This window comes from Bos mutus, chromosome X, assembly GCF_027580195.1.
Source record: "Bos mutus isolate GX-2022 chromosome X, NWIPB_WYAK_1.1, whole genome shotgun sequence".
NCBI lineage: Eukaryota > Metazoa > Chordata > Mammalia > Artiodactyla > Bovidae > Bos > Bos mutus.
In genome coordinates, this window is record NC_091646.1 from 9,712,081 (window position 1) to 9,854,772 (window position 142,692).

General features: G+C 48.6%; 3 protein-coding genes, 1 non-coding gene and 3 pseudogenes across 5 annotated transcripts; 4 read left to right on the forward strand and 3 right to left on the reverse strand.

Annotated features, from left to right (window-relative positions):
• Nucleotides 1-32,159: 32,159 nt before the first annotated feature.
• LOC102284566 (melanoma-associated antigen 10-like) lies at nucleotides 32,160-32,933 on the reverse strand (annotated as a pseudogene).
• A 621-nt stretch (nucleotides 32,934-33,554) lies between these two features.
• Nucleotides 33,555-34,349, forward strand: LOC106701460 (melanoma-associated antigen 10-like; annotated as a pseudogene).
• A 14,875-nt stretch (nucleotides 34,350-49,224) lies between these two features.
• On the forward strand, nucleotides 49,225-91,063 carry TMEM185A (transmembrane protein 185A). Of its 2 annotated transcripts, XM_070365736.1 has the most exons (8): nucleotides 49,225-49,472; nucleotides 77,328-77,504; nucleotides 80,090-80,297; nucleotides 84,336-84,419; nucleotides 87,557-87,733; nucleotides 88,206-88,329; nucleotides 89,496-89,694; nucleotides 90,442-91,063. In XM_070365736.1, exons 1-8 carry the CDS (start codon nucleotides 49,240-49,242, stop codon nucleotides 90,455-90,457), a joined length of 1,218 nt encoding a protein of 405 aa, XP_070221837.1. In that variant the 5' UTR covers nucleotides 49,225-49,239; the 3' UTR covers nucleotides 90,458-91,063. The 2 variants fall into 2 exon arrangements, with proteins under 2 accessions (XP_070221837.1, XP_005908213.2); XM_005908151.2 differs by having other exon boundaries at nucleotides 89,496-91,063.
• Nucleotides 57,197-57,268, reverse strand: TRNAY-AUA (transfer RNA tyrosine (anticodon AUA)). Its single transcript has one exon. It is a non-coding gene; the product is annotated as a tRNA-Tyr (tRNA).
• A 9,084-nt stretch (nucleotides 91,064-100,147) lies between the features above and the next one.
• LOC138986437 (melanoma-associated antigen 8-like) lies at nucleotides 100,148-100,965 on the forward strand (annotated as a pseudogene).
• Nucleotides 100,966-105,874: 4,909 nt separating this feature from the next.
• LOC102277098 (melanoma-associated antigen 9) lies at nucleotides 105,875-106,666 on the forward strand. Its single transcript, XM_005911548.2, has one exon. It carries the CDS (start codon nucleotides 105,875-105,877, stop codon nucleotides 106,664-106,666), a length of 792 nt encoding a protein of 263 aa, XP_005911610.2.
• Nucleotides 106,667-130,599: 23,933 nt separating this feature from the next.
• On the reverse strand, nucleotides 130,600-132,441 carry LOC102265357 (melanoma-associated antigen 10-like). The gene is made up of 4 exons (XM_070366170.1): nucleotides 132,420-132,441; nucleotides 131,735-131,810; nucleotides 131,522-131,583; nucleotides 130,600-131,447 (listed from the first exon to the last, which is right to left on the reverse strand). Exons 1-4 carry the CDS (start codon nucleotides 132,439-132,441, stop codon nucleotides 130,600-130,602), a joined length of 1,008 nt encoding a protein of 335 aa, XP_070222271.1.
• Nucleotides 132,442-142,692: the final 10,251 nt, after the last annotated feature.

The window sequence follows — 142,692 nt, forward strand, 5'->3', positions numbered from 1 at the left end:
CTAAAGCTGAAACTCCAATACGTTGGCTGCTGCTGCTGCTGCTGCTAAGTTGCTTCAGTCGTGTCCGACTCTGTGCGACCCCATAGACGGCAGCCCACCAGGCTCCCCCGTCCCTGGGATTCTCCAGGCAAGAACACTAGAATGGGTTGCCATTTCCTTCTCCAATGCATGAAAGTGAAAAGTGAAAGTGAAGTCGCTCAGTCGTGTCGGACTCTTAGTGACCCCGTGGACTGCAGCCTACCAGGCTCCTCCATCCACGGGATTTTCCAGGCAATAGTACTGGAGTGGGGTGCCACTGCCTTCTCTGAATACGTTGGCTACTGATGCAAAGAACTGACTCATTCGAAAAGACCCTGATGTTGGGAAAGATTGAAGGCAGGAGAAGGGGAGGACAAAAGGTGAGATGGTTGGATGGCATCACCAACTCAATAGGCATGAGTTTGAGCAAGTTCTGGGAGATGGTGAAGGACTGGAAAGCCTGCCATTCTGCAGTCCATGGGGTCACAAAGAGTCGGACAGGACTGAGCAACTGAACAACAACTGAATATTAACAGATAAGTAGCTGACTCAGACACAGAGAACAAACTAATGGTTACCAGTTGGGAAAGGGAAGGCGGAAGGGGCAAGATAGGAATAGGGGAAAAAGAGGTACAAATGATTATGTATAAAATAAGCCCCAAGGATATATTGCAAAACATGGGGAATATATCCAATATTTTGTAATAGCTATAAATGGAATATAACCTTTAAAGTTGTAAATCACTATATTGTACGTCTGTAACATATAGTTCTGTATAGCCACTATACTTCAATTAAAAAAATGAGTTTTCTCAATTGGTTCCGTGGTTTCTAGAATTAGCTCTGTAATCTGATTAGGGTTAAAGGTGCTAATGACTCTGTAGTAAAGACAGCATTGATAGTCTATGGCAATACATATATGCAAAATATCTGCTTTGGATATGCCTGATGAACCACTTAAAAGAAGTTCTGGGTGCAAGGTGTTCTGTGACTGTGTATATGATACTTTTGAACATTTTTATAACACCAATAGGTATAATGAGCTTTCTGGTAGCTCCCAATGTAGTTGGAAAGAGTGGTTAAAGAAAAGGAGTAGCTCAGTTTACAGTTAAAGACGTAAAAGATTCTATGTGTATCCATAAGGAGACACTTATCTCCTGTAGATACAGGGTTAAGATTGCTAAGGATCATATGCAAATGCACATCCTGCAACTGGTTGAATTAGACTAGAAGTTAAATTCTGCCACTAAGGTGTTTCCTTTTAAGATGAGGGCACTGACTTGGAAAGAATGGGATTCTGTACACTGTGATAGAGCTGTGTGGGAAGACCCTGATGAAGCTGGGGACACTGAGCCCATCAAGTCTGGTGAGTTATCCTTGCCAGGAGAAGTATCCTCCCCACTTTCAGTTAGAAGCAGCCTCTTGACCCCCAGTGGGATCAGCCTCCCCACATAACGCTAGATCAGGCCAAAATGATTCACTAAGCATACATTCTGCATTTAGTATTGCAACTCAGGGAGTGATAAAGGGCTTTTATTAGTTTGGTAGGCTGAACTATGGACCAAAAGTTGGCCCACAGTGAGTGAGCTGGAAATGTCAGCCCTGCCTTGGTTTAATACAGAGGAAGGCATTCAGAGGTTTACAGAGATTTGACCATTAGTGTGGATTTGTCATTTAAGACCTACTCATTCATACTGGGAGAATCCTGAAGACATACATTTCCCAAGACTGTGAGGGGAGCCCTAGCACCCTTGAAGAACTCTGTGATTGCTCTTCTCTGCAGGCCAGAACTCACAGTAGGAACTGCAGTCACTGAACTGGGAAACCTAAATACAGTGGAGTATTTAGATCCCCAGATGGCAGGAGCCAAGTGGGAGCACACAACCACCAAGGGCCAGGTGGGCCTGGTTACAGTAATGGAGAGAAGAGTCAAAGCACAATCACAACAGGCTGACTTGGGCAGCTCTATGGGTTTATCTAGTTGCTCATGATCTTCCTAGAAGTAAAAGAGTTAGGAAGCCCAATAAGTTCTTACTTGGTCTGTATAAGCAGAGATGTCACAGGTCAAATGATCAAAAGTCTACTCTGAATCACAAAAACAGAGAGTCGCAGCCCTTTGATCAATTTCCAGACTTGAGCCATTAAAACTCTCAGAAGAAAATGCAGAGGTACATTTTTATGATGTTGGATTTCAGCAATGGATTCGTAGATGTGACACCAAATGCATGAAAAGCAAAATGAAAAAAGACTGTGGGTGAACCTCAAAAACATCATCCTAGGTGAAGGAAGCCAGCCACCAAAGACCACATATTATGATTCCATTTATATGAAATATCCAGAATAGGGAAATCTACAGATAAGGAAAGAGAATTAATGGTTACCTAAGGCTGGAGGCTTCCCACATGGCACAGTGGAAGACACGGGTTCGATTCCTGGCTTGGGAAGATCCCCTGGAGAAGGATATGGCTACCCACTCCAGTATTCTTGCCTGGGAAATCCTGTGGACAGGAGGGCCTGGCAGGCTGCAGCCCACGGGGTTGCAAAGAGTCAGACATGACTGAGTGACTGAACACACACACACACAAGGCTGGGGTGGGCCAGGGGGAGGTGGTGGTGGATACAGTGTCTGTGAATGTTCATCCACTTGGGTTCTTACTGGTGTGCTAGATATTTTCTAAAACGGATTGTGGTTATGCTTGTCTGACTCTCCAAACACATTAACAATGACTGCATTTTACACTTTAAATGGACAAATTTTGTGCTATATGAATTTGTATCAATAGACATATTTCAAAGAATATTTTAGAAGAAGTAGAATATCTAAATAAAACTTAAAAGACAGGATTTCGGGGACGTCTCTGGTTGTTCAATGGTTAGGAATCTGCCTGCCACAGTGGGGAACACGGGTTTGATCTCTGGTCTTGGAAGATTTAACGTGCCATGGAGCAACTACTGAAGCCCATGAACCCTAGAGCCCATGCTCTGAAACAAGAGAGTACTCTCCACTAGCTGCCACTAGAGAAAGCCTGTGTGCAGCAACAAAGACTGAGCATGGCCACAAATAAAATAAATAATTTTTTTTAAAAGTAAGAATTTTGAATTATTATATAAAAATTCTTTCCACAAAGAAAAGCCCAAGTTCAGATGGCTTTAATTTTGAATTCTACCAAACAGTAAAAGAATGAACACTGATCCTCACACTGTACCAAAATGTTAAAGAGAGGGGAAACACTTTACACAGCCAGTATTATATGCCAAACTGAATAAAGTCATCACAAGGAAAGACAACAATAGACCATGACAAATGTACAAAATGCTCAACAATATGCTATTAAACTGGATCCTGCACCACATAAGAGGGATGATACACCGTAGTCAAGTTGGGTTTATCCCAGATATGCAGCTGTTTTAACATGTGAAAGTCAATTAATGTCATGTATAATATTAATAGAAGAAAGGACAAAAACCACAGGATTACCTGAATATATATAGGAAAAGCAATCGGTGAAATTCAACAGCCTTTTTAAATAAAAACTATGGGCTTCCCTGGTGGCTCAGAGGTTAAAGCGTCTGCCTACAATGCTGGAGACCTGGGTTCAATCCCTGGGTTGGGAAGATCCCCTGGAGAAGGAAATGGCAACCTACTCCAGTATTCTTGCCTGGAGAATCCCATGGACAGAGGAGCCTGGTAGGCTACAGTCCACAGGGTCACAAAGAGTCAGACATGACTCAGTGACTTCACTCGCTCACTCATTCATTCAATGAGCTAATAATAGAAGCATAATTCCTCAACCTGATTAGGGTATATATAAAGAAAAACTTACAGCAAACACCAAACTGAACACTAAGATGCATTCAATAATATACTGAAAATGAGTGAAGAGTAAAATCTTTGGTATGTAAAATATATGTCAATACAATTGGTAGATCAGTTGCTCATGTTGGTCTCATGGGTGCTATTTCTGACTGGTAGAGAGAAAGAACAACTACCAGGAACTTATGGCTTGCCTCTCTGGAGAGTAACTGAACTTGGTAGCTTCCATCACCATGGCCCTTTCTCTTCCCTTCACCCTTTCCCACCCACTGCCTGTTACCCACAGGTACCATCTTGGCTGGGCACTGTGTGACCCTGGGAAAGGAGAGCAGAGAAAAGCAGAGGGAGTCATATGTGGGGGAACGGGGCTGGGAGACATGTCAGTATGAGAGAAAGGATGCTTTTAGAAAATCCGCAACGGTTGCCAGCCATTTAAAATTCGGAGAGGCAAATCGAACTCTGGATTTACAGCTCAATTTAAAAAAGAGAGGAAGCACTGACAACACTTGGCCCCTGTGCTGGGCTGGTGTTTCTCCTGCATCTGGGCAGCTTCATTCATTTTTAATAGCCACCGAGACCCCACCAGCATCTGCATTTGTGTATTCCTTTTGTCTTGCCCTGTGCCACAAACTTCTGTTCTGGCCACAGAATGACCCTATTGGGACTTCTCACATAGGACTGCACTTCACACTTCTGGGTTAGCGGTGCATGTAGTGACCTTCTTCTCTCTCTCCTACTGTTAGCTCTTCCATGAAGCCTCCTCCCGTTCCGCCATTCATACCTGATTTCACTCTTCAGTCTCTCTTCTGAACCTTGCTCAGATCTGAGTAGGCAAACCCCACACCTGCCTCTGCCCTAGGCATCTGCATGCTGTTCTAGGGCCTCCACTAGACTCTCATCCTGGTTTCTGTCTTACTGATTGCTGCCTTGACTGCCTTACCCCCTAGATACCAATACACAGTAGGTGCCTAATATTTTACAGACTGGATGGTCTTGCTGGCCTGGCCTATGCTGAGGAAGGAAAGTTGCTATCAATGTAGGAAAAGATTCAGCACAGAAATCATGGTACATTAACTCAGAGCAGTGACAAGTTAAAGAATTTAGCAGCAAAGACCATGGGGAAACACTCCTTACTTGAACTGACCTAAGTCTGTTCAGAGATATTCCCATTCAGAGATATTTCACAACATGGCTCAGCGGTAAGCAATCTGCCTGCAATGCAGGAGATGAGGGTTCAATCCGTGGGTCAGGAAGAACCTCTGGAGGAGAAAATTACAACCCTCTCTAGTATTCTTGCCTGGGAAATCCCATGGACAGAAGAGCCTGGCCGGCTGTGGTCCATGGGGTCACAAAGAGTAGGACACAACTGAGAGACTGAGCATGCAGGATCTCACTCAAACTGCAAGTGGCCTCATTCCTTCCAACAGCAATGCTCTCCTGACGGTGGCTGGTAAATGGCGTGTTGGCAGCTAGGGGAGTGAAAGGTGATCTGGCCTGTGCAGCCAGTGCTTGCAAATCTGACAATCACGTTTTCTGACAACCTCATGGGCGAAGCGCTACTTCTTCCTCCCACTAGAACAGGCTAGACTTCAGGGGTGACATACAAAGCACAGAAATCAGTATTTATTGCCTGTCTCCACCTGAGACATTAGGAGAAAACCAAGAACAGAGGTTTGGAGTTTGGGTGGGGGCTGGGAAGAGAAGTCCTAACTTATGTTTTCCTTTAAACCATTAAGATCATTTTTTTTTCCTTCATGGTCCTTGCTCTTCAGTTATGAAAAAATTTCATCTCAAGAATGAACGAAATCACGCTCCTAAGGAACTGAGAACAACTCTTGCTAGGTGAGTAACTATCTGGAGCTTCCAGAAGTCTCCACTGAAGAAATCAGGCTCAATTACTTCTGAATATGCGTGCGTGCTAAGTCGTTCATGGACTGTAGCCCACCAGGCTCCTCTGTCCATGGAATTTCCCAGGCAGGAATTCTGGAGGAAATTCTGCGTTTCCTCCCGCAAGGAATTTTCCAGATCCAGGAATCAAACCCTCCTCTCCTGCAGCTCCTGCATTGCAGGCGAATTATTCACCACTGGGTGGCGGTAGAGGTTAAAGAAACGCTTGCCAACCCAGGACGGAACTGAAGCCACTTGGCAGGCACGCAGGAGCCACTGGGGAAGCCATTCCTGACCATGGAAGACACAATGACCCTGCAGTCACAGACTCTACAAGGCAGAGGACCACAGCCCAAGGCGCAGTGAACACGTGGTGACTTGCCCCCTCCCCCTCCTGAAAGTGAAAGTGTGAGTCTCTCAGTCGTGTCAGACTCTGCAAACCCATGGAAGCTGCCAGTCTCCTCTGTCCATGAAATTCTGGGGTTGCCATTCCCTTGTCCAGGGGATCTTCCAGACCCAGCGATCGAACCTGGGTCTCTCGCATTGCAGGCAGATTCTGTACCATCTTAGCCACCAGGGACGCCCCTCCCCATTCTGGGGATCTCGTTAATATGCAGATCCTCGCTGTGTAGCTGGGTGGAGCCTGTGATCTTGGTTCTCTTCTCTGCATCCAGGTGATGGGGTGCTGCTGGTCCAGAACCACTGGTGGGCTGCAGAGGAGGGCAGGAGTTGGGGTGGGGGGGACGGTGGGTTGCAGTGGAGACAAAGCCGCCAGAGTGGGCCTTGGCTCACCCCAGGCACAGGTGGGTGCACCCTGGTGGTCCTTGAGAAGGCTTGGGATTTGTTCAAGCAGCCCTGGCCTGTCACAGCTACTTTTGGCTCCTCCCTTCTTAGAGATCAGACATTCTCTGGTGTCTCAGAATCATGGTAAAGCATCTGCCTGCCATGCAGGAGACCAGGGTTCGATTCCAGGGTGAGGAAAATCCCCTGAAGAAGGGAATTGCAACCCATTCCAGTGTTCTTGCCTCAAGATTTCCATGGATGGAGGAGACTGGCAGAGTCAGACACGACTGAGCGACTTTCACTTTTCCTTAAAGATCCACCAAAGGATGGTGACGGCCCTGGAACCGGTCAGTGTGTGCAGGCAAATGTCAGTGTGTAGTGTTGGGCACGGGATGGGATGGGCTGGGACTAGATATGACCTCCCCAGTGTGTCCTTCCCCGAAGTGCCAGAGAGATGAGTGGGATCGTTCTCAGGGACGCCCTAGGGAACTCGGGGGAGACCCCACACCTCTCCCCAGTCTCTCTCCTCAGGAGACCCCGGGTCCCCTCGGGAGGTGCCCGCAGCACTTGACCGTTCTCCCTCAGGGGACCGGTGTCTCCGCCAGACCGGGCACGCCCTTGGCCCCAAGTGAGCAGGTGCCCCAGGGGTGCTGGCCTGCAGCAGTTTCCTCCCTGTCAGGGCGTCTCTCCACGGGTGCAGGTGGCAGCCCGCACCGCTCTCGTCGCTGTCCCTACTTCAGGACCCGCAGCACCCCCTCGGTGGCACCATGCAGGCCCTGGTCTCCCCGGGGACCAAGGCCATCTTCATGGCTCTGTTCCTCTTCGCTATCCTGCTCATCCTCTGCGTGATCTTGTGGTACATTTGCCGGGACCTGTACGATGATTACATCCAAAGCAGGTAAAGCTCTGCCTCAGCCCCCTGAGGCCCCAGCCCCATGACCCCGCTTTTGTCCCTGGAATCTGTGTCTCTTCCCAGGACCCTGAGCTCTTCCTATGGATTCTGTGTTGCTCCCCGGGACCCCAAGCCCTCTCCCAGTCCTGCATCCTTCCCCGTACTCTGCGTGCCCCCATCTCAGACCCTGCGCCTCTTCCTGGGACCACTTGCCTTTCCCTTGTTTCCAAATTCCTTCCCTGGACCCGGCGCCTCTCCCCAGATTCCTTGCCCACAACCCAATCCCATGCCCCACCTCTCACCCGTGCACTCCTCCCCTGGACCCCGTTCCACTTCTCAGGACCCTAGCACCCTCTCTTAAGCCTGGCATCCTTTCACAGCACCCCGTTGCCCTCCTTGGACCCCCAGAGTCCTCTCAGAAATCTCCAGGATTCCATGTTCTTTCCAAGACCCTGTGGCTCCATTCTGATCTGTGATCCTGAGCCCTCTGCCTGGACCCCCCTCTCTTCCTTGGAGCACTCTCCCCTCCCCCAAGCCCCGAGGCCCTCTCCCCATCTCTGAAATCTACTTATTGCCCCTACTCCCCACCACACCCCTGCATCCTCTTCTGACCCCACACTCTGCAGCTTTCTCCAGACACTGGAGAAACCCAGTGTCTTTCTTCAGAAACCCATAGCCCACCGGCCAGCACTCCTCGTCCCTCCCCAGGCCCAGAGCCCCCTTCTCTCATAACCTTCCCAGGATGCCTGGGCCTTCTCCCGAGCTTGGCCCTTCCTGGGGTCCTTTGCCCTTCTCTGGATTCTGCCCCCAGCAACCGCTATCCCTACCCCCAGTGCCTGCTCCCCTTTCTAGCTCCTGGCAGGTGCATGGGCTCACTTCACTGCCCCTCCCACTCTGCTGCTGTGTTTTGTGTCTGAGCAGCAGGTGACTGAAGGCCAATGAGGGGACTTCCGGTGGCCAGCGGCCTCCTGTCCACTGCTCCCCCAACTCGGTAGGCTGCCCTCCTTGTTCCTTGCATGGATGTGCTTTCATCCTTCCCACAGGTAGAACTCCAGGGTTTCTTGAGCCTATACACCAGCAAGCAAATCGTGATTTTACATGTCACTCCTGTGTCCTAAGTTGCCTCAGATGAGGTTCAGTCCCACAAAGAAGTTGCTGGAACTGTGGCTGAGCATGGCTCGGGAGATTAAAGGGTGCACCAGGGATGAATTCTTTGGTGGAAATGGAGTAATAGAGGCTGGTCCATACTAGTTAGATCAACCGCTTCTAGTTTTGTGCTTCCGATGGGGTGGGTCCATCTGTGGGCAGATGGTTAGTCAGAACGTGACCGGGTGGACACTGGGGCATCATCCACTGAGGCTCCTCTGGGAGAAGTAGGTGGGAACGTGGGCAGGGAGTGTGAGGCTGCTGCCTTTGGTGCCCTTGGCATCACTAGGGCATGAAGACTGACCCAAACACCTGGTTGAGCAGAGACTTGAAGTGAGTTCACCCCAGATTCTCCCTGCAGAGGCCAAGGGTCTCCAGCAGGATGGAGTACGGCATCTGCAATGGACCCTCTGGACAGACATGTGTAGAGTGGTGCAGGTACATGGCGTGAGAGCTGGGTTCCCGTTGCAGACCAGCTGATTACCAGCTGTGCCACTGTGCACATTACATCTCCAAGCATCTATTATTTTATCTGTAAATGGGAATTAATGACGGTGTCAGGCTCATTGAGGGGATTATGTGAAATACTGTATTTAAGCTGATAAACAGTCTTACATGCATAAAATTTGCAGTTAGCAGTGGTAGTTACTTCTGGACAGCCGACCATCCTCTAAAGATAACCTATTGTTTTACTTATTTGTGGGGCATAAGTTACATGGAGTAAAATTCACTATTTTCTGTGTACACTGCTAAATTTTTACAAACACAGTAAGCTGTGTAACTGCCACTACAAGCAAGATATGAGTACCTTCTATTGATAACCTAATACTAAAAATATTTTCATTTCCATGTCTTTAAGTCCAAGAAAAATAGCATCTAAAGCTTGTTTTGAAGAAACAAGGGAAATGTTCATTTATATTTATATTCAATATAAACATTCATTACTTGTTTAATATTTTAGTGGTTTGAGATTTGCATGGTACTGGTTGACTGCCCCACCAAAATGCGTCATTATTTTTTTTCACCAATATTCATGGTACTCTACGTTCAGTTCAGTTCAGTCGCTCAGTTGTGTCCAACTCTTTGCGACCCCATGAACTGCAGCATGCCAGGCCTCCCTGTCCATCATCAACTCCCGGAGTTCACTCAAACTCATGTCCATCGAGTCGGTGATGCCATCCAGCCATCTCATCCTCTGTCGTCCCCTTCTCCTCCTGCCCCCAACCCCTCCCAGCATCAGAGTCTTTTCCAATGAGTCAACTCTTCGCATGAGGTGGCCAAAGTACTGGAGTTTCAGCTTCAGCATCATTCCTTCCAAAGAACACCCAGGGCTGATCTCCTTTAGGATGGATTGGTTGGATCTCCTTGCAGTCCAAGGGACTCTCAAGAGTCTTCTCCAACACCACAGTTCAAAAGCATCAATTCTTCAGCACTCAGCTTTCTTCACAGTCCAACTCTCACATCCATACATGACCACTGGAAAAACCATAGCCTTGACTATGTAATGTAGTAATGTCTTTGCTTTTTAATATGCTGTCTAGGTTGGTCATAACTTTCCTTCTAAGGAGTAGGCGTCTTTTAATTTCATGGCTGTAATCACCATCTGCAGTGATTTTGGAGACTCAGAGGACTCACGATACAGTCGCACTCACAGCTAAGATATAAGTACAGCAGTGCAGTAAGGACGCAAAGGTGAATCACAGGGAGAAAGACAGGCAGAGCCTGGAAGAATCCATGTGCAGACTTCCTTATGCTCTCTCCCTCCCATGTGGGGCTACAGAGAGGATACCCTTCCCTCAGCAAGGAAAATGTACTGACAGATGTGCAATGTTTCTGCCCAGGGCAGCCCAGATTCGGAGCCCACAGCTTTTCTTCAGGGCTGGTCACATAGACAGCATCTGCCTACTGTGCACCAGAATCCCAGTCTCCCAGAAGGAAAATGGAGTTTGGCATAAAGCACAGTGTGTAAATGGTCTGTGCACAGTTTTCTGTTAACTGGGGACATTCTGAGAGCCACGATGCTAGACGCCAGCAGAAGGCCACTCTTATAAGCAGCCCTTTCTATGAACAGCAGTCTCAGGCCTGCTACATTAATTCATCTGCACACCCCCCTCAGTGTCTGGGGTCTTGTTTCATGTCTGTGCCCACAATGTCAGGAATTCTGAAGAACATCTTTTCACACAAGCCCCATCCAAAGGGGAATATAAATATATCTTGTGTTTATAATTGCATCCACTGCACACTGAGTATATTCCTGACAGGACAGAACTTATGTTCATTGGCTTTACATATCTGATCATGACTGAAAGACTTTCCCATAGACTAGCTTCTAGCTCCATATAGTGTGACCTGTGATGCTCCCTCACTGTCAGCGTTCTTCTGGTACCTAGTGCTGTGAAGCACAGTAACATCACAATGTTCCCTTCAGCCTCTCACCTCTTGTCCTGATACTGCAAAGAGGCATGGTAAGTTTGAGTATTCCTGGAAGCTATTTCAATACAGGACAGCTAGGAATAACTTGAATGTGTACAGAATTGTTTGGGAGCCCTAAAATATGTTTCTCAAAATCCAAACTACTTTCTCCTGATTTAATCTCCCCTTAGCCAGATTCCCAATATGCCCATGGTCACTGTATAGCCACCCAATACAAGAGCAAGAGGGATGGAGGCAGCAGAATGGACACAGAGATGCCCTGAGCCAACTGTGGCTAAACCACCTTTCGTTGATTTTACAAACCAGACTCTGGCATATATCATAATGCTAGGGCCCCTTCCAGGCCTGGAAATTCCAATGACTCTGAAGCTTAATCTTAAACTTCATTAGCTTTGCTGTTCATCTCTGTCTGGTCCAGAGACTTACAGAAGGGAAACCAAACACCAAGAAAAGGCTTATGACTCAGATAACAAGGCAGAAGGGAGGAGGGTGTCTAACCAGAAGCAAGGATAAGGCATCAGGATGAATTCCAGATAACCAGAATGCAAAAGTACCTGGGAGTGGGACTTCCCTGGTGGTCTAGTGGTTAAGACTCCTTGCTTCCACTGCAGGGAAATGGGTTCGATCCCTGGCCAGGGAACTAAGATTCCACATGCCTCAGAGCAAGGCCAAAGTAAATAAATAAAAATTAAAAAGACATCTACATTTACTGAGGGCTCAAAAAAAAAAAAATAAAAAGTACCTGGGAGTGAGTGACTAGCATGTGACCTAAGAAATGGAAAGACAGCCTGAGCTGGGACACCACACAAGGACCCAAATGTACAGAGCTGTCTTTCCTCCACTGAGGTGAGAAACCTGGCATGATGTTGGGTAGACACTGAGTGGTAGGAAGAGGAAGCAGTTCAGGGAGGCGGGCTTCTTGAGCCAACATCAGAGAAGAACCATGCCAGGCCAGCACAGAATCGAGTCAAGTAAGGCAGAAACCAAAAAGACAAAGACAAAGACAACCCTCTGAGTCTGTCAACACTGAATTCCCGGATGGTACAGTCATAGCATCCAGTGTGTGCTGAGCTTGAAATGACCTCCAATGTCCCATGTTCCAGGCCCCACCCTCTATGGGGACAGGGAGCAGGTCACTAGTGCAGGGGTCAGGACTGCCCCTGGGGGTGGACTCCTGTCTCACTACCATCCACACCCCATGCACTCTGCAGTGTGCCACTCAGAGCCTGCCTCCCTCTTCTCACAGGGAGAGGCATCCTCACACTTCAGATGTTTCTACAGAGAGTGGTCCTGCATCCAATGAGATTACTGACATATCTGCCTCACTTACCCGCCTCGCACACACTGATGCCTGGGCAGGGCCCATCTCATCACCTGCCGAATCCAGAATGGTACAACAGAGTTGATGAGTGCCAAGTGACTCAGCATAAAGAAAGCTGAATGCAGAAGAATTGATGCTTTTGAACTGTGGTGCTGGAGAAGACTCTTGAGAGTCCCTTGGACTGCAAGGAGATCCAACCAGTCCATCCTAAAGGAGATCAGTCCTGGGTGTTCATTGAAAGGATTGATGTTGAAGCTGAAACACTAGTATTTTGGCCACCTGATGTGAAAAGCTGACTCATTTGAAAAGCCCCTGATGCTGGGAAAGATTGAGGGCAGGAGGAGAAGGGGATGACAGAGGATGAGATGGTTGGATGGTATCACCGACTCCATGGACATGGGTTTGGGTGGACTCTGGGAGTTGGTGATGGACAGAGAGGCCTGGTGTACTGCAGTTCATGGGGTCACAAAGAGTTGGACACGAATGAGCGACTGAACTGAACTGAACTGAACTGAAATGACTGGAAGCCAACAGTCAGCACCTAGTCAGTGTCTCCTCTGGCAGAAGCATCTCTGGGGACAGTACCAAAGTAAACTGGGTGGGGTCTTTATCCTCAGAGGGATTGCAGTCTAGCTGGGGTAACAGTGCATGCATGCACATGTGCACATGCACACACACAGAAACAGAAACAGAAACCACCCCAGGTAACCTTGCACAAAAGGAGTACTATACAGAGGGTTCTGGAAGGTTTCACACACATGCACACACACACACAAACACATACATACAGAAACCGCCCAAGGTATCCTTTCACAAAACGAGTACTATGGAGAGGGTTCTGGAAGTTGTGGGGAGGAAGGAACAGTCCTGAAGTCAGCCTCGGAGGCTTCAGAAGGACATGGGAAGTGAGGAGGGAGGAATCGCTGTGAGCAGCAGTGTGAAGGGCTGGGCACACTGGGAGCAGGCTGCGGGAGTGGAGGCGAGTCCATGACCATCGGGGAGACAGGGGGAAGTGCTGCTGCGAGGAAGGGAGGAAGGCCTGTGGTAGGGGTCAGAGCCCCAAGAAGCATGGAGAGCGACGGCTGATCCTGGGCCCAGAACTGTTTTCATTGACCTCATTTGACAGACGGGCAAGATGAGGCCAGAGAGCTGCAGGCACTCGAACACCAAGTTGTGGGAGTCAGGGGTTGCCTGGGGGAAAGCTGTGTTTTAGGATTCGTGGTTATGCTACCAGGGTGACCTGGGTGGGAGGGGCTGGAGAAGGATTAGTAAACTGCCTGTGTCGTGTCAGCACAGGCCCCAGGTTAAGAGAGCTCAGGAAGCACTGGACAGACAGGGTATTCTTCCAGAAACTTCTTCTTAAGGATTCTATCTGAGACTCCTCTACTCCTAACTGCTGATTTTATGCCAGGGGGAACTGAGTGGGAGAGAGGTGGCTGGAAAAAAAGACTCTCATGCTTCATCAAAGGTGTGCAAGGAAGGCTCAGGCACAGGCCCTCCACATGTACCTGCGGTGACCCAAACGCTCTGGGGATGTGACGGGAAGGCAATGCACTCTGGATCGGTACCCCAGACACACACTGAGCTCTATGAACCCCAGCAACCATCCCTGGCATCCCTCCTCAGAGATTCCAGATTCTAGGAGCTGCGCCTTTCTGTCCACCTGTCTGGGGCTTGTCAGCAAGTTCCCCATCTTCTCCACCCTTGTAGACCCAATGCCAGGCACCAAGGAGGTGCTCACACACCAGAGAGTGAGGGGATTAATGAAGGAAAGAAGGTGACCGGTGGCCACTGACAAAGCTATTGATGGACCAGTCGCCATACTGTCAGCGTCTGGAGGAGGGGGCGGTTGGGCACACTCTGTCTGGGCTTCCCAGGTGCCTGATGCTAAAGAAGCCCATTGACAAGTCCTGGGAACACACATCCCCAGGACTGTTCTTTTCACTGACTGACCACCAAAGGAACACCTCTGTGTTTGGATCCAGCCCCCTGGTGTTCAGTCTCAATTGCTTCCTCAGATGGTGCACATGCCACCTCCACCCCATGGGAAAGTGGTCATCCTTCTTAATGAAGGGCTCTGGCAATGCCACCGAGCACACACTGTTCTCCTGCCATATTCCACAAAGGATACCTGACATTTCAACACACTGGCTACTCTAGCAACTGGGCTTTTGTCTCCTTGCTAAAGTGGGTTCTTCACCTTAGCCATGATGTTACTGAATTGAAACAGACAAAGATTGACAAGCAAAGCCCTATGGTCTGTCAAAGCAGCCAGTCTTCTGGACACACACCAGAGGAGTCCCAACAGAGTGCCGAAGACAGAACACTCTACCAACTCTGAACCTGGAGCACTCAACTCAGCAATGGACAGAAAGGGTGGAGGCCACTTACATGAAGGTATCTTTCTAGATGCCACATCATTAAGATTATCAAGAAAGCACATGGATGCCAGACACACCAACAGCTGTCCACAATTCTGAACCTTCATTTAGACATACAGTGTGGAGACAGGCCTCAGCCAGGGTCTGAAAGCAGGTCACTTGTTTCTGTCAGAAGTTCCCTTTGAAAAGTGTCCATTAGCTTACCTTGTGGCTCAGATGGTAAAGAATCTGCCTGCAATGCAGAAGACCCAGGTTTGATCCCTGGGTTGGGAAGATCCCTTGGAGAAAGGAATGGCTATCCACTCCAGTATTCTTGCCTGGGAAATTACATGGTCAGAGAAGCCTGGTGGATTACAGTCCATGGGGTTGCAAAGTTGGACACAACTCATTGACTAACGCTTTCGCTATGATCCAGACTACAACCAAACCACAGTGGAACTCTTCTTGACAAAGTTAAACAGCTTCTTAACCCAAATTGTGTTCTTCAGAAAATATTTTACAGATGTTTCAGACACTCGCAGTTGAGAAACAAATACTTTCTGTCTCCTTCATATCCCAGGTCATTTTCCAGATTTGTATACTTGAGGATGTTGCCCTTAATAGACACATTCATTCAACACAGATTTTTATTTTATGACACAATCAGAATAACAGTAAGAACTCCGAATCAAAGGATGTGAAAAGTCAAAGGCAGTCTGTGATCAGACCCTTGCTTTGCAAAATGTTATCCCCAGACCAGACACTTAGGCATCAATTGGGATCTGGTCAGAAGCACAGAATCTCAGGTCCACCTCAGAACATGTGAATCAGAAGCCACATTTGACAAGATCACTGAGGGATCTGAATGAACACAGAAATCTCAGATCTAGTTTTCAAACTGTGTTCTCTGGCACATTTTGGGGGCCTCTATGAGGAGTGGGCCAGGAAGAGATTAGGAAGAAGGGGGCTGGGGAGCAGGCCTCGCTTCAGCTGAGCAGCCTGCCTCTGATCTGTTTGGGAGGCTGAACCCCACACCACCTGCCAGCCAGATATCCCATGGACACAAAGGTTGGAGAATCCCTGTTCTGGACCAACCATCTCATTTTCTACATGCACAACTGACAACTTCCAGATAGCATAAGGGAATGTCACCAAGGTCACATTAGAGTCCCTTGAACACTGTTAGAGGATTCTGAAATTTACCAAGTCTGGGAATCAAGAAAAGTCTTCATAGGCAGTGTGGCTGGAATAACCTCCCAACTGCAGAAGTAGAAGCAAAGACAGACCCTCAGCCCCAGTGGGAGACATCATGACGTCCAAGGCTGTGCCCTGGAAAAGCCCTGTGTCACGAGCATCATCTTGTGCTACCTGGTTTTCAACAGAGGAGAGACACCCAGAGATAGCAAGTGCCAAGGCTATACAGCAGGAGAAGAGCTGATGTCCAAACCCAGGTCCCTGGATCCAAAAGCCCAGGCTCTGGATTATGTCATTCACATCATGAGCACAAATAGGCAGCCCCTCTGTGTGCCCTATGCACTGGCCCAGCCTATGAGCTACATGGACACACATCCACTCAAAAAAGGAGCCATCCACCCTCACGGACCCATGGGATACAAACAATGGGCTTCTGTGCCAATGCCTGGGCTCCTGCTATAGGCTCAAGGCACGGAACATGCAAATTCAGTTGCTATATCTTTGTGGTAATGAGAGTTAAGAATCCATTTTAATATCCATTGCTATGTATCTGACATCTCCATGCCTTGGGAAAGTTAAAAGGATTAAGAAGGCAGAAATGGTCAGAGGAGGAAAAGGAAATGAAATACTTTACTATGTATTACATATTAGGTTTAGCACCTCATTTTTACATTCACACCCTCCAAGCACTGCCTGGAGCTTTCTGCCATGGAAGCTCTTATTGCTAACCACTTTTAACTAAAACTGAAGCTGCAAAAAAAAAAAAAGACAATCCAATCAAAAAATGGTCAGAACACCTGAATAGACATTTCTCCAAAGAAGACAAATGGCCAAAAGGCACATGAAAAGATGCTCAATGTTCTTAATTATCAGACAAATGCAAATAAAAACTCCAATGAAGTATCATCTTACACTGGAAAGAATGGCCATCATCAAAAAACCTACAAAGACTAAATGCTGGAGAGGGTGCATAGAAAAGGGAACCCTTGTACACTGTTGGTGGAAAAGTAAATTGGTATACTCAATGTGAAGAACAGTATGGAGGTTCCTCAAACAACTACAAACAGAACTACCATATGATCCAGCAATCCCACTCCTGAATATATACGTGGAAAGGACAAAAACTCTAGTTTGAGAAGATACATGCATCCCAATGTTCATTGCAGCACTATTTATAATAGCCAAGATATGGCAGCAAGGTAAATGTCCATCAACAGATAAACGGACAAAGAAGACATGGTATACACACACACACACACACACACACACACACACACAGGAATACTACTCAGCCATGAAAAATATTGAAGTAATACCTTTTGCAGAAACATGAGTGGACCTAGAGATTATCATACCGAGTGGAGTATCAGAAAGAGAAAGACAAATGTCCTATGATATTAATTATATGTGGAATCCAAAAAGATGATACAAATGAAATTATTTGCGAAGCAGAAACAGACTCAGAGAATAAACTTTTGGTTACCAAAACAGAAAAATGAGGGAAGGGATTAATTAGGAGTTTGGGATTAACAGATACACTCTACTATGTATAAAACAGTAGTACTGTGGTGCTGGAGAAGAGTCTTGAGAGTCCCTTGGACAGCAAGGAGACCAAGTCAGTCAATTCTAAAGAAATCAACCCTGAATATCCATTGGAAGGACTGATGCTAAAGTTGAAGCTCCAATATTTTGGCCACCTGATGTGAAGAGCCAACTTACTGGAAAAGACCTTGATGCTGGAAAATACTGAAGACAGAAGGAGAAGAGGGTGCTAGAGGATGAGGTAATTGGATGGCATCACCGACTCAGTGAACATGAGTTTGAGCAAACTCTTGGGGAGAATGAAAGACAGGGAAGCCTGGTGTGCTGCAGTCCATGGGGTCACAAAGTCATATACAACTGAGAAACAGAACAACAATGTATAAAATACATGATTAAGGTCCTACTGTATAGAACAGGGAACTATATTCAATATCTGCAATAACTTATAATGGAAAAAAGAATCTAACCTATAATGGAAAAGAATATATATATATTTATATGTAAAGTGAATCACCTTGCTGTACACCAGAAATGGACACAACATTGTTAATCAACTATGTGAAAGTGAGGGAGAGTCACTCAGTGGTGTCCAACTCTTTGTGACGCCATGAACTCTACAGTATACAGTTCATGGAACTCTCCAGTCCAGAATATTGGAGTGGGTAGCTTTTCCCTTCTCCAGGGCGTCTTTCCAACCCAGGAATTGAACTGGGGTCTCCTGTGTTGAGGGTGGATTCTTTACTAACTGAGCTATGAGGAAAGCCCTATATATACTTCAGTTTAAAAAAAAAAAAAAAGTGAAGCTGGACGAGCTGGCCAGCAGATGGCACAACGAGCAAGCAGCACATTACTGTCAAACTCTAGTTTCATTTCAGACGCGAAGCTGGCCCCTTTCCTAAAGCCTCCTCCAAGTGCCATTTGGGAACACTAGGTGGGCAATACAACAGGCCAAGGCCAGCCTCCCATATCATCTTGTCTTCACTGCCTGCAATACTCCTTCAAAGGCAGTAAGCGAGGGGCCCACACTGCCAAACTCCTCCTGGCGCTTGAAGCTGCCACAGTTCAGGCCACTGGGGAGCTGGTCTGGGCAAACCTGCACCACGTCTTCCTTCTCTGCACAATGCATCAGCAGCAGCCACTCTGCTCAGCCTGGGGGACACTGGTGCCACAGGGGGCAAATCAACCTTCTGCCGGGAGCCAGGAGAACCTGGGCCCAACGCCCTCACCTCTGTGTGTGTTCGGTCGCTAAATCGTGTCCGACTTTTTGTGGCCCCATGGACGCCAGGCTTCCCTGTCCTTCACCATCTCCCAGAGTTTGGTAAAATTCACGTCCATTGAGTTGGTGATGCTATCTAACCATTTCATCCAGTATCCAGGCAATAACTCTCAAGACATCTCTCCAAACCTCTTTCTGGAGTCAGTAACAACCATTGGAAACCTGCACACAAGCCAGGAGAAGTCAGCCTGCAGAAGACAGTGCCCATGTCCAGTTCAGCGAAGACAGGCAGCAGCTGCCAGAGCCACTCATCCTGGAAAGAGCCATGCTGGTTATTGCCTGACTCACCTGTGTGCCCCTCTTGTCTACCTGCAGCCTGACCCTGTCTATGGGAGGCACACAAAGTTTTGTCCAATCATTGACTAACCAAATGACTGAATCAATGAATTCTTCTCAGGGAGAGAAGCAATGGCTTTCCTTTTAAACTGCAAGTGAGGGCACTGATCAGCTGTACGCAGGGTATAGGGCAGATGCCTTAGAGTCGCCTCTGAGTCGGACCCAGTCTAGTATCCTAGACCCTTTCCCATGACCTTGATCCAGCTACAGAGCTGAGCTCAGTTCCCTCCATGGGTCTGATCCTTCTGGGGGCCCTTCCCCCATTTCCCATCCAAGGAGACCCTCTCTCCTACAAGTCCCAGTCCAGACGGCCCTCCCAACTAAAAAGCCTTCCATGGTCTCTTGATGTGAGTCAGTATTTGGTTCCCCACTGTACACACTCCCAAACTTCTGCCTCGTTTCAGGCTCTGCACTTCACAGGTCTGCCTGGAAGATGCACTCCAGTCTCCGAACACCTCAGCCCTGAGTGATACAGGGGTAAGTGGAGACCTGATGCCCTGCACAGTGGAGAAGCCTCTTGCAGGACAGGTGTCCGTGGACTTGAATGCACTTTGCCTTGTGAGGTCTGGCACCCAGACCTGCCCTCTCCCATCAGGCTGGGCTTACACCGGGGCTAGCAGATGACCAGGTGGCCAGCACACTGGAAGCAGTTGTCCTGCCCAACCCAGCAGTTGTCTGATGCGAAAGACACCAAGAGCCCCTCCCACCAGCCTGCGTGCAGGGTAGAGCATGGAGCCACCCAGGCAAAGCACTTGGCGTCCTGTGTGTACACACGGCCACCGCTCAGGCACCAATTCCTTTCGTCAGTTCTCCTGCTCGGTCAGTAGTGATCGTGAGCCTCAGGCACTGTGAGGGCCCAGGCACTAGGGCCCACTGTGGACGTCTCCAATGACTGTCTGTGCTCTGCACCTCCTGACAGGCTGGCAGGAACTGTCAGGTCAACACTACAGGTGAGGGGATGCCCTGCCCACCCCTTCCTGCTCCCTGTCCCCTTGGTGGTGAGTCCCCAGCCAGACTCTGGCACCAACTACCTCCCCCACCACTCGTGGGAACAGCCTCAAGGACCCATCCCAAGAAGGCTGGCCCAGAAGTGGTCCAAGGAGAGGTGGAGAGATGGAGCCTTTGTACGGGGTTGACATCCCCTGTCCCACTGGTTATGAGGAGCCATCCTGTGCACTCAGCCCTGGGCTCAAGGCCACAGCCCAGCTGCTAGAACTTTTGCTGGTCTGGCAGGGGGAGAGGAATTTCCTGGCAGGTGAGAAGATCCAGGCATGTGGATCATGGGAGGAATAGAGGGAAGTGACTTCTTTCCTTTGCTGTCTGCTGGGGGATGACCAGCCTAGGGTGAAAAACAGTGAATACCAAGGCGGGGTTGGGCGGGATGCCAGGGTCTTCCTGGTAGCTGACAAAGCTTCAGGAAGTGGACAAACGTTGGCCCAGGATTCAACAGGAGTGGCTGAACCAAAAAGGCACTGAACATTCCACCAAGGCAGGCCTGACCCACTGGTATCGGAGGTCTTCTTGGGAAAACCTGCATCCCTGACACAAGGGCCAGGGAGACCAGGAGGCAGGCCCCTGACGACCAAGATTCCCCAGAGGTCTCTGAACTTCTAAGCCTGCGGCAGCAGCCCATCCCCTGCCCCCTCACCCTATAAAGAGTTGGTGCCCCCCCACCCACAAGGGAGCACATGGGACTGGATTCGTTCATCACAGGTACCTTCCATCCCAGGAAGCAGGGGAGCTGGCCGCCCCTGATCTGCTGCACAACCCAAATCACTACCAGCATGACCCTCCAGGAACCACGGGAAGAGGTGGTCACCTACTGCCTTGCCACCAAGGAGAGCAAAGTCATTGTGTAACACAGGCCGGGCTCGCCGGGGCTGGTGATGGAGGAGACGACACTCCCCTCCCTCCGTCTCCGCTGCCCAGGGACTGCAGCAGAGCTCGTGGTGTTGCACTGAGTGGCCAGGAGCCAGGGGCCAAGACAAGGGCTGCTGCCACCCAGGAGGCTGGACCTACAGAGAAGACAGGTGGTCAATACAACATGCCCTCCTGGGGGCTCGATGGATAGGCAACCAACCAAGGTACAGTCCAAAACGACACTGAAGCCAAGGGCAACTGCCCCAGTAAAAAGGTCAAGGTCCTTCATCCAGGTTTGGCACCAAAGCCAGTTCTAGATCTGGAACCAAGGAACGGGGATGGGCAGGTCCCCGGGGGAAGGACCACAGCAGACAGACACCAGAATGACCCAGGCCCCTCCCAAAGGGACCTTGGGCTCTGCGATGGTGAACCCACGCAGGGAGGTGGGACCACCAGAGGGATACAGGTTGCCAGACCTAGGGTCAACTTGACACCTACGTGAGAGACCCAGTTTACTCTGACTTTGTAGCCACTTCAGGAGGACCCCATGGGCTAGGGTTTCTGGGCACAGGGGGTCAAGGGGCAAGAGACATGGTGCCAGTCCCGAGGATTTGTCAGTCAGTCTTGAGCTGGGAGAGCCTAGAATGCACGAGAGTCCACTTGCTGAAGTCCTTCACCATGGGTATGGGATGGCAATGTGCACTCCAGACTGTCCTCCCTGCTCCTCAGTCTCACAAACTAAATAGCTGGACCCATTCAGTGGGCCTCAGCAGGGTGTCTGGACGCCCCCTCCAGTGGTGGGCTGCTGTGATACGCTCCAACCTGGGCCTCACCGTGCAGGCTCAGTTGCTTGTCCATGGTTCCCCTCCTGGTGGGGCCCAACCACGAGTCCATGGAGGGCAGCCCACTGACTGTGGTGGCCCCTGGATCCTTCCAGAGTGGCAGTGTGAGAGGAGGAGTCATTTTCTCTTGTTCCTTGTGGAGTCTCCTGGGCTGTAAATCTCCATCACTCCTGGGGGATGGGTTTCTATGCTTCGGGCTGAGGCATCGTGGGGTCCCTGTCCCAGCCATGTGAGGACACGCCAGCTGCTGTGATGAGCAGAACCCACCCTGAGGGAACATGCACGTGTGTTTCTCATCAGTTGGGCCCTCCTGGGTCCCCGTGGTCTCAGGCGCCTGCCGAGGAGAAGACCATGGTGGCTTGTTGTCCAACACTGCTGTCTTGTCACAGGTGATTTTCTCCCTGTCCCTCTGGTCCTCGTGCAGGTGAAGATGCCCAGACAAGCAGGTGGAAGAGGGTTTTCTCCTCTGGCCACCAAGCAGGCACCCTATGCTTCAGGCCATAGGAGTGCTTGTAGCCATTTCTTGCTCAGGGATTCCACCCACAGGTGAGCTTCGGTGGTACCCAGGAGGAAGGGGGTTGGGTTGGCTGAAACACTGAGTGGTGGAAACTGGGCAAGCCTGGGATCCAGTCACATACCCCAGTAGAAGACAGCAATGGCCATGCCCCAGGGATCATCCAGGCTCTATGGTAATTAACACAGACCCAGTGAAGAGAGTGACCCTTTCTCACCCAGCAGGTGGGCAAAGGTTCAGTGGGATAATGATGTTCAGGGCAAGCCAGTGCGGAGGACATGGCACACTTGACTGTGGTTGGGGGAGTGGACACTGGGGAGCCTTTGCAGAAGGCCATTAGCTGGCATGTGTCAGCACCTCGGGTATATGCCCTGTGCCCCGGGCCTCTTCCTCTGTGGTTCTTCAGTCAGTGAATGTGTGGTCATGTCAAGTGGTTGTATTGGCACAATGAGTTTTCCCTTCCCTTCCATCAGGAAGGAAGAGTCAGTAACTTGTGGGACCCCCGACACTGGGAGGTGAAAACAGACACATGAAGATGTGCAGACATGGAGGAGTGTGCCTGAGATGCTGGGAGTGGAGAAGTCATCCCCCAACTCCCCGTCTGCCCCTGCGGAGAGATGTACAGACAGGGCTGACCTTCTGTCTTCATTTGCCAGCAGTCACGTCAGGATTGCATTGGGTGGCTCACACTACAACTGTATTGGTTCAGGAGGCCGGCAGCCGAGGTCGAGGTGTCGGCTGATGTTGGTGCTCATGAGGGCTGTGGAGAGAGTCTGTCCCATCTCTCCCCCATCACTTCCGGGGCATTGTTGGCTATGGTGATCGTGTCTGGGCTTGGAGATCTCGGCCTTCCTCTTCACCCCAATTCTCCTGTGTGCCTGTCTGTCTCTAAATGTGTCCTTTGTATGGGGACAGCTGTCCTGTTAGAGGAGGGTCCATCCTAATGAGCTCACTTGACCTCCATCAGCTCTGTGAAGACCTTTCCTTTGTCTGTAAGGTCACACCGAGGTACTCGGGATTGAGGCTCCAGCACCTGAACTTGAGGGGACACAATGTGACTCCTCATACCCTACAAAGGTTCTGAGGTAGGAACACACTGGAATGTTCCAATGATGGAAGGATGGCCTTAATGGCTACTAGGGGTGAATCCAAGGGCGAGGAGAGCAGGCCTCCAGGGCAGGAGCCAGATCACCTGGGGCCTCGTGGGCCTGTGAAAACTGTGGCTCTGCTGTGTGTGGGGAAGGAAAGGCCCAGGAGGCCCTAGGATGGGTTCCTCTGGGACCTTGTCCCCATCCTCACATAGATGTGGAAACAGAGGCTCCCTTGCAGGTGCTAAGACCGTGCTGAGGTTCAAGCCTGCTGCTCTGATCTTCTGCCTTCACCCTCCTCCAGTGAACAGGGATCACCCCCCCTCCAGGTACAAGGAAAGAAGTGAGAATGGAGGTGTGTGTGGTCAGCTCCTCTGCTTCATGGGTTATCTCTCTATCTCTTAGCACTTCCTCAGTTGCAGAACAGAGTGACAGTAACCTAGCAGGTTATTTGAGGTTTGAATTCTGTGATCCCTGTGTGGTGCTGTCCCAGGCCCTGGCAAGGACACAGAGAGTGCCCGTCCCAGTAGTTTCTGCTCTCCTCTGTTCTTTCTCTAGCTCTGGGCAGGGGCCAGGGCATCTGCTGACAGTGGAGGCCATGGTGCACGAAGAGCTGAGAGGAAGGTGGCTCCCAAAGGCAAGGGGAAGACTCCTGGCAGGGCCATCTGAGGTCCAGGGTGGCCCCAGGGCCAAGGCCAGACAGGTTAGCATGGGTCTGCCCTCAGCAGCCCTTGACTCAGATGTGGGATCTACAGAGCATGGGCAGAGATGGGACCCAGGAGCTGAGGAGTCTTTGTCAGCCGTGGCTTGGGACAGCGAGGGTCCCTGGGCTGGGAGATGGCAGCCAAGGTGCCTGACCACACTCTGGGCCTCAGTCCCGGTTATGCTCTGAGGCAAAGGTGGGTCCAGGTCTGCATGTGGCACTTGTCTGTGGATGTGTGTGTGTGTCCGTGTGTGTGTGTGTGTGTGCCCAGCAGAGAGCATGAAGGCCGCACAGCACCCAGCCTGGGTTGCACACCCCTGTTGCCTGCAGCCGGGCCTGAGCAAGTCCCCTGACTCCCCAGGGGTGAGGCCCCACAGCAGCACGTCTCTGCTGGTGAGTCACTTGGGGACCTGATGCCCACAGGCTCCCCACTGGGGCCCTCCTACTCTGTCCCTGCAGCCTGCAGTGGGCAGAGTGAGAGCTGCCCGTGGCCTGGTGGGTTCGTGGAGCACCAGGCCTCTCCCTTTCATTTCGCTCCCTCCCTCGGTTGGCCTCGTCCCAAATTCCCTTTGCTGAGGTGAGCCCATCTGAAAGGCTCAGACAGAGGACCCAGTTCGCCTCGGGTCCCCTCTGTGATACGGTCTTAGTCTCTAGCAGGAATGACTTTGAATCACCTTGCTCTCCTTCTGTGTCCTGTCTTTGCACACAGGTCTTATGGACGCTGGGGACACTTTGCTGTGCCCATAAAACCTAGGACCCATTGAGGTGGAGGAGCTGGAGAATCAAGCCCTGCTACCCAACCTGCAACAGAAGTACCTGACTGTGCTCGCCGACCCCCGCTGGCTGCTGCAGCCTGTCCCGGGGAGGGCCGGGAAAGACATCTTCCAGGTAGATACCCTCAAGCACTGATCCCCTTTGGGCGGGAGGCCTGCCAGAATGAGCACTCCAGAGTAAGGTGACGGAGAGATCAGCTCATGGTGACACCGCCCAGTCACCGCCACGCCCTAGGCATGTCCATCTGGTTGGGTCTGAATCGGTCCTGCCCTGGGGTGGGCTGGCCACTTGGTGTGAGGCCAGGGGCGGGGACTCCCCTCATGCAGTGCTGCTCTGGACTCAGTGAGAGTCTCTAGGACTTTGACCTTTATGAAAAGATGGCATCGCCACTCGTTTTGGCCCTGCTGGGTCTGGGTGCTTGAGAAAAATGTGTTGTTAGGAAACCGGTTAGCGTTTTTCCCTCTGTGTTCTGGTCCAAACTCCCTGTTTTGGAACAGTGTCCAGAGGGTGATGGGGGAGCCCGGGGGCTGGGCTGAGCATCGGCAGGCAGAGAGGCCCGCAGGCCCAGAAACAGGCAGCAGTCTGTCCTTGCAGGCGGCCCTTGTCCTGCTGTAAAGTGTCCCTTGGCTCACAAAGCATGTGTGTTGGACATGGTGCCTGGTGGCCGCACGTCCAAAGACAGGCTCCTAAATACAGTTGTGAGGGCAGAGCGACAAGGGCTGGTGTTCACCTTGTGGAAACTTTGTACCTGTCTTTGGGTTTGGGGTCATGTGTTTTCAAGGCCTTTGGCAGTGGCGTGACTGTGTTTTCCGGTGAACCTCTTGGGGAGGCCCCTGGATCAGGAGCTGGAGACACTCAGCTGCTGATCAGAAACTTGTGGCATCATTTGGGGACCCATAAGGAGCCCTTTTTGCTTTAGGGTGAATGATTCATGGGAGGTGACACCCTCAAGATCAGGAGCCCAGCTGAGCTGTCTGTTGAGTGGCAGGCAAGGCCCAGGGACCAGCCCATCCTGGGCTCGCCTTAATGCTTGGCTTATGAACCAGATCCTTGGCCGGGCGTGTGAAATGCTGCTTCAGGTGAAAAAGGACCACAGGGACCAGACCGAAGCCTGCCTGGGCTGTGGGCTTCCAGCTTCATCTGGCTCACCCAGTGCCGTGTGTGAGTAGCATGGACAGATAGAAAGAACACAGACTTGCAGTTCTTGTTCGATGCTTTATTTAGTCCGGTGGAGTTTTGCTTTACTTTATTAGAGCCAGAAATCAATTTTTGATTACAAGATAGTGCTCTTGAGTCTCCCTAGGAATCTGGGGGCTCAGGGATTGGGCTTGTCCTTGACCTGCTCACAGAGGACACACATAATCTGAGGACTCTCTCTGCTCCTCCTCCACCTCAGGGGCCTTGTTTGGGGCCATGACGGAAAGGGCTGCTGTCAGGATGGAGTAACAGGTGTTGTACAAAGCCATCACTGATTCATAACCTGGGTACTCTGGGGGGCTCTCAGGCAGTTCCCCTGGGCTGTCCCTTCCAGCTGTAGCTGGGTGTACAGACATGGCATTGCTGGATGTACCCTCTCCACTGGGGCGCCCTGCTCACTGGGGAGGTGGTTTCCCCCGGCCCACCGGGCTACGCTGCCGGTAGACCAAAGGTGAGAGCTGGGGTTCTGTGAGCGGCTGGGCTTCTCTTCTGGACTTTCTTGCCCGCCTCTTGGGCGCACTGGTTGTGGTGGAGTTGAGGAGAGTGTCTGGTTGCCACTGCTCGCTTCTTTCTCTTTGGGGTCACTATTGAACCAGTGGTGGGCTGAGCAGTTGTTCTGGAGTCATCTTTCCTCTGGATGTTCTGCAGGAGGACAGGCTTGTCTCTCTGAAAATTGGAGTGCGATAGATCTGAAAGGAAATGAATCATTTTCGCCATGGTGGGGGAGAGGAGCCCTTGCTCCCCACTCTCCTCCCCACCACTGTCCTGGCCTTGCCTAAGTATAGAGATAAGGTCTCTTCATTCCTGGCATGTTATGAGGCCCTAGCATGTAGCTCCTCACTTGAGGTGTTACTGGACCTCCATGACATTAAGTGGCCCCTGAAGGTCCTGTCTAAGGGGGTTCATGGAACCCGACAGGCCCTGCTTTCTCCTCTTTCATTAGCCACCCTCTCACAAGAAAAATGTTCTCCTGGAAAATGAAACCCATCCAGCACTTGGCTTGCCTAGCCTACTCTCCCTGGAATGGCTTTCTACGTTACCATCATCCTCTTCTTCCCTGCAGAGCAACCCGGAGGGCAGATTTTACTGAACCCATAGAGGTTCAGTTCATGGATGAAACTCTTCACACTGTTTGTCTCGAAGATTCTGTCTGTGCCTCTGTGCTGGAGGACCTCCATCTGGAAGAGATCTGCCTTGATGACCACCATGTCTCCCTCGTTGTTCCAGTGCACAGAGGTGAAGGCCACATCCTCCATGATCCTCTAGAGCTTCCTGGGAAAGCCCTAGGACAGCGTTGTTCTCTTCCTCATTGGCCATTTCTGGGTTCTGGCCCTGTGGGGGCAGATTGTCATGGAGGCCTGGATTGGGGCTCTCGGGTTGGTCACCCTGCTTCTCCAGAGCCTCCTTTGAATCCACGTTTGGATCTGGGGAGGAATCACAGGGATCCCCTGCTGCAGGCTCCCCATCAGTTGATGGGGCCAGCAGGGCTGCACGTGCCTCATGGGAACTCTCACTAACCATGGAGCCAGTCTAGCTCAGGAGCATTCTCCACCCAAGCAGTGAATGCTCAGGGCAGAAGGGCCTCAGACCACGGTCGGGGTGCCCCATAAATAATCTCTGGAGATTCTAGAATCTGTGTCTTGGGCCAGGCAGCCAATTAAGTGGTCAGCTCCCTTAATTGTTTCATGATGTCACAGAGGTGATGTGGAGAGGCAGCCCTGGCCCAGTGTGGGGGAGTGGGGGATGGGGACAGAGATGTGATCCCCAGCTTGTCTCTTGTCTGAAAGTACAGAAAAGTACATTTCAGATTGCCTGCAAAGGCTCCCATCTGTGGCCAGGCCCCTTGTTTCAGGGAGCCAGGCCCTGGATGGGTTGACAAACGTGCCCCTGGCTCCACTCCCTCCCTACCAATGGGCAGGCTTCTGCTGAAGGGCCAGATCCTGGCGAGTCCTGGCTTGGCTGCCACGGAGAGAGACCCCAGGGGTCCGATGGGCCCCTGGCAAGTGCCCCTCCCAGAAAATGGGGTCTGTAACGGGCTGTTTTGGCCTAGCCTGAGTTGGTGGTCCCACGTCTCCACCCTCGGCCCCAGCCTTGCCCCTCTTCTGGCTTGGTCTCTTCTGGCTGGTGCTGCCGGTTGCTAGGTCCCTCTGAGATGGCCCAAAAGTCAGAGTCCTGTTGTCCTGCTCCGCTGCCCCCCAGGTTGAGCTCTCCCCAGAGTATGGCTGTGCTCGAGCACAGTGGGAGCAACCTCACATTCCACTTGACTGTTCCCCAAACACCTGAGACACAGACTACTCATGACACAGTATGGGAGGGCGCAGCCAGGTGCTCTGCTGAGCTTGCAGCCTCACCGAGCTCTGCCCACACCATACGTCATCCTGCTGGAGATCACAGGCTGCTGTCTTCAGTTTCCATTTCTTCCCATAAAGACCACTCTCGTGGCCCTAGAGTGCTCACTTGGGAACACCTGTGTGTGTGTGCTTTTCTCGTCCCCCTCCCAGAGCCTTGGATTCAGCCTCCCTGAGGCTACCTCAAAATTCCTGTTTCCTTTTGTCAATGGGTTGGATGGGCTTCTGCTACCCCTGTTCCTGGCCTGCCATGTCCAACTTGGGTCTCCGTGGGTACCTGCCCTTTGAAGGACTTGATTGGGGGCTCAAGGTACAGGTTGTTCTGTTGAAAACAAGCATTTCACTGGTCCTCTTCTCTGCCCCTGCCCCTGTCCCCACCACCACTGTGGACAAGCTCTCCCTTACTCAGATGGCAGGTACATAGAATGATTTAGTTGGCTCACAGGTTACGTGCTTTTCAGGGGGCCTCCTTTACACACACTCACTCCCAGGGACATGTCTAACTTGTTGAGCTAGATGTGACCAAAGGAAGTCCCCGTTTCCCTGTATTTGAAAATGGATGAGAGTTGGGGTGTGGGACTGGACGAAGCCCCAGTGAAAGTCACCTGTCTTCACCACACATGGGCAATAGGGCAGTGGGTTTGGAGATGCATGTTCTCTGACCTTGGGGGCCACTGTTCTTCAACATCACCATATAGGGGACAGACTGGCACCTTAGAAAGGCCCATGTGTGAGGACCCTAGAACACTGTACCCCTAGGGAGAGTGTCCCCCTAATTTTGCCACTCAGCAGGGTCTTTGCCCTGTGTGAGGGGCACAGCCTAGTGTCTGAAAGGGGAGAGCTAAGAGGGTGTGGAAAAGGCTCTCCCAGGGGCCTTTCAGTCTGAGGTCTGGCGGCTAGAATGGAGCTCGCAGGCCTTGACCTGTGCTTGCTCCCTTGCCTTTGTGCTCCTAAACAGGTTGACAGAGCATTCCTTCAGGTCAGTTCATCTGACTGGGACATGAACCTGGAGGCTATGATCGTTGGTGGGGGCCCCTGGTGGCTCCTCCGAAGGGGACCAAAGACTGTGGTACCTGTGGTAGCCTGGCTAGGTGGCCTTTCCTGCTCCCATCCTCTCCCCATTCGGGGTCCCTCCTTGCCCCCTGGGTCCTGAGGGAGCTGCCTTTTCTGGCCCCCCTCCTCCAGGCACCACCCGGGCCCTGGCACTGGGTTTGCGTGGCACCAAGGAGTCTTTGTCAGCTCTGGCTCAGGACACTTGCACTGTGCACACACAAGCTCTCATGACGTTCAATACCTGCCTTTCTCAACCTCGCTCTCCTGCCCCTGCACTTGGCGTCCCCGCCCCAGTGTTCCCAGCCCAGAGGCCCTCCAGCTGCCCCCTACACTCAATGCAGCTGGGGAGACCTGGAGCCTCGGGGTTCTGCCTGTGTTACCTTCCCTCCCATATTGAAGGAGGCTCCTGTAGGGGCCTTATCCCAGTGGGCACTGGGACCATACAGTCAGGCCCTCCTCCCTCCCGCTCAGTGAGGAGCTGGTCAGCCTGGCAGGTTCAGTTGGGCAGGAGGCCCCATGGCAGCAGCAGGGACAGGGCACCACCCTCACGTGGGAGGCGCTGGGACTGGACAGAGACACAGGCCCCAGCAGAGCCAGTTCTCAGCAAAACACAGAGCAGCCCCACAGTGCTTCTGATTCTCCTTGTCCACTTCCTTCCCTGGGCCAGCTTTTGTCACCTCAGAGGCACCGTATAGCACTAAGAAGAGGAAGGCAGGAGAAGTCAGAAGGTCGGGCCGTGAACTGGGGTGGGTGGGAAGGGCGGGGGCTCCAGAGGAATTGAGACCAGGGCTCAGAGCCCACCCCAGCCCTCACTAGCATGTGGTTCTGCAAAGATGCCCAAGGCCCATGGCCTCAGTTCTTCATCTGGGAGGCAAGTGGGTGTGAAGAGCCCCGTGTGTTGGGCTGCATGATGGGACAGAGCTCGCAGGGCCTGGCAGCTATTTGCACTGTGACGGCAGGGCAGGAATCTCTCACATTGTTGCCCCCAGACACTATTCCACTCTCCAATGAGGGATGGGGTTGGCTGCTTTGTGATCCAGACATGTCAGAGAATATGACCCTCAATAGGATGTGGAAAAGCTAATCAACCAAACAGGATATTTCATAAATAAAACTAAGAAACTTTTTTCCTTAGACCATGGTGGACCATAGTATTTGTTGCTCAGTTGTGTCCAACTCTTTGCAACTCCATGGACTGTGGCCTGCCAGTCTCCTCTGTCCTTGGAATTCTCCAGGCAGGAATACTGGAGTGGGTTGCCATGCCCTTCTCCAGGTGAACTTCCTGACCCAGGAATCGAACCCAGGACTCCCACAATGTAAGCAGAGTCTTCATTATTTGAGCTACCCAATAAGCCCCATTTCCAGTTAGAGGGCCTGTTAAATTTGGGAGTGGAGGACTGTTCCAGCAGGACCCAAGCTGCTGTAGGAAATAGAATTAAGAACCACTCTTTGCCTCTGCCTCAGCTGGTCTTCCATCCAAACCATTATTTTCCTTCATGGCAACCCCAGCGAAGGTCGAGTCCTTGATTATGATGGCCAGTTACAATCAAGATAATTTAAAGCTAATTAACACCTTGGGTTCCAGATCTCATGGACCAGGAAAAAGAGGGTACTTCCATGGATTTCTTGGGCACCACTTCAAGGGAGTGCGAAGGAATTCTGCAGGATTCCTAGCAGATATGGGGTATGAAAACACCTCCTTTGCCCCTGTGATCAACAGCAATGCAACAAGAGCCAGGACTCCTTCTTTCCTGTCCAAGAAAGAGATCTCTCTGGGCTTTGCTGCTGCTGCTGCTAAGTCACTTCAGTCGTGTCCGACTCTGTGCGACCCCATAGACGGCAGCCTGGTTGGATACCTCACAGCAATGATCCATTTCAGAATTTCCCATCACCCCCCAGACACACTGTCTGCAAGTCTGAGGGCTGCCACCACCCAGCCTCATCACAATCACCTCCCACAGAAGGAACCCAGCTTCTCAAAGCCCCAAACTGCCCTGGCTCAGGCACTGGCACTCCAGTGCTCCTCCTGAAGCCCCACCACCCTGCCCTGTGTTGCCTTGTTCAGTGTGACTTAGGGAACATGTCTCTCCACTTTCCTTGTGTGACTGTGGCTCCTAGACCATCACTCAAGGTGTGGGGTGTCCTGCTTCTCCTAGTGTCCCCACTGCTAACACAGGGTCTTCCACAGAGCAGAGGCTCCGTAAAGGTTTTCAGAATACATGAGCCAGTGAGCAGGGGGCTTAATTAATTATCTGCTACTTCCTTAAATAACCCAAGCAAACCCAAAAAAACAGAGACAATTTAGTTTTTGAAAATGACTCACAAGAAGGACAGAAGCAGGGATTCACTATGATTACTTTTATCATCTAATTCTTACCCATCAATATTACTGCTAAGTAAGCTCATGTTTCCAAAACAGTTCTAATTCCAATTCCATTGCATCGTGTTCAGGACCACAAAACACAATGGAAGAGTTTCCAATCTCTTTTACAAAACAGCAAAACTCTTGTTCTTGAACTGGGTAAGTACAAGCACACTGTGATCAACATCACTCACAAAGCTAAGACACTGAAGTTTATTTAGCCTTCTGTGACAACAATGAAAGCTTTAAAATTTTCTAAGGAAAACAGAGATGAATCTCCATGTCATCATAGAGAAGAGGAACCCAAAATTGCTATACACTGGTTTCCCCAATTGGCCTGGGTCCTCACTTCTGAGAAGGCTGACTGCTCCCTCTTCAATCACAGAGGAAAAGATCAGACTAGCTGCTGCTCTGGTTCAGGCTGCCAAGTCCTCCTCCCTCGCAGCCTCTACAGACAATGGTGGGAAGGCCCTCAAAACCCTTTGTTTGACTCTGAGCAGAAATGCCACTTGCTGGTCTCTGCATAGTCCTGGGGACCCCACAGGAACTTGTAGTGGGCAGGGTGGCTGTCAGGCACCTTCCGGTACTCCAGGTACCCCTCCTGCACCCACACTTGGGTCAGCAGCTCCCTGGGCTCCCCAAAGACGCAGTGCTCACTCCCAACACACAGCCCTATCTTGCTGAGTGCTCCCCAGAACACTTCCTCAGGGGCCCAGTCTCCATTCCACATGATCAGGATGAGGAGGCCAGCCTTAGGCAGGCCCTGCCCACCGCTCTGCATTGCATCGCAGGTGAGGCCCAGGGTGGGGACCATGATGTAGGTGTGCTCCCTGGGGTCTACCTCCTTCACCTCCACACCACAGACCAGCTGCAGGCTCTCGGAGGCTTGGCTGAAGACCTCCAAGAAGTGCTCCTGGTTATCCCTGAGGACCTTCTTCAGCATTTCCGCCTGGGAGGTCAGCTCCTTGGCTTGATACTTGAGGAACAGGAACTTCACCAGTTTCCTGCCACCATCTCATTAAGAGCTTCCTGGGGCAAGGCTTCCACAAGGGCAGAGAAGGAGACTGAGGGGACAAGGCTGAGGGGGATGCAGCCTCTCCTGCCTCAGCCCCCAAAAGCTGCACCCCTACTGGGCCCTGGGCCTCACCTGGATCCTGAAGGTCTTCCTCGGGCTTGCTCATCTCACTCATCTCGACCATGAGCACGATGCCTGGGATCAAACCACAGAAGTGAGGCAGGGGAACAGATGGGGACAACTGGCCTGGCTGAGGGAGAGAGGGACTGTGAATGGCCTTGACTGAGAACTGCACCCTGTGTGGTCTGACACAGGCCCCTTACAGGTCTCCTCTTGAGGGGTGCTCTCATACCTCATAGGAGTGTGCCTACAGGGCAGTTAGTCCCCTGGCTACCTAAAGGAGGGAGTGAGGTGGCTCTCCAGGGTGCAGTAAGCACAGCCTGAGATTTCCGGGGCTGACTTAATCGGGGGGATTAGGCCCTTGTGGGGTCCCTTCTGTTCTGGGTTGGGAAGTCCCTGGTGCACACTTAGGGCGCACTCCTCACCTTGACTCCTGGTACTGCCTGGACCTCCTCTGCTCTCTGACCTTAGGCCATGGACCTCAGACCTCTGCTTTCGCCTCCTGGTTCCTGGAGCTCCTGTGAGAGAAATGGAGGGGGTACCTTGGGGGTATCTCATGCATTTCTCAGCCGAGGCTGCTCACACCCCCTCTCACCCTGAGGTGGGTGGTCTCCATCTGTACCCCTGCCTCACTTCCGTGTCTTGTTCAACCCCAGGAATCATGCTCGTGGTCAAGATGAGTGAGCTGAGCAAGCCCAAGAAAGACCTTCAGGACCCAGGCAAGGCTCAGGGCTAGGTGGAGGCATAGCTCTTGGGGGCTGAGCGGGGGGAGGCCCAATCTGACTTGGCCTCCTACACCCCAGCATCCTCCTCCTCCCCTGGGGAGGCCTTGCCCCAGGAAGCTCTGAATGAGATGATGGCTAATCTGATGAAGTTCCTGCTCCTCAAGTATTGAGCCAAGAAGCTGACCTCCCAGGCAGAAATGTTGAATAAAGTCATCAGGGATAACCAGGAGCACTTCCCGGTGGTCTTCAGCCAAGTCTCAGAGTGCCTGCAGCTGGTCTTTGGTGTGGAGGTGAGAGAAGTAGACGCCAGGGAGTACATCTACTTCATGGTCTCCACCCTGGGCCTCACCTGTGATGAGATGCTGAGCAGTGGGCAGGGCCTGCCCAAGGCCAGCCTCCTGGTGCTGGTCCTCAGCCTGAATGTGCGGAATGGAGACTGGGCCCCTGAGGAAGCATTCTGGGGAGCACTCAGCAGGATAGGGCTGTGTGTTGGGAGTGAGCACTGCATCTTTGGCGAGTCCAGGGAGCTGCTGACCCAAGTGTGGGTGCAGGAGGGGATCCTGGAGTACCGGAAGGTGCCTGACAGCCACTCTGCCCACAATGAGTTCCTATGGGGTTCCCGGGCCTATGCGGAGACCAGCAAGTGGCAAGTCATGGTGTTTCTTCTCAGGGTCAACCAAAGGGCTTTTAGGTCCTTCCCACTCCCTTCTGCAGAGGCTGCGAGGGAGGAGGACTCGGCAGCCTGAGCCAGAGCAGCAGCCAGTCTGATCCTTCTCTCTGTTATTGAAGAGGGATCAGTCAGCTTCTCAGAAATGAGGACCTGGGCCAGTTGGGGGAACTGGTGTGTAGCAATTTTGGGTTCCTGTTGTCTACAGTGACATGGAGATTCATCTCTGTTTTCTTTAGAAATTTTTCAGACTTTGATTTCATAGAAGGGTAAATACAGTTCAGTGTCTTAGCTTTGTGAATGATGTTGATCCCAGTGTGTTTATGGTTACCCAGTTCACGAACAAGAGTTTTGCTGTTTTTTAAAATTGGGATTTAAGATTGGGAACACTTTCATTGTGTTTTGCAGTCCTGAACAGGATACAATGGAATAGGAATTAGAATTGTTTTGAAAATGCGAACTTATTTAGAAATAATATTGAATGGAGAATTATATAATAAAAGTAATAGTAGTGAATTCATGCTTCTGTCCTTCTTGTCTGTCATTCACAGTAACTAAATTATCTCTGTTTATTGAATTTTACTGGGCTATTAAAGAAAGTATCAGACAATCTGAGTCCCCTGCTCACTAGCTCATTTATTCCGAAGACCTTTATGGAGCCTCTGCTCCATGAAAGGCTGTGTTAGCAGTGGGGACACGAGGAGAAACAGGACACCCCCACACTTTGAGCGATGATCTAGAAGCCACAGTCACATGAGGTTTGTGTTGGGGGTGAGGGGAATCTCTGAAATGGATCATTGTTGTGAGGTGTCCTTTTGCTTCTTGGATAAACCCCAGGGAGATCTCTTTCTAGGGCAGGAAGTAAGGGGTCCTGGCTATTGTTGCATAGCTGTTGACCACAGGGATGAAATAGGTGTTTTCTACCCACCATCTGCTAGGTTTCCTAGAGAAATATAAATCTTGCTCTTTTATGTATGGCCCAGTATTCCCTCTTCTGTCTGCCCTGGGAAGCTGATTACCAAGTACATTGAAATGACAGTTTATTTGGTCATCTGGACTTTATTATTTTCACTTGTGAGCATGGTCTAGATTTCATTTGGATGAAATGAGTGAAGAGAAGCTGCAAAAGTGGACAGGACCTGCTGCGTGACTAGAATCCTGGGATCTTTGAGTGAGCTGTGCCCAGCTGGGAAAGATACTGCTCCCCATCCTCAAACCCTCACAAACACCCAAATTGAATAATATATCCCCGGGGAGGAAAACACACAGAACAGCAATTTTGAGTGGTTTTCTATTCCATTTCCTATTGAGCTGCCACTTCTCTGAGGTGTCTTAAAAAGAAAACAATTTTCAGAGGAGAGAGGGACAGAGTCTGAGATCCAAATAACACTAGAAATAAGTACTAGCCAGGAAAGATGCAACATCCACCAGCGTTCCCGGGTTCAGGCAGGTTCAGAAGTGTGGGTTCTGAGACACAGGTTAAGGTTGTGCCTGGCATCAAAAGGCAGGAGCGACTTCCGGGCCTAAGGAGGTGGTAAGGTCACTGCAGTGGGGGCTGCGAATGGGTGCAGGGGGCTGAGGGGCAGCTCTCCGTGCTGAGTGCCAGAGAACAACAGGCACAGGAGATGTGATTCTGGCCACGTATATGGCAGCTGCCAGATAGTCAGTGGACACTTGGAAAAGGTGGAGAATTTTAAGACCCATGTGACCTGCTCAGACTCTCCTCCCCAAAACAAAGGAGATTTTTAACTGCTGCTCTTTGTTGAGCATCTGCTAGGCAGTGTGCAATTGGAGAGATGTCAGGTGCTCGGCCACCTCTTGTCTTCCTCTCTCCCTGCACACATGGGGACACGACCCTGCCAGGCCTCTTCACTTAGGAAGGGTCATGTGATGACCTGTGACCAGTGAATTTTGAGCAGAAGCAATTTTGTCACGACCATTTGTTTTTAAGGGACACAGGCGCCTGGGGTTGATCCTCAAGTCAGGACAACACACAGACACAGACCGCTCCGAGTGTGGTTCCTCTCCCAGAGACTAAAGTCCTGCACCTCTGACCCTTGACAGAGGCTGCCCCACAGGGAGCTGGCTTCAGGAATTCCTCTCACCCCTCACGCAGACACACACCCCTGCTGCCCACCCTGAACCACGCTGTCAGCCCCCTCGGGGCTGTGCTCAGTCTCCATCAGGAGGACAGCAGCTAGCTCCCAAAGTTCCCTGTTGGGGTTGGGGGCATCCTCCTTGTGGGGCCCAGCCCCGAGGCCATCCACCCCTGCTGCCCATAGCACCCCCTCTCCCCCAGAACCTGGGCTTGGGATTTGTCCTGCCTGCCCCCCTGAGAGCAGCTTAGGCCCTGGTCCTGATGACCTCATGTGTGTATCTTTATCTGGAAGTCCCAGGGCGGCATCCCCTTCCACAGTGCTTCAGGTGGAGCCGTCAGGACTTGATGCAGCCTGTGGGTGAGTGTCCTGGTGGTGGGTCAGTAGTATTCATTGCCATGGAAGTGTGGGGCACATCTCTAAGATCCTGAGGTATATCAGACCATTCCCTGTGGAATCCCACGTGTTGGAGTAAACTCAGGGTCTTGTGAATGTGACTGTGAGGTCCTGGCTTTTGAGCCTGAGTGTAAGATGCAGAGGGGTGCCTGGTCAGCCACCTGTGCATCCAGCTAGGACTTTGGTGTCCCCATTCCGGCTGTTTGAGCAGAGGATAGGCTCTAGCAGTTGGCAGGGTTGGTCCCCAGGACACTCTCCCAGGCACCAGAGGCCCCAGACTCCAATGAGGATTCAGAAAGGAGCCAGGCAGGAGACTGTGGGGTCCCGGGGGTACAGACTACAAAGAGGGTTGGCCGCCCCAGAGAGGTGGAAGCAGTAAGCCCCTGTAGATCCCATCAGACCTGCCCGGGGCTGGCCGGGAGATGGAGAGGGGCACAGATGCCCCTGCAGGTGAGCTGCCGCCCCGACCTCCATGAGGACATCTGTGCTCTGGGGCCAAGGCCGGGACCACAGCTCCAGGGGGCAGTCCAGGATGGATACATGACAGCTCTCAAAGCATGTACTTGTCATGCCCCTCACTGGATATGACTGCTAGGTGTGGTTGGGTTCTTGCTCTGGGTACATAAGAACCTCAGGCCTTTGGCTGCTAGGAGGTGCAAACTGCCCCCCGTCCCCACTGACTTATCTGGGGGTCATTTCCAGGATCCAGCATCTTCTGCAGCAGCCTCTGTGTGGACACAGACCACCCTGTTCCCAAGCTGATCTTGCCCAGGGCATCACAGATTGGGCAGGTGCTATCCCTGGGTTAAGGATTCTCAGTGAAAGTTTTACTCCTCTGAGAAGTCCCTGTGTTTCCTCATGGCTTCCCTGGAGGCTCAGTGTTAAATAATCTGCCTGCAATGTGGGAGATGCAAGTTCTATCCCTGAGTGGGGAGATACCCTGGAGGAAGAAATGGCAGCTCACTCCAGTATTCTTGCCTGGGAATTCCCATGGACAGAGGAGCCCCAGGGGGTTACATTCCCAGGGTCGAAAAGAGTTGGACATGACTGAGCGACTGAACACTCAAACGTATGCACACCTAAAGTTTTGCTCTGGACCCTTGATATCCTTTCCAACAATTTGAGTCCTGCCTGGATCTTGACAGACTTCTGTGGCAAATAACACTGGCAGATGTCTTAAAGCAGTTTTTGAGCAAATACAGGGTTCCAGGTCTATACCTGGCCTCAGTTGGGGGCTCTTGCTGTAGATCACAGCCCCAGGGGGCTCTCCCAGAAAAAACAGGTATTCTTTGTGTCTATTCATGAAATGAACTGACTGATGGGTGACAGTACTAGCCCAGGGGAAGTCCAGCAAGCATGACAATAGCAGCCACGACATATCAAGAGCAACCCAGGGCATTCCGGGGGAGGGGCATTTCCCAGGGGCACCATCCGCTCCAGTAGACACTGCATAAGCACAAACCACCCAGGCACCCAGGTCATTCTCACCAAGGTGGGGCCAAGCACAAGGAGCTCCCTGCCCATCAGAGAGAAGCTCTCGCATTCTCTAAGTGCCCTGAGCCTGCCCCTTTAGGTGCTGGTGGGAGTTGTCTCAGCCACCGTTCTTCTCCGGAGAAGCCCCCATTCCCCACCCACAGTTGATGTCTGCTCTGACCTCTAGCCTCCTTGGCAAAGGACTGACCTCCTGTCTGGCTCTCACCTACCCTCCTCTGTGGCAAATATCACTGGCTACTGCTTTAGGGACCTTTGTGAGCAAGGAAGGAATCCCAGGCCTTTGCTTGTCCTGGTTCCTTGAGCTAGGCCTGGGTACAGGGATAGGGCTGGGATGGTGTTGGGATGCAGGATTTGAAGCCAAGGGATACTCACAGGATTACATCTGGGTGGAAAGCCACATGTGCTCAAGCATCCAGAAGGAGGGGCATCCCAAAGACCCACAGTCTCAAGGGCTCACCCTGCCCTGCAATCACTGTCCTTTAAAGGACAGGCTTCCCCTTGCCTGACAATCAGTCTGCCCGGAGCAGTGAGCCTGCAGGAGAACATGGAACTCTGCAGCAGCTGGGAGAGAAGTGAGGAGAGTGGGCATGGAATGAGAGAGCAGGACTGTAGCCTGAACATAAGAGCAGCCTTCAGTGGGCTGTGCCTCCAACCCTCCATGTCCAGGAGCCTTCTCCATCCTCACACTCTCTATGCTAGATCTCACCCCTCATCCAGGATCTAATATTCATTCCAGGGGAGATGGTGTCTTGAGGGGTTTAGGAGAGCTGCTGTGGGCAGTGTCCAATGTCAGGCTCTCTGTAGAATGGAGACTGTAACAGTACAACTTCTGAGCCTTGATATGAGTTATATTATTATATTAGGTTCCTAGAGCTGCCCAACAAAGTACCACAAATTGGCGGGCGGGGGCGGGGCGTGGGGCGGGTTGTGACTTCTCTCTCTTTCCTCAAGGCTCAAGTGATTTTCTGAAAGTCACAGTGGTGGTAGGGCCATGCTCCCTCTGATGGCTCTGGAGGAGGCTTTTTCTTGTTTCTTCCATCTTGTGATGTCTCCAAGTGTTTCCTGGTTTTTGGCTGATTATTCCAGGCTCTGCTTTCATGCTCTCATGGCTGTCTCCCCTCTGGACATGCCTATGTTCAATTTGCCCTCTTCCTATACAGATAACAATCCTATGGGATAGAGTTCAGTTCAGTTGCTCAGTCATGTCCGACTCTGTGACCCCATGGATTGCAGCATGCCAGGCCTCCCTGTCCATCACCAACTTCCAGAGTTTACTCAAACTCATGTCCATTGAGTCGGTGATGGTATCAAGCCATCTCATCCTTTGTCGTCTCCTTCTCCTCCCGCCTTCAATCTTTCCCAGCATCAGGGTCTTTTTAAATGAGTCAGTTCTTTGCATCAGGTAGACAAATTATTGGAGTTTCAGCTTCAACATCAGTCCTTCCAATAAATATTCAGAACTGACTTCCTTTAGGATTGACTGGTTGGATCTCCTTGCAGTCCAAGTCTTCTCCAACACCACAGTTCAAAAGCATCCATTCTTTGGCGCTCAGCTTTCTTTATAGTCCAACTCTCACATCCGTACATGACCACTAGAAAAACCATAGCCTTGACTAGATGGACCTTTGTTGGCAAAGTAATGTCTGTGCTTTTTAATATGCTGTCTAGGTTGCTCATAACTTTTCTTCCAAGGAGTAAGCGTCTTTTAATTTCATGGCTGCAGTCACCATCTGCAGCAATTTTGGAGCCCCCCAAAATAAAGTCTGCCACCATTTCCATTGTTTCCCCATCTATTTGCCATGAAGTGATGGGACCAGATGCCATGATCTTAGTTTTCTGAATGTTGAGCTTTAAGCCAACTTTTTCACTTTCATCAAGAGGCTCTTTAGTTCTTCTTCACTTTCTGCCATAAGGGTGGTGTCATCTGCATATCTGAGGTTATTGATATTTCTCCCAGCAATCTTGATTCCAGCTTGTGCTTTATCTAGCCCAGCATTTCTCATGAAGTACTCTGCATATAAGTTAAATAAACAGGGTGACAGTATACAGCCTTGACATACTCCTTTCCCTATTTGGAACCAGTCTGTTGTTCCATGTCCAGTTCTAACTGGTGCTTCCTGACCTGCATACAGATTTCTCAAGAGACAGGTCAGGTGGTCTAGTATTCCCATCTCTTTCAGAATTTTCCACAGTTTGTTGTGATCCACACAGTCAAAGGCATTGGCATAGTCAATAAAGCAGAAACAGATGTTTTTCTGGCACTCTCTTGCTTTTTCAATGATCCAGAGGATGTTGGCAATTTGATCTTTGGTTCCTCTGCCTTTTCCAAATCCAGCTTGAACATCTGGAAGTTCACGGTTCACGTACTGTTGAAGCCTTGCTTGGAGAATTTTGAGCATTACTTTACCAGTGTGTGAGATAAGTGCAATTGTGCAGTAGTTTGAGAATTCTTTGGCATTGCCTTTCTTTGGGATTGGAATGAAAACTATGGGATTAGGCCCAGTCTAACGACCTCATCTTAATGTGACTATATCTACACAGGCCCTATTTCCCCTTCAGTTCCCCTGGTAGCTATGGGCATGAAGATTTCAGCATACCTTTTGCGGATATAATTCAAACCCTAACAAATACCTGCATATGAAGTGGCTGACCCAGAGTTGCTGCTCAGTGACAAGGGGCTATTTTTACTGAGTATTCAAGATGTACCTTCCCCCACATTTTAATATTCCCACATCTATGTATGTCTAAGGATCCATTTATGCATTGCTTGATGCATATTTTTCTCTTTTCAGTTAAAATGTTATCAAATGGATGACCTATCTCATGTCTGTGCAAACATGGTTTAACTTGTTCTATAATAAGATTCAAAAAGCTTCAGCATGTCCATGCCCTGGGAGAATGAGAGGGCAGCTGCCCACAGATAATGCCTGTAGCTACTGGAAACTTAGAAAGCAGAGATCATGGTTCTGACAGAGGTGGGGGACCCAGGGTGAGGTCTAGGGTGTGGGGAAACTGCTTGCTAGCGTGGCTCTTGTGTAGCTTGGACTCCCAAATTCATTTCCTGAGCATCTATAACCTAAGGGGCTGCAGGGAGGCTGAGCTGTCAGGACACAGAATTTGGTGAGAGCACCACCCCCTTAGAATGCAGAGAGGTCAGGGCAGGGTGGAGCACCATGCATGGGGCTGGAGAAAACATTTTAGGAGGTGGCAGGATCCCACTGTAGATGGGAGACTGTGACAGAGCAATCTATCCATCTGACAAATGTCTACAGCTGCTTGACTGTTCCAAGTGGTGCTTGTCAGAGGCCCAGAAGCCTCCCTCCCTACCTGGAATACTTTCCTGGAGTCTCTGGTGGCAAGAGAGGTCCACAGCAGAAGCCACAGGGACATACTGGTGGCCCTAGAGGCCCAGACACAGCCTCCCTACTTGACCTTACAACAGGAAATGGTCCCTGCTTGCTTTAGTGGGTAGCTTGCTCCAGGAGAGGTGTTCATCCACTGGCTCCCAGGGACAAGTGACAAGAGGGCCAGAGAGGCCTGGACACACCCCTCCCTCTTGTCCCAGCAGCAGCAGTATGCTAATCCTAAGGGACTCCTCCCAGCAAGGGGTGGCCCTTCTGATCTCTGAAGGAAGATGTAGTGGGGGAGGGGGGCAAAGTTCAAGCAGAATGGAAGCCCCTCCCTGAGCTCCTCAAGCCCCCAAACCCAGCCTCTGCCAGGGAGCTCTCAGGGCACAAGAGACTAGGCACTTACGGAGTCTAGCTAAAGGAACCAGAAACAAAGGGTCCTCTCTGGAAGTGGGCATGGATGTGGGGGGTGCATCATATAAGTGAAGTCTTGGGGACTCCAGGGATTTTCTCATTGGTGGCATTCAGGATGAGCCCTTTCAGGAACTCAAGAGTGCAGAATTTCAGGTCGAGAGGGCCAGTACAGTAATACAATTCACGCCCCAACCACTCAAGCTAAAGAAGCTGAAGTCAACAGTTCTGTGAAGACCTACAAGACCTTCCAGAACTAATACCAAAGAAAGATGTCCTTTTCATCATAAGGAATTGGAATGCAAAAGTAGGAAGTCAAGAGATGCCTGGAGTAACAGGCAAGTTTGGCCTTGGAGTACAAAATGAAGCAGGACAAACGTGAACAGAGATTTGTCAGGAGAAAGCACGTCATATGGATACCCTCTTTCAACAACACAAGATATGATTCTACACCTGAACATAACCAGATGATCAATATCGAAATCAGATTGATTATATTATTTGCAGCTGAAGATGGAGCAGCTCTATACAGTCAGCAAAAGCAAAACATGGAGCTGACTGTGGCTCAGATCATGGACTCCTTATTGCCAAATTCAGACTTAAACTGAAGAAAGTAGGCAAAACCACTAGGCAATTCAGGTATGACCTAAATCAAATCCCTTATGATTATACAGTGAAGGTGACAAATAGATTCAAGTGACTAGGTCTGGTAGCCAGTGCCTGAAGAATTATTGACAAAGGTTTGTTTCCATTATTGTACAGGAAGTGATGACTAAAATAATCCCAAAGAAAAAGAAATGTAAGAAGGCAGAGTGGTTGTTTGAGGAGGCTTTACAAATAGCTGATAAAAGAAGACAAGTGAAAGGCAGAGGAGAAAGGGAAAGATATACCCAACTGAATGCAGAGTTCTCAAGAGTAGCAAGAAGAGATAAGAAAGACTTCTTAAGTGAACAGTGCAAAGAAATAGAGGAAAACAGTAGAATGGGAAAGACTAGAGATCTCTTCAAGAAAACTGGAGATATCAAGGGAAAATTTCATGCAAAGATGGACACAACAAAGGACAGAAACAGAAAGGACCTAACAGAAACAAAAGAGATTAAGAAGAGGTGGCAAGAATACACAGACCTGTACAAAAAAAGGTCTTAATGACCCAGATAACCAGGATGGTGTGACCACTCAGCTGGAGAAAGACATCTGGGATGTAAAGTCAAGTGAACTTTAAGAAGCATTGCCATGGACAAAGCTAGTAAGGGTGATGGAATTCCCACTGTTGTTGTTCAGTCGATCAGTCGTATCCGACTCTTTGCCACCCCATGGACTGCAGCGTGACAGACTTTCCTGTCCTTCACTATCACCTGGAGCTTGCTCAAACTCATGTCCATTGAGTCGGTGATGCCATCCAACCATCTCCTCCTCTGTCATCACCTTCTCCTCCTGCCTTCAATCTTGCCAAGCATCAGGGTCTTTTCCAATGAGTTAGCTCTTCACATCAGGTGGCCAAAGTATTGGAGCTTCAGTCTCAGTATCAGTCTTCACAATAAAAATTCAGGACTGATTTCCTTTAGGATTGACTGGTTTGATCTCTTTACAGTCCCAGGGACTTTCAAGAGTCTTCTCCAACCCACAGTTCAAAAGCATAAATTTTTTGCCATTCAGCCTTCTTTATGGTTCAACTCTCACATCCATATATGACTACTGGAAAAATCATATATTTGACTATATGGATCTTTGTCAGCAAAGTAATATCTCTGCTATTTTAATATGCTATCTAGGTTTATCATAGCTTTTCTTCAAAGGAACAAGTGTCTTTTAATTTCATGACTGAAGTCACAATCTGCCCCCCAAATTAAAAGTCTGTCATTGTTTCCATTGTTTTCCCATCTATTTGCCATGAAGTTATGGGACCAGATGTCATGATCTTAGTTTTCTGTTGAGTTTTAAGCCAGCTTTTTCACTCTCCTCTTTCACCTTCATCAAGAGGGTTTTTAGTTCCTCTTCACCTTCTGACATAAGCATGGTGGCATCTGCATATCTGAGGTTATTGATATTTCTCCCAGCAGTCTTGATTCCAGCTTGTGATTCATCCAGCCTGGCATTTACCATGATGTACTCTGCATATAAGTTAAATAAGCAGGGTGACAATATACAGCCTTGAAACATTTCTCTCCCAATTTGGAACCAGTCCATTGTTCCATATTCAGATCTAACTGTTGCTTCTTGACCTGCATACAGGTTTCTCAGGAGGCAGGTAAGGTGGTCTGGTATTCCCATCTCTTTAAGAATTTTCCACAGTTTGTTGTGATCCACACAGTCAAAGTCTTTAGTGTAGTCAATGAAGCAGAAGTACATATTTTTCTGTAATTCTCTTGCTTTTTCTATGACCCAATGGATGTTGGTAATTTGATATCTCATTCCTCTGCCTTTTCTAAATCCAGCTTGTACATCTGGAAGTTCTCAGCTCACATATTGTTGAAGCCAGCTTAGAAAATTTTGAACATTACTTTGCTGGTAGGTGAAATGAGTGCAATTGTGTGGTAGTGTGAACATGCTTTGCCATTGCCCTTCTTTGAGATTGGAATAAAAACTGATCTTTTCCAATCCTGTGGCCACTGATGAGTTTTCAAATTTGCTGGCATATTGAGTGAAGCACTTTTAGAGCATTATCTTTTAGGATTTAAAGTAGCTCAGCTGGAATCCCATCACATCTGTTAGCTTTGTTTGTAGTAATTCTCCCTAAGGCCCACTTGACTTTGCACTTCAGGATGTCTGGCTCTAAGTGAGTGATCACACCCTAGTGATTATCTGGGTCATTAAGATCTTTTTTTTTTTTTTTTATAGATCTTCTGTGTATTCTTGCTACCTCTTAATCTCTTCTGCTTCTATTAGGTCCATACTGTTTCTGTCCTTTATTGTGCCTGTCTTTGCATGAAAAATCTCTAATTTTCTTGAAGAGATCTCTTATTTTTCCCATTCCAGCTGAGCTATTTCAAATCCGAAAAGATGATGCTGTGAAAGTCCTGGACTCAATATGGCAGCCAATTGGGAAAACTCAGCAGTGACCACAGGACTGGAAAAGATCAGTTTTTGTTCCAATCCCAAAGAAGGGCAATGTCAAAGCATGTTCAAACTACCACACAATTGTACTCACTTCACGTGCTAGCAATGCAACGCTCAAAATCCTTCAAGCTAGGCTTCAACAGTACGTGAACCAAGAACTTCCAGATGTTCAAGATGGACTGAGGAAAGGCAGAGAAATGAGAGACAAAATTGCCAACTTCTGTTGGATTATGGAGAAAGCAAGAAAATTCCAGAAAAACATGTACTTCTGGTTCATTGACTACACTAAAGACTTTGACTGTGTGGATCACAACAAACTGTGGAAAATTCTTAAAGAGATGGGAATACCAGACCACCTTACCTGCCTCCTGAGAAACCTGTATGCAGGTCAAGAAGTAACAGTTAGATCTGAATATGGAACAATTGACTGGTTCCAAATTGGGAAAGGAGTATGTCAAGGCTGTGTATTGTCACCCTACTTATTTAACCTGTATGCAGAGTACATCATGGGAAATGCCAGGCTGGATGAAGCACAAGCTGGAATCAAGATTTCTGGGAGAAATAACAACCTCGGATAAGCAGATGATACCACTCTAATAGCAGAAAATGAAGAGGAACTAAAGAGCCTCTGGATGAAGGTAGAGGAGAGTGAAAAGCTGGCTTAAATCTCAACAGAAAACTAAGATCATGGCATCTGTTCCCATCACTTCATGGCAAATAGATGGGGAAACCATGGAAACAGTGACAGACTTTATTTTTCTGGGTTCCAAAATCACTGCAAATGGTGACCTCAGGCATGAAATTAAGACACTTGTTCCTTCGAAAGAAAAGCTATGTCAAACCTAGACAGCATATTAAAAAGCAGAGCCGTCACTGTGCCTAAAAAGGTCTGTCTAGTCAAATATGTGATTTTTCCAGTACTCATGTATGGATGTGAGAGTTGGACCATATAAAAGGCTGAATGCCAAAAAAAGAGATGCTTTTGAACTGTGATGCTGGAGAAGACTCTTGAGAGTCGCCTGGACAGCAAGGAGATCAAACCAGTCAATCCTAAAGGAGATCAACCCTGAATATTCCTTGGAAGGACTGATGCTGAAGCGCCAATACTTTGGCCACCTGATGCGAAGGGCCAATTCATTGGAAAAGACCCTGATGCTGGGAAAGATTGAGGGCAGGAGTAGAAGAGGGTGGTAGAGGATGAGATGGTTTGATGGCATCATCAACTCAATGGACATTAATTTGAGCAGACTCCAGGACATGAAGAACAGGGAAGTCTGGCATACTGCAGTCCGTGGGTCACAAAGAGTCAGACACAACTGAAGGACTGAACAACAACAACAAGGGCCAGCCTCGCTGAAGAAGCTCTCAAGTAGGTCCCCCAGGAACCCTGGGGCAGGTGCTGTTCCCCAGCAGGCCTGGCATTGGTTCCTAGCTATCCCTCTCTGCACTGGAGGGACAGTGACACCAGTCTAAGTCCTCTGTGTTCCCTTCATTCTGCCACTGTGGTGGCCTGGGGGAGCAGCCCTGGTGGCACGGACAGCTGGGCAACAACTATTTTGTTCCCTGACCCAGGTCTTCCATGACCAGAGTGTCTGAAGGCAGCATTGGCTCCTTTTAGGGCCCTGCTCTTCAGAAGCCCACCTTCCACTCACCACATTGGAGTCAACGTGAATGTTGAATTGGAAAAGTCACCTACTTATCCGAAGGGTAGCATAAATCCAAGGTGGTCTTTAAAACTATGGTCCATATATACACTGAAGTTTCTTGAACCCAGTAACACGTGTCCACTCCAAAGCCACATGGATATGCTTTCTGGTTTACTTGGGGTTCATGCCTTTTCAACCCAGAACCATTTCAGGCCTTTGTATGAATATTATTGGCAGCCTCTAAGTAAGGTGGCCCTAAAATGTGGTAGACAGTCCAGGCTGGCTAGAGATGATGAAGGTGTCATCCTTCGCATGGCTCAGGGGCTTTGCTCAATGCTCGGGTCACTCATGGATTTGTCCACACAGGCCACTGAAGCTTTGGGCTGCTGCACAGGGTCAGACACTGAGTGAGGGGTCTGAGATGAGCAGCAGATTGGCAGCAGAGTCTTTTGTGCTTGTTGGAAAGAGACAAGAGGGTCACCTGGATGCTCTGAATCTTATTTCCATGGGAGCTCCAGGAAAATACATGGCAGGGCCACCAGTGAAGTTGAGGCAGTGCAGGCACCTCCACTTCTCAAAGGTTCAGGATGGGAGGCTTGGATAGTCGAATTTTTCCTATATGTCCTCACGGACAGGCCTTTATGCTCCCTTGGTAATTTGGCTTGTCAGGACAAAAGAATACAGTGACAGTTGTTTGTGCATTGGCATCCTGTTCCCCCAGGCTAGGCAGCCCCCACAGGCTGATCATCTTGGATGTGGGGGGGTACTGCCGGCCTACAGAGCAGTGGCTCAGCTCTGAGATTCTCTGGGACCTCACTAAAGTAGTGCCTGCTCTCAAGTCTCTGGAGTCTGAGCAGCCTGTTTGGTCTCTGTCCATGAATCTCTTGAAAGGGCAACAGTACCTGGTACTCAAGTGTCTTAACTGACCAACAATCTCACTCTTAATGCCTGTTTGGAGTGAGGCCACTAGTAAGGAAGTGGTGCTGGCCAATCTGGTCACTGGCAAGTATCTCTTTTTTTTTTTTTTTTGCAGAGTGTGGGCTTCAGGTTTGTCAGGAACTCCAAGTCCTACATCCTTCATTGCTGGGCAGCTCAGGGCATATTATACAAGCTTTTCTGTGCCTCAGCTTTCCCTTCTGTATTTCTATGCCCATTGAGAACCTCCTCAGGGATAGACAAAGGACTCCACTGGAAGGATGGGCTGGTGAGATAGACTCAAACTCTAGGACAGTCCTCTGGTGCTTCGGCAGCTAACAAACTTGATTCAGGTTACTCATCCTTAAAAACAGGTCATATAATAATACCCACTCCCTAATGGGTTTGGGAAGCCTAATTACCACTTGTGAAATGTTTTGCAAGTTCTCAAAAGAAAGGTAATACATCATAGCAAAGTATGACTCTCATAATTGTGATATTCTCAAGCTGCCTCCAGGGCTAAGTCCTATAAAACTGCCATTTGAGAAACTGCAATTGTAACAAAGTATAACTATTACCCATAATGATAGGAGACTAATGTCTAAGGTATTCCTGTGCCCATGGAAAACTCGTATCAGCGGGGAAGTGAAGAAGGTAGACTAGGCCACCTGCTTGAGCTTGTTCTGCTAATTCCAAAAGTTAACAGACTCCTTGAAGAGAGGCCCCTGCAGAAGCACCAGATAGCAACAGTGTTCTCAGAGCACCGAGTGTGCACCAGGCAGTGTGTTATGCATGCTATCTCACCGAGTCTTGCCAAGTTTAGGAAGTAGGTTTTATTATCTCCATTTTGCAGAGGAGAAAAAAATGAGGCTCAAAGATGTTGACTTGCCCAAGGAAAATGAACCCGGCAGTTATAAATAGGATGGCTCATAGTGCAGGAAGAGCTGGGCCAGGTGGGACGTGACCACAGAGTCTAGGCAGGAGCCAAGGAGACTTTGAACTAGGTTAGCAAAGCCAGGATAACTTCCAGATTTCCAGTTTGGGCACCCCACCTTGCAACCAAGCCGGTGATTAGGTCTACTGCCAACGCAGAGAGGCAACTGAGGAGGGGAAGGCCGTAGGGAGGGCGGATGACTTTGGAGCGGGGTAGCCTGAGTTTGGGACGGCCAGCATATCTCCTTGCGCTGACGTGGGCCTTGGGAGGGAAGTTGAGAAGCGGTCATTGACACGTTTGACAGGTGAAGCCTGGGAGGAGATCGCCAAAATGCAATGTGATTCCTGGAGTCACTACCCTCAAGGCTCAGTTCTCGCTGAGGGAAACCTCCAGAAGGCAGCGCGGGCCAAGGTGTCAGGGGTCCGCGAAGACCACCCCGAGGGACTCCCGGGCGGACCGCTCCCTCCCCGTGGGCCTGCGCAGAGTCAGCACCCTGTTTGGTTCTCCGCGCCCTCCCCCGGGTCCCCTGTCCCTCCGGCCTCCGTTGTCCCCGCCGTCTCTTTAGCCCGGTGCGGGGCCGAGGGCCGGGACCTTCGCGCGCCGGGAGCGGGGACACCGGCGTCGCGCATTGCCCACCGCGCTCCTCGGGCCGGCGGGGCGGGGCTCAGGGCGCATGCGCAGCGGCCTTACGGAAGCCCGGAAGGAGGGGAGGGAGGTGCAACTCAGGTTTCTCCGGGAGGCGGCGGCGGCGACAACGGCTACGCGGCCAGTGCTGGCACCATGTACCCGCTGTAACGCGCAGACCGTGCTGCTCGGGGGGGCGGGGGGAGGAGGAGGAGGAGGAGGACGCCGCCGTGAGTTCTCCGCCATGAACCTGAGGGGCCTTTTCCAGGACTTCAACCCGAGGTGAGGCGCCGCCCGCACGGCTTGGGGAGGCGCGGCGGCCGTGATGCCGCGGTGGGCGACGGGGCCTGCCCGAGCCTCGGAAAACCGATCGGCCTCGGCGCCGACCCGCTGCTCCTCCTGCGTCCGCTACATTCAACCTCCGGCCCACCGTCCCTTCTAGAACCTCCCGGCCGCGGCCCCAGCCCTGCCGGAACCCCGCGCCCCTCCGCTCGCCCTCCCTTGTCGATGTCCCGACTTCCCTCTCACCACTCCATCTTCTGGCACCCACTGCCTGCCTCCGTTCGCCGGGCCAGGGCCGCTTCTCTTGACCCGACACCCCTACCCCCCACCCCAGCTGTTTCCTCCAGTTCCTCCCAGCCCTTGAGGTTTGCCTTGGACGTTTGCCCAAACCTCGCTTGTTTGCTTCTTTGTGGAACTGATATCTGAAATACTGTTGAATCCTTGGAGTCCGTGTCAGGGTATGGCGGGACCTTACATAATGCTTTCTGGGGGGTAAACCTGACAATTTTCCATGCGTGTTGTCTCATCAGTCTTGATTATATGTTTATTTGCAGGAAGTAGATATTGCTGTTCTGTTTCCCAGATGGGGACTAGCGAGTGGACAGGATGGAAGGCACTCAGGCTAAGGAATCGAGCGTCTCTCCTTGCACTACTTGCCCAAGTGTTCTGTAACTCTTTTACGTCCTCAGACTGTGAACTCCCTAAAGCAGAGATGGTCTCCTACTCAATTCTCTATTCCCAACAGGCCCCTGCTGTGTCTGACACACACAGGAGCCACTTGTAAAATGTGGAACTAAACTGAGCCCAAAGACCAGGCCATATGTAACTGGGGGATTTTCTGCTCATGTGAAAAATAAGGAGTTGGTCTAGCTGATCTCTTAAGTCCATTGCCCTGTGAAGAGAGTGCCCTGTCTCTCATATTTGCTGGTTGGAAGCCACGCATTTGATGAACCTTTCCTATGCTGGGTCCTGGGCTGGGAGCTTCAGATACTGGGAGGGCCCATGGGAATGGAGAAGGGCAGGGAAATAGACGATTTATGGCAGTGTGCAGTGTTGTACGGAGAAGGCAATGGCACCCCACTCCAGTACTCTTGCCTGGCAAATCCCATGGACGGAGGAGCCTGGTAGGCTGCAGTCCATGGGGTCGCGAAGAGTCGAACACGACTGAGCGACTTCACTTTGACTTTTCACTTTCATGCATTGGAGAAGGAAATGGCAACCCACTCCAGTATTCTTCCTGGAGAATCCCAAGGACGGGGGAGCCTGGTGGGCTGCCATCTGTGGGGTCGCACAGAGTCGGACACGACTGAAGCGACTTAGAAGCAGCAGCAGCAGTGTTGTACTGTGGCAGCCCAGGAGAGACCACTGTCTAGGCTGCTTGTGGGGGATGCAGGGAAGTCTTGGGGGAGAGATAGAGGATGAGTGTGTGTGTGTGTTGGGAGTGCCATCTCCTTAGGGATGGTGATGTTTTAAGCTGCAAGCCACTGTGACTTCCTGAGTGCTCTTACTCCTCTTTGAGCACTGTCCTGTTCATCTTCTGTCTAGTCTGAAGTGCCAGTGTGCCCATCCCAGTGCAGTCATTATCACTGTTGGCCTTCAAGATGCTCTGCATAGAGGAGCTTGTTGAGAGCAAGTAGCAGAAAACTGACTACATGCACCGCCTTCCTCTGCTGCTCCTAGGTAGGGGTTAGGGTTGATCTCCGGGATAGCAGAGTTGAATAGGCCTTGTGTAGCTACAGTGTTTGGTGATGGTGATGAGAACGATAAGATCTGAATTGTTTTGTGTCCTTGGGCCACTCACTTATCTGTTTTATTGGTAGCAGAATAGGGAGGCCAATTTAATGATTGATTGCAAAGCGCTTTACAAATAGAAAGCTCCAGGACAATTTTGCAAGGTGACAAGAGCATTCTAAAGCTACAAAGAGCTGCCTGGAGTGATGGAACTAACAGCTGGCGAAGCAAAACCATGCTGCACAGATAACGTCCTTAACCACTTTTTTCGGTAGCTTCTCCCCTTGCCCCCCAAAATTTGCACATGAAAATTATAATCAAATACCAGCTATCTAAAGGCTTCCCAGGTGGCACTAGTGGTAAAGAACATGCCTGCCAAGGCAGGAGACCTAAGAGACGTAGGTGCGAGCCCTGGGTTTGAAAGATCCCCTGGAGGAGGAAATAGCCACCTAGTTCAGTGTTCTTGCCTGGACAATCCCCATGGACAGAGGAGTCTGGCGGGCTACAGTCCATGGGGTCACAAAGAGTCAGACACAACTAAAGCGACTTAGCACACACACATGCACCAGCTATCTAAACAGGTTTATAGTAAACATCACCATATTTGTCAGCCCTTTAGTTCTCCCAGGATTGAGATGCACAACTCCCTGGGAAGTGTAAAGGTGTGGTGGGTCAGTGGAAGTGAGCAGTGTTTCCTCACGGTGGAGACTGCTGAGACAGTGGCCAGCTCACGTTGGCAGCTGCCAGTTTTCAGCTGGCGGTGTGTTATGTCTCACGGGCATACCTTGTTTTTGACACTGTTTTGTCATTTTTAGTCTTGCTTCATGCCAAGGAGGACCTGCCGGAGAGCTCAAAGCAAGCTGAGGGCTGTGCCAGGGCCTCCAGCTTTGCCCCCTGCCTGGGATTCAGAGCCCATTCCACACCTGCCTCCTAGCCCAGCACCTTGGCACACACTGTTCTCTTTGTTGGGAATGTTCCCCTCTCCTCCTGACCTAGTGAACTGTTTCTCTTTGAGGTCTCAGCTCACTTCTTGCTTGCTGAGGGCAGCTTTTCTGCCTTCCCCAACCAGCCCACTGAGCCCTGTTTGTACCCCTGTGCATAGAGTGCTGTGCTCCTCCTCCATGCACTCCTCTGGACCCTTGTGTTTGTCTGTGTGCTTGTGTGATTAATGCCTGTCTGCCCCGTGAAAAGACAAATGTAGCTCTGTCAGGGCAGGGACTTGACTCTGTGCATTATGGTAGCCTGCCTACCTGACTCAGAAAGTGTTTGTGGGAGGGATGGATGAATGAATGAACAACTCACTCTGTAGAGTCACTGTCTTCCTCATGGTCTGCGGCCTGGTTCTCTTTCTTCTCACCCCCTTCCCTCCTTCAGAATGCAGCCCTTCCATCAGAGAGCTGGGAACACCGTGACACCAAGCAGACTGTGGCTGCCTTGACTTTGCATATTGTGTGTGTCACAGGAATAGTCACTGTCAATAGTCAAGGCAGGGGCCATGACTCCAAATCTCCTTTCCAGCCTTTTGATCTTGGTGAGTCTGAATCTGCTGCTGTATTGCCAACGCTCTGGGAAGTGGCACAGACAGAATGATTCACAGCTGTCAACACTCAGATGTGCAGGACTGCCAGCTGACCTTCTGCCTAGTTGCATCTGGCTCAGAACTGGTTGATCATGAGCTTCTTTTTAGTTACAGAGGTTAAGGCTTGCTGGTAATTAACAAAAGGGAGCTGCCTGGCCTTTAAGAGGTGTTTGTAAAGTACATGTAAAGCATTCCTTCATCAAACATCTCCCTGGTTCCTGCTGCATGCCAGAGATGTGCTGGGTGCTCAGAGTACAGTTGTGAATGGGATGTGGTCCCTCACCACGCTCCTCAAGCCCAGCAAAAGAAGCAGAAATGGAAACAGATTAAAATTCACACAGGATGAAGCATTCCAGGGACAGGAACCTAAGAACCATATGCTGTGGGAACATGAGGGGCAGAGCCACGAATTCTGTCTAGCTCAATAGGGAGGGTTCCACAGCCTGGTGCTGAAGAATAGAATTATAGGCTTTTGTCAGACCAGAGGGCAGGGAGGGTATCTTAGGAGGGATGAAGTATGCAGAGGTGCAGGGTCATGGGAAGGCCTGGTGTGTTAAGACAGTGGTGAAAGGTCAGTGTGGTAGGGACATTGCAGACAACGCCCATCATGTGATTTTAAAATACTCTATCTACATAGTGCTCACAATTCCTGTAAATATTTTTGGCACATTACTGTTTTTTTTTTTTTTTTTAATGATGCATCAGTGGTGAGTGTATGTTGGTACTGTTAATGAACTCCTAACCTCCCAAATGTCTGTTTATCTGTCGTTCTGTCATCTCAAATTACCTATAGTAAGAAAACCCTGTTGATTATAGTGAGGTTATTATTAATAATAGCTATGACTTATGCGACACCTACCACGTGCCAGGCACAAGGTCAGTGCTCTGTACCCATTATCTTGAATCTTTATAGCAGCCCTGTGAGTTTGATATCAGCCTTGTTTTGTAGAGTCTTAGCTTGTGACTTCCCTAAAGCCACACAGGCAACAAGGGGCCAAGTCAGGATTCTAAGAGGTTGGTCTCCTTCTGAAGCCTTTGCTTTTGGGTAGACCATGCATGCCCCCCCCCTCTAATTTAGTGACATGCCCCCCACCCCAATCATGGCACAGTAGGTCCAATATACTAAGGAGTCTTCTATTTATGAGTGGTAATTAAACAAAGCAAACCTTGTGTTTGAGCTGACACATCCAAATGAGTGTTATCTTTCAAAGAAGTTACTTAGGGAAAAGGTAAATATATACCTGTTGCATTGCTCATACCCCTTGTTACTCATCTGAAATTTTCCTTTGAAGCAAATCATCTAAGAAAATCTATCTCACTGCTTTATAATCATATACAATTGTTTAACCAAAATAGTGCCACCTAGTTTGATCACATTTCCTATTCACCAAACAGCTCTGACTGACTTTTGGCCATTTCCAAAAATCCACTGTCAATGAAGATTTGGCACCATTGAGGGTATTCAAAAGAACAGACTGTGGGTTCTCAAGGCAAGTCCAGGAGGAAAGGTCCAAAGATGACTTGAGCAGTCAAGTGGGATTAATGCCCTGCCTCCCAGGGGGACTGTTTAAATGAGAACAGTCTCACTTGAATGCAGAATTTCTGGTTTCGAAAATATCATTCCCATTACTTGCTAATTACACACACATTTTTCTTGGGTACTAGTTCTTTGAAGAGCAGGATGGTGAGGGGCTCGATAAATGTGCAGATTGTTGGGTACAGAGAGAGATGAGCCATTGGGAACTCTGTTATAGGGGAGAGACAGTGGATTGGAGCCGTTTTAGATAGTTTCCTAGGACTTTGGAAGTGAAGCTTCCCAATATTGAGCTTGGGGTTTCCAATTGCGTTGCTAGATCATAGGTCATGCCTGTACAAGGAGACTAGAATTTAAGATGAAATCCCTGAACTCTGGAGATAGGCTCTTTATAACTGACGATTTGTACTTTGTCACCTATTACCTAATAGTAAAATGATTGCTAAGTGAGCTTGTTACAACTGGTTTCTTTGGCCATACTAGAGGTAAAATTCATCATTTACAGGCACTTTCTTATCCCCTTATCTTAATGAGTGGATATATGAGCAACCTAGTGTGGAGAGAGTGACCCCCACCCCACAACCACAAAGCTGGGAAACAGTTCCCACAGTCCTGGGTTCTATCTAGTCCTCCTCAAAAGTCATTTGCTTTTATTTGGCTTTTGTGTGTTGCCAGTAAATGACTAAATTTTGTAAGGTTCTGCTCAGTGTAAGAGGTGCAGTTCCTTTAAAATGTTGGGAGAGTGTCAGCAGCTTGTCAATTGGAGCCATTCTCTGAAGTTACAGACAGATGCTCACAGGGATGTGTCACCCAGAGCATGTATGTGTGCCTGCTTCAGGTAAAGCCAGCGGCTTTCACTGGAGAAAACTATGAGTTCAGTTGCATTCTTTTGACTTGTAGAAAACAAAATACTAGAACTTTATACTCACAGTGTCATCTCTTTATTTGGTATATTCCCTCTGTCCCTAAATCCTTTTCCCCTCGCTCCAAGGTGGAGAGAGGGGATTTGAGCCTTAAGCAGAGAGCTCCGTGTACATTTCAGAGAGGATGCTAGCTTTGTAGTTTGACTCATGTGACTCTACTTAGTGATCTTGTATTGACATTACAGATTCAGATGAGAGTGTAGTAAATCCATTTTTAGGGTGTAATTGGAAGAGTGAAATTGAGGAAGTGGTGGTTCGATATCAGAATATCCACTGGAACCTCCATTTGCTGATTGGTGGAGAATTGAGCAGTCTGTTTTTATACTTGGATTCTGGTCTGAAAGTTTCTTGAAAAGTAACTCATACTAGTTTAGGCTTTTTTTTATTTTTAATGATTTTTTTTTTTATCGTGGTAAAAGTCACAGGATATAAAACATACTGTTTTAACAGTATTTATCTGTTCAGGTCAGTGGCATTAAGTCTGTTTACATTGTTGTGCAACTGTCACCATCATCCATCTCCTGAATCTTTCACCTTCCAAAGTTTAGACTTTTTTAAAAAAGTAAACTTTCTTATCACTGTGTTACTGCTGTGTCATAATCTCTTCCTGCCAATCAGCTTTGAAATTTCCTATTTAATAGGCAGTCGTATTTTTCACATGGGTTTAAATGTATTGGTATTGTTGAGATACTATTCTTTTTCTTCCCAGTTAAAAACGTGTATAAATTCAACATTTTATAATTTCTGATGGTATTAATTTGTTTTATTTGATTGACTCTGGAGTTGTTTGTTTTTTCAAAGAGCCAGCTATTCATGTTACTTATTGATTTCATTTTGGTTCCACATTTCTACTTCTACTTTTATTATTTCCATATTTTGGCTTCTTTGCTTTTTTCCCTTAAAATTATTGATCTTTCTTATTTTAGGCCTGTGATAGCAGAATGATGACACCTGTCCCCCAAATATGCCCACATCCTAATCCTTGGAACTTCAAAACACATTCCATTACACAGTAAAGGGAAATTAAGGTAACAGCTGGAATTATGGTTGCTAATCAGCTGACCTGAAAATAGGGGAGATTATTCAGGATTTTCTGGCTGGGCCCATTATCCGAGGTCTTAAATGTAGAAGAGGGAGGCAGAAGAGGAAGTCAGAGTGAGTCAGTGTGGGGAAGAGTGCTGGATCTTTGAAACTGGAGCTGGGGGTTACTAGCCAGGTCTGAAACAGCTTCTGTGTGTGCATGTGCTAAGTCGCTTCAGTCATGTCTAACTCTGCAACCCTATGGGCTGTAGCCCATCAGGCTCCTCTGTCCATGGGATTCTCCAGGCAAAACACTAGAGTGGGTTGCCATGCCCTTCTCCAGGGGATCTTCCTGACCCAGGGATCGAACCTGCATCTTTTATGTCTCCCACATTGGCAGGCAGGTTGTTTTCACTAGAGCCACCTGGGAAGCAGCCTCTTGAAGCTGGTAAGACAGGGAAACATTCTCTCATAGAGCCTCCAGGAGGCTCAGAACCCTGGTAACACCTTGATTTTCATCCAGTCAGACCATTTCAGACTTTCGACATTCAAAACTGTAAAGATACTGTTTGTGCTTTTTAAACCACTAAGTTGGTGCTAATTTTGTATGGCTACAATAGAAAACCGATACCACAACACTTCATCCTCTTTAGATTTTTCTAACAACAGTATTTGAAGAAGTTATATTTTGTTATTATTTGTTATTATAAATTATTATTTGTCCTCTTGTAAGGTCACCTTTTTTCCTTGATATTTTTAATTTTTCATGTAATAGACCCAGAGCTCTTAATATCCCTTTGAAAAGTAAAAGTGAAGTCCCTCAGTCGTGTCCGACTCTTTGCAACCCCATGGACTGTAGCTCGCCAGGCTCCTCTGTCCATGCAATTTTCCAGGCAAGAGTGCGGGAGTGGGTTGCCATTTCCTTCTCCAGAGGATCTTCCCGACCCAGGGATCGAACCCGGGTCTCCTGCATTATAGGCAGACGCTTTACCATCTGAGCCACCAGGGAAGTCTAATATCCCTTAAATTATGTCAAAAATTATTAAATACTTTTCCAACATTTTAATTTTCATTATTTCCAATACTTTTTTTTTTTTTTTTTTTTTTTTTTGCCTTACAGCTACTGAATTTATTTATTTTTTTCTAATTTTATTTTATTTTTAAACTTTACATAATTGTATTAGTTTTGCCAAATATCAAAATGAATCTGCCACAGGTATACATGTGTTCCCCATCCCGAACCCTCCTCCCTCCTCCCTCCCCATACCATCCCTCTGGGCCGTCCCAGTGCACCAGCCCCAAGCATCCAGCATTGTGCATCGAACCTGGACTGGCAACTCGTTTCCTACATGATATTTTACATGTTTCATTGCCATTCTCCCAAATCTTCCCACCCTCTCCCTCTCCCACAGAGTCCATAAGACTGTTCTATACATCAGTGTCTCTTTTGCTGTCTCGTACACCAGGTTATTGTTACCATCTTCCTAAATTCCATATATATGCATTAGTATATTAAGTAATAGAACTCTTTTAGGGAAGATAATGTATTTAGCTTACAGGGTTTACTCTCCCCCACCTCATTTATTTTTTTGTTTGTAGTCTGAAACTCCTTTGGAAAATTTTTGCCTCCACGTATTATCTAATTTACCTAAGAACCTTGTGTTTGTCATTGTCCTTGCATTTGTTAATGTTCTAATCCACTTTTTTCTTTTAAAAATCCTTTCTGTTTTCCAGTCCATTGTTTCTGGTACTGATATATGTAGCTGAGGGCTTTGGTTGACAAATTGGTTCTGATTTTCTAGATTGTGTGATATCCCCCTGTGCTATCAGAGAGAAAAAGTTCTCTCACCTGCTAACTTTGTGTTTCTACTAGCTCTTGAATCTCCCTCAAACCCTTTTCTTTTCTGAAGTCTAGGAACATCATTCTTCTCTTGGCATCTTGCACTTGCAGCGCTCTCCCTGGGTGGCGGCTTGTAAAGGCCTCTCTCCTTGTTTCTGAGCATGAATAATCATAACTAACATATATTTAGTGCAGGAGTTATCAAACTGTTTTTCACAGACCCCCTTGGGGCCTTGAGAAACTTGCCAGGGATCTGCGAGGTCAGAACTATTTTCATAATAATATGAAGACAGCTTTCGCTGGGTTGCCATTTCACTCTGGTGAGTAAACTGCTGGCACCTGAGCACAAATCAAGCTGGTGCCAGGAAAAGTGAAAGTGAAAGTTGCTCAGTCGTGTCCAACTCTTTGTGACCCCATGGACTATAGTCCATGGAATTCTCTAGGCAAGAATACTGGAGTGGGTTGCCATTTCCTTCTCCAGGGGATCTTCCCTACCCTGGGATCGAACCCCAGTCTCCTGCATTGCAGGCAGATTCTTCACCATCTGAGCCACCAGGGAAGCCCTTCTGATAAAATAGGTTGTGATAACAACTAATGTGCTTTTTTTGTTGCTATAATATAGTGAAATGTGTCAGCATTTAAAGATCTTCATTACTCAGTGCACTAATATTTTCTGGTTGACCTATATGGAGTTAAAATCATGCAAGGATAAAAGATTCATTCAAAGTGCAAGAGAGACCAGTGTATTTTAATGTAGCAGACTATAAAAAGTTCACTGAAGAAATTCCCTTGTGGTTAGGACTCTGTGTTTCATTGCTAAGGGCACAGGTTCAGATCCTACTTGGGGAACTAAGATCTTGTAAGCCTTGCAGCATGGTCAAGAAAAAAAGTTTATTGATGGTGTTTCAGACTCCACTTCAAGGAACCACCACTTATTGAGTTTTGGTGTCCTACTGAAGAAAAAAATCCACCATTGTCTCAAAGACCAATTAAAATACTCAGTTTTTTTCTGATGACATATCTGTGACATCAGCTCTTCTTCACATGCTTGAACCCAGACAACATCAACAGAATGAATGCAGACATAAATATTATAATCTAGGTATCTGCTATGAAGCCAAACATTTTATTTTTTCTGATTTTTAAAAAAATTTTATTTGAAGGATAATTGCTTTACAGTATTGCATTGGTTTTTACCAAAGAGAAACATGAATCAGCCATAGGCTTACCCATGTCCACTCCCACTTGAACATCCTTCCCACCTCCCTCCCCATCCCACTGCTCTAGGTTGTTATCCAGCCCTGGTTGGAGTTCCCTGAGTCACACAGCAAATTCCCATTGGCTATCTATTTACATATGATAATATATGTTTCCATGTTACTCTCTCCATACCTCCCACTCTCCTTCCCCAACCCAGGTGTGTCCATAAGTCTGTTCTCAATGTCTGTGTCTCCATAGCTGATCTGCAAATAGGTTCATCAATACCATCTTTCTAGATTCCATATATATGTGTTGCTGCTGCTGCTGCTAAGTCGCTTCAGTCGTGTCCGACTCTGCGCTACCCCATAGACGGCAGCCCACTAGGCTCCCCCCGTCCCTGGGATTCTCCAGGCAAAAACACTGGAGTGGGTTGCCATTTCCTCCTCCAATACATGAAAGTGAAAAGTCAAAGTGAAGTCGCTCAGTCGTGTCCGACTCCTGGCGACCCCATGGACTGCAGCCTACCAGGCTCCTCCGTCCATGGGATTTTCCAGGCAAGAGTACTGGAGTGGGGTGCCATGGTATATGTGTTTCTCTTTCTGACTTACTTCACTCTGTATGATAGGCTCTAGATTCATCCACCTCATTAGGACTGACTCAAATGTGGTCCTTTTTATGGCTGAATAAATATTCCATTCTATATATGTACAACAACTTCTTTATCCTTTCATCTGTTGATGGACGTCTAGGTTGCTTCCATGTCCTAGCTATTGTAACTAGAGCTGCAATGAACATTGGGTTACCCGTGTCTTTTTCAGTTTTGGTTTCCTCAGGGTATATGCCTAGTAGTGGGATTACTGAGTCATGGTGGTTTTATTCCTAGTTTTTTAAGGAATCTCCATACTATTCTCCATAGTGGCTGTATCTATTTGCATTTCCACCAATAGTGCAAGAGGGTTCCCTTTTCTCCACACCCTCTCCAGCATGTATTGTTTGTAGATTTTTTTGATGATGGTCATTCTGACCATTGTGAGGTAATGTCTCATTGTAGTTTTTACTTGCATTTCTCTAACAATGAGCAATGTGGAGCAGCATTTCATGTGTTTATTAGCCATCTGTATGTCTTCTTTGGAGAAATGTCTGTTTAGGTTTTTTTGCCCATTTTTTTGATTGGGTTTTTTTTTTTTTTTCCTGGTGTTGACTTGTATGAACTACTTATATATTTTAAAATTAATCCTTTGTTAGTTGTTTCATTTGCTATTATTTTTTCCCACTCTGAGGGTTGACTTTTCACCTTGTTTATAGTTTGCTTTGCAAAAGCTTTTAAGTTTAATGAGGTCCCACTTGTTTGTTTTTGTTTTATTTCCATTATTCTAGGAGGTGGGTCATAGAGGATCTTGTTGTGATTTATGTCATAGAGTTTTCTGCCTATGTTTCCTTTAGGAGTTTTATAGTTTCTGGTCTTACATTTAGGTCTTTAATTAATTTTGAGGCTATCTTTGTGGATGGTGTTAGGAAGGGTTATAATTTCATTCTTTTACATGTAGCTGTCCAATTTTACCAGCACCACTTATTGAAGAGACTATCTTTGCTCCATTGTATATTCCTGCCTTCTTTGTCAAAACTAAGGTACCCATAGATGTGTGGGTTTATCTCTGAGCTATCTATCTTATTCCCTTGGTCTTCTTGTTCAGTTGCTCAATCATAGCTGACTCTTTGCCACCCCGTAGACTGCAACATGCCAGGCTTCCCTGTCCTTCACCATCTCCCTGAGCTTGCTCAAATTCATGTCCATTGAGTCAGTGATGCCATCCAACTATCTCGTCCTGTCATTGCCTTCTTCTCCTGCCTTCAATCTTTCCCAGCATCAGGGTCTTTTCCAATGAGTCAGCTCTTTGCATCAGGTGGTCAAAGTATTGGAGCTTCAGAATCAGTACTTCCAAGAATATTCAGGATTGATTTCCTTTGGATTGACTGGTTTGATCTCTTTGCAGTCTCAACAGTCTTCTCCAACACCACAGTTCAAAAGCATCAATTCTTCAACACTCATCCTTCTTTATGGTCCAACTCTAACATCCATACATAACTACTGGAAAAACCATAGATTTGACTATATGGATCATTGTCGGCAAAGTAATGTCTCTGCTTTTTAATATGCTGTCTAGGTTTGTCATAGCTTTTCTTCCAAGGCGCAAGTGTCTTTTAATTTCATGGCTGCAGTCACCATCTGCAGTGATTCTGGAGCCCAAGAAAATAGTCTGTCACTGTTTCCATTGTTTCCCCATCTATTTGCCATGAAGTAATGGGACTGGATGCCATAATCTTAGTTTTTTAAATGTTGAATTTTAAGCCAACTTTTTCACTCTCCTCTTTCACTTCATCAAGAGGCTCTTTAGTTCTTCTTCATTTTCTGCCATAAGGGTGGTGTCATCTGCATATCTCAGGTTATTGATATTTCTCCCGGCAATCTTGATTCCAGCTTGTGCTTCACCCAGCCCGGCATTTCTCACAATGTACTCTGCATATAAGTTAAATAAGCAGGGTGACAGTATACATCCTTGACACACTCCTTTCCCAATTTGGAACCAGTCCATTTTTCCATGTTTGGATGTAACTGTTGTTTCTTGACCTGCATACAGGTTTCTCAGGAGGCAAGTAAGGTGGTCTGGTATTCCCATCTGTTTGAGAATTTTCCACAGTTTGTTGTGATCCACACAAAGGCTTTAGTTTAGTCAATGAAGCAGATGGGTTTTTTTTGGAATTCTTTTGCTTTTTCTGTGAGCCAATGGATGTTGGCAAGTTGATCTCTGCTTCCTCTGCCTTTTCTAAATCCAGCTTGTATGTCTAGAAGTTCTCAGTTCACATACTGTTGAAGCCTAGGTTGGAGAATTTTGAGCATTACCTTGTGAGCATGTTAGATGAGTGCAATTGTGTAGTAGTTTGAACATTCTTTGGCATTGCCTTTCTTTGGGATTGGAATGAAACTGACTTTTTTGCACTCCTGTGGCCACTGCTGAGTTTTCCAAATTTGCTGACATATTGAGTGCAGCACTTTCACAGCATCATCTTTTAGGATTTGAAATAGCTCAGCTGGAATTCCATCACCTGCACTAGCTTTGTTAGTAGTGATGCTTCTCTAAGGCCCACTTGACTGTTGAAAGTTCTTGCATTTAATGTTGTCCCAGAGAACTCTGAGGCTATCCTCAATTCTTCTCATTCTTTTTCCATTATTGTGTTCTTCAGCAGTTATTTCCATCATTCTATGTTCTAGCTCACTTATCCATTCTTCTGCTTCCATTAATGTATTGGTTCCGTCCAGAGTATTTTTAATTTCAATAATTGAGTTATTCATCACTGTTTGCTTAATCTTTATTTCTTCTGTGTCCTTGGCAATTGTTTATTCGTGTTGATCACTTCTTGCATTTTCTCCATTCTATTTTCAAGGTTTTGAAATATCTTTGCTATCATTATTCTGAATTCTTTTTCAGGTAGTTTGCCTATTTACTCTTTGTTTAGTTAGTCTTGTCTGTTTCTAGTTTGTTCCTTCGTTTGCACCATACTTCTCCGCCTTTTCTTTTTTCTTTTTTTTAATGTATTGTGTTTGAGATCTCCTTTTCTCAGATTTTGAGGTTGAATTCCTCCTTCCTCTTGGTTTCTGTCCTTGGTGGGTAAGGTTGATTCAGTGGTTTGTGTAGGCTTCTGTTGGGTGTGACTTGTGCTTGTGCTCTGGTGGGAGAAGGTAAGTTTTTTTTTTCCTCTGGTGGTCAGGGCTGTATGAGGTGCTAATCCTGTTTGCTGGTGATCGGGTTTGTGTTTTTGTCTTTGTTGTTTGGATGAGTCGTCCTGTATTGCGTTCTGCCAGTAGTTGGGTACTGCCAGGTCTTGTATACAGGTGGAGGCCTTTGTGGGAGTTCTCACTAATTAATACTCCCTGGGTTAGAAATTTTCTGGTAGTCTAGAGTCTTGTCAGTGCTCACACTCCAAAAGCTCAGGGCCTGATCTCTGGCCAGTGAACAGAGATTCCACAGGTGGTTTGTTATGGCATTAAAGGGGATTAAAACAAGAAACAAAATGCAAACCCCAGACAATTGGCAAATACAAAATCAGACAAATACTAACAAAAATAATGGAATATATATACACACACATATACAGATATAAACAAAACCAAAACAGTCCAAAAAAAACAAAAGAAAGAAAGAAAGAAAGTAGAAGAGATTGACCTGGTGAGCAAAGGAAAGTAAAAATGATATCCAACAGGTGAAAACAAAACTAATTAGAGCATAAGCTGGAAAACAAAGCCAAAGCAATATGCCAACTGGGGAATAAAGCAATGAAAGGAAAACAGACTGATAAACATGGTGAGAAAAAGAAAAGAAAGAAAGAATAGAAAAGCGAAGTTAGAGGTAGATAAAGGAGATTTGTATATATTAAAGAATAAATATGACAGGAAAAGAATTAGAAAAGCAACAAAAGAATATATGTAGAAAAATAATAAATTTTAAAAAATTAAAAAAAAAAAAACCTCAAAATCGTAAGAGACCATCATAGATGCAGATGTATTTAAAGGAAATAAAAGGTGTGATTAGCAAAAATATTCTCAAAAGTGTAAATAGATTTAATAGTACTATTAAAATCAACAACTACAGCAACAGAGGGGAAAAAAAGGAAAAAAGAAAAAATCCAGAAGCAACTACAGAACAAGTAAAAATATAAGAATAATGTTTTTCTTTGATCTCAGTTGTCAGTGTCTTTTACCTCACTGTGAGTCACCGTCCACCCCAGGATGCCCTCCAGTACTGGGCTGGTCTCTTCACCTGTTGCAGGGGAAGCTCAGACTCTAATCTGGTCCTACTCCTGTGTGTTCTTGACTCTCATGTCCACATCTGCCTGTGCTAGTGTGTTTCTTTTGAGGGACTTCTCATTATGCTTTTATATATTCCATAGACACACAGTCAAGTCAGGCATTTTAAAACATTGCAAAACTCTACACTCTTGAAAAAGATTTCATTAAAATTATGTTGTTTATGTTAATATGTTTATTATTTTTAATTTTATGAAGTAATATTTTGAATAATGTTTTAAAATCTGATATAGTAAATAGCAATAGCAAACATATAACCTATATAAACAAAGCTCTTTAGAGTCCTCAGTCACTTTTAAGAGTGTAAAAGATTCTTGATACAAAAAATTTTGAGAACCATCAGTTTAATGCTTTACACAAAGCACTTTTCATATTAATTATATTATATTCACAGCCACCTTATGAGGTACATATTACCCTGGTTTTGTAGCAGAGAATGCTATGAAAGTATTAGTAATATTCTAAGAAAAGGCTGTATAGACACTCTAGTTAGAAACCTGTCCAAATTTGATTGTCCTCCCACTGTTGTTTATACTCTTGGAGGTTAGCTTCTGAGCTAAATTTTGTGGGTCCTTGTTGTTGTTATTCAGTCGCTTAGTCATGTCTGACTCTTTGCCACCTCATGGACTGCAGCATGCCAGGCTTCCCTGTCCTTCAGTATCTCCCAGAGCTTACTCAAAGTCATGTCCATTGAGTCGGTGTTGCCATCCAACCATCTCATCCTCTGTTGTCCCCTTCTTCTCCTGCCTTCAATCGTTCCCAGCATCAGGGTCTTTTCCAAGGAGTCCGTTCTTCACATCATGTGCCCAAAGTATTGGAGCTTCAGCTTCAGTATCAATCCTTACAAGGAGTATTCAGGGTTGATTTCCTTTACGATTGACTGGTTTGATCTCCTTGCAGTCCAAGGGACTCTCAAGAGTCTTCTCAAACACCACAGTTCAAAAGTATGAATTCTTCAGTGTTCAGCCTTCTTTATGGTCCAACTGTCACATCCATACATGACTACTTAAAAAACCATAGCTTTGATTATATAGACCTTTATCAATAATGTCTCTGCTGTTTAATACACTTTTGAGGTTGGTCATAGCTTTCTTTCAAGGAGCAAGCATCTTTTAATTTCATATCTGTAGTCACTGTCTATAGTGATTTTGCCATGAAGTGATGGGACCAGATGCTATGATACTAGTTTTTTGAATGTTGAGTTTTAAGCCAGCTTTTTCACTCTCCTTTTTCACCTTCATCAAGAGGCTCTTTTGCTCCTCTTTGCTTTCTGCCATTGGGGTGGTGTCATCTGCATATCTGAGGTTATTGATATTTCTCCTGGCAATCTTGAATACACCTTGTGCTTCAACCAGACCGGCATTTCCCATGATGTACTCGGCATATAAGTTAAATAACCAGGGTGACAGTATACAGCCTTGACATACTCCTTTCCCTATTTGGAACCAGTCCATTGATCCATGTCCAGATCTAACTGTTGCTTCTTGACCTGCATACGGGTTTCTCAGGAGGCAGGTAGGGTGGTTTGGTATTCCCATCTCTTTAAGAATTTTCCACAGTTTGTCATGATCCACACAGTCAAAGGCTTTATCATAGTCAATGGAGCAGAAGTAGATGTTTTTCTGGAATTCTCTTGCTTTTTCTATGATCCAACGAATATTACCAATTTGATCTCTGGTTCCTCTGCCTTTTCTAAATCCAGCTTGTACGTCTGGAAGATCTCAGTTCACATACTGTCAAAGCCAAGGCTGGAGGATTTTGAGCATGACCTTGCTAGCGTGTGAAATGAGTGCAACTGTGTGGCATTTTGAATATTCTTTGGCATTCCATATTTTGCGATTGGAATGAAAACTGACCTTTTCCAGTCCTGTGACCACTGCTGAGTTTTCCAAATTTGCTGGCATATTGAGTGCAGCACTTTCACAGCATCATCTTTTGGGATTTGAAATAGCTCAGATTGAATTCCATCACCTCCACTAGCTTTGTTCATAGTGAGGTTTCCTAAGGCCCTCTTGACTTTGCAGTCCAGGATGTCTGACTCTAGGTGAGTGATCACACCATTGTGGTTATCCGGGTCATTAAGATCTTTTTTGTATAGTTCTTCTGTGTATTCTTGCCACCTCTTCTTAATCTCTTCTGCTTCTGTTAGACCCATACTGTTTCTGTCCTTTGTTGTACCCATCTTTGCATGAAATGTTTCCTTGGTATCTCTAATTTTCTTGAAGAGCTCTCTAGTCTTTCCCATTCTATTATTTTCCTCTAGTTGTGGGTCATATCATCTTGAAATCTCCCCCTTTTTTCCAATTGAAATTTCTTATGTTGTTTCTCATAATACAAGAGTAGTGCATGTATGTATCAGTCAGTTCAGTTCAGTCGCTCAGTCGTGTCCAACTCTGTGTGACCCCATGGACTGTAGCACACCAGGCTTCCCTGTCCATCACCAACTCCTAGAGCCTACTCAAACTCGTGTCCATTGCATTGGTGATCCTGTGCAACTATCTCATCCTCTGTCGTCCTCTTCTCCTCCTGCCCCCAATATCTCCCAGCATCAGGGTCTTTTCCAATGAGTCGACTCTTCGCATGAGGTGGCCAAAGTACTGGAGTTTCAGCTTTAGCGTCATTCCTTCCAAAGAACACCCAGGACTGATCTCCTTTAGAATGGACTAGTTGGATCTCCTTGCAGTCCAAGGGACTCTCAAGAGTCTTCTCCAACACCACAGTTCAAAAGCATCAATTCTTCGGCGCTCAACCTTCTTCACAGTTCAACTCTCACATCCATACGTGATCACAGGAAAAACCATAGCCTTGACTAGACGAACCTTTGTTGGTAATGTCTCTGCTTTTGAATATGCTATCTAGGTTGGTCATAACTTTCCTTCCAAGGAGTAAGCATCTTTTAATTTCATGGCTGCAGTCACCATCTGCAGTGATTTTGGAGCCCAGAAAAATAAAGTCTGACAGTGTTTCCACTATTTCCCCATCTATTTCCCATGAAGTGATGGGACCAGATGCCATGATCTTTGTTTTCTGAATGTTGAGCTTTAAGCCAACTTTTTCACTCTCCACTTTTCACTTTCATCAAGAGGCTTTTGAGTTCCTCTTCACTTTCTGCCATAAGGGTGGTGTCATCTGCATATCTGAGGTTATTGATATTTCTCCTGGCAATCTTGATTCCAGTTTGTGTTTCTTCCAGTCCAGCGTTTCTCATGATGTACCCTGCATATAAGTTAAATAAACAGGGTGCCGATATACAGCCTTGACGAACTCCTTTTCCTGTTTGGAACCACTCTGTTGTTCCATGTCCAGTTCTAACTGTTGCTTTCTGACTTGCATACAAATTTCTCAAGAGGCAGATCAGGTGGTCTGGTATTCCCATCTCTTTCAGAATTTTCCATAGTTTGTTATGATCCACATGGTCAAAGGCTTTGGCATAGTCAATAATGCAGAAATAGATGTGTTTATGGAACTCTCTTGCTTTTTTGATGATCCAGTGGATGTTGGCAATTTGATCTCTGGTTCCTCTGCCTTTTCTAAAACAAGCTTGAACATAAGGAAGTTCACGGTTCACGTATTGCTGAAGCCTTGCTTGGAGAATTTTGAGCATTACTTTCCTAGCATGTGAGATGAGTGCAATTGTGCGGTAGTTTGAGCATTCTTTGGCATTACCTTTCTTTGGGATTGGAATGAAAACTGACCTTTTTAATTCCTGTGGCCACTTCTGAGTTTTCCAAATTTGCTGGCATATTGAGTGCAGCACTTTTACAGCATCATCTTTTAGGATTTGAAAGAGCTCAACTAGAATTCCATCACCTCCACTACTTTGTTTATAGTGATGCTTCCTGAGGCCCACTTGACTTCCCATTCCAGGATGTCTGGCCCTAGGTGACTGATCACACCATCATGATTATCTTAGTCATGAAGATCTTTTTTGTACAGTTCTTCTGTGTATTCTTGCCACCTCTTCTTAATATCTTCTGCTTCTGTTAGGTCCATACCATTTCTGTCCTTTATCGAGCCCATCTTTGCATGAAATATTTCCTTGGCGTCTCTAATTTTCTTGAAGAGATCTCTAGTCTTTCCCATTCTGTTGGTTTCCTCTATTTCTTTGCATTGATCGCTGAGGAAGGCTTTCTTATCTCTCCTTGCTATTCTTTGGAACTGCATTCAGATGCTTATATCTTTCCTTTTTTCCTTTGCTTTTCACTTTTCTTCTTTTCACAGCTATTCATAAGGCCTCCTCAGACAGCCATTTTGCTTATTTGCATTTCTTTTCCATGGGGATGGTCTTGATCCCTGTCTCCTGTACAATGTCACGAACCTCTCTCCATAGTTCATCAGGCACTCTATCTATCAGATCTAGTCTCTTAAATCAATTTCTCGCTTCCAATGTATAATCATAAGGGATTTGATTTAGGTCATACCTGAATGGTCTAGTGCTTTTCCCTACTTTATTCAATTTAAGTCTGAATTTGGCAGTAAGGAGTTCATGATCTGAGCCACAGTCAGCTCCTGGTCTTGTTTTTGCTGACTGTATAGAGCTTCTCCATCTTTGGCTGCAAAGAGTATAATCAGTCTGATTTTGGTGCTGACCATCTGGTGATGTCCATGTGCAGAGTCTCCTCTTGTGTTGTTGGAAGAGGGTGTTTGCTATGACCAGTGCGTTCTCTTGGCAAAACTCAATTAGCCTTTGCCTTGCTTCATTCCGTATTCCAAGGCCAAATTTGCCTATTACTCCAGGTGTTTCTTGACTTCCTACTTTTGCATTTCAGTCCCCTATAATGAAAAGGACATCTTTTTTGGGTGTTAGTTCTAAAAGGTCTTGTAGGTCTTCATAGAACCGTTCATCTTCAGCTTCTTCAGCGTTTCTGGTTGGGGCATAGACTTGGATTGCTGTGGTATTAAATGGTTTGCCTTGGAAACGAACAGAGATCATTCTGTTGTTTTTGAGATTGTATCCAAGTACTGCATTTTGGACTCTTTTGTTGACCATGATGGCTACTCCATTTCTTCTGAGGGATTCCTGCCCGCAGTAGTAGATACAATGGTCATCTGAGTTAAATTCAGCCATTCTAGTCCATTTTAGTTCGCTGATTCCTAGAATGTTGACGTTCACTCTTGCCATCTTCTGTTTGACCACTTCCAATTTGCCTTAATTCATGGACCTGCCATTCCAGGTTCCTATGCAATATTGGTCTTTACAGCATCGGACCTTGCTTCTATCACCAGTCACATCCACAACTGTGTATTGTTTTTGCTTTGGCTCCATCCCTTCATTCTTTTGGAGTTATTTCTCCACTGATCTCCAGTAGCATATTGGGCACCTACCGACCGGGGGAGTTCCTCTTTCTGTATCCTATCATTTTGCCTTTTCATACTGTTCATGGGGTTCTCAAGGCAAGAAAACTGAAGTGGTTTGCCATTCCCTTCTCCAGTGAACCACATTCTGTCAGACCTCTCCACCATGACCCGCCCATCTTGGGTGGCCCCACAGGGCATGGCTTAGTTTCATTGAGTTAGACAAGGCTGTGGTCCACGTGATTAGATTGACTAGTTTTCTGTGATTATGGTTTCAGTGTGTCTTCCCTCTGATGCCCTCTTGCAACACCTACCATCTTACCTGGGTTTCTCTTACCTTGGACGAGGGGTATCTCCTCACCGCCACCCCTCCTGACCTTGAATGTGGAGTAGCTCCTCTGGGCCCTCCTGCGCCTGCGCAGCTGCCACTCCTTGGAAATGGGATAGCTCCTCCCAGCCGCCGCCCCTGGCCTCAGGCGTGGGGTAGCTGCTCTGGGCTATGCTTCTGCGAGGTCTGTTCTGTATTAGCATGCATTTATCTTGATGCTTTTCCAAGAGTGTTGAATAATTAGTGTGAAGTGAGTATTGAATAGTACTCCATTAGAAGAACTTTGGAGTCAAATAGTTCTTCATTTGAATCTCAGCCCTGTGAGCTACTATCTGCTTGGACAAGTTAAATTTAACATCTAAGCCTTCATTTCCAATCTGTACAATGGGAATAGTGAAAATGCCTCCTTCACAGCGTTGCTGTGAGGCTTAAGTGAGATTGCCTGACTTTTCATAAATAGGCATTGATGTGTAGATAGATCAATATTATTGTAGCTAGGCCAACATTAATGAAGTGTATTTTGCATGCAGTAAGTTTTATCATTTTTAGTGCTCAATCCTATGAGTTTTAATAAACCCATTCATTTGTGTAAGCATCACCTAAAGACAGAAATATAGAAAAGTTCCATTACTGCAGAAACTTCCCTTGTGTTCTTTTGTAGTCACCCTTTCCCCCAGCACAGCCGCAGGTAAATACACGGATCTATTTTCTGTCGCTATACTTTTGCTTTTTCTACAATGTCAAATAAATGGAGTCATACAGTGTGTTGTGTTTTCAGTCTGAGTTATTTTACTTAGCATAGTGCATTTGAGGTTATCCGTGTTGTTTGTTTGTTCCTTTTTACTGATTAGTAGTATTCCATTTGAATAGACATATCACAGGTGGTTTAGCCATTCACCAGTTTTTGGACATTTGGATTGTTTCCAGTGGCTATGATAAATAAAGGTGCTTTGAGCAGTTGAATACGAGTCTTTTTGTGGACATATATTTTCCTTTTTCTTAAGTAAATACCTAGGTATGGGATTGCTGGGCTGTAGAGTAACTGTATACTTAACTTTATGAGAAACTACCAAAGTGTTTTCTAAAGTGCCTGCACTGTTTTGCACTCCTGCTAGCAATATATGAGGGTTCCATTTGCTCCATGTCCTTAGCAACAGTTGTCATATGCTGTGAGGTTGAGTCTAGGTTCATTATTCCTATCTATCCAGTTGTTTCAACACCATTTATGGAAGCCCGGTTCTTTCTCTACTGAATTGCCTTGGCATCTTTGACCATGTATGTATGGGTATGTTTTTGGACTCTATTCTATTCTCTGTGTCTCTCCTGATGCTAATACTGCATTTTCTTGATTACTGTAGCTCTATAGTTAAGTCATGAAAGCATGCAGTATAAGCACATAGTATAGTTTCTCCAACTTTGTTCTCTCTCATAATTGTTCTGCCCCTTTGAAGTCTTTTGCATTTTCATATAATTTTTAGAATTAGTATGTTAATTTCTCCAGAAGAGGCTGCTTGGATTTTCATTGGGATTGCATTGAATCTTTTTTTTTCCCTGTATATTTATAGCAGCTTTAATCATAATTGCCAAAACTTGGAAGCAACCAAGATGTCCCTTGATGGGTGTATGTATAAATAAACTGGTGCATCCAATGGAATATTGTTTAGCACTAAAAAGAAATGAGCTATCAAGCCTTGAAAAGACATGGTGGAACCTTAAATGCATACAGGCATACCTTGTTTTATTGTGCTTTGCTTTATTGCCCTTTTCAGATATTGCATGTATTCTTTTCTTGCAGTTTTATTGAAACATAGGTGACATACAGCACTGTGTAAGTTTAGGGTGTACGGCATAATCATTTGACTTACATACCTCATGAAATTATTACCACAGTAAGTTTAGTGAACATTAATCATCTCATATACAAAAATAAAAGAAAAAAAATATTTTTCGTTGTGATGAGAACTCTCAGGGTTTACTCTCAACAACTTTCATATATAACATACCACAGTGTTAATTACATTTATCATGTTGTAAAATTCCTCTCTAATACTTATAAAGGAATTTTCTATGTTTTGACTACCTTCATCCAACTCCCCTTTGCCCCACCCTAACCTCCAGTAACCACGCATCTAACATCTTTTTCTATAGGTTTGTTTGTTTTTGAGATATAATTCACCCACAACACTACGTTATTAAATAGTTCCTGTTGTACAACATAGTGATTTGGTATTTCTATACATTTTTAAATGGTCACCACAGTGTCTAGTTACCATCTGTCACTATTTAAAGATACTATATTACTTTTGTTTAGCACTAAAAGGGGACTGTATTCCCCACACTGTATATTTCATACCCATAGCTTCTTTATTTTGTGGCTGGAGGTTCTAATCCTGAATCTCCCTTACCTAGTTCTCTCCTCCCCTCCTCCCACCACCTCTGGCAACCACCTGTTTATTCTCTGTACCCATTACTCTGTTTCTGTTTTGTTTATTTCTTTTTCTAGAGTCTACATATAAATGCAGTCATATTTGTCTTTCTCTAACTTATTTTACTAGTATAATGCCCTGTAGGTTCATCCAAGTTGTCACGAATGACAAGATTTCATTATTTTTTGTGGCTGAGTAATGTTCCATTACACACACATACACACACACACTCCCCACATGTTCTTTAAACAGTCATCTCTTCATGGCACTTAGGTTGCCACTTAGGTATATTTTAGCTATTGTAAATAAGGTTGCAGTAAACATAGGGCTACATATATCTTTTCGAATTAGTGTTTTTTTCTTCAGATAAATCCCCAGGAGTCGAATTGCTGGAGCACATGATAGTTCTATTTTTAAGTTTTTAAGGAACCTCCATACCATTTTTCATAGTGGCTGCATCAGTTTACATTCTTGCCAACATTGCATATTAATTCCTTTTTCTCTACATCCTCACCAACACTTGTTATCTGTTGTCCTTTTGACAATAGTCTTTCTGACAGATGTCAGATATTATCAAACTAGACTACTTCCTAATACCATATACAGAAATGAACTCAATTTGGATTAACAACTTAAATATAAGACCCAAAACCATAAAACTCCTCAGAGAAAACATAGGCAGTATGCTCTTTGATGTCAGTCTTAGCAATATTTTTTTAATATGTCTCCTCAGGCAGAAGAAACAAAATCATAAATAGCAAATGGGACTACTTGCATTGACTCTTCAGAATAATGTGATGAGTATGGTAGGCTAAATAATGTCCCTCAAAGATATCTACTTACTAATCCATGGAACCTGTGTATATTACCTTCTCTGGCAAAAAGGTGAATATTACCTTATATGGCAAAAGATATGATTAAATTACAGATCTTGAGATGGGAGAATATCCTGGTTTATCCAGGTGGGCTCTAAATACATTCATGGGTTGCCATATAAGAAGGAGGCAGAGGAGATACTATAAAGAGAAGACAATGTGATTGAAGCAGAGAAAGAGATTTGAAGATGCTGCCCTTCTGATATTAATAATGGAGGAAGGAGCTCAAAGGAGTACAGGGAATGCAGCTCTAGAAACTTGAAAAGGCAAGGAATGGATTCTCTCCTAGTCTCTGGAGGGAACATGGCTCTGCTGACTCCTTAGTTTTAACCTAGTGAACCCCATTTTGGACCTTTAGCCTGCAGAACTATAAGAGAATAAATGTGTGTTGTTTTAAACCATCATGTTCATGGCAATTTGTTATAGCAACCATAGGAAATCGAATAGAGGATGTAAATTTTAATAGTATTGAATTTTTTAATCTGTAAAAATGGTGGATTTCTCCATTTGTTTAGATCTTTAATTTTAAGACTTCTCAGGTAGCGCTAGTGGTAAAGAACTCTCCTGCCAGTGCAGGAGATGTGAAAGACACGTGAGGGTTCAATCCCTGGGTGGGGAAGATCCCCTGGAGAAGGAAATGGCAACCCACTCCAGTATTCTTGCCTGGGAAATCCCATGGACAGAGGAGCCTGGCAGGCTGCAGTCCATGGGGTCACAAAGAGTCAGATATGACTGAAGCAACTTAGCAAAGCTACAAAATTTTTTTGGCAATGTTTGTTAGATTTCAGAATCTTTAAGTCTTGCAGATATTTTGTTAAATTTGTCTCTAGGTATTTCATACTTTGATACTGTTGTAAATGGTAGTTTTTTCATAAACTTCTGATTTTAAATATTATTGTTTATAGGAAAGTTGCAGTAAATTATAGTTTTTTTAAAAAAATCTGTGTCCATTTTCTCATTGCTAGCATATAGAAATGCAGTAAATGTTTTCATTTATTTACCTTGTATCCTGCAACTTTACAAAATTCACTAATTAGGTTTAGTAGCTTTTTTGGTCAAGTACTTAGGATTTTCTACATAGACAGTCACATTGTCTGCAAATATTAGATTTACTCCTTCCTTTCCAAACCTGTATCCTTTTTATTTCTTTTCTTGTATTATATTTGTGGCTAGGGCTTCTAGTACAATGTTGAATAGTTGTATTGAAGTGGACAAACTTCTTGTTTACCATCTTTGTGGAAAGCATTTAGTCTTTCACCATTAAGCATTTTTAACTATTTTTTTTCTAGACATGAAAGTTGTTCAGGCATGTCCAACTCTTTGCAACCAATGGACTATACAGTCCACGGAATTCTCCAGGTCAGAATACTGGAGTGGGTAGCTGTTCCCTTCTCCAGGGGATCTTACCAACCCAGGGATCAAACCCAGGTCTTCTGCATTGCAGGCAGATTCTGTACCAGCTGAGCCACCAGGGAAGTCCAAGTCCAAAGGCCCAGAGCCCTTGGCAGCAGACACTGAAGGCGACTGTCAGGTTTTTTCTAGATACCCCTCTATTCTTAATTTGCTTAGAGATTTTTATCTTGAATGAGTAGTGAGTTATATCTAATGTTTCTCCTGAAACTATTGAAATAATCATATGGCTTCTCTTTTTCATTCTATTAATACAGTGAATTACATTGATTTCAAATGTTAAGCCAAACTTGCAGTCCTGGCTAAACCACACTTAGTCATAATGAAGTATTCTTTCTATATATTGTTGGATACAATTTCCTGTTTTTTAGGGGTTTTGCATCTGTCTTTCATGAAGGAAACTGGTTTGTAGTTTTCTTTCTTGGTCAGGTTTGAGTATCAGGGTAATGCTACTAGCTTCATAAAATAAATTGGGAAATGTTCCTCTCTCATCTTTTTCTGCAAAAGTTTGTGAAAAATTGGTACTAGTTCTTCCTTATGTATTTGGTAGATTTTGTCTGGGCTTAACAGTTTTTTGTGAGACTGATTCTAACTACAGTTTCTGTCATTCTTTAAATAGATGTAGGAATATGAAAGTATTTCTTCTTGTGTGAACTTTAATAATATATTTATTTCAAGAAATTTGCTTGCTTGAAGCTGTTCATAATATCCACTTCTAATACCTGTAGGATTTGTCATGATGTCCCTGCTTTCATTCCTGGTATTAGTAATTCTTGTCTACTGTTTTTTTTTTTTTTCCTGATCACTCTAGCTATCAGCTCAGTTCAGTCACTCAGTCATGTCCGACTCTTTGCAACCCCATGGACTGCAGCACACCAGGCTTCCCTGTCCATCACCAACCCCCGGAGCCTGCACAGATTCATGTACATTGAGTTGGTGATGCCATCCAACCATCTCATCCTCTGTCGTCCCCTTCTCCTCCTGCCTTCAATCCCTCCCAGCATCAGGGTCTTTTCTAGTGAGTCAGTTCTTCGCATCAGGTGGCCAAAGTATTGGAGTTTCAGCTTCAGCATCAGTCCTTCCAAAGAATATTTAGGACTGATTTCCTATAGGATTGACTGGTTGGATCTCCTTGCAGTCCAAGGGACTCTCAAGAGTCTTCTCCAACACCACAGTTCAAAAGCATCAATTCTTTGGCGCTCAGCTGTCTTTATGGTCCAACTCTCACATCCATACATGACTACTGGAAAAACCATAGTTTTGACTAGATGGACCTTTGTCAGCAAAATAATGTCTCTGCTCTTTTTTATCTTTTCAAAGAACCAGCTTTTAATTTCTTTGATTTTTCTCTAACATCTTTCTTTTTTTTTTTTAATGGATAAACAGAATGTAGTATAAACATACAACTGAATAATATTCATCCTTAAAAGGAAGGAATCTGTCACTTGTTATAACATGAATGAACCTTGAGGACATTGTGCTAAGTGAAATTTCATTTCGATATTTGGCAAAACTAATACAATATTGTAAAGTTTAAAAATAAAATAAAATTAAAAAAAAAAAGAGCAATTCCCCATAGCCCTCTCCCCTAGTTCTAGGTAACATCTTTCTTATGTAGTTCATTTATATTTGTGTATGTATTTATTATTGACTTCCATTCATTTTTTAAAAATGTCCTTCCCTTCCTAGGTTCTTAAGATGGATCATAAGTTGTTGACTTGAGATCGTTTCTACTAAGCATTGGGTCGGGAAGATCTCCTGAAGTAGGAAATGGCCACCAGCTCCAGTATTCTTGCCTGGAGAATTCCATGGTCAGAGGAGCCTGGTGGGCTACAGTTCATGGGGTCGCAAAGAGTTGGACATGACTGCGACTTTCACACAAACAGAGAACATTTACATTTGATGTAATTGGCAATAGGGTTAGATTTTAACTGCCTTCTTACTGCAGTCTGGAATTTAGCTCCAGGCAGTAAGCTGGGGCATTGATAGAGTTTATTTCCTTTTTTTTTTTTCCCAAATTTCTTTCTGCCATCATGGTCCTTCACTGCCTGTTGCCCTGTGTTTGAAAACTGTTATTTCATATATTTCATCCAGTTTCTTTTTAAGGTGGGAGGGAAGACTGCATTCCTCATATTCTACCAAAGTTGTAAGTAGAAGTCCTTAACAATGTAATTTCTAATTAATATTTTTAAAACATCCTCTTCATGAAGTCTGTTTTATATAAAATATGAGTGTATGTATGTGTATAATTCAGTCACCAAAAGACTAACACATGGATTAAAATATTACTGTAAATGATTATGGCAGGTGGCTACTTTTTTAAAAATAGAATCAAATAATTAGTGACACAAGTTGACCATATCTTGAACTGTCAACTTTTTTCAGTCTCCATGTCTGGATGGCTAGTTCCTTCTGCTTGGAATGCTTCCTCATCTCATATCCTTTCCTGTGTGGTAGCTTTCTGTGTGTCCTTCAGACTAGCTTCAGGCTTATCACTTCTCTGCTTCCCAGTCCCCCCCAGACAGAATCCATGTTTCCTCTGTGGGCTGGCATCACATTCTACCCATAGAATCATTCTGACATATGCCTGTTATATATGTTTCTGTATGGACTTCTCTTACCAGGAAGCCCTGGAAAGTAGGGAACTTGTTTTAGTCTTCTTTATATTTCTTTTATCCTCTAACAAGAGTATGTCTTCTACATAGAATTTTCAATATATGATTATTGAATTGGTGATTCTTTTCACATGCTAAAAAGTTAATGCTGTTATCACACCTCATTTTATCGCCTATTTGTAATGTGAATCTTCTTTGTTTTGTTTTTCTCCTAGTAAATTCCTCATCTATGCCTGTCTACTGCTGTTCTCTGTGTTGCTGGCCCTTCGTCTAGATGGCATCATTCAGTGGAGTTACTGGGCTGTTTTTGCTCCAATATGGCTGTGGAAGTTAATGGTCATTGTTGGAGCCTCAGTTGGAACTGGAGTCTGGGCACGGAATCCCCAATATCGGTAATACTGCTTTATAAAACCTGTTGGTCTCTACCCTGGGCAGGTGCAGGGGGGAGTATCTTGTTTTTCACTTCTCATAAAGTAAGGAGTATTTTCTTTTCTACCTGTCAGAGGTTTTAGAAGAGCTATAATATAAGCAAGCTTATATCTATTCTAAGTTTTTAAAAATTAAGTGTTTGATAGCCACTGTTACTTAAGTCCCTGGCCAGCCCACAAAATTTTATGTAATCTAAAATGCATCCAAAATATAGAACTGTTACACCATGCTAGACAAGGAAGTTATGAAACCATCATGTTTGTAGGAGAAATTCTACAAATCAAAGTTCTAGTTTTGGCCATCAGGGACATACCCTTCTCCATTAATTTCTGGAACTGGGTCTCCCCTTACCCCAATCTCCTAGTCCTGGGATTTTAGGCCTATTAGTGGTGTGGGGGAAGCAGCTTGCCCAGGACACAGTGAGGCCCTGAGACTGGAAAAGATGAGACCCAGATGCTGTGAAGGAGAATAGAGCCCTGGGGGCCAGGAAGAGGTGCACTCTTTACCTTCACCCCTCCCCTCACACCTTTCTTGGACGCCTCAGTTGGTCCAAGTCCCTGTCATGGGCTTAACTCCAGTGCACATCCTGCTGCTGCTGGGGCCCACCAGAGTCTCTCTGCTCTCCCTTGCAAAGTCTGCCACTTTGGAAAGAAAAAGGGGCGACTTGTTGCGGGGAGCTATTCTAAACCATCACCAGGCAGATAAGGAGTGACAGAATGCCCAGTAGGCAGGTGGGGAGAGAAGAGGGGAATACATGCAGCTGCTCATATGAGAAAAGTATATAAGTTGGGGCCATCTCAACTTGTTTAAATCTTCACTATGAACTTTAAAAATAAGATTTAGATCATCTAAAATATGTTACCACATATGTAGCTAAGAACTTGAAAATAGCCACACACAGAGCCTTAGCAGATGGGGGACATTAGTGTGTAACTTAGATTTTTTTAAATTCTTAGATTTTTTTTTAAGATTACCTGTGTGGCCACAAATCTTTTTTTTTTTATGAGATATTTTCACATATCTAATGTTTGCTCTACTTTGGCCACCTCATGCGAAGAGTTGACTCACTGGAAAAGACCCTGATGCTGGGAGGGATTGGGGGCAGGAGGAGAAGGGGACAACAGAGGATGAGATGGCTGGATGGCATCACCGACTTGATGGACGTGAGTCTGAGTGAACTCCGGGAGTTGGTGATGGACAGGGAGGCCTGGCGTGCTGCGATTCATGGGGTTGCAAAGAGTTGGACATGACTGAGCGACTGAACTGAACTGAACTGAATGTTTGCTCATTCTCTGCTGCCCCCTTCTCCTTTTGCCTTTAATCTTTCCTAGCATCAGGGTCTTTTCTAATGAGAAAGTTAAATAGCATCACCGACTCAATGAACACGAGTTTGAGCAAACTCCAAGAGATAGTAAGGGGTAGAGGAGCCTGGCATGCTGCAGTCCATAGGGTTACAAAGAGTCAGACACGACTTAGTGACTGAACAAGAACCTTTGCTACTTAAAGAATGAAAAGTGAAATTGCTAAACAGTTTAAGCTCCACTAGTTGTTTAGAAACTGTTTGAGTTTTTTTCTTTTGGTTTAAGATACCTTTCAAGATTCCCTTAAGAAAAGGAATTGTATGTGTGTAGTTCAGTGTCCTGAATGTACAGACATGGTCATTCTAGCGTCAACATTGTCCAGTGGAACATTGTTGGGTCTTACAGATTATAACTTCTGATCTCATTTTCTCTGTGTTCTAAAGTCACACCAACATGATGCATCACAGATGTTCACCTATATATTGAATTAAGTGCATTGTTGGCCTTGCAGACGCATTTTTAACCATTTTCCTGATTAGTGGCCTTATTATTTTTTTAATTGTTAACCTATTAAGTCCATGCATGATCCATAAGCAGCTTAAACTGATTTAAAGAACAGTTTTAATGGCTCTTCTTTAGCATCTGCAGGTGTTAGTTTATCCTAATGGAATAGGATAGGAAGGAAAATAACATTAATAATTTGATTTGCATTTTAAAATAGCACCTAACAACAGTTGCTATATTTTCTTGAAATATAACAGACACTTATGCAGTAAAACTAGGGTTTTTTTTATTGTATTGCATGAAATGTGATTTACATGGTTTTTAATTCATTGAGAGAAGGGGATCATGAGATTTAAGGGATATGTGTCAGCTGTTAGCATTAGAAGTAATAGCTTAAATAATTTTGGAAGTAGTTGAATTTAAATTTATGAACAAAAGTGTTAATGTACACTGTCAGGAAATAAAAACTGTGGTATTGCCTCTGAGAATATTCAGTTAAAACTCTTAAGTCCGGTTTGGTTGTAAATATTCATTGCTTGTCATGTGGTAGTTCTTTGATGTTTGAAAGATTGCCCCTTAAAGAGGAATGTTAACTTAGCTTTCCACCTGATTTCCCTTTGCCTTTTGTCAGATTTACAAATACAATCCAGAGTATCCGTGTAAGTTGGTGTGCTGGGCTGCTTGCTCGCTATGGAGATTTTGAACTGAGGATGTTTTTTTCTTCTTCTTCTGTCCCTCTTTAGAGCAGAAGGGGAAACATGTGTGGAGTTCAAGGCCATGCTAATTGCAGTGGGCATCCACTTGCTGTTGCTGATGTTTGAAGTGCTGGTGTGCGACAGGATTGAGAGAGGCAGCCACTTCTGGCTCCTGGTCTTCATGCCACTCTTCTTCGTTTCCCCCGTGTCTGTAGCAGCTTGTGTTTGGGGCTTTCGCCATGACAGGTCACTGGAGGTGAGATTTCATATTTTTAGGAAGGTTTCAAAAATCAGAATCTTTTGATGAGTTACTGTGATAGAAGAGATTGATCACTAATGCTGGATCATGGTATATAAGGAAATGAAAGACAATGGAAATAATCATGTTTCTCTTTCTTGACTTAAACACTGGTTTTTCTCTCAGGCCATCAGGCTTCTTCCTGCTTCATGTCTTTCCCTGTCCACCTGGATCAGCCAGCTTCTCCTGAGAAAGAGACCCAGTAGTATAGATGCAGATGGAGATATAGTTGCAGATATGTAGATAGGTGTTCACATAGGAGGCTTATTGGAAGGTGCTGGCTCACGTGCTTATGGGCGCTGGAGATTCAGCAGGATTTCTCCCTCTCCAGGAAACCATGGTCTTTGCTCCTAAGGCCCTTTAGCTGATTGGATGAGATGTAACCATACCATCGAGGGGAATCTCCTTTAGTTAAAGTCAGTACCCTCACAGCAATACCTAGACTATTTTTTGATTAAATGACCAAGTACTACAGCCACGCTGCCTGCTTTGGCACTGCACCACCGCCCCCCCCCACCTCCGTGTCCTGCTGCCTCATCTGGAGGCCTTTGGAGCCCTTGTCTCACTGACCACTCTGCAGGTCCTGACACTCTGGGTCCCTCCACCAAGCTGGCTACCTCAGCCTGTATTCAGCTTCTTCACTGAATTCTTTCATCTATTCCTCACAAGTCACTGTTTCTTAGGATCCTCAGTTTAGTCACTCAGTCGTATCTGACTCTTGCGACCCCATGGACTGCAGCACGCCATGACCAACTCCCAGAGCTTGCTCAAATTCATGTCCATCAAGTCGGTGATGTCATCCAACCATCTCATGCTCTGTCATCCACTTCTCCTCCTGCCTTCAATCTTTCCCAGCATCAGGATCCTAACCTTGGGCATTTTCTGTCCTCACTGTTCACACTTCCTCTGAATGATCTCGTTCACACTTCCTGCCTCCACTGCCACTTCTGTGCTCTCACTTCCTGAATCTGCATTTCTCAACTCTGATTTCCACACGAGCTCCAGGCTCCTACCTCACTTGCCCCAAATCTGTATTCCCCGTATTTGTTGAAGGTGCCATTTCCAGCCCATCACACTTACCTTTCCACCTTATGCGTCTTTTGCTTTGCATTCTTTTCTATTATCTGAGCAAATGAAGTAACAATACCATGGTTTAAAAATCATTTGTATATTAAACAAAATCACTGACATTAAACTTTCTAGATTTTGCCTATTTGGGGCAGTGTTCCTCAGTGGGGGCTGGATATGCTGTTGTCCTTTGGGATAGGAAATGTCTTCTTGAGCAGGACTGTCCCCTGCATTTCAGATCACTTACTGCTGATGTCTGCCTAGTAAACAGTAGTGGATGTGCTCCCGCAGGTTATTTTCACATCCAGCAGGGTCTGTGCACATTTCCTAGCTCCTCCCCAGCCAAGCAGCATTACCCAGGTTGAAAAGCACTGAGAAAGTTACGTAAATACTGTTGGATGGGAGCTGAGGAAGAGATTAAAGAAAACTAAAAAATTGGAACTATATGTCTTAGAAAATGAAAGCATATACCAGGGCTACAACTATACTAGGCATAAAAATGTATTTTCCTAATGCAGAGTTCTAGAAAATATGTCACTCATAGGGTCACACTCTTGGCAATCTACCTGCGAGAAGAAACCATATGCCAAGACTTGAGCCCCCCTCTTGGTTTTTGTGTCTCAGGAGGAGGAGTACTCCTTGGTTAGAGGTTAGTGGGCCTAGGCTTCCCCATGGCCATGCAGGAGGAGTCAGGGTGTGGCAGGGTGCCCTGTGCAGGAAGGAAAGGGGATGGTATTTTTCAGGCAGAGGAAATAACACATAAGAAGCCATAGACATAGAAGAAAGTCTGTCATGTCAAGTGAACAGTGGCTCAGATATGACTGGAGCACAGTTTTGCAAGATGCAGAGAGTCCTGGAGATGGAAAGTGGTGATGGTTTCACAGTCATACTCATATGGTAGTAATATGAATATACTTAATACAGTTAAACTGTACCCTTAAAGAGACTCAAGATGGTAAGTTTTACATTATTTGTATTTTTCCGCAGAAAAAATGCATGGAGCATAAAGTGTAAATGAAGGAACTAGGGAGAAGTGGGGAGGCTGTAGAGAGGGATTGGGCTGACTAAGGGCCAGTCCTTAGTCTTCAAGGCAGTGCCCAGCTGCCCAAGGCACCACAGGGTGCTCACAGGGTACCATGGGATATTGGGCATTTTTGAGGGAGAACCAATGATCCCTGACATCTGTGGGGATACACAGTGAACTACTAGCTCCACATAGTTTGGGTCTTATTGTTAGGGCACACTGCATTGATTTCAGTGGTGTCATAGAAGAGTCTAGGTTGTTGGCTTTCTCTGTCATGAGAAGGCAGTGCTGTGCAAAAATCCATAGAGTGCTACTTAGGATGTCAGTATTCCTTTTAGATCTAATGACTTAAGTCAGTGGAACCATTAGATGTTTCTTTTGGCCCATAGGCCTCGGAAGGAATGGCTGAATCACTAACTGCCCAGGGAACTGGGAGCTTTGGGGCAGCCGTGGGCCAGGTTGGGTAGTGTCCTGTGATTTTCATTCTGTGGGTGGTGGTGAGCTGTTGAAGAGCAGCAAGTGCTGGAGCCAGCAGGAGGGCCACCTGTGGGGCACTGGGACAGAGACTGGGCTAGGGACCCTAGAGAAGTCTGCATGGTAGAGGACACAGGCAGTGCCTGAGCCTAGAGCATGGGGAAGGGAGTGCAGCTGTGCACCCATGTCCTGATTTGGGGAATCCAGGCTGTAGTGGCTCCCAGTGAGACAGGAGGCTATGGGAAGCTATGGCACGGGGTGAAGGAGGCCAGGTATGGGAGATGATCGACTCTCTAGGGGATGGCTTCAACTGAAGTGCCTCAGGGAGAGCCGACTCTGGGCCCTGGCAGGAAGGCTGCAGTGGAGACGGAAGTTGCAGAAGCGAGCAGGAGGAGGGCGTGCCTGCCAGAGGTGTGGAGGCCGAATAGAACAGAGTAACGGAGTCAAGAAAGCACGCATGTTTGTGTTTGTGTCTCTCCAGTGGGTAGAGAAGGCAGACTTTGGGGGCCATCACCATTTAAAGAGAGAAAAAGGTACCTGATAGGGAAGTATCAGAGACCAGGAGGCTGGCGAGACAACACACTGGGTTCCTCAACAAAGGAAGAGTGGTGGGCAGTGTCACTTGGTGTGGCAGCGCCCAGTCGGGTGCAAGTGGCAGTGTCCCCAGTGCTGCAGAAGTGACTGGGGACCTGGAGGAAAGCAATTTCCAGGTAGTTGTTGTGGGGACAGAGGCCAGTGCACAGTGGACCCCAGAGCTTGGAGTGGCAGGGGAGGCCATGGAGACTCCAGTGTCCACGGTGTCTCACAAAGCTCTGTGGTGATGGAAAGAGAGAACTAGGGCTGGTAGGGGCATTAGATCAAGAGAAGTGTGGGTTCATTTGGTCTTGGGGTTATTTCGTGTCTAATGGAGATGAGTTGAACATGTGCTTGCAGGAAGGATCCATGGCATGGTGTGATTCAAGATGCAGTAAAGCATCCATGAGTGACATCTTGATGTGACAAGGTCCTCCAGGATCAAGAAAGGAAAGTGTGGGGTGTAGGCGGAGTCCCAACACAAGAAGGCAGGACAGTGATGGTTAGGAACCATCCTAATATAGATACGTATGGGAAGGGGCAGGAGGGGAGCTGGGGACTCCAGCAAAGACTGCCTCTACAGATTGCAAGCTTGGAAACAGGTCACTGCATGGATGAGCTTAAAGGGCCAAGCAGCCACCAAGCAGAGAGCACAGGACACAAGGCCAGAGCCAGGCTTCTCCTTGGCACAGCACTGCTTTGCTCCTCTCTGCTGAAAATCAGGAGGTTCCAAGTATGATGTAATAAAACTTTTGCTGCATTATAATTTGAATTGCCTTTTTAAAATGTTAACCAAACAACTGTGGTATTGAATACAACTATTACTTTGTTTAACTGATTCTTCTCTTCATTTTTAGTTAGAAATCCTGTGTTCTGTCAACATTCTCCAGTTTATATTCATTGCCTTAAGACTGGACAAGATCATTCACTGGCCCTGGCTTGTATGTAACTTTTTCAATCTTTAAAAAAACTTTTTTTGATTATAAAACTCATGTTCATCATAGAAATCTTGGAAAAGACAGATAAACATAAGTGGTAGGATAATAATCACCCATAATCCCCTAGGAGATAACATGGTTAGTGGTTTTTGTTTCCTTGTTTGGGGGTTTATTGTTTCATAAGGATAATTGAGATCATACTGCATTTATAATTTAGTATCCTGCTTTGTTGTTCTAATGTGTCATAAGCAGTTTTCCATGTCAATAAATGCTCTTTATATATATAACTTTGAAAGTTTAATTGATAACAAAATATTCTTCAAATACATTTACCAGACTGTCCTCTAATTTCTGAATATTGAACTTGTTACCAGTGTTTTTACAACTATAAATCATGCTGCAGCATATAATTTTGTGTAGATAAATCTTTGCCTGTTTTTTTTTTCATTGCTTTTTTTTAGGAAAGACTCCAAAAGCAGTATTACTGGCCCAGAGAGTAAGAGCTTTTTGAGATTTTGAAATATAAACTGCACTGCCAGCTCCCTTTTTCAAAAAAAAAAAAAAAACTGTGCCTCTTTATACTTTTGCCAGGGATGAAGTCTAAGTCACGCTAGTGACCTCTGACTTCCATGAAAGGCTGTGTGGTTAAAACTGATTGTGCTTACATAGGTAGGAGAATGGATGGAGCTACACATACACACACACACACACACACACACACACACGTAAATGGCTCCATCCATTCTCGGCAAGCTGCAAATTAGAGAATACAGTACAATTTCAACTAGTAACACATAGAAAGAAGATGAGAGAAAAGATAGAAGACTTACATTGCCTATGTGAGATGAGGTCTTGCCAGGGTTTGGGATCCCGTCCCCCACTGCTTGTTGTGTACTTTTGTACACAAGACATTTTCTGTGATAAACATGGTTTACCTTTAAAAAAAAAAATTACAAAGGTAAAAAAATATACTGAAAAAAAGAAAATACTCATTTGGAGACAAGGAAGAAAATAAGGGAATAAAAGATGCCTTTATAATGAATAAAGATAAGATCAATCACTTCTTCCTAAAGTCTTTGATAATTGTTCAGTCATCCATCTTAAAGCTTCAGGGTTCTGTATCTGCAGAATGGTAATTGGGCTCAGAGCTTTCTCTTGTACCATGGTGGAAACAAATGTGAGTTAAGACCACAATTTGAGTATAAGATACAATCAGAAAAAAAAAAATGATTAGGAAAAACTATGCATGTTTTCTATAGATAAACAAAGGAATTTTTCCTGCCCCAGTGCTGTGCAAATCCTAGCAGATGAAACAGCCTGACTGCAGGTTTCCCACAGTGTTCAAGAGAAGCCCAGTGAGGCTACTCACTGACTTTCTACCCACGAGGGCCAGGCCACTGTGCCTGACCCCAGATGTGCTTTAGGAGGAAGACCACAGCAAACCTCCATGCAGAAGGTCCAGCCTCTTCAGGAGTCCAGCTTAAGTCCTACGTCTAAAAATGAAATGTGAAAACCAAAGAACTGTTAGGAGGAGACAGTCTTTGGGATCTGAAGTTAGGTGAAGAGTTCCTGGAAATGATACCAACAACATGGTCCATAAAAGAAGCTTAAAATTAAAGTAATATTAATGAAAAGACAGGTTGCAGACTAGGAGGAAATACTCATAAAACACATGTGTAACCAAGGACATATATCTAAAGCATCTAAAGAAGTCTCAAAACTAAAAACCTCAGCAACCAAATTTTAAAATTGACGGAAGACTGAACCAACTATTCACAAAGAAGATAGACATATGGTGAATATGCACATGTAAAGGACATCATTACCTACTAGGGAAAAGCAAATAAAAACCAGAATGAGGTGCCACAATACCTTCATCAAAATGGCTAAGATAGCCACAGTACCAGGTGTGCTAGGGCGGAACCAAGGGACGAGGACATTTGCCCATTGCTAGTAGAAAGGCCAAACTGGATAGACGCTCTGGAAAATGTCTTGGCAATTTCTAATAAGGTTAAATAAACATAGAGTTGCCATGTGACCTAGCAGTGCCAATCCTGGGTGTTTCCCTTGGAGAAATGAAAACATACCACACAAAAACCTGGGCACAAGTGTTTACAGCAACTTCATTTGCAACAGCCCAAAGCGGGAAAGCACCCACATTTCCTTCCCAGGGTAAGCAGATAAACAGGGTTGGGTGCATCCATCCAGTGGAACACCACTCAGCAGTGACTGGTAGATAGACACAACAGCCTGGAAGCATCTCAGAGATGTCCTGCTGAGTGGGAGAAGGCAGCCTTGGAAGGTGACATGCTCTATGAGTCCATCTCTGTCACATTCTTGAAGAGACAAAAGTATTGTGTTAGAGGACAGAGCAGTGGCTTCTGGGGGTTGGGGTTGGGGTAAGGTGGTGACACAGCAAAGACAGAGCATGAGTGAGTGTGGCACGGTGACGGAGTTATCCTCTGTCTCGCCCAAGGCCCCACAGATCTACACATACATGTATGAACCATCATGGAACTGGCCACCAATGGAAAACAGTCAATTTTACTGTTTCACAACAGAAAACAAAGGGACAACAGATGTACCCAAGGGGCCATTGAGAAGGGGTAAAAGGTCAAACAGAGGGAGCTTGGTGAGGCCCCTGGGACTCATCTTCTGGGCTTATATGGGGGGTGAAACGAAGTCTTTCTGGTGTGACAGCAACAGACACAGAACCCGTCTGAGCGAGGCAGCGGAAAAGCCTCCTGGCCTCAATGTGCAAGTTCATGGAGGTCATGGGTCCCCTGGGCAGCCTGAGTTGCCAGGGGGCACGATCCCCAGCCTCTAGCTACAGAACCCCTGGCAGGATGGGCAGTGCCTGGGAAGAGGGGACATGCTCGTGAGCTGGGGTGGCCTCACTACCCTTGGCAGGTAGAGGGGAGGTGGGCAGAGCGCAGGCCAGCTGAGTGAGCTCAAGATTCAGGGAAATGGCTGCTCTCCACCCCGAGGGTGGCCCTGGCTGCGGGGGATCCCACCAGGAGCAGCAGGTCCTCTTTACACGCTGGCCACATCCAGGCCTGGCACCCACTTACATGCAGAGATCCAGGATGAAGTCAGTCGTGCCTCCCCTAAAGACCTTTCTTCTCTCCTCCCGCCCTCAGGTCGTGTGTGTCCCCTTGTGGATTCTCATGTCGTTTCTGTGTCTGGTAGTCCTCTACTACATCGTGTGGTCCGTCCTGTTCCTGCGTTCCATGGATGTGATCGCAGAGCAGAGGAGGACACACATCACCATGGCGCTAAGCTGGATGACCATCGTTGTGCCACTCCTTACTTTTGAGGTAAGCTCTCTGGCAGACTGTGCGCCCCTGGGGCTTGAAAGGAGCTCAGGACAGTAGAGCTGCCTTTCTTTGGAGGCCTGGGAGCTGGCAGTGGGAAGTGGACCTTTCCAGCTACCATGCATCTGAATGTTGTCTTCTAGAAAGAGAAAGTTGGATGTGGTGTTTTGGTATTTGAGCCCTATAGAGAATTAGAGAGTGGGCACTGTTATTCCTCCGAAAAAAAACACCAGGAAGAGTTTCCCATAACAAGCCAGATGTTGGAAATTTTCTAGGTGGATGGATTCTGCTTTGTCCTGAAGAGCCATGTGAAAGCTCTTCTCATCCTTTCCCCCAGAATTGAGGCTTTCTGTTATCTCCTGTGGGGTGACCTTTCCCCCTTAGGAGGCCTGACGAGGGTGGGCAGCCTGGCTTCAGACAGGGTCCATTTTCAGACACTCCATTGACAGAACATTGACCATTTCTCTTTCCTTAGATCCTGCTGGTTCATAAGCTGGACGGCCACAATGCGTTCTCCTGTATCCCCATATTTGTCCCCCTTTGGCTTTCCTTGATCACTCTGATGGCAACCACCTTCGGACAGAAAGGCGGAAACCACTGTATGTACTTAGCATTTCAGAAGTCCTTGAATGGTGGGTGTGCACATCTCTGTCTGGTGTGTGGCTATATGGGTGTGTGTGTGTGGCCCTGCTCTATGAAAAAATGAACCTGAGGACCCCAATCAAGGAGTTTCCCTGGGGAAGGTGGGACTGGAGAAGACCTGGAGTCTTCCAGGAAAGGGAGCACTGTTAATCCTGTGACTGGAGAACTGAGCATGGCAGGCGGCCTCTCTGAGTCCATTCACTGTGACAAGGGAAACATTATCCCTTCTAGCCAGGGGCTCCTGAAGATTCAGTGAAAATCCGCATCATCTCCCAAACTCTAGACATCCTCCGGGATCTGTTTCCTCACTCTTGGCAGCATCATTCTTGATATCACTGACTCTCAGCAGTGGTGCCTGGCTCGCTCGCTCTCCCTCTCCATTGTGATGATACCTGTTTAGAAGTGCTCTTTGATGAGAGCCTCTCCTCACTAGTCCTTGAGCTCCTTTGCATGTAACCCTGAAGCACACCCTTCTGGAAGCTAATGTGACAAGATGTTGTACCTAAGGAAAGCCAGCACTGACCTGATGGTTTAGTGGTACCCAGACAGGAAGAGCGGGCCTTGGAGAAGGAGCTTTGAAGTGGCTCTGTGAGCTCAGGCCACCTGCTGGCTTGGACCAACACATACCTATTGTCTTCCCAGACTCCAGGGGTAACAGAAACCTTTTTCTTGGATAACATTCCTTGTTGCACATGGCTTTCTCCTGGGCCAGGAAGATTGAGTGGTTGACATTATCTAGGTGCCATAGGCATTTGAGATTCACTAGGGCAGTAGTTCTCAAACTGGAGGACCCATCAGAGCCCCAAGACCCCACCCTACCCCCCACCCCACCCCCCACACAGAGTTTCTGATTCAGGAGGTTTGGACCAGGGCCCAAGATTGCATCCCTGACAGGCCCCAGGGAGACATCCTGGGGGCTGCCAGTCCAGGAGCCCCAGCTACGGAGCCACAGAGCTGCAGGACGTCCTTCTGGTCCTTGTTGGTATTGAGGCCTAGCTTAGGCTTCATTCTAAGATGTCAGGATAAAGCAGTACATTATACAAGAAAAACTCTTCAGGAAAGAAAAGCAACCTGAGATTCAGTAGAGGCTAGTGTTTGAGAAAGTACATTTCTTCTGTTTCAGGGTGGTTTGGGATTCGCAAGGATTTCTGTCAGTTTCTGCTTGAAATCTGCCCGTTTTTGAGAGAATATGGAAACATCTCCTACGACCTCCACCATGAAGGTAGCGAGGAAACTGAAGAAACGCCAGTTCCAGAACCTCCTAAGATCGCTCCTATGTTTCGAAAGAAGACCCGGGTGGTTATCACCCAGAGCCCTGGGAAGTACGTCCTCCCACCTCCCAAATTAAATATCGAAATGCCAGATTAGACCGTGTTCCCAGGGCAGATCAAGAGTGCACCTGGCCCGCCCTCTTTTCCACCTTCTTCTGCCTCCATTCACCCTCCCTCCCACCCTGAACTGGAGCTGGAGCTGGGTCTCCAGGGACTTCCATCTCATGCCTTGTTTGCACTCAATGCCTACCCAGTGACTCACCGCCACGGGACATGCGGCTGGCAGGTGCCTGGAACATGCAGCGTGGTGTAGGGTGCACATCAGCGGATTTGGACCTGATGGAGGGAGCATATGGAGACAGAGGAAACAACTCCCAGTGGGCAGGTGCCTTCAGAGCTGACTTGGGCCCAAGAAGGAATGGCCACCCAGCTGGTTTTCTAAGTGTGAAAATTCCCGTCAAAAGTGTTATTGAAAAATGTATTATTGAACCAAGCCAGCCTGGCCACTTAGCTCAGAAACTCCTGTTGTGGTGTGGTCAGGGGCCCTGACTAAGCCTCAGGCCTCACATGCACCCACGCCACTGTGACTGGCCATGCTCCTGCCATACACATCATTTCTGGGTTTTTACTGACCCCATTGGTGAGCCCTTTCTAATGGAGTGACTCCGTGCCTGTATAGTATTTATACAAATATTTTAGCGTTGTAATATACCGTGTTAAATCCTAGTTCTGTACAGTATATTCTGTTAAAGTATTTTTTTACAAGCTTGTACTGGAGACATACATGTTCTGTTGCAGAAGTAGAAGCCAGTAGCACCGCACCCCTGTCCTGACCACTGGAGTGCTACCCCCTTCATGGGACATTGCCATCTCCTCTTCAGTTTCTCCATATACATACTAGCTGCTGCTGCCAGAACTGCCACAGTAAGCAAGAAATGGTTTGTACTTTTTCTCCCACACTGGGAACACTGACTTGCAGAAAACCGTAAAGCACGCCTGGGAGCTGGAGCGCTGGACAAGGTGCCAAGACTGGGAATGTCCAGCAGCGTGCACAGGTTGAGATGTGGGGCTTGTTGTCCATCACACACTGCAGGAGCTTGGGGTAGAGCCGAGAGTCAGAAGGAAAAAAGCAGATGCGATGCAAACAAGATGGCCATGAGTAAAAGAGGGTAAAAGGAGCCCTGGCTTTGTCACCCAGGAGCAGGGGGGAGAGGGCAGCTACTGCCTTGTGTGAACCAGGCTCTGCTGATGTACACTGCACCACCACTCCATCCTGACACCAGCCTGGAACAAGCCCGTGCTCTCTTCAGGGGCACACTTGGAATGGTGTTGCCTTTCCTGCTTGGTATGTAACAAATGTAGCCCAGTCTACTCTTTTTCTCCCCTTTAGCTGTTCAATAAACTAGTTCTTCATTTTCCATGTGCACTGTGCAGGTCTTGCTTTAGATGTGGACCAGGATGCTGGGAGTTCTCTTGGCCAGCACAAAAGGGAATCTCGAGTTGCCACGGCCAGCTGAGGGGAGCAGGGGTGGGTGAATATGTCTCAGGAGTATGCAGGGGCAGCCAGGACATACATAGAGGAAAGGGTGGGCCTGGGGATTCAGCCATTGGCAGGGAGTGCCCTGCCACAATCCTGATGGTGAGGAGGTAGCCGAGAGTGTTTGTGGGGTCCCAGACAGTCTAAAATGGAACTCGCCTTTTCAGGGGTTTGAGGCATTCCTGGGTCATGTGGGAGGGCACTGAGTAGGGTTTCTGTCTAAGGGAAACACTGGGAAATTCTATCTAGCTCACTCGAGCTGTGTCTAGAAACATTTAATTCAAGTGGTGTTTCAGCCCCCAGTTTGCAAGAATCGACAAGGAAGCCCACCCCTCGCTGGTGACCAGAGGCTTCAAGCATGGAGCCAATGTCCACCGGGAGATCAGTGCTTATGCACCTTGGATGCAGACTTGCTGTCAGACACAGCACACTTCCCCATAACCACGTGGCAGACTTACGTGTCAGGAACCTCGCCACCTCCTGTACCTCCCCCAAGTCCTCAGGACCCCGTGAGGCAGGTGCCCCTAGGGTTACCTGTGTGGGGAAGCAGAGGCTCAGAGTGGGCAAGCCAGGCATCTGGGGATCAGCAGGGCAGCCGTGTCCACCTTGGCATCTCCTCACACAAGCCCTCTCTCTCACCCACTGGGCCGGGCTCCTGGGCTGGATGGCTGACACCTCAAGGTCAGAGGCATTTCTGATTCTGGAAATCTCGGGAAGATCTTCAACCCCAAGAGCAGAGTTGGGGTGAGGGGCATTAGTGGGGTGGGCCGCCCATGTGGGCTGCCCTGCATGGCAGCCTCTTTGATGTTAGAGCACTAGGCCCCAGAGCAGGATGGCAGCTCTCATAGCCTGGACACAGCCTGATGGAATTCCCGTGGATGGTGGTCAAAGGAAAGAGCCACACTGTGTGTGAAGGCCCAGGGCAACCACCCCCTCACACGTGCCTGGGACCACAGTATGCAGAGCAAGGCCAGCCTGGGGTAGACATGGGCAGGCTGCAGAAGCCAGAGGACGGCAACCTGCCCTGTGTCCCTGGGACCTCGTCCATAGCCTCTACAGCCCCCACCCTTGGGCTCCTGCAGACCAATGGCAGGACCTGGAGAGGGTCTGTGTGGAGGACTGGATGCCCAGCCAGCGACAGTGCACAGGGGGCCGGGTGGCTGTACCCTTGACTGTGGACCCCCAGCCTGGACGTGGCTGTGCTTGAGCACAAGGGTGCCATCCAGAACCCTCAAGGCACCTGTGAACACAGAGGATGGGCTGACTTTGAGGGTCACATGTCTGTTGGTGTGTTTCTGCCCAGACTTGGGACTCTAGGACCAGAAGGCCATGCCCGATTCGCACAAGTGCTCGGCCTGAGACTTCATGCCCATGCACGAGTGTCATGGGGCCCACTGCCATGACGAGCGTGGACCAGGAAGCTGACACGTTGAGCAACCTGGGTACAACAGCCCTTTATTAGGTCACTTAATGACTGCCTTGTAATGTTAGCCCCAAGCAAGCAGAGGCCTTTGGTGAGGGGCCAAGCACCCTTGTGAGCCTGGACTGCTCCTGGCCACTGCACTGTCCCATTTCCAGGAAGGAGGGACACACCACTCTCCACGTGGCTGCAGACAAGGAGGGCCCTGCGATGGACGGGGTGCCCGGCTTCAGGGGGGCTCCCTTTCTTCCAAACACAGGGCCTCTGGCCCTCAGCTCAGGGAGCTATGACCCTCCCTGCGGACCTTTCGGTAGCCCTGGCTCAGCCTGTGCCCGTGGGCCACCGCAGCTTCAGGCTGCTGCTGGAAGAGAGCGCTTTCCAGGCTTTGAGGTAAGAGCCTTTGTTGAAGAGGCCACACACCGTGCCTCTTCACGTGCAGTGTCGTGCCCTGCCTGGGGGAGAGGGCAGCCTCCTCTCCCTCCCCTTTCCCATCATCAACAGTCACTGCTTTATGTCCTTCTGGTGGGAGGAAGATGGCACTTGCTTACGCATCAATGAGGAGCTCTTCAAGGACATTTTGGAGAGGGTGGGCTCAGGCAAGTTATTTGAGACAGACTGCTTGAAGAGCTTCGTCTGCCAGCTTAGTCTGTATGGATTCAGCAAAGCGTGCCAGGATGTGCTCACCTCCCTCTGCCTGACCAGTCTGCTCATGGAGGAGCCGCCTGTCTGTGTCCTGAGCAAGGTAAGGGCCGGGCAGTACCTGCTGGGTCCTAGGAGCGGGGTGGGTGCCAACCTCAGGGCCGCCAGGGACAGTGGCCGGCCTGCAGGGAAAGATGAGTGTAAAGACAGGACTGGGGACCGGCGTGACTGCTGGAGCTGCCAGTGCTGCGTGCTGCATTGGGGAGTTGTGAGGGGGAGAGCCTGAGCGTTCTCAGCACAAAGAAGTCACTGCCCCTCCTCTCTTTCTCCAGTGGGGATGTCTGTGTGAGATAACGGAGGTGAGCTGAATGCACAGTAGGGATCAGGTCAGGCTACCCGGGGGCCAGGTGTCACTCGGTACCGCTGATCCGTGGGCCCTTAGATCGCAGTCACACCGGGGAAAGAAATGACACTGCTCAAATGCTGGACCTTCCTCTCCTCCAGCCAGGGAACAAATGGGCCCAGGGTGGAGGCAGGCAGGGAGAGGGGTTTGTGTACCCCCATGACTCCCTCACGGCTCAGACCAGAAAGAATCTGCCTGCAAGGCGGGAGACCTGGGGAGGGAAGATCCCTGGGTTGGGAAGATCTGGAGGAGGGCAGAGCAACCCACTCCAGTATTCTTGCTGGGAGAATCCCCATGGACAGGAGCCTGGTGGGCTATTGTCCATGGGGTCGCAAAGAGTCAGACACAACTGACTAAGCACATGCCTCCCATAGCTGTGGAGCAGAAGTTTAGTGCAGGGAAGCACAGGTCCTTTCCTGGGAAATGTCCTGCTCAGCCGAGGAAGTGCAGGCCAAGGGTCAACACCTGCATAGAAAGCAGGGAAGCTTCTGCAGTCTGCCTGCTGCAAATGCCAAGTGCCCTCTGAGGACCTTGTACGGATATCCTTGGGCCACTCTGAGTCATTTTCCAAGGGCAAGAGGCCATGGTGAGTTAGTGAGTCAAGCTAGATGTTAGATGGGCAAGCTGGGGCACTGCCTCTTGTGGGACAGGGTCCTGCTTTCTCCATGAGGCCTGGGGATGGCTGGGTTAGGGCACCCAGGGGCCTAGCCAGGAGGGTGCTGGTTTCAGTAAGCCTCCTTTTGACACTAGGACTTTGCTATTCTCTCTCTCTCTCAGTGAACCCCGGTTACAGTTCTGCTACAGTCCCCTGTTTAAGAGAGACAGCCCACACCTCCTGAAGAAGATGAAGAGGAGAGTGGGCGTTAAGTCTGCGTCTTGGCAGGTGAAGGGCAGGCTAGCAGACCTGGGTGTCCCTCCTGCACCCAGCACCGTGCAGCCACAGGATGGCCTGTCACCCTGCCCTGAGGTTGCCCAGGGGACCACGAGCCACGTGGAACTTGTCCCCACCACTGGCCTGGCCGGGACGTATGTCGTCCCTGCTGCTGGTCTGGGGACAGCAGCCCTGCTTCCCTTGATGGGTCCTGAGACCTGGCAGCCCAAGGGCACGCAGGTTCCTTTCTCTCTAGTCCCTGTCCTGACAGGCGGCCCTGCCCATTCAGAGCCAGTGGCTCTGCTTCACCTGGCCCCCTGCCCAGATGGTTCCTCCCATGGTGGTGGTGGGCCCCACCACTGTGCCCACCCAGATCTTCAACCTGTCCCCTGGCCAGCTCCCAGTGTCCATGCTGGTACCTCTGTGCTCCATCTGGATGCCTGTCATGGCTGCCGGGCCAGACCCCAACCTGATCTTGACTGCTCAGGCCCTGAACCCCTTCTACTATTGCTCAGGCAGCCCCTCTTTCCCATAATCTCCAGCCATTCTTTCCCGTAATCCCCACCCCCTTAAGGTGTGCCCCCAGAGGACCCCAAACATGCACCCTATTCAGACAGAGAGAGGTTGCCCTGTGGTCAGAACACTTCAGGGCAATAAAGAGGCTGAAAACATGAGGGATTTCCCACCCAGCACATGTCTTCAGTGCCTCCATCCTGGGCCTGGCTGAGCATTTGAGTCCCCTCAGGTAGCTGCTTGCTTGGGAAGGCAAGACAGATGGCCACTCACCCCCGGCACAACACAGGCACCTCTTACACACACCTGGGGAAGTCCCACAGACACTGCACCCACTCACTGAAAAGACCCATCAAAGGCTGGACAAGAGCCTGACTGAATGGCTTCATGGGCACAGGGACACTGTCCAGCAGGCTCCTCACTTGACAGATGAGGATAAATTAGGCCTCCCCTTGTTGGGGGTCCCAAAAGAGCCCTTCCTGTCCTGAGATGCACAGGGCTGGAGCCTGTGGTCCCTGCCCAAGGCCTGCGAGTGTTCAGTCTCGGGGTTTGCTGTTGTCTGGACAGCAGGCCTGAGGTTTGGCTTCATTGCAGGGCCTGCATCTGGTGACATTTTCTTGTTTCTCTTTTCCTTTTTCAGCTGAGCACTCCGAGGGTGTCACAACTCAGCACCCTCTGCTCGCTGGGGTGTCCAGTTTATAATGTGCTTTCTCTTAAAAGAGAGTTTGTCCTGAGGATCATAGCAAATAGCCCTCCAGGGTTACACTGCAGACACAAGAGCTCCGAGGTCAGGAGAGGGGAGAGCACACACACCAGTCCACTGGAAGCAGAAGGCTGTGTCTCCTTTGTTGGCAGTCTGGTGCAGGCACAGGAGGCCCCTGAGAAAGGACTTGGGGCGGTGAAGGCCAGGGCTCTGTCAGCCCCAGCACTGAGCTGCTGTGACACCCGACCAGGCTGCTCACTTCCAAGACAAAACACAGCCCATTACGAAGGTTCACTGCCTGGGGCACACCTTAACTTTTCAGAAGGTTTCATTCTTTTTTTGTCTTGACTTCTGTATGCCTCCTGACCTGGAATCACATGCAGATGCTGCTATTTAAAAACCACATTCCTAGAAACTTCAGCATGTGTGGCACCTGCTTACTTGTAAACCTATAGAGAAAACAGAGATAGGCAGATTGTAATCTCAAGTCATCTGCTTGTCACAAAAGGCACCTTTTATTTACAAACTCAAGGCTGCCTGACATCAAGAGACCCATGTGGTACTTCACTCCCACCACTCAGTCCTTGGTAGATTTTGACGGATATCTGCAGAATGAAGTGGCTCAGCATGGGTCTTCCTGGGCTGGGCAGAGGCGGCAGCCTAAGGTGACACAGGAGTGTCGGGAGGGAGCATGGACTTGATGGGCTGGCCCTGGACAGTCAAACTGTCTCGAGCCCCACACATGCCCTGGTCACCAGAGGAGAGGCCAGGTGGCTCAAGTGGCACAGGGTTAGTTCTGTTCCTGGGGCCACACAGGCGACAGTGTCTAGGAGAGTGGAAATGCAATTCAACCAGACAGGGTGTCTCAGAGAGGGGGCCTGCCTCACAAGTGCTCCAACTAGGCAAGGGTGACCCTGGAGGCCCAACTGGGCAGACCCTGGGGAGCCGGTGATCCATGGCCAACTCACTTCCCACCAGCTCTGCCCCAGCTTCAGTGGCTCTTTTGTCCCCTGGGCTCCCTTGCTCTGTCCCTTCACAAAGGGAGGTGCCATGGCCAAACAGGGATGAGGTGGGGAGGCTGAAAAAGGCTGATTTCTGGATGACAGAAACAAGGCTTAGCCTGCGGTGAGCAAAGCTGGTGGTGCTCTCGAGTGCTAGCTCTTTGCAAGAGGAACCGCCTGGAACTCCGTGGCAACTGTCATGAGGAAAGGCCTTGGGATGAATTGAGCTACAAACCAGCAGGGGAGGCTGATGAGACACCACAGCCTGGGTCTTGTCCATGCCTGACCCCACAAGCAAGGCCTATGACCAGGCAGCAAGGTTCTCAACCATCCTCTGAGCCTCTGGAAAGGGAGGGAAGGTCCCCATCTCCAAGGTCTGAGGTCTCGGCCAGGGAGCTCCCCAAGGCCCCATGCAAACCCCCCCAGATGATGAGCTCTGCACATCCCTGCAGACAGAAAATCTGGGGACACCCAAGCCTCCCTCAGGCAGCACCTCCGGCCTCTGAGGGGGGCTGGGGCAGCCAGGCCATCATGGGGGCTGGGCTGGACGGCAGTGAGGCAGAGTCCTTGGCCCTCAGGGGCCCCAGGAGCAGGGAGGCCAGCCACCCACCCTCCTCCCAAATGTCTCTCCTTTCTGCGGAAAAAGTCAGGCCAATGGGGACTTAGAACCCACAAGTCACAAGTTCTTGGCCCCTGAGAGCCCCTCTGGCCACTCTGCACAAGAAGGGCCCATGGGGGGTGGGCATCAGTGCAGACCAGTGGGGAGAGAGCCACCAAGGAGATGACCCTGGCGATACTGCAGACAGGAGAATGAAGTCACTGTGAGTGGCCAAAGGCCATCTCCAGGCTGCTGAGTTCTTGCTAACTCACCTGCCACTCCTCACAGTCTTCAGCTAAAACAACATCATTTAAACAAAAATTTCCAAAGTCTGGTGATACTGAGGGGCCCCCATGGGAAGGTGAGTGGTTCCCTGTGCTCCCCCAAGGTCATGGGTGCAGCAGGCCCTCATTTAGCATCTGTGCTAGGACTGTAGCCTTCTCTCAAGGGTTAAGGAGGCCCCCTCCTGAGTGAGGACATGGGCGTGCAGTCACCCTGGAACAGAGAGTCTCAGAACACAACTCCACACCTACTGGGACTCCTGGGGGCCCTGGTGCAGGCTGTCAGGCTGAGACACCACCCCCCCCCACTTCCTCAGTGAACTTGGGGATTCAGGGGTTGGTCTTTGGGGCACAGTCTCAGGTGGGCAGAGGGAGGTGCCCATGTTCTGCTAATACTCAAGGTGAGGACCAGAGGAGACTGAGGGTCCCCAGGGGATGCATGTGTGGCCCTCCTGACAGCCCTGGGGGACCATGGGGAACAGCATCCAGAGGTTATGTCATTGATCCTGATGGGAGTAAAGTGAGGGCCTGGGTCAGGTGCCCGGGTTCAGGTCAGCAGAGTGAAGGAACCCAGCTGTGCTAGGAGTCAAGGTAGAACCCTGAGGGGGGCTCTGGGGCCCCAGGACATCCAGGTCATCACTGCTCTCAGCCCTGGGAGACCCCGGCATGGTCGTAGGAGTGAGCCCCCTACTCCTGCTTGCCTCTCGGGGTCCTGGCTGGGGAGGGCCTGGTTCTAAGGGGAGCAAGGTCAGGGACAGAGGGTGGTGCTCAGACCTGCTGAGAGTCAAAGTGAAGAGCAGGAGGAGGGTTGAGGAATTCCAGGGCATCATCTCAGCTTCGGAAGCCCTGGGCATGGAGCCCTGATGTCGTGTCTGCAGACTCCCCCTGGAGGATCCCAGTGAAGTGATGGCCTTGGTGTGAGGGCCCTGCCTCCGGTCAACACAAGGGGCATCCCCGGACCTGCCAGGGCTCAAGATGAGGACCTTGAGGGAGGACACAGGGAATCCCACAGGTCCCGGCACCTGCTGTCAGTCGGGGGCGACTCTCATGGGGGCATGAGCTCGGGGTCTCAGAGATATTGGAGACTTGTTATAAGGGGTGGGGCCTCAGAGATTGGAGGGGAGATTCTTAGGCTTTGAAGGAGTTTAGGTGAGGACCCTGAGGAGGGACTAGAGGACCGTGAACCCCAATCAGAGGAGACCTCAGAGAGCCCATCTCCATTGTCAGTCCAGGGCGACAGTGGAGTAGAATGAGTGCAGCAGGCATGGTCTGACTTCCTGACACCCGTGTCTTCCAGAGAGTGGGGCCCTGGTATAAGGGGGGGGCTTCAGCTGGGTGGAGGCGAGAATCCAGGTCCTGCCCGGGGGCAAGGTGAGGTGCCTGAGGAGAACTAAGGGGACCCCAGGGATTAAAAGACCCCACAGATCCCCACCCCTGGAGTCGGCCGTGGGAGCCCTTGGGGTGAGAAGCGCACACTAGGTCTGACTGGGGACCTCCTGAGAGCGGCAGGGCCTCAAAATGGAGGACGGGATAAGCCCGGGTCCTGCCTGGAGTCCAGGCTTCATGAGAGGAAGGAATCAGGCAGTTAGACCCGAACATAGGGAGGAATCCTTGCCTTTGATGGGGGTCTTGGAGGCTGCAGAGTGGGGTGAACAGGGTGAGCAGTTTCTTGACCTCTGGCTTAGGGACCTCAAGACCTGAGGTGATCAGGTAGGGGGCTGAGGCTTCAGGTCCACAGACGGTGGACTTCCCGGACACCTAGGGAGGACCGAGCAGACCCCTGCCCCTGTGCTCAGTGCTGGGAGGCCAGGCAGGACGTGAGGAGGAGCTGAGGACCTGCAGGAGGCCCTGGGCAGTGTGGCCACATGTGGGGACCCTTAGTGCTTTCTGTTCAGGCTCGCATCTTGTTCTGAGTTTCCATGCAGGCCCCCAGAGGGGTTGGACCAGGTCGTGCCAGGATAAAGGTGAACACTACAAGGGAACTCTAAGGGGACCTCCCACCGCACAACTGGGGGGACCTCACAGAGTCCACTCCTTGTACCATCCCAGAAGGCTCAGGGCTGTGCCACAGGATACCCCCAAGGTGCCCCCTCCATTTCTCTCACAGGAACTCCAGGAACCAGGAGGCAAAGGCAGAGGTCTGAGGACCATGTCCAGAGGTTAGAGAATAGAGGAGGTCCAGGCAGTGCCAGGAGTCAAGGTGAGGAGGGTGGCCTGAGTGTGCACCAGGGGCTCCCCATCCCAGAACAGAAGGGACCTCACAAGGGCCTAATCCCCACACCTTGTCAGCCCTGGAAATCTCGGGCTGTGCTGACTGCACTCTGGGGAGCCACCTCACTTCCTCCTTCAGGTAGCCAGGGGACTGAAAGCACCTATGAAGAGGAGACTTGTACATGGTCTGTGTCAGACCGCCCAGGATGCAGTTCTTAGCAGAGGCCACTCTCATCCTCTCCCTCCCCCCAAGCCCATGGTCCCCATCTGTCCCCCTGCCTTATTCCTGTCTGTGCTTCGATCCCAGGCATTGCACTTGGATTCGAGATGAGTGAGCTGAGCAAGCCCAAGGAAGACCTTTAGGACCCAGGCGAGGCCCAGGACCTGGAGGAGGAGCAACTCTTGGGGGCTGAAGCAGGGGAAGCTGCACCCGCCTCGGCCTCCTCCCCGTCAGTCTCCCTTGCAGTGGCCTTGTCCCAGGAAGCTCTGAATGAGATGCCGGTTAACCTGATGAAGTTCCTTGCTCTCCAAGTATCAGGCCAAGGAGCTGGTCTGTGGCGTTGAGGTGAAGGAGGTGGACCCCATGGAGCACATTTACATCATGGTCTCCACCCTGGGATTCACCTGCAATGCAATGCTGAGCAGTGGGCAGGGCTTCCCCAAGGCCGGTCTCCTGGTGCTCGTCCTCAGCCTGATCATGCGGAATGGAGACCGAGCCCCTGTGGAGGAGGTCTAGGGAACACTCAGCAGGTTGAGTGTGTGTCAGGAGTGAGCAATGCGTCTTTCGGGAGCACAGGGCACTGCTGACCCACATGTGGGTGCAGGAAGGGTACCTGGAGTACCAGCAGATGCCTGACAACGACCCTCATCGATACAAGTTCCTGTGGGGTCCCTGGGCCTATGCGGAGACCAACAAGTAGGAAGTCACGGAGTATCTGCTCAGAGTCAGCCAAAGGTTTTCCAGAACCTTCCCACCCCCATCTGCAGAGGCTGTGAGGGAAAAGAGGAGCCCTGACCCAGAGAAGCCGCCAAACATCCTTCTCTCTCTGACTGAAGAGGGACCAGTCAGCTTTCTCAGTAGTGATGGCCTGGGCCACTGGGGAACCCGGTGTATAACATCTTTGTGTTCCTTTTCTCTGCGATGACGTGGAAATAAATCTGTTTTTTTTTATGAATTTTTCAAATGTGTTTTCTCACCTTAAGCCTTAGTAAACTTCAGTATCTAACTTTGTGAATGACATTGATCACACATGTACACTTAACCAGTTAAAGGACCAGAGTTTTGCTGTTTTGTAAAAGAGATTGGGAACTCTCCCATTTTATTTTGTGACCCTGAGCAAGATAACATGGAATTGGAATTACAACTATTTTGGATATGTGAACTTACTAGCATATATAGTTGGTGGAAGAATTGGAAAACAAAAAATGATTGTAGTGAATTCTTAGTTCACTAACTATAGAACTTAGTTCTATAGTTTTTGTCTGTCATTCTCTAGAGCTAATCCATATCTGTTTACTCGGATTTTGCTAGGTTATTCTTTAAGAAAGTAGGAGAAAATTGATGAGATAAATAGCCCCCCTTCTCACTGGTTCATTTAGTCCACAAAACTTCACAGAGCCTCTGCTCTGTGGAAGGCCCTGTGTTAGCAGTGGGGACACTAGGAGAAGCGGGAAACCCCATACCCAGAGCAATGGTCTAGGAGCCACAGTCACACGAGGAAGGTGGAGAGACGTTCCATAGTCCCACAGAACAGGCAATACGGGGCATGGAGGTGGGGATCCAGGAGGAGCACCTCGAGTGTTGGTGCCTGAGCCAGGGCAGTTTAGGGCTTTGGGAAGCTGGGTTCCTTCTGTGGGAGATGATGGTAATCAACCTGAGTGGTGTCAACAGCCAGACTGTAGATAGTGTCTTACGAGTGAGAGGAAAGTCTGGAATCAGACATGCGTGTTAGAAGTTCATCTTCTCTCCAATAAATCTCCTGGGTCTGAAAAATAATGTGCACTTTGGTCAGAACAGGTAGACACCTGGTTTTTCTGCCTGAGTCTAAATATACTCGAAAGTTTCCAAATGGGAAATGAGCACATTTTATTTGGTGCAGTCTATTCAGTCTCGGGGTATATAGTTGAAGACATTGCAATTACCACCCTCAGTCTTCTGGTAAGATATTAATGGGGTTCTTCTTTGAAACTGGCAGTTGGACACTTCAACTGTTGGGTCAGCTTTGCCAGGTGGTCAGACCCCAAAGCCATAAAAACTGCACTGAACCTGAATTCACATACCTCAGAATCCTCCTTGCAGGTGAAGGGTGGTGCATTGTGCCTATCCTTGGTGGATTTTGTAAAGAAAACTCCCACTGTCCTTTTCCTCCCACTGTCTCTTGTCTGATACCTGCCCCTCATGAAGGTCACAGCTGTTGGGGAGCCCACGGGCAACTGTGTAGGTGCTCAGGCAAGTTCTATCCTGTGGAGGCAGCTGAGTCTCCCAGGCTACACTCCCTGGCATCAAGAGGTAGGGGCACATATTCACTCTGCTGAGACTGTGGGTGGGTGTCACTGCAGAGGGTAGGGCAGAAAGAGCACTGGAGGGAGAAGAGGGGGGACCCCCCTCCCTGACATCCACAAGAGCCTTGGAAACTAAATCAGATCTTGCATTTAAAAGTGCTGATACAGAGTAGTTACTAGAAAGAGTTGGGGATTCAAGGCATCTTTGGCTTTCTCAGAAACTCCTCAACACACGAAGGGCATTGTCTTCATCACAGGCTACACCTACCAGTTGCTGTCTGTTGAGCATCAGAGCACACTGCAGGGCAGGGGAGAGACTCCAGGTCCTTGCCCACATCTCTTCTCCCTCTGCTTCCTGGAAGCTGCCTGTAGGGAACATGGGATCTTTATGTAAACCTACAAAAATTTAGAAATAAATATATGATTAATTCACCAATTTTAATACAAAGACAGAAAAAATGGTTCATCTAAATAACAATAGCATGTTGTTTGAGGGAAAAGCATCCCCTTTGTGTTGATGCCTGGGGTGGGATGGAAAGGTATTTTGGATGCAGGTGGTGCCACATCCATGGGGCTGAGCTCCCAAGAGCTCCTGTCTGACTGGCTGATGGGAGCTCTGTCCAGGCGCCATCCATTCAGGGCCAAGGTGAGGACCTGGGCTCCTCCCAGTGGCACAGTCAGAAGGTGGGTGTTTTTAGGCAGGTGGAAGAGGATGGTGCATTTTGGATTCTGGGCACTGCAGAGGGTATCCTGGAGGTGGTACAGCCAGAGGGACGGAGGAGGGTGGAGAGCCCTGGGAGCAAGGGGCAGGGATCCAGCCTAGGAGTCTGGAGCTGAGCTTCAAGCCAGAGTCACATGAGGACCACACAGTCCTCGCCCTCTGGCCTCCTTCTGGGGTCCATCCTTCTCTCCCTTTCCCTTTGTCACATGGCAGGGCTGGGTCAGGAGAAGAAGAGACATTTGGATGGGGAACTGGTGCCCGAACCTCTACGGAGAGGAGCGCAAAGTGCCAGGTGGGAACCATGGCTCACAGGTCAGTAGGACTGTTATGATATCTCCCGTGGGAACCATCTTCCTTTGGGAAGAGCATGTCCTGTCACCACCATTAATAGAGTAACCAGTAGCCACATGAGGCTGGGTATTGTGAACTCAAATGTGCTTAGTGTGTCCCACGGCCTGGCCGTCTGCCTTATAAAATGTGGAATCAAATGTAAATAGCTAGAAGTGGGTAACGGCTAGATAGCTCCGTTGAGGAACTGCAGAAGCTACATGGAGGACCAGAAGCACAACTTTCCTTGTGGGTCACCGGGAGTGGTGGTAGGTGGGGTCACTGTTCCCTCTGGTTCCAGGGCCATGTATCTTACTTAGTGGGGGAACTAATGACGACAGATGTGGAGTTTGCCCAGTCCCTGGAGGGTGAAACCCCAGCACCACGGGCTCTCATATTCCAGTGTGCACCTCACATGTGCTTCGTAGAGGCCATTCCACTGCCCCAGGAGACCAGCAGCTCTGGAAGCTGTGGTCTCAGGGCAGTGAGGGCTTTGGTGTAACGGTCCAGCCTTGGGTAAACTCAGGGACATCTTGTACCTTCCAGAGCTCAAGATGAGGACCCTGAGGAGGACACAGGGCCCCTCAGATCCCACCCCTGCTGTCAGCCCTAGGCATCCCTGGTGGCGGCATGAGCACTTGGCAGCGGGTCCTACCTTTGGCATCCCTGTCTCTGACAGGTTGGGGCCCTGCTTTAAGGGACGGGCCTTAGAAGGAGAAGGGGAGGATCTTAGGTTCTGAAGAAGTCTGGGTGAGGACCCTGAGAAAAGACTGAGGGGAACCTGGATCCCATCACAGTGGGCTCAGGGAGCACATAGGGTGGGATGAGCGCATGCCGCATTTCCTGACATCCAGGTCTCAGAGAGACTGGGGACCCGCTATAGGCGGCGGGGCCTCAGGCGGGCAGAGAGGAGAATTCCAGGTCCTGTGCGGTAACCAGTTGAGGTCCCTGAGGGGGGACTAGGAGACCCTTGACCTCAAAGAAAGCTGTCTCTGTTGTCGGTCCTTGGAGACCGTGAGGCAGGATGAGAACAACAGGCATGGTCTGACTTCCTGACATCCGGGTCTCAGAGAGACGGGGCACGTGATATAAGGGGCGGGGCCTCAGTTGGGGAGAGACGAGGATCTCTACTCCGAGACAAGGTAAGGCCCTGAGGCAGGACTAAGGGGACCCCCAAGGAGGACTGATGGAGCCCCACAGATCCCTGCCCCTGTCATCTGCCCTGCGAGACCCTGGGGTGAGAAAAGCACACTACCCCTGTCCTGACTTTCTGACATCCGGGTCTCAAGAGGGACTGGGGCCCTGGTGTGAGGAGCCGGGCCTCAAACTGGGGGAGGACAGAGCCCCGGTCCTACCGGGAGTCAAGGTGAGGATCCTGATGGGGGAGTGAGGGGAGCGGGACCCCAGAACAGAGGGGACCCTAGTAGTCCCCAGGCAGGACGACCTCGTGCCGCATTTCCTGACATGGGGTCTCAGAGAGACGGGACCGGGTGAGAGCGGCGGGCCTCAAAATGGAGGACGGGCCAATTCCAGGTCCTGCCTGGAATCCAGGCTCCAGGCGGGGAAGGACTGAGGCAGTTAGACCCCAACACAGGGTGGGATCCTTGCCTTTGATGGGGGTCTTAGATGTCCCAGAGCGGGTTGAGCAGGATGAGCAGTTTGTCGACCTCTGGCTTAGGGGCTTCAGGAGATGAGGTGCTCGGGCGGAGGGTGGAGGCTTCAGATCCACAGAGGGTGGACTCCTCGGACAGAGCCGAACCCACCCTTGTGGTCAGTGCTGGGAGTCCAGGCTGGACGTGAGGTGGGGACCGAGCATCTCCCCAGCCTAGGACCCGCGGAAGGCCCTGGGCAGGTGCGACCACATGTGGGGCCCCTTAGCGCTTTCCCTTCAAACTCGGGTCTTGTTCTGAGTTACTCTGCAGGCCCCCAAAGGGCAGGGTCCAGGCTGTGGCAGGGGAAAGGTGGGCACTACAAGGGAGCTACAAGGGGACCACTTCCCCCACAGTTTGTTGGGGGGAGCCTCAGAGTCCAGGGCTGTGCCACAATCTACCCCCAAGGGGCCCCCTCCATTTTTCTCACAGGGGTTCCAGGAACCAGGAGCAGAGGTCTGAGGCCTGTGTCCAGACATCAGAGAAAAGAGGAGGTCCAGGCAGTACCAGGAGTCAAGGTGAGGAGGGTGTCATGAATGAGCACCAGGGGCTCCCCATCCCAGAACAGAGGGGACCCCACAAATCCCTAATCCCCCCACCGTGTCAGCCCCAGAACCTCTGGCTGTGTTGGCTGCACCCAGGAGAGCCACTGCCCTTCCTCCTTTGGGTAGCAGGGGGTCAGACTGCCCAGGAGGAGGGCCCGTGTGAGGCCGAGAGCACCCCTCAAGAGGAGACCTATAAGTGGCCTGTGTTGACCACCCAGGGTGTGTTTCTTAGCTGAGGCCCATGGTCCACAATGTCCCCTGCCTCACTCCTGTCTGTGCTTTGATCCCAGGCATCGTGCTCGTGGTCGAGATGAGTGAGCAGAGGAAGCCCAAGAAAGACCTTCAGGACCTAGGTGACACCCAGGGCCCAGAGGAAGCACAGCTCTTGGGGGCTGAGGGAGGGGAGGCTGCAACCCCTTCGGCCTCCTCCCGCCCAGTCTCTTCGTGCTCTGCTGAGGAGGCCTTGACCCAGGAAGCTCTGAATAAAATGGTGGCTAACATGGTGAAGTTCCTGCTCTGCAAGTATCGAGCCAAGGAGCCAACCACCGATGCCGAATTGATGAATACGGTCCTCGGGGATAACCAGAAGTACTACCCAGTGGTCTTCCGCCAAGCGGTTGAGTGCGTTCTGCTGGTCTTTGGTGTAGATGTGAGGCAGGTAGACACTGCACCCATCTACATCATGGTTCCCTCCCTGGGCCTCACCTGTGATACGATACAGGGAAGTGGGCAGGGGCTGCCCAAGGCCGGCCTCCTGGTGGTGGTCCTCAGCCTGATCCTCCAGAATAGGGATCGCAGCCCTGAGGAGGAGATCTGGCGAGCACTCAGCAAGATGGGGGTGTGTGTTTTGAGGGAGCACCCCATCTTTGGGGAGCCCATGGAGCTGCTGACCCAAGTGTGGGTGCGCGAGGGGTACCTGGAGTACCGGCAGGTGCCTGACAGCGACCCTGCTCGCTTCGAGTTCCTGTGGGGTCCCTGGGCCTTCGCAGAGACCAGCAAGGAGAAATTCACGGAGTATCTGCTCAGGGTCAACCGAAGGGCTTTTAGGTCCTTCCCACTCCCTTCTGCAGAGGCTGTGAGGGAGGAGGAAGAGGGGTCCTGAGCCAGAGCAGCAGCCAGGCTGATCCTTCCCTCTGTAATTGAAAAGGGAGTGGTCAGCCTTCTCAGGAGTGATGGCCTGGGCCACTTGGGGAACCCAGTGTGCAGCATTTTTAGGTTCCTGTTCTCTGTGATGACATGGAGACTGATCTCTGTTTTCTTTAGGAATTTTTCAAATGTGCCTTTCAGCATAAGGCTTAATAAACTTCAGTATCCAACTTTGTGAATGACATTGATCACACATGTATTTGTACTTACCCAATTTAAGGACAAGAGTTTTGCTAGTTTTTAAAAGTTTGGGAACTCTCCAATTTTATTTTGTGACCCTGAACATGGTAACATGAGATATGACTTATAACTATTTTGGAAATATGAACTTACCTAGCAGTAATGTATTTGGTGAAAGAATTAGAAAATAAAATGTGATTATAGCGAAATCTTGCTTCTCATACTTTTTGTCTATCATTTTATACAGCTCAGCTATCTCAGTTTATTTGGGTTTTCCCAGGTTATTATTTAATAAAGTAGGAGAAAACTAATCCAACTAAATAAGCCCCTGCTCCTGGCTCATTTATTCCACAGAACTTCAGGGAGCTTGTGCGCTGTGACAGGCCGTGTTAGCAGTGGGGACACTAGGAAAAGCAGGACACCCCCACACCGGGAGTGATAGCCTAAGAGCTGCAGCCACATGAGGAAGGTGGAGAGGCGTCCCCTAGTCCCACAGAACAAGGCAACATGGGCCAGAGCGGTGGGGTTCCAGGAGGATCCCTCAAGTGTCAGTGCCTGAGCCAGGGCAGTTTGGGCTTCGGGAAGCTAGGTTCCTTCTGTGGGAGGTGATCGTGATGAGGCTGGGTGGTGGCAGTACCAGACCTCGACGATGTCTTATGGGTGAGAAGAAAATTTGAGATAGGACATATACATTAGAAGTTCCTCCTAACTCGGAGATGAATCTCCTGGGTCCAAAAGAGAAAGTGCACTTTGATCAGGATCAAGTAGATGCCTGGTTTTTCTGCCTGAGTGTAAATACACTCGAAAGGTTCCAAATGAGACATGAGTGAATTTGGGTTGGTACACAATCTTCTCAGTCTCCGGGTTTATAGCTGAAGACATTTCAGTTACCATGTTGCAGAAACCGGTACTCGAGAATCCAAGCACAACACTCAGAGGGTTGGAGAACTCAGGTTTATTATGCTGGTGGGCCCAGAGGAGTCAACACTCCAAGCTCTGAGCCCCGATCAAAGGGATTGCAGAGTTTTTATAGACAGACTGTAGTGGGCAACACTAGCTGTTAATAGGCTGTTTTAAACTAAGGGGTTTCTCACACGTGGGAACAGTGGTCAAGATGGGGAGGGGGATGCCTGACCTGGACAGGCATGATTAAGCAGGTTTGCAGGGGCAAAGAGCAGGACAAGGGTGAGTGAGATAAACTCCAGTTTCTAGCATTGCAAGTTCCCGTTTTCTGAGACTACAGGACCTAGGTCATCTAGACTTTGCAAGGGGTAAGCTGAGTTACAGAGGCAGAAGGAGAAGGAGGTCATGTAAAATTTTAACTTTTCCTCTTCATTCCCCACTCTTGATGCGTCTATCACTCGTTGTAGAAAGCATCATCCCATGTTTTTGGTAGGACATTCCGGGCTCCCCATCATTTAGGGGGGGTGTATTGAACTATTGCCGTTTGTAACTTTGTGGCTTCAATCCAAGAGTTTATGAACTGGATTGAGAATACAAGGGCCAAACAAGATTGCTGCAAAGAGCATGAAGAGAGGACCTGTTAAAGGGAGAAGCCATGATGCCCAGCTCCAGATATTGCTCCAATTACCCCAAGAATTAGCTAGTTTTTCCTCTCTTTTTATGATTTGTTCTCTTTGATGCTGGGCCATGTTCCTGACTATTTCTGACTGGTGTATATAAAAGCAGCATTCTTCATTCAAGAAGAGGCAGTAAAAGAAGAGGCAGCTGAAAAGGCAGACACTTTTCAACTGTCAGTAGGTCTGCTGCTGCTGCTGCTAAGTCACTTCAGTCGTGTCCAACTCTGTGCGCCCCCATGGACTGCAGCCTGCCAGGCTCCTCCGTCCATGGGATTTTCCAGGCAAGAGTACTCGAGTGGGTTGTCATTGCCTTCTCTGGTCAGTAGGTCTAGACCTCTCTTATTATGCAAAACCACCTCAGCCAGGGAGTCTAGTTGGTCCTGTAAGGCCACTAAAGATTTGGCCACTCTCTCAATGTCGTCTGTGAAGTCTTTGGACAGTGTATGATAAGAGGTGGTTGATGAAGCAATTCCTCCTATTCCCATACCTATCCCAGCCGTGATTCCCAGACTAGCTAGTAGGGGTATAAACTGGATGACTCTTTTTGACCGCATATGTGCTGCCAGAGGTACGGTGAGAGTCTGGTTGTTAGGGACAATATACATCTGGGGAGTGAGGAAAGCTAAGGTGCAGATACCCACCTAATTGACAGGTAGACATAAGTAAGTATCTGTCCCCCAAACAAAGAAAAGGCCTTGATGGGGGCGGCACCATCTATAATAGCAAGGGACACCAAACGACTGCAAAGCAGCCTGCACATAACAGATAACTGAAGACTTGCAGAAGGTTTTCTCCCCATCTTTGTGTTGTCATGGCTATAGCAACTGAGCCTATCATGAAGGGGCATCAGTTATACTGTGGAGCAATTCAGTTAGTAGGGAGAATCGATCATAAGAGACTTCTAGTAAGAATGAGGCTTCCCATTACAGTGAGATAACAGACAGTAAACTGTAGATTCTGACCCAAATCCTAGTCCTGGGGTGGGACAGAAGCTAGTCCTGTGGCGAAGGGCACAGAAATAATAGCAATCAGGGGTAGAGTCCAGGGTTGACAATGAAAATCCATTGATATTTTGATAGCCGGATCCTCAAGCTCCCGCCATGTGTTGAGCAGCCAGCTGCCGGAGTGTGGCTGGAGCAAGGCTGAAGAATCCTCAAGCTTCTGCTGTGCATGTACTTAGTCAGCTTCCGGAGTGACTAGAGCAGAGCTCAGCATCCTTTATGGGTGGCGGTCCTTGTTTCTGAGATAGACCTTGAGGAGCTTTTTGGGGTCCTGAACTGCTTTCCAGGTGTCCTCATTACAGGAAGCCACTGCCTTCTTGACTCTGGTGTGGTGGATCCAAGGGATGATACCTATAACTTTAACAGTAGTAGGGGTTGCCAGAATGACCATGTGAGGGCCTGTGCAAACTGGCTGAAGTGGTTCTTTTTTCCAGTCTTTAACCCATACCTCATCTCCTGGCTGACAGGGGTGAACCCAATTGCCCCGTGAAATGCGTGTCCTTTCTCAAGTTTCTTAGGCAATATGGCGGAAGACTTTCCAGGCCCTGGAGGTGTTGGGACATCTCCAGGTCAGCTGGTTGTTGGTGGTCTCCTTTGAGCTTTCTTATCACTGGGGGTGGTCTCCCGTATAAGATATCAAAAGGAGAATAGCCTGAGGTCCTCAGGGTGCATTTACAGAGGACAATGAGAATCCACAGGCTAAGGCAGCTTGTTCTAGTGTTGTCTGAGCATTGGCCAGGGGATATTTTTGTCATACTACTACTTGGAGAAACAAACTTAACGAGAAAGTTAAAGATATATGGCCCAAAGTTTAATAGAAGTAGGAAAGCTGCTGAGGTGCAACTAGGAGAACCAGGTCCAGACATTGGTTCGTGACATTAGTGTTTCTCTATGTGTGAGAAGATGCAAGAAGTTGGACACATAAAAATCTTTACCTGAAAATATCTGACTATCTTAAGGCCTGTTTTCCTGGGTTTTTCCCAGAGCACAGAGTGTCTTATTTTTTGTCTCCACCCTGAACTCCTTTCAAGGGGGTGTTGAAGGACAGCATCTTTTAGTGGTCATGACTTAACCTTTGTAGAGGGAGCTGGCAAGGGCCAACTTCCAGTCAGCAGGGCCCCTTCATTGTCATATTTGACCATGTTTTGGGGGCATTTCACAGTCATTGTGTCCCATGGTGCTGGGAAGGCTCATTCCCAGTCTAACAAAAATTCCATTGACAGGCCACTTAATGTGTTGTCACTAGACCAGGCCTTGTAAGTAGCAAAAGTTTCTGGACCATACCTGTCTTACTAGCTTCTTGGTCCAGGAAAATGTTTCCTCTTGTTGCTTCTTCCCATATCTAAATTTACATTATTACAGTTACTGATCTCATATGGAACTGCATATTAGCATTTTATCACAGGCTCTATCACATATTTGGTAATATAAAAAATAATCTTCTGAAACAAGCTACATAGAAAATAAGATAGCTAGCGGTTATTAGTAAGGTCACAAGCAGAAATTTAAGTCAAGAACTTTCACTGGGGATAGCCCGGTATACCCCAGGTCACCTGTCTCAGTTAAATGATTATAGCCAAGTGTTAATCTCCTGGTTGTACATCATGGAACACCTGACCTTTATCCAAAGACTGGCTGCTGAGGTAAGCTTTAGAAATAATCTTAAGAGTGTCCTTTTTAATAATTGAATTAAAACTTTTAGCAATACAACATAACAAGGAACTATCACAGAAGTGAGTGTTAGTAGCACAGACCTTAATTAACAAAACTAGAACTTAATATTTAATGAAACATGATTTTTTTTTGGAGAATTCATGTGAGGGCATTAACACTGTAGCCAGGTAAGGCTTTAACCCATCAAATAAAAATGAGGTCTGTCAGGGAGCCGGGGAAAGCTAAGCAGCCATCTTGGATTTCCCATAGCCCTAGATCTTTGATTTTTAGCTACTGTTTATTTATTTTTAATTTCCTGATATAAAATCAGACTGTCACCATGTTTTAAGGACATCAAGATAGCAAAAGTCTAACCTTGAAGGGTTATTTTTTGTTGAAGCAGAATGAGCTTTGTCTACATGTACCATAATCTTAAATAATGTTTATTTACATTACCAAAGTAACAAAAAGATTTTTAAAACAAATAAGAATCACTTAAAGGCAAATAAATTTATAATCTGTTATCAAAAGCTGAATTTTTAAGAAAACTTTGTTCTCTAAACAGAGAGAAGACTAAATTCCAGTCTGGTACCAGCTTACTGTTAATAACAAAATTTGTTTATCTGTTTAATCTTAGAAAGTCTTTTACACAAATCTTGAAGAACTAGCAGTATTCTTCTAAATGCATGAGAATAAATTCATAGAAGACATGATTAAAATCTGATTCTTTTGTGATTGACAAGGAAACCTGGTCATAACACTTTAATATGGACATGGAACAATAGACTGGTTCCAAATAGGAAAAGGAGTACGTCAAGGCTGTATATTGTCACCCTGCTTATTTAACTTATGTGCAGAGTATATCATGAGAAACGCTGGGCTGGAAGAAGAACAAGCTGGAACCAAGACTGCCAGGAGAAAGATCAATAACCTCAGAAATGCAGATGACACCACCCTTATGGCAGAAAGTGACGAGGAACTAAAAAGCCTCTTGATGAAAGTGAAAGAGGAGAGTGAAAAAGTTGGCTTAAAGCTCAACATTCAGAAAACTAAGATTATGGCATCTGGTCCCATCACTTCATGGGAAATAGATGGGGAAACAGTGGAAATAGTGTCAGACTTTATTTTTGGGGGGATCCAAAATCACTGCAGATGGTGACTGCAGCCATGAAATTAAAAGACGCTTACTCCTTGGAAGGAAAGTCATGACCAATCTAGATAGCATATTGAAAAGCAGAGACATTATTTTGCCAACAAAGGTCCATCTAGTCAAGGCTATGGTTTTTCCAGTGGTCATGTATGGATGTGAGAGTTGGACTGTGAAGAAAGCTGAGCACTGAAGAATTAATGCTTTTGAACTGTGGTGTTGGAGAAGACTCTTGGGAGTCCTTTGGACTGCAAGGAAATCCAACCTGTCCATCCTAAAGGAAATCAGTCCTGAATATTCATTGGAAGGACTGATGTTGAAGCTGAAACTCCAATACATTGGCCACCTGATGCCAAAATATGACTCATTGGAAAAGACCCTGATGCTGGGAGGGATTGGGGGCAGGAGGAGAAGGGGAGGACAGAGGATGAGATGGCTGGATGGCATCACTGACTCAATGGACATGAGTTTGAGTGAACTCCAGGAGTTGGTGATGGACAGGGAGGCCTGGCGTGCTGCAATTCATGGGGTCGCAAAGAGTTGGACATGACTGAGTGACTGAACTGAACTTAACTGAATTGTTGCTTCTTGACATGCATACAGGTTTCTCAGGAGATAGGTAAGATGGTCAGAGATTCCTATCTCCTTAAGAATTTTCCAAAGTTTCTTATGATCCATACATTTGGGATTCCCTGGTAACTCAGTTGGTAAAGAATGTGCCTGCAATGCAGGAGACCCCGGTTTGATTCCTGGGTTAGGTAGATCCCCTAGAGAAGGGCTAGGCTACCCACCCCAGTGTTCTTGGGCTTCCCTGGTGGCTCACCTGTTAAAGAGTCCACCTGCAGTTCTGGAGACCTGGGTTCGATCCCTGGGTTGGGAAGATCCCCTGGAGAAGGGAAAGGCTACCCACTTCAGTATTCTGGCCTGGAGAATTCCATGTACTGTATAGTCCATGGGTTCGCAAAGAGTCGGACATGACTGAGCAACTTTCACTTCACACAGTCAAAGGCTTTAGCGTTGTCAATGAAACAGAGGTAGATGTCCCTCTGAAATTCCCTTGCTGTCTCTATGATCAAAAGAATGTTAGCAATTTGATCTCTGGTTCCTCTGCAAAGACACTCTAGGATGTCTGGCTCTATGTGAGTGATTCTACCACTGTTGATATCCAGGTCATTAAGATCTTTTTTGTACAGTTCTGCGTATTTTTGCCATCTCTTCTTAATTTTCCAGGGGAAAAATGAGCACTACAAGTGAGCCCTGAGAGGACAACACACCCCAGAACTGGGGGGACCTCACAGAGTTCACCCCACTTTCCAGCACAGAAGGCCTAGGGCTGTGCTACAGTCGACACTGGATATGAGCCTTTGTTACTTCTCACAAGGACTTCAGGAACCTCGAGGTGAAGACCTAGGTCTGAGAATGTGTCCTGAGGTCACAGAGTACAAGGTCCAGGCAGTGTGAGGAGTCAAGGTAAGGCGGATGCCCTTGGTGTGCACCAAGGGCTCCCCATCCCAGATTAGATGGGACCTAACACGCGCAAGTCACTTCCCCTGTCATCCCATGAAGTAGATGTAGAGCTCAAAGGGACAGAATTGAGAGTTCATAAATAAGCTCATTTATTTATGGTTCATGGATTAGTTTTTCAAGGTGCTAAATCCACATGGAAAGGATAAATTCACTTTTCAACAAGTGGGAGATCCACCTGCAAAAAATGTGAGTTTACACCACTTCCTCAGAACATACACAAAAACTAAGTCATCCAAGATAATGTTCATGACTTTACCTTTCGACGATATTTTCCCAAATATAACACTAAAGCCCAAACTGTGAAGGGAAAACAAAAATCAATACAGTGTAATTAATCGAAAATTAAAACTGTTTTCACATATCCTTGCAATGGAATTCTGGTTAGGAGTAAACAGAAAAGAACGACAAATCTGTGGTATAGTATGGATCAAGGAAATAAGTCATGTGACTCCTTTTCTATGCAATTTCCAGGAAAGGCAAATCAATAGAGATGGGAAGAAGAGCAATGACTGCATGGGAGTGGGCTGGGCAATCAGGGATTAACTGTAGGTGGGCAGAGGTAATCTTCCTGAGTGATGGAAATGTCCCAAAACTGGACTGTGATGAAGGCTACATGACTTAGGAAACTGACTAGCAATCACTGAATTGTACCTTTTCCATGGGTGAATTCCATGGTATGCAAATTACACTTCAATGAAGTTGAACACGGCTTCTTTCCACTCAGATTTTTTTAATCAACTTCCCTCTTTGGCAGCTCCTCTTCCATCCAAATAACTATTTTCACTATTTTCAAGTAACACGCAAGGTAACAACTATCTGGTCAATTTCCTGGAGTCGACCCTGGGCTCTCTGAGACATGGAAGAAGACCTTCTTCCAGCAGGTTCTGGGCCTCACATCAGGGGAGAGTCACTCTTCCTCTGAGGAAACACTTGGAGATGTGGGTATAGAACACCTAGCTCCCTACCCCACTCAAATGCAATGCGACAGGCACCCACGATGACTTCCTTTCTTTCCCCAGGAAGAGAACTCTCTAGCTTTACCCAGGATCCAAAAGGATGCTGCTCAGCAATGTCCCCTTTCAGATTCTCCCTCATCCCTGAGACACACCGTCTGCAGGTGTGAGGGCTGCCACTGTAGCTGGCCAAAACCTTGGCTTTCTCTGTCCACTGAAGACAAATAAAAAACATGGAGACAAAGTGTGGAGGCAACAGACAGGTGGCTTTAATTCTCAGCCAGCAGAGAGGGGAACAAAGTAGGCTCATGCCTCAAAAACTGAGCCCCCTGTCCATGAGGAATCTAGGGGCTGATATAAGATGAGGGCTCCCAGTCAGGAGTCAGTGATGAGGAACAAAGGTGTTAGGATCTTGATTTCTTCGTCTTGCATTGTTTCAAAGTCAGTCATAGACTGGTGCCAATAACCCAGTAATTGATCCTGGCAGTTTGGTGACTCTCTGGCCTATTTTCTGATATGTAACTACAAGGGGAAGGGTGTTGTAAGGGGTAAACACCTGATACACGATGTATTTAGCATAGAGTCAAAGAAAAACAGATGTGAAGTATAGCTCCTGTGGGCTTCCCTGGTAGCTCTGCTGGTAAAGAATCCACATGCAATGCAGGAGACTGCACTTCAATTCCTGGGTTGGGAAGACCCACTGGAGAAGGGATAGGCTACCCACTCCAGTATTCTTGGGCTTCCCTTGTGGCTCAGCTGGTTAAGAATCCACCTGCAACGCGGGAGACCCTGAAGCTCCCCTGGAGAAGGGAACGGCTAGCCTCTCCAGTACTCTGGCCTGGAGAATTCCATGGACTTTACCATCTATGACCAAAGCCCCAAACCACCCTGCCTCAGGCACCGAGTGCTCCTTCTGGAGCCCCACCACCTCACACTGTGTTGCCTTGTTGTGTGGGAGTAGGGGACATCTCTGCACGGTCCTCGTGTGACTGCAGCTCCTAGACCATCGCTCTAGGCGTGGGGGTGTTCTGCTTCTTCTACTGAACCCTCTGCTAACACGGCCTTCCACAGAGCAGAGGCTCCGTGAGACTCTGGCTGAGAATAAGCCAGTGAACAAGGTACATATTAACTCTGACCAATTTTACCCTACTGTTTTTAATAACTAATGCAAATCCAAATAAACATAGATCTTTTAGTTTTATAGATTAACAGATGACAAAAGGTTTTAGAACTTTTATTTTTTATTCTCTATTTCCTTTTATTTTTTTCCCCATGCCCAGCAATTTTGGGGATCTTAGTTCCCCAACCAGGGATTGAACCTGGGCCCCAGCAATGAAAGCACTGAGTCCTAACCACTGCACTGTCAGAGAATTCCCAATTTCCCCATTTCTTGACTCCATAAATTATATTGTTCTTTCCCATTTCCAAGAAAATTCCTATTCCAATGAAATGTTAGCTTCCTCAGGGTCACAAAATAAAATAGGAGAGTTCCCAGGCTCTTTTACGGAACAGCAAAACTCCTGTCCTTAAACTTGGTAAGTACCTATACGTGTGTGACCATTGTCATTCACAAAGTTAGATACTGAAGTTTATTAAGCCTTCAGCTGAAAAAAACATTTGAAAAATTCGTAAAGAAAGCAGAGATGAATCTCCAAGTCACTGTGGAAAGAAGGAACCCAAAGATGCTACACACCGTGTCCCCGCTACTGGCCCAGGCCCTCAAGACTGAGAAGGCTGACCGCTCCCTCTTCAGTCACGGAGGGAAGGATCAGCCCCCCTTCCTGCCCCCAGGACACGCTGTTGGACGTGGACCTGGAAGGAGTCTGGCTGCTGCTCTGGCTCAGGGCCCCTCTTCCTCCTCCCTCTCAGCCTCTGCAGGTGGGAGTGGGAAGGACCTGGAAGCCCCTGGATTGATTTTGAGCAGATGCTCTAGGACGTGCCGCTTGCTGCTCTCCACATAGGCCTGGGGACCCCACAGGAACTGGTAGCGAGCAGGGTCACTGCGGGGCACCTACTGATATTCCAGGAACCCCTCCTGAACCCACTTGGATCAGCACTCCCTGGGGTCCCTATAGATGTAGTGCTCCCTCCAGGTGTATACGCCCATGTCGTTCAGGGTTTCCCAGATCTCCTCCTCGTGGGCGCAGTTGCCCTCCAGGAGGGTCATGCCTAGAAGCACCACCAGGAGGCCGGCCTTGGGCATGCTGTGCCCATCGCTCACTAGCATGTAGGTGTGCTTCGTGTGGTCCACCTCCCTCACATCCACGCCAAAAACCAGCTGCAGGCACTCCGAGGCTTGGCGGAGGGCCTCAGGGAAGTGGTGCCCGTCCTCTCTGAGGACCATGTTCAGGATTTCTTCCTTCGTGGTTGGCGCCTTGCTGTGACACTTGAGGAGCAGGAAGTGCATGAGCTCCACCACCAGCAGTGCAGTGGGTCTGGGTGCGTGGACGTGGCACCTTCCCACTGGGTGCTCTCGGCCCCACCTAGTCTTGGCTGCTGGAGGCCTCATCTTTGGATTGGCTCCATGGAGCGGCAGCCATGGCACTGGGGAGAGAAAGGCACCTTGAGGGCTCGAGGTCAGGGGGGATGGGGGCTTCAGCATCAGCCAGCTCCAGCTCCTGCCGGGTGCCCAGGAACAGGACAGAGGAGGAGGAGGAAAGCGAGGAGGAGGGAGAAACGTATGCAGCCTCCTCCTCCTCCTCCTCCTTCACCTCCTCCCCCTAAATAAACAGTCCCTCCACTGGGCTCTCAGCCTCCCTTGGGTCCTGAAGGTTGGCCTCACTCTCCTCATGGAGCTCGCTCATCCCAGGCATCAAACCACAGACAGAAGTGAGGCAGGGGGACAGATGGGGACCACGGGCCTGGGGGAGAGGGGGTTTGAGCCGCCTTGGCTGTTTGAGTTTGAGTCCAGGGTTTGAATCCAGGGTTTCAGTCCACCCTGGGTGGACTGACACAGGCCACTGACAGGTCTCCTCTTGAGGGGTACTCTTGGGCCTCACAGGGACGCTCCTCCTGGGCAGGCTGTCTTCTGCTAACCTGATGGAGGAAGTGAGGTGGCACCCAGGGGTGCAGTCAGCACAGCCCGAGGTTCTGGGGCTGATATGATGGGGGGAATTGGGCCTTGTGAGGTCCCGTCTGTTCTGGGATGGGAAGCCTCTGATGCACACTCAGGGCACCCACCTCACCTAGACTCCTGGCACTGCCTGGACCGCCTCTGCTCTGCAACCTGTGGACACGAGCTTCAGACCTGTGCTTTCACCTCTGGGTTCCTGGAGCCCCTGTGAGAGGAAACAAGGGGGCACCTCGGCCGTAGACTGTGGCATGGCACTGGGGCCCTTGGTGCTGACGGAGGCCTGGGCTGTACTCGGTGAGGTTCCGCTTGTCCTGAGGTGAGTGGTTCCCCCTGTGCTTACAGAGGGCCCTCCACTTCCTCCTGGCAGTGGTCCTGAGGCAACATTCTCAAGACAAATTCCCTGTACTGAAAGGAAATTTCAGTATGAGATGAGAGAGGGGCCCTGAATACTGGTCACGCCTGCCCAGGGCTAAAGGGCTCACAAGGGACAACAAGGGGCGGCCAAACTCTATGGAGTCCCTCTGCTGGGATGACGGGCAGGTGGCTCAGTCTCCTCCTTGACACCCTGGAAGGACGGGGGCAGTGCCCTCTGTTGACTGTGACCCATCTCCATAAGCAAAGGCCTTAACATGCATGACACTGCAAGTGAGAGCACCAATGCACCCACCTATTCTGGGCGACCCCAGTGTCACCAAAGGGGCACGGCAGGCTGGGCTCCAAGTACTGTGTGTGAGGAGGGGGTCTCCCCAGTGCTCCCCCTGACCTCTGCGAGGGCCGGAGTCCAGACCCTCAGAGGAAGGCCCCCTGGCCTTGACCAACCATCTGGCTGAGAAGGTGGGCCTCAGGGTTCTGATGGTTTCTAGGGCATGAAGGAGGGATTTCTGTGGCCCCCTCTTTGTGGTGGGAGTTGGGGTTCCCCACTTCTCCTCAGGGTCCTCACCTTGACTCCTGGTGACTCTGGGACTCCTCCTGCTGCCGAGCAGACATGCTCCACAGATGGCTGCCCCAGCACAGTCTTCCCCCTCTGGGTCCGCCTCCACCACAGGCGCTCCCCCACCCCCACCACACAGGGTCCCCACTGTTCTTGGGGAAGCTGATCCTCAGTCCATCCTCAGGACCTTTGCTCTGATTGCCGTGCAGCTTGGCCTGACCCATGCTGACCGATTCCCCCCGAAGCCTGAGCCCTCCAGAGCCCCCCCACCCCGCCGCCCACCACCAAGCTCCACCTCAAGCACCTTGGCAGGAAGAGTGCATCACCCTGGCCTCCGTGCTGGGCTCCCGTGGGGGTACAGAGGACCGCCCTGCAGGTGGATTCCCTTCTTTCTGAGCAGGGGACCCGGCAGTCCTCCCCAAGGGCAGCCTCAGGCCTTTCCTGCCCAGGCTCACCCTGGGGCCCCTCAAACTCAGCCGCATCCCCCCGAACCCCGAGGTGCTACAGTTGGGAGGGGGATGTTTCCTAAGGACCTTCCTAGGTGACCTCCTCTGGGTCCTCCCTCACTGTCTGATGGAGCCTGGGCCCCTCCCTCTGCCCACCTGCAGCCTCCTGACCCCTCAACCCAGACCTGCAGCTGGTCCAAATGGAGAGGCTGCCCTCAGGGGGCAGCACCTGGAGCCACACGCCCAGGCTCCAGGGTGACAGCAGAGGCGGAGAGGGGGACACTGGGTTCTGGGGTCCAGGGCTGACTCCCCCTCAGGGTCTCCACCTAGTGTCCCTGCAGGTCCTGGGTGGCCCATCTTCATGCAGACAGCCCACTCCTCACACCAGGACCCCAGTCTCTAAGACCCAGATGCGGAAGTTGGGACACACCACATTTGCTCCTCTCACCTGGGGGTCTCCCATGCCTGGAGGCAGGGGCGGGTTTTGCTGGGGTCGCCTCTGTTCTGGGGCCCAGGGCCCCCTAAATCCCCCCTCAGCATCCTCACTTTCACTTGGGTCCCATGTAACCCTCCCCTCTGCCCACCTGAGTGCCCACCCCTATCCCAGGCTCCCAGTCTCTCTGGGACCCAGATGAGGAAGTCAACACAGGCTGCTTATCTCGGGCTGGGCCTCCCACAGCTGAGCACAGGGCCAGTTTCTCTGGGACACTCTACCCTCACCCATATTCTGGAGTCCAGGGTCCCCTCAGTGCACCCTCAGGGTCCTCACTTTCTGTCCCAGTAGTCCCTAGGCTTCTCATCTGCCCACCTGAGCCCCCACTCCCACCCCCATTGCAACAAGTGCCAGTCTGGCTGAGACCTGATGCGAATGTCAGGACACCCTGCCACGTGCCCATCCGCCTGGGGCCTCCCAGGCCTGACGGCAGGGGTGGGCTTCCCTGGACACCCCACTTTCCCACTGCCCCACTTTTCAGGGCTCCAAGAGCCCTTCACTCCTGCCTCTGCTCCTCATCTTGGCTCCCTTCAGGACCTGGGCTCCTCCCTCTGCCCACTTGAATTTTCTGCCCTGAGACCAAGCCCTCCCCATCTGGTCTGAATTCTGAAGCGCCTGCTCAGGGTCTCCCAGGGAGGACACGGATCCTGTGGGGTCTTAGTCCTCTCTCAGGCTCTTCCCGTGACCCCCCCATAGGGCTGGCTTCCTCTCTGCCAGACTGGACCCTCCTCCCAGACCCAGGCCCGCACTTTCTCAGACCTCTGAGGCGGACAGAAGTTGGGTGACATCACATTGGGACCCGTGGCTCAGGGACTGCCAGGGCTGAGCTGGGTGTGGAGCTGGATTCTCTGGACCCCCTGGGCAGATGCCCCCCTCCCCAGAACTCACTCCTGAGGGTCGTCACTTGGGAGACCTTGAGGAAATGCTGGCTGCAACGGGCTCCCTCCCAGTCGGGTCTGCGACTCCGTCCAGCTGCACCCCGAGCTCAGAGTGACTCTGCGTCCCAGACTGGAAGCTGGGTGGGGGCTGCAGCACCCCTGACTGCAGAGGAGGGTCCCCGAGAAAGCACACCTTCCAGTGTTGCCTCCCTGCCCGCAGCCAGACTTCCTTTGTTCTAAGAGTCCTTCTCTGCACGGAAGAGGCTGAGCAGCACCGTCTGGGGGGTCTTTTGAATCAAGTTTTCTAGCTTTTCACAGTTCAGAGCACTGACAGACCCTGAGCCCCAGTGGGAGACAACATGACGTCCAAGGCTGTGCCCTGGAAAAGCCCTGTGATATGAGCAGAGTTTTGTGCTACCTGGTTTTTAAAAGAGGAGAGAGACACCCAGATATGGTAAGTGCCAAAGCTTCACAGCAAAAGAAGAGCTGATGTCCAAACCCAGGGCCCCTCTGTGTGCCCCTGATAGCTCAGTTGGTAAAGAATCTGCCTGCAACGTGGGAGACGTGTTGGGAAGATCTCCTGGAGAAGGAAAAGACTACCCACTCCAATATTCTGGCCTGGAAAATTCCATGGACTGTACTGTCCATGGGGTCACAAAGAGTCATACATGACTGAGTGACTTTCACTTTCTGTGTGCCCCATGCATTGGCCCTGCCTATGAGCTACATGGACATACAATCACTCAAAAAGGGAGCCATTCACCTTCATGGACCTGTAGGATACAAATAATGGGCTTCTGTGCCAATGCCTGGGCTCCTGGTATAAGCTCAAGGCACAGAAAATGCAAAATCGGTTGCTATACATGTGATATAGTTTAGTCAGTCATTTGTGTCTGACACTTTGGAACCCCATGGACTGCAGCACGCCAGGCTTCCCTGTCCATCACCAACTCCCAGAGCTTGCTCAAACTCATGTCCATCGAGTCAGTGATGCCATCCAACCATCCCATCCTCTGTCGTCCCCTTCTCCTCCCACCTTCAGTCTTTCCCAGCATCAGGGTCTTTTCCAATGAGTCAATTCTTCACATCAGGTGGCCAAAGTATTGGAGCTTTAGCTTCAGCATCAGTCCTTCCAATGAATATTCAGGAGAGATTTCCTTTAGGAATGACTGGTTGGAGCTCCTTGCAGTCCAAGGGACTCCCAAGAGTCTTCTCCAACATCACAGTTCAAAAGCATCAATTCTTCGGTGCTCAGCTTTCTTTATACTCCAACTCTCACATCCATACATGACTACTGGAAAAACATTAGCTTTGAATAGATGTATCTTTGTGTGCAAAGTAATGTCTCTGCTTTTTAATATGCTGTAGAGGTTATGCTCAGGTAGCACCTAGAGGTTGATCATAGCTTTCCTTCCACAGAGCAAGCATCTTTTAATTTCATGGCTGCAGTCACCATCTGCAGTGATTTTTGAGCTCAAGAAAATAAAATATGTCACTGTTTCCATTGTTTTACCATCTATTTGCCATGAAGTGATGTGACCAGATGCCATGATCTTAGTTTTCTGAAAGTTGAGTCTTAAACTATTTCACTCTCCTCTTTCATTTTCATCAAGAGGCTCTTTAGTTCTTCGCTTTCTGCCATAAGGATGGTGTCATCTGCATATCTGAAATTATTGATATTTCTCCCAGCAATCTTGATTCCAGCTTGTGCTTCATTCAGCCTGGCATTTCTCATGATGTACTCTGCATATAATTTAAATACACAGGGTGGAATATACAGCCTTGAGTACTCCTTTTCCAATTTGGAACCAGTCTGTTGTTCCATGTCCAGTTCTAACTGTTGCTTCTTGACTTGCATACAGATTGCTCAGGAGGCAGGTCAGGTGGTCTGGTATTCCAATCTCTTTAAAAATTTTCCACTTCAAGAGACTGTGTTGTGATCCACACGGTCAACGGCTTTAGTGTAGTCAACAAAGCAGAAGTAGATGTTTTTCTGGAATTCTGCTTTTTCGATGATTCAACGGATGTTAGCAATTTGATCTCTGGTTCTCTGCCTTTTCTAAATCCAGATTGAACATCTGGAAGTTCACAGTTCACATACTATTGGAGCCTGGCTTGGAGAATTTTGAGCATTACTTTGCTGGCCTGTGAGATGAGTGCAATTGTGTGGTAGTTTGAACATTCTTTGGTATTGCCTTTCTTTGGGATTGGAATGAAAACTGACTTTTTCCAGTCCTGTGGCCACTGCTGAGTTTTCCAAATTTGCTGGCATATTGAGTGCAGCACTTTCATAGCATCATCTTTTAGGATTTGAAATAACTCAACTAGAATCCCATTACCTGCACTAGCTTTGTTCATAGTGATGCTTCCTAAGGCCCACTTGACTTCCCATTCCAAGATGTCTGGCTCTAGGTGAGTGATCACACCATTGTGCTTATCTGGGTCATAAAGATCTTTTTTGTGTAGTTATTCTGTGTTTTCTTGACACCTCTTCTTAATATCTTCTGCTTCTGTTAGGTCCATTCTGTTGCTGTCCTTTATTGTGCCCATCTTTGCATGAAATATTCCCTTAGTATCTCTAATTTTCTTGAAGAGATCTCTAGTCTTTCCCATTCTATTGTTTTCCTCTATTTCTTGGCATTGATCACTGAGGAGGCTTTCTTATCTCTCCTTGCTATTCTTTGGAACTCTGCATTCAGATGGGTATATCTTTTCTTTTCTCCTTTGCCTTTTGCTTCTTTTCTCAGCTATTTGTAAGGCCTCCTCAGACAACCATTTTGCCCATTAGCATTTCTTTTTTCTTGGGGATGGTCTTGATCACTGCCTCCTTTACAATGTCACAAACCTCTGTCCATAGTTCTTCAGGCACTCTGTCTATCAGATCTAATCCCTTGAATCTATTTGTCACTTCCACTGTATAATTGTAAGGGATTAGATTTAGGTCATACCTCAGTGGTCTGGTGGTTTTCCCTACTTTCACTATGTAACTTCTCACTATGTACATCTGTTCTTCTCTCAAATTCTTTCAGCATCTTTATGATCATTACCGTGAATTCTTTATTTGTTAAATTGTTTTCTCCATCTCACTTAGTTTTTCTCCTGGGGTTTTATCTCATTCCTTCAATTGGAACATATTCTTCTGTTCCCTCATTTTTCCTCATTGGCTATTTTTATTTCTGTATCTTTGGCAGGTTGGTTTTATTTCTTGATCTTGGAGTAGTGGTCTTTAGAAGGAGACAGCCTATGTATCCCAGCAGTCCCCTGCCCTCTTGTCACCAGAGATATATGCTCTAGTGTTGCCCCTGTGAGGACTACATGGTCGCCTCTCTTGAGGCAGGCTGACTGGTTTGGGCAGCCTGGTAGGCATGGCTGACCCCTGGTCTGCTTGGTTGCCAGGCCTTGCCTTGTGCAGAGGCTGATGATCACTGGTGGGTGCGGTTGGCTCATGAGGTGTCTGGCTGCTGAGACCTGGGTGGTGCCAGGCCTAGTGCCAGCCCACTGGTGGGTGGAGCAGTGTTCTGGGGTGGAGGGTTACACAGCCAAGGGTTCCCAGATCTAGTGCTAGCCTGCTGTTGTGTGGGGCTCATTCCTGACACAGCTGGTTTCAGGGTGCAGGGTGTCCTGAATCAAGTATCCTCCTTCTCATCTAGAAATCCAGCTCCTATGGGGTCCCATAGGAGCTGCTGCTGGCCTGCTAGCGGGTGGGCTTGGACCTGATATGGCAGGCTGTAGGGCTACAGTGGACCTGGGGCTGCTGCTTTTTCACTGTTGGGTGCAGCCCAACCCTGGGGACCCCGGCTACAGAGCATGTGTTCCTGGAATGGGTGCCAGCCATCTGGTAGGCAGAGCTGGTCCCAGGGTTTCTGACTGCCCGCCTTGGTTTGCTGAAGTTGGTGCCAGCCCACTGGTGGATGGGGCAGGGCTTGGGCCTCTGGCTGCAGAGCGGAGGGTCCCTGGGCTTGTGTGGGCACACTGGTGGGTGGAGCACCATCCTGGGCACCCTGGTGGCAGGGCCAGGTCCTGTGTGGGCAGGGGACTCCAAGGATCCTAATGCAACTGGCGTGCTGATGGGTGGAGCTGTGGCCATGCTCACCTATCTGTTTGGTCTGAGTCTTCCCAGTACTGATGCCAACAAGCTGCCTGGTGGGGCTGAGACGTCTTGCTAATAAGTGAGAGGGAGGACTTCAAAATGGCACTTGCCAGCACCCGTGTCCTTTGGTACAACGAGCGCCCTCAAGTGGCTGCCACCAATAGCTCTGCCCCAGGGTGAGCTCCATTTACCTACTGCCTCTCCAGGAGCTCTCAGAGATGAGCAGGTAGGTCTCACACAGGCTTTTTCAAATTTCTGCATCCACACAGAGTCTAGGAGTGGGTGAGATTTTCTGCATGTACTTGAAGAGCGGAGTCTCTAGCTGCTAAAGCTGCCTAGCTCTCCTTAGAGTAAGACGCGCTTCCCTTCAAACCAATGTTTTGTGGGCCTATTGTTCTGGTGCCTGACCTACAGGCTAGGTGGCCAGCGTGGGGCTCGGACCCCTCACTTCCTGGGAAGAACATCTGCAGTGGTGATTATTCTACTGTGTGTGCATTGCCCACTTAGGGTATGGCTCTTGACTATACCATGAGTCTGCCCAGCTTACCCATTCTGATGTGGTTGCCTTTCTATAGTATATATATAAATATGTGTATGTGTATAAATATATAATTCTAGACATATTAAATTATATATTTATATTTCTATATAAATTTCATCACAGACTACTGCTGAATCCTCAGTGTCATACTGTCCCTCAAGAAGACCATTGAGCTATTAATGGTGAGTTGATCACAATATCTCACTTCCATCCTTGAAGGAGGAGAGGACTATCTTTGCTGAAATTTATAGGTACACATTCTCAATGTGGATTTCGCTTTCCTGCTTGCATCGCATTGTCTGGTGCCACTATTTGATGACTCACAGAATGCAGGACTGAGTGACACAGAATATTTCACAAAACCATCCAGGACCAAGTAATCCCCTAATAGCACACCAGGGGCTGAGAGGGCAAGTGGCCATGAGATCCAAAGTCACCATCTCAGCCTCTACCTTCTGGAAGCTGCTGGTCTTCTGGAGCAATGGAATGACCTCTACAAAGCACACGTGATGTGCTCACTGAGATATGAGAGCCCATGGTGCTGGGGTGTCACCCTCCAGGGACCGGACATGCTCCACACCTGTCATCCTTAGTTCCCCCGTGAGGTAACATACATGGTCCTTGAACCAGAGGGTAGAGTGACCCCACTGATCACCACTCCCACTGACCCATGATGCCACATACAATGATTCCCAGTGACCCACAGAGAGCTTGTACTTCCGGTCTCCCAAGAGTAGGTTCTATATTTCCAGAGCAGGACGGTCCACATTAGCCACATCTAGCTATTTACATTTGACTTCACATTATGTTAAGGTAGAAGGCTGGGCCCTGGGACACACTAAGCACATTTGAGTTCACAATACCCAGCCTCATGTGGCTACTGGTTATCCTATTGATGGTGGTGACACACGACAGGCTATTCCCAAAGCAAGAAGGTTCCCCCAGGAGACACGATAGCAGTCCTACTGACCCATGAGCTGTGGTTTCCACTTGGGCTCCTCCTGCTAGGGGACCAGCACACGCAGAGAATTGTCCCCATCCTGGCAGGCAGTGGTGACCATGATCCTAAGGAGTGTGCGGGTTACTCTGGCACAGGGGGAACAGTGAGGAGACATCTCTAATAGCCAGGTGATGTGTCTTGGTTCCCGCTCCAGTTCAGTGCTGAACTGACAAGTCCAAGAGCAAGGGTCTGAGAAGGGCATCGGGCCCAGGGCTTCAGAACCCTGAGGGACAAAATCTGTATTACCTCACCAGGGAAGCCACTGGAAATGGCCGAGGTCCTGGCTGAGAGTACAGGGGATTTAGAACGGATCTCGGGCAAGAGAGAGTGACCATCAGTTGTGGTGCAGCAGCTGCTGCATCTGTGAGGGCCCAGCATTTGTCCAGTCTCTCTCTCTGAGCTTCTTTAGGAGGAGAGGAAACCAACCAGAATCCTCAAGGAGCTGTCCTCAGATGAGGTGATCTCTCCAGATGAAGGGAGTGTATGTCAGTGTTGGGAGGGGTGGATTATAGTGGATGCTGTGGTACCACCCAGATCTCCTCCTTGTGACTAGCCCACTCATTTGCCCAGGGCCACGGAGTTGGTGGATGAGGACTCAAAGCAAAATTCTTTTCCAGAATTGCCCTCCACCGAAGGGGCTGCCTCCCTGGGGGCAGCTCATTGTGAGAGACTACTCACAGGATAAGTGTGGGGAGGATACAGCGGCCTGACCCCCTCGCCTGGATTAAGCTGATCTCTGCAGGGTCTTCCCTTTTAATGTCTGCTTTCTGAAAATTAGTATGACCACCATGCTCTGAAATGGAACCAGAAGTGAACAACAGAATGAAATGCAAGTTAGACACAGAGACTTAGCCTTTGGAGGTTGAAGTCACGGGCAGGGGCAATCTCTGTGCCCTGTCAGAAAATTCCAGGAGTATGACTCCCATGTATTTGTGTTGGACTCAATCACAAAGCTATATCTCAAGGCTTCTGTGCCCTGACGGTTATTTTGGCAAGTCAGATCATCTTCTTGTCCCAGCGAATAAATGGAACAGAATTAGTAACCATTTACCACTGCTATTGGAGAAGGCAATGGCACCCCACTCCAGTGTTCTTGCCTGGAGAATCCCAGGGACGGGGGAGCCTGGTGGGCTGCCATCCACGGAGTTGCACAGAGTTGGACACGACTGAAGTGACTTAGCAGCAGCAGCAGCAGCAACCACTACTATTATGGTTAAAGTATTTATACAACACAGTAAGGCAGAGGAGTATGGATGGATGGACTCCAAATTAGATGTTTTCAACGGTCCTCCTGTTTGCATTTAATGGGGTACAAGGAAGGGGCTCCAGGCTGGGTACTTACAAATGTTAGTATCCCCTGTGACAAGGGATAGGTCAGCTACAGTTGAGGCACATACAATCAGCCTCCTGTTTGCTCTCTGAAATGAGTAAAACAATACAGACAGCATAAATAGCCAGTGTTTGTCTCTTATAAATACCTAAATGCAACAGTCATGGCAAGGACAAAGAGGGGCAAAACTTTGAGTAAAGGACAAAGGGATCTCCACTCCCCCATCTTTTGGGACAAGGGAAACACCAGACATGTGAAGCAAGGCTCCTTGTGGCTCAAAAGTCAAGGGATAATGCCAGACCATAATGAATCTTGCTCCTCATGGAAACCTTCACTTCGAGGTTCATCTTGGCTGAGGGGTGTGTACGAATGCAGGGGAGTGTCCCAGGGAGGTCAGGTGTAGAGAAAGAAACCAGATGATAGGCCTGAAGGGAGACAAAAATCCAGGACTGCCTCATATAAATGGTTTTACCGCCTCTTGACTGTGCTCCTGCTCACCAGGTGTGACATCCACACTCTTTCTCTCCAGGATTGCATCTCTGCCTTGCTTCTGTCTCAACTAAGCCATTTCTTTATGTGCTCTCCCACTTGTCGTGCTATGTTTCTAATAATAAACTTTGTGCCTGCATTTACAGTTTCTGCCTCTGTGATAAATGCATTTTTCACTGGAGGCAATGATCCATGAAACAATAGCTTTTGGCCTCTAGCTCTTGCTAGTCTGGTGGCTAGGATTCCGGGCTCTCATCCAGGCTACCCAGGTTCAATTCCTGGGCAGGGAATTAAGACGTCACTTCACTCAACCTCTCACTGCTGCCTCACGAGATCAGTGCCACTGGGAGGAAACCCAAGTCCTCACCTTGGCCCTGAATGGACGGCTCCTGGACAGAGCTTCCATCAGTCACTCAGGAAGGACCCTTTCCTGCTTCTTGGGACCTCAGCCCCATGGATGTGGCACCACCTTCCTCCAGAATATCTTTCCACTGCACCCCAGATATCAGCACAAATGGGATGCTTTTCCCCCCAAAACGTACTATTGTTATTTATATGAAAAGTTTTTTTTTTTTCTCTTTGTATTTAAATTGGTGAGTTGATCATGTATTTATTCCCAAACTGTTGGAGGTTTACCTAGGATCCCATGTTCCCTGCAGGCAGCTTCCAGGAAGCAGAGGGAGAAGAGACGTGAACAAGGACCTGGAGTCTCTCGCCTGCCCTGCATTGTGCTCGGTGCTCAACAGACAGCAGCCGGTAGGTGTAGCTTGTGATGAAAATGATTCCCTTCGTGTGTTGAGGAGTTTTTGAGAAAGCCAAAGGTGCCTTGAACCTCCAACTGTTTCTAGTCACCCCTCTGTGCTGGCACTTTCAAATGCAAGATCTGATTTAGTTTCCAAGACTCTTGTGAACGTCAGGGAAGGGTCCCCCCAGCTCCCTCCAGTGCTCTTTCTGCCCTTCCCTCTGCAGTGATGCTGCCCACAGTCTCAGCGAGCTGAGGATGTGCCCCTGCCTCCTGATGCCAGACACAATCTCCCCCAGGAGGCCCGGCTGCCTCCACACGATGGGACTTGCCTGAGCACCTGCAAGGTGCCCTTAGGCTCCGAGACAGCCATGAGCTTCATGAGGGCAGGTATCAGGCAAGCGACAGTGAGAGGACAAGAACAGTGGGAGTTTTATTCATAAAATCTAGCTAGGATACACACAATGCCACACTTTCCACCTCCAAGGAGAATTCTGAGGTGTGTGAATTCAAGTTCAGTGCAGATTTTGCCACTGTGGTTTCCATAACCCCTCCTCATCTATGGCTTTAGGGCCTGACCACCTGGATAAGTTCATCCATTAGGTTAAGTGCACAGCCACCAGTTTCAAAGAAGACACTCCATTAAAAGCCTACCAAAAGTTTGTGGGTGCTTAGCAGGACGTCTTCAACTATATTCTCCAAGACTGAGTAGATTGTGCAGCAAACCAAAGTCCACTCACCCCTCCCCACTTTGAACAATTTTGGTGTACTTAGATCAAGTAGCATAAATACGTGTCTAACTGTTCCTGACCATAGTGTAACTTCCCCTCCTGCCCCAGGAAATTTATCTAGGACAGAAGAGGATCTTCTAGTGTGTATGTCCCATTTCAGATTTTCTTCTCACCCATAAGACACTGTGTATAACTCTGGCTGCTGCCGCCATCCACCCTCATCACAATCACCTCCCACAGAATGAACCCAGCTTCCCAAAGCCCCAAACCACCCTGGCCCAGGCACTGACACTCAAATGATCCTCCTGGACCCTGCCCTGGTTGCCCTGTTCTGTGGAACTAGGGGATGTCTGTCCACCGTCCTCATGTGACTGCAGCTCTTAGATCATCGCTCTAGGTGTTGGGGTGTCCTGCTTCTAGTGTCCCCACTGCTAACACAGGGCCTTCCACAGAGCACAGGCTCCATGAAGGTCTGTGAAATAAATGAGCCTGAGCGGGGCACTTATTAAGTCAAATCAGGCTTTTTGTGCTTTCTTATATAATTACTTGAAAAACTCCAATCGAACAGAGATAGTTTAGCTGTATAAAATGACAGACAAGAAGTACAGAGGAACTCACCTCAAATACATTTTATTTCTTAATTCTTACTAAGTAGTATCATATTTCCAAAATGTTATATTCCAAGTCCATGTAATCTTGTTCTGGATCACAAAATAAAATAAAGAGTTCACAATCACTTTTACAAAACAGCAAAACTCATGTTCTTGAACTGTGAGCACAAACACACTGTGATCAACGCTACTGACATAGTTGGACACTGAAGCTCGTTAGGCCTTCTATTACAAGGAATAACATTTGAAAAATTTCTAAAGGAAACAGAAGTGGATCTCCATGTCATTGTAGCGAACAGGAACCAAAGATGCTACACACCAGTTCCCCCAACTCTCCCAGCCATCACGACTGAGAAGGCTGAATGCTCCCTCTTCAAACACAGAGGGAAGGATCAGCCTCCCTTCCTATCCCCAGGACAAGCTGCTGGATGTGGGCCTGAAAGGAGCCTGGCTGCTGCTCTGGCTCAGGGCCCCTCTTCCTCCTCCCTCACACCTATGCCCACCGGGGTGGGAAGAACCTGGGACCCCTTCCATTGATCTTGCGCAGATAGTCCTTGACTTTCTGCTTGCTGGTCTCTGCATAGGCCCGGGGACCCCACAGGAACTCGTAACGAGCAGGGTGGCTGTAACGCACCTGCCGGTACTTCAGGTACCCCGCCCGCACCCACACTTGGGTCAGCAGCTCCTTGGGCTCCCCATAGATGCAGTGCTGTATCCCAGGAAATACCTCCATCTTGCTAAGTGCTCCCCAGACCTTCCCCTCACTGATCCGGTCCCCTGCTAGGAGAATCAGGCTCAGGGCTGCCACCAGGAGGCCAGCCTTTGGTATGCTCTGCTCATCCCTATGCATCTCATTGAGGGTGAGGCCCAGGACGGGGACCATGACATAGATGTGCTCTCTGTGGTCCACCTCTTTCATATCCAGGCCAAAGGCCAGCTGCAGGCACTGTGTGGCTTTACGGAAGACCACTGGGAAGTGGGCCTGGTTATCCCTGAGGACTGTATTCAGCATTTCAGCCTGGAAAATCGGCTCCTGGGTGCCATACTTGAGGATCAGGAACTCCAGTAGTTCACATGTCATCCTATTCAGAGCCTGCATAAGCAAGATCTCCGCATCTCCAATGGCAGAGGAAGATGAGACTGGAGGGAAGGAGGCCAGAGGGGTTGAGGCATCCTCCGCCTCAGCCCCCAGGAGCTGCGCCTCCACTGGGCCCTCGGCCTGGATTTGGCCCTGAAGGTCTTCCTCAGAAGTGCAGAGCTCATTTGTCGGGATCACAGGCATGATGACTGGGATCTTGTGCCCAGTGGGGGTGTGGCAGGGGGCAAATGGAGACCACTGACCTGGGAAAGAGAGAGAGTGTAAATGGTCTCAGTTTTGAAATGCGCCACGGGTGGCTCTGACTGAGTCCACTTACTGGTCTTCCTTGAGGGCTGCTCTTGGGCGTTACAGGGGCGCTCCTCCTTGGTGGTCAGTCCCCTGTCAAGTGAGGAAGAGAAATTCCGGCTCAGGCTGCAGCCAGTACAGCCTGAGCTTCTGGGGCTGACAAGGTGGGGGAATTAGGGCCTTTTGAGGTCCCCTCTGTTCTGGGATGGGGAGCCCCTGTGCACACTCAGGACACCCACCTCACCTTGACTGCTGGCACTCCTGTGACCTCAGAACACAGACCTCAGACCTCAGTCTTCTCCTCCTGGTTCCTGGAGCCCCTGTGAGACAAACGGAGGTGGCACCTCGGGGGTAGATTGTGGCACAGACCTAGGCCTTCTGTGCTGGTAGGAGGGGTTGACTCTGTGAGGTCCCCCCAGAACTGGGGTGGCTATTCCCATTGGGGCTCACGTGTAGTGCTCACTTTTCCACTGGAATGGCCTGGACCTTCCCCCTTTGGCGGCCTGCAAAGAAACTCAGAACAAGAGCCACATCTGGACAAAGTTTCGGGGGGCCTCATATGTGGCCACACCTGCCTAGGGCCTCCTGCGGGTCCTAGGCTGGGAAGATGCTGGGTCACCGCTCTTCACGTCCTACCTGGCCTCCCAGCACTGAACAGAGGGGTGGGCATCTGCTGAGTCCTCCCTCGGTATCCAGGGAGTCCAGCCTCTGAATACCTGAAGGCTCCGCCCTCCGCCCTCCACCAGAACACCTCACCTTAAGGCCCCTAAGAAAGAGGTGAATAAGCTGCTCACCCTGCTCTGGGGCCTCTAAGCCCAGCCCCCGCACCACCGCCTCCACACACCCCGGGCAAGAGCAAGGATCCTCTCTACCTTAGGTGCTAACAGCCTCAGTCCTTCCCCGCATGGAGCCTAGACTCCAGACAGAACCCGCGATTGTCCCGTCCGCCATGTTGGAACCCTGCCACATTCACCAGGTCGCCAGGCTCTCTGAGACCCGGATGTCAGGAAATCCTGCACATGGTCACCCTGCCCGGGGACTACCAGGGTCCCCTCTGTTCTGGGGTCGGGCTCCCCTCCTCCCTCAGTGTCCTCACCTTGACTCCCGGTAGGACCTGGGCTCTGTCCTCTCCCTACCTGAGGCCCGGCTCCTCACACCAAGTCCCCAGTTTCTCTGAGACTTACATGTGTGACAGGCTTAGTGTGCTCTTCTCACCACAAGGGCTCCCAGGGCCAACTACCGGGGTGGGATTCTGTGGGTTTCCGTCGGTCCTCACGCAGGGACCCCTCAGTCCTCCTTCAGGCACCTCACCTTGCGTCCAATCAGGACCTGGGATTCTCGCCTCTCCCCAACGGAAGCCCCGGCCCCTTATACCAGGGCCCGTCTCTCCAAGACCCGGATGTCAGGAAGTCAGACCATGCCTGTTTCGCTCATTCTATCCCATGGACACCCTGGACTGATAATAAAGACGGACTACTCTGAGGTCTCCTCTGATTGTGGTCCACGATACCCTATTCCTCCCTCAGTGTCCTCACCTTGACTCCCGGTAGGACCTGGGCTCTGTCCTCTCCCTACCTGAGGCCCGGCTCCTCACACCAAGTCCCCAGTTTCTCTGAGACCTGCATGTGTGACAGGCTTAGTGTGCTCTTCTCACCACAAGGGCTCCCAGGGCCAACTACCAGGGCGGGATTCTGTGGGTTTCCGTCGGTCCTCACGCAGGGACCCCCTCAGTCCTCCTTCAGGCACCTCACCTTGCGTCCAGTCAGGACCTGGGATTCTCGCCTCTCCCCAACGGAAGCCCCGGCCCCTTATACCAGGGCCCGCCTCTCCAAGACCCGGATGTCAGGAAGTCAGACCATGCCTGTTTCGCTCATTCTATCCCACAGACACCCTGGACTGATAACAGAGACGGGCTACTCTGAGGTCTCCTCTGATTGTGGTCCACGATACCCTATTCCTCCCTCAGTGTCCTCAACTTGACACACCACAGGACCTGGGAATTGGCTCACCTGAGTCTCGGCCCCATATGCGAAGTCCCCCGTCTGAGACCCGGATGTCAGGAAGTCTGCCCCCCCCCTTTTTTTTTCCCTAATTTTATTTTATTTTTAAACTTTACATAATTGTATTAGTTTTGCCAAATATCAAAATGAATCCACCACAGGTATACATGTGTTCCCCATCCTGAACCCTCCTCCCTCCTCCCTCCCCATACCATCCCTCTGGGTCGTCCCAGTGCACCAGCCCCAAGCATCCAGTATCGCGCATCGAACCTGGACTGGCAACTCGTTTCATACATGATATTTTACATGCTTCAATGCCATTCTCCCAAATCTTCCCACCCTCTCCCTCTCCCACAGAGTCCATAAGACTGTTCTATACATCAGTGTCTCTTTTGCTGTCTCGTACACCAGGTTATTGTTACCATCTTTCTAAATTCCATATATATGCATTAGTATACTGTATTTATGTTTTTCCTTCTGGCTTACTTCACTCTGTATAATAGGCTCCAGTTTCATCCACCTCATTAGAACTGATTCAAATGTATTCTTTTTAATGGCTGAGTAATACTCCATTGTGTATATGTACCACAGCTTTCTTATCCATTCATCTGCTGATGGACATCTAGGTTGCTTCCATGTCCTGGCTATTATAAACAGTGCTGCGATGAACATTGGGGTACACGTGTCTCTTTCCCTTCTGGTTTCCTCAGTGTGTATGCCTAGCAGTGGGATTGCTGGATCATAAGGCAGTTCTATTTCCAGTTTTTAAGGAATCTCACACTGTTCTCCATAGTGGCTGTACTAGTTTGCATTCCCACCAACAGTGTAAGAGGGTTCCCTTTTCCACACACCTCTCCAGCATTTATTATTTGTAGACTTTTGGATCGCAGCCATTCTGACTGGTGTGAAATGGTACCTCATAGTGGTTTTGATTTGCATTTCTCTGATAATGAGTGATGTTGAGCATCTTTTCATGTGTTTGTTAGCCATCTGTATGTCTTCTTTGGAGAAATGTCTATTTAGTTCTTTGGCCCATTTTTTGATTGGGTCATTTATTTTTCTGGAGTTGAGCTGTAGGAGTTGCTTGTATATCACTTTCTAACACCACACACAAAAATAAACTCAAAATGGATTAAAGATCTAAACGTAAGACCAGAAACTATAAAACTCCTAGAGGAGAACATAGGCAAAACACTCTCCGACATACATCACAGTAGGATCCTCTATGACCCACCTCCCAGCATATTGGAAATAAAAGCAAAAAATAAACAAATGGGACCTAATTAACCTTAAAAGCTTCTGCACATCAAAGGAAACTATCAGCAAGGTGAAAAGACAGCCTTCAGAATGGGAGAAAATAATAGCTAATGAAACAACCGACAAACAACTAATCTCAAAAATATACAAGCAACTCCTACAGCTCAACTCCAGAAGTCTGCCCCTTGTTTCAGGACCCCAGGCTGAGACCCGGATATCAGGAAGTGAGACCGAGCATGTTGGGCTCAACCTATCCCAGGGCCATGGTCCCCACAGACCTCCCTCAGGGTCCTCACCCAGACTCTTTCAGAACTTAAGATCCTCCCCTTCACCCTCTGAGGCCCCTCCCGTATATCAAGTCTCCAGTGTCTCTGCGACCCTATGCTCATGCCACCACCAGGGTCTCCCAGGGCTGACAGCAGGTGCCAGGACCTGTGGGGTTACCTGTGTCCTCCCTCAAGGCCCTCATCTTGAGCCCTGGCAGGTCCAGGGATGTCCCTATGTTGACCCGAAGCAGGACCCTCACATCAAGGCCTTCACTGCCCTGAAACCCTGGGAGGAGACTGTGGACATGATATCACGGCTCCAAGCCCAGGGCTTCCCAAAGCTGAGATGATCCCACAGGGGTTCCTCAACCCTCTTTCTCTTTGTCACCTTGACTCCCAGCTCACCTAGGCACCACCCTCAGCTGCCAACTTTGCTCGCCTTAGAGCCAGCATCCCCCCAAGCCAGGACCCCTGAAAGGCAAGCAGGAGAGGGGGCTCGTTCCCACAAGCCTGTGGAGGTCTCCCAGGGCTAAAAGCAGTGACGACCTGTATGTCCTGTGCTCCCAGGGCCCCCCTCATAGTTCTACCTTGACTCCTATCACAGCTGGGCTCCTTCACTCTGCTGACCTAAACCAAAGCTCTGTGACCCAGGCCCTCATTTCTCTCCTCCCAGCGGGGTCGGTGACATCACATCTGGATGCCACACCCTATGGTCCTCCACGGCTGTCAGGAGGGCCAAACATGCATCCCTTGGGGACCCTCTGTCCTCACCTTGAGTCTCTCCAGGACGTGGGCCCCTCCCTCTGTCCACATGAGACTGTGCCCTCAGACCAACTCTGACTCCCTGAGTCACTGAGGAAGTGGTGGGAGAGGGGTGGCTTGGCCTGACAGCCCAGACTGGGGTCTCCAGGAGTCCCAGTAGGAGTGGAATTGTATTCTATGAGAACCTTTGTTCCGGGGTGACTGGACCCCTTCATCCTCATTCAGGAGGGGGACTCCTTAATACTTGAGAGAAGGCTGCAGTCCCAGGACAGATGCTGGATGGGGGGTTCCTGTGCCTGTGACAATGGGGGAGCACAGGAAACCACACATCTTCCCATGGGGGCCCCTCAGCTGTCACCATACTTCAAAAACATTTTGCATAAAATATTTGATTTTAGGTGAATAGGCTGAGTAGTGGCAGGTGATTTAGCATAACCCTTGGTTTGATGATTAGATAATATTACCTGTTGGTTGTTGTTCATTCACTCAATCGTGTCCGACTCTTTGCGATCCCATGGATTACAGCATGCCAGGCTTCCCTGTCCTTCACTATTTCCCAGAGCTTGATCAAACTCATGTCCATTGAATTGGTGATGCCATCCAACCATCTCATCCTCTGTCATCCCCTTCTCCTCCTGCCTTCAATCGTTCCCAGCATCAGAGTCTTTTCCAATGAGTTGGCTCTTCGCATCAAGTGGCCAACGTATTGGAGCTTCAACTTCAGCATCAGTCCTTCCAATGAATATTCAGGGTTGATTTCCTTTAGGATTGACTGATTTTATCTCCTTGCTGTCCAAGGGCCTCTCAAGAGTCTTCTCCAACACCACAGTTAGAAAGCATCAATTCATCAGTGCTCAGCTTTCTTTATACTCCAACTCTCACATCCATACACGAGTGCTGGAAAAGCCATAGCTTTGACTAGACGGACCTTTGTTGGCAAAGTGATGTCTCTGCTCTCAGTTGCTTCAATTAATCTGCCTTTGTGGCTGTCCTGGTGTTACCCCAGGGTATTTATACCAATGGTTTGGGGCCACCTCAACTTTGTGCAATGAAATGGATCCAAAGTTTAAAATCTTGTCTTCTTAGCCATCCCACTCTCTGCACCTATGCAGCCCAGAGCTTCTCCCTAACTTCCCCTCTGCTTCCCATCCCCTCCCCAAACACAAGAACCAGCTCTGCACAGTCTTCACTGTTCCCCAGAGCTTTCTCATGTTATGTTGTTTAGATATTGTTTATGACTATGTTTTACAAAATACTTTTAAAATGTAATTTTATTTTTATTTATTTTTGGCTATTCTGGGTCTTTGTTGCTGCCCGGGCTTTCCTCTAGTTGTGGAGAGCAGGTGCTACTGTCTTGTTGCGGTGCGAGAGCTTCTTATTGCAGTGGCTTCTCTTGTTGCGGAACTTGGGCTCTAGGCACTTGTGCTTCAGTAGCTGAGGCTCATGGGCTCTATAAAAGTTGCTCAGTCTTGTCTGACTCTTTGTGACCCCATCAGTTATACAGCCCATGGAATTCTCCAGCCAGAATACTGGAATAGGTAACCTTGCCCTTCTCCAGGGGATCTTCTCAACCCAGGAATCAAACCCAGATTCTTTACCAGCTGAGCCACAAGGGAAGCCCGAGAATACTGGAGTGGTTAGCCTATCCATTTTCCCATGGGATCTAAGGCACAGGCTCAATAGTTGCAGCACACTGGCTTAGTAACTCCACAGCATGTGAAATTGTCCCGGATCAGGGATCAAACCCGTATCTCCTGCATTGGCAGGCAGATTCTTTACCATTGAGCCACAAGGAAAGCCCAAGACTTTTTTTAGAACACTTTTCTATGAACACAAAAATAGAGAGATGGTACAGCAATTTTCCATTTACTTCCTGGCTCCAAACAAACATAGCCTCCTCTGTTATTAAGAACCCCACCAGACTGGTACATTCATTATAACTGAGGAACTTACACTGATATGTCATAATCATCCAGAGATTATAGTTTACACAAGGATTCCCTCTTGGCATTGTATATTCTATTGGTTTGGACAATTGTAAATGAAATTCCACTTTCTAGATGTACTAAAGTGTATCCTTTCACTGACTCAAGGATGTCTGGTTTGCATCCATGTTTTGACAATAATAAGTAAAGTTGCTAAAAACATTCATGTGTAGGTTTCTGTGTGGACATAAGTTCTCAAGTCTTTTGGGTAAAGACACATATGGTTGCTGGATCATACAGTAAGAGCATGTTTAGTTTTATAAGAAACTGCCAAGCTGTCTTCCAATGTGCCTGTGCCATTTTGTATTCCCACCAACAGTGAATTTGAGTTCTTGATGGTCCAAATCCTCAACAGTGTGATATTGTCCCAGGAGCAGAGTTTGGCTGTTCTAATAGGTGTGTGGATGCTCTGTGTGTTTCTGGGTGTGTGACATCATCAAGCGATATCTCAGGCCAACTGATCACTAGGGATCAAGCTGGGAAAGGCACAGCCAGAGTAAAGCATTTTAGAGTCCTACCCAAACCATCAGGAGACAGCTTTGGGCACATTATGTGAGCAGCTTCACATTCTCTGGACATAATTTCTATTCTGACTGCTTTCTAGAAGGAAAAACAGAAAACGAAATTGAAAATATTACAGAAAACAGCACGTTAGGATCAGAAATTGGTAACTCAGAGTATTTTACACATTGAAAGACTTTGTGTGAGGAAGAATGGTTTCGAAGTAACAGGGTGGAGAGGAGACCCTGCTTTTCCAGGCTGTGCAGAGGAGATTTTGAACGAGGTTCCACACCCAAGGAAACTAGCACTTGGGAGAAGAGGCAGTAGGTCCAAGGCAGAAATGTTCTCTAGACATCCAGTGGGTCCCCCAGGAGGACCCTCTTTCTCAGAGCCTTGTGGAGGGGGTTTGGATCAGGATGGTCCACCTGGAGTAGGTCTTTATGCTCCTCCCCCTGACCATTTCCCACAGCCCAGAGTGTTTGCCCTGCCCTGTGCCAGGACCATAACCATCACCCTTGCTTGATCTAGACAGGTTATGCAATATTTAACAGTTCTGCCATGTGAGATGTACCATTCTCCATAAAAGATTTTCAGGGAGAAAAGGAAAACTACATCAATCAATGTGCATGAGGTTCAAAAGATATGTACTGGTTCAGAACCTTCACAATGTTGGGGAAGGTACATTTCAGACCTTCAGTTACAATAGCTACATCCACTGACCAAGCTTTTTACAGACAGGTCACATCAAATGGGAACTCACACCAGTGCATTCACCATGTACTGTTATGAGGCCCATTTTATAGCTGGAGAAATCCAAACTTTGAGTGCCCATGATTTCATTGGGTTATCAGTAGCAGGATACGTATTCAAACTGAGCTTCATGTGGGTGCAAAGCCCCGTCTCCCTAGGGGCCTGAATTGTCTCCTTGACAGTCAAGGGGGATCCAGCTGTCCTCCCACCTGATGCCTCAGATCACATAATGGAGAAAACACAGGGAAGCCAGGCATCATTGCCCATGAGAGATTGATACAGGATTCTGCCCACGTGGCCTCCCCAGCACCATCAGGTCACCATCCCACCTGAAATGGACACAAGGGCCATGGAGGAGGGATAGGGTGTAGGACTGAGAGTGTGAGGATAGAGAAGGCTCCTGGATGTGGGGGTCGGAGGCACAGCCCACTGAAGACGGCTCTTATGTTCAGGCTACAGCTCTGCTCTCTCATTCCACTGCCCCCTCTCCTCCCTTCTCTCCAAGCTCCTGGGGATTCCAACTTCTCCTGCAGACTGGATGTCAGGCAGGGGGAAGCACAGTGATCATGGGTCTGGTGGACTCACTGCATCCACAGGGGAGTGAGTATCTATGCCCTTCAGGGCCGTGTGGACACACCTCCATCTAGGTACTGGAGCACACAGGACATGTTCTGTACATATACCTGGTATGTCCATATATAAGCTCATGTAATCTCCAGACATTTTACATATATGTCAGAAACACACCATACAGACATGTGAAATGTATTTCTCTCTATGAATGAGGATTAAACAGTGAAAATCATGGTACTCCAGTTGGTAATATTATCTAATCATCAAACCAAGGGTTCCCCTAACTCACCTGCTGTTGTTCACCCTCTCTTCTGCTAAAACATCTTTTCTACAAAAGGTTTCCTGAAATATGGTGACTGTTGAGGGGACCCCCATGAGAAGATGTGTGGTTCCCTGTGCTCCCCCATGGTCATGGGTGCCACAGCCCCCCATCAATCATCTTTGTTGGGACCACAGCCTTCTGTAAAGGGTCAAGGGGGACCCTCCAGTGAGGACAAGGGGGTCCAGTCACCCCAGAACAGAGGGTCCAATAGAATACAACTTCACATCTACTGGGACTCCTGGGGACCCGGGGCCAGCCTGTCAGACTGAGTCCCCCTGCCTGGCTTCCTCAGTGAACTCAGGGAGTCAGAATCTTGGTCTGTTGACAAGTCTCATGTGGATAGAGGGAGCGGCCCACATCCTGCAGAGACTCCAAGTGAGGACCAGAGGAGACTGAGGGTTCCCAGGGGATGCATGAGTGGCCCTCCTGACAGCCCTGGGGGACCAGGAGGCATAGGATCCAGATGTGACATCACTGATACCACTGGGAGTTGGGGAAGTGAGGGGCTGGGTCAAAGAGCTCGGGTCAGGTCAGCAGAGTGAAGGAGCCCAGCTGTGCTAGGAGTCAATGTAGAACCCTGAGCAGGGCTCTGGGGCCCCAAGACATCCAGGTCGTCACTGCTTTTAGCCCTGGGAGACCCTGGTAGGGTTGTGGGAATGAGCCCCTAACTCTGGTTTCCCTCTCAGGTGTCCTGGCTCAAGATGGCCTGGGTCTCTAAGGGAAGCAAAATCAGGTGGGTAGAGGGCAGTGCCCAGACTAGCTGAGAGTCAAGGCGAAGAGCACAGGGAAAGCTGAGGGACTCCCAGGACATCACCTCAGCCCATGGCATCCTCAGCCACTAAGAAGCCATGGGCTTGGAGCCTTGATGTAATGTCCACAGACTCCTCCTGGGGCCTTAGGTCAATGAGTACCTTGGTGTGGGGGTCTGGTCTCTGCTGAGGACTTCGGCATCCCAGGACCTGCTGGGGCTCAGGATGAGGACCCAGAGGGAGAACACAGGTGACCCCACAGTTCCACGCCTCTACTGCCAGCCCTGGGCGTCCCTGGTGGTGGGATGAGCACTTCACAGGGTGTCCTGACTTCCACATCAGGGTCTCAAAGAGACTGGGGACCTAGGATAGGGGTGGAATCACATGTGGGCAGAGGGGAGGGTCCAGGTCCTCCAAGAAGTCAAAGGGAATACATTGACGGAGGGCTCAGGGGACCCTAGACCCCAATCTGAGGGGACCCCACAGATCCTCACTCCTGCATTCAGCCCTGGGAGGTCTCGGTGTGGAATTAGCACTCTAGGCCTGTCCTCACTTTCTGACATCCGGGTCTCAGAGAGGGGACCTTGTGAGAACAGTGGGGCCTCAAAAGGGCGGATAGGCCAATCTCGGGTCCTGCCTGTAGTCCAGGCTCCATGTGAGGAAGGACTGAGGCTGTTAGACCCCAGGGCAGGGAGGGATCCTGGCCCTTGTAGTGGGTCTTGGAGGCCCCAGAGCAGGGTGTGCAGTCTATTCACCTCTGGCTTAGGGGCCTCGGGAGGTGAGGTGTTAGGGTGGAGGGTGGAGGCTTCAGATCCTCCAGGATGAACTCCAGAGATCCCAAGACAGGACTGAGCAGATCCCCACCTCTGTGGTCAGTGTTAGCAGGCCAGGTGGGAGGTGAGGACCGAGCATCTCCCCAGCCTAGGACCCTCGGGCAGGTGACACCACATGTGGGGCCCCTCAGCACTTTCTGTCCAGGCTTGGGTCTTGTTCTGAGTTTCCCTGCAGGCCCCCAAAGGGGAGGCACCAGGCCGTGCCAGGAGAAAAGTGAGCACTATACGTGAGCCCCAATGGGGCGACCCACCCGAGATCTGGAGGGACCTCACAGAGTCCACCCCTCCTACCAGCACAGAAGGCGCAAGTCTGTGCCACAGTCTACCCTTGAGGTGCTCCCTCCATTTCTGTCACAGGAACTCCAGGAACCAGGAGGTGAAGGCTGAGGTCTATGGCCCATGTCCACAGGTCAGAGAAAAGAGGAGGTCCAGGCAGTGCCAGGAGTCAAGGTGAGGAGGGTGCCCTGAGTGTGCACCAGGGGCTCCCCATCCCAGCACAGAGGGGAGCCCACAAGGCCCTAATCCCCCCACCGTGTCAGCTCTGGAACCTCAAGCTTGGCTGGCTGCACCCTGGGGAGACACCTCACATCCTCCTTTGGGTAGCCATGGGTCAGGCCACTCAGGAGGCGCTCCTCTATGAGGCCCGAGAGCACCCCTTAAGAGGAGACCTGTAAGTGGCCTGAGTCAGGCCACCCAGGGGGCGTTTCTCAGCCGAGGCTGCTCACAACCAGCCTCTCCTGCAGTCTCGTGGTCTGCCTCTGTCCCCCTGCCTCACTCCTGTCTGTGGTTTGACTCCAGTCATCATGCCTAGAATGCATGAACTCCGCCAGCCTGAGAGAGATTTTCAGGATCCAAGAGAGAATGAGGGTCTGATGGAGGCACAGTGCATTTGGGGTGAGGAGGAAGAGGAGATGAAGGTGGAGCAGATGGAGGAGCAGGGGAAGAAAGGAGATGCAGCTTACTCCTCCTCCTGTCTCCCAGTCTGGGGAACCCTGGAGGAGGTGGCTGCTGCTGCCACAGTCAGTTTCCCGCAGAGCCCTCTGGGTGTCTGCCCCTCTCCCACTGCAATGGCTGCCACTCTGGGGAGCCAATCTGAAGACCATGGCCTCAGCAGGCAAGAAGAAATACCAAGCACCTTGCATGACCACGAAGATGCCAAGTCCTTGCTCCCAGATGCACTACAGGTGAAGAAGAATGAGTTGGT

Coding starts and splice junctions, on each gene's coding strand:
- TMEM185A (XM_005908151.2), top strand. CDS start 49,240: ATGCGCAGCGGCCTTACGGAAGCCCGGAAGGAGGGGAGGGAGGTGCAA. Junction 80,298..84,335: donor GCCATGACAGGTCACTGGAG/GTGAGATTTCAT, acceptor CTTCATTTTTAG/TTAGAAATCCTGTGTTCTGT. Junction 84,420..87,556: donor TCATTCACTGGCCCTGGCTT/GTATGTAACTTT, acceptor TCCCGCCCTCAG/GTCGTGTGTGTCCCCTTGTG.
- LOC102277098 (XM_005911548.2), top strand. CDS start 105,875: ATGAGTGAGCAGAGGAAGCCCAAGAAAGACCTTCAGGACCTAGGTGAC.
- LOC102265357 (XM_070366170.1), bottom strand. CDS start 132,441: ATGGCGGACGGGACAATCGCGG. Junction 131,584..131,734: donor CAGGAGTGCCAGCAGTCAAG/GTGAGGTGGGTG, acceptor CTCACTTGACAG/GGGACTGACCACCAAGGAGG. Junction 131,448..131,521: donor GCAGCCCTCAAGGAAGACCA/GTAAGTGGACTC, acceptor TCTCTTTCCCAG/GTCAGTGGTCTCCATTTGCC.